Here is a 117,258-nt window from a genome sequence, read left to right as displayed (position 1 = left end):
TTGGCAAATAACCAATTATGGCAGCTAATATTATATTCTCTTTACATAAGAAACTAAGACAAATAAATTTGGACATTAACTACCTCATCTAAGGACATATTATAGTTTATCTGTTATGATGTTTGGAATCCAACTCCTGGTTTTCCACGGCTCCAATACTCGACCTATTCGTGACTAACAATAAAGAGAGTCCCTAAGAGTCCTGGAACCAATTATAGCTGTAGCAGGACTTTATAGGAGTGGGTAATTTTTATCTAATACAGTTTGTTTATTTGTTTAAAACTTCACTACATGGCTATTTTAAATTATTTTCTTAATTTTTTGGATATAATCTTGTGCTTTCATGTACAAAATTTGAGAACTATAGACATTTCTAAAGAAGTGGAAATGATTAGTCCATCACCAAGTAGCAGTGTCTTTACAATGTGAATGTTTTCCTAGGTCAGATAGAAACAAAACATTTAAAGAAAATTGGGAGATTTTGGACAATAACCATATCTTTGGGTTGATATCAAGGAGAATAACACATTCTTCCAAAAACATTTCCTGATACTTTCGTCAGTGATCAACTCCTATATTGACCATGAGGGTTATTCTTGGGCTTTGATCTCTTACCTATTTTCAATATACTCACAAACATTTGCACTCTACATTCTGGGAACTCAGTCTTTGAGTTAATTGTTTTATTGGTTCTAGCCTCCTACTCTAGCTAGTTATCCAGGTAGCTAGTGTCCCAATTTCAGAAGGAGATAGTTGGTGATGTGCTTCTATTACTCCCCCAGCCCCTTACTGCAATCCAGCTCTTGGTATAAATAAATAACCCTGCCTCCACTCCAAACTCCCCCCACTCTTGTGCATGATTCAGGGAAGGGATGGATGTGGTGGTGGTTCCAGCAGAAGAATGACCCCCTAACCCCACTTGATGCCTGGGTCACAGTTATCTTACTAGTCCCCAGGTACAACTTCATGCTGGTTCTGTCCAGCTTCCTGCCTCTTTTTGGCTTCTTCTAGTAGTTCTCCACTTCTCATACCACTAGCTGAGCAGCAACTCTCAAGGCTAAAACTCTTTTCCCTGTCCTTTGAATGCACTTTTGTTCCTGTGACTCATCCTACCCTGTACTTGTTATATCCCTGACCCCTACCTCACTCCTTGCATGATAACAGAGTTCTCATCCAACTGCTAGTATTTTCCCATGATCCAGGACAGGAATCCAGGGTTTCCTGGACGCCAGTGATCTCATTACAACAACTTCCTTCCACCTATCCCACTCCAACCACCTTTGAGGTGCACCTTTGTATCCAACGGACTCCTAAAATGACCATTCAGTCTTAGACCAGGGATGATTAACCAGCACCCCTAACTAATGCTGTGTTGCTCTTCCAGCCCAGATATGTTCAAATTCAGTAAATGGCAGAAGGAAACTGGTCTGTGCAGAGCTAGCCCACAGAGCTTCTATGACTTTAGCCAGGCCCAAAGAGATAACATTGCTCTGAAATGCAACTTTTTGGAGAAAAACGTAGAGAAGTCCAATTTCCCCCAATTGAAATGAATGCAGTTAGACACAAAATAGCCATGTAGTGAAGTTTTAAACAAATAAACAAACTGTATTAGATAATAATTACCCACTCCTATAAAGTTCTGCTATAGCTATAATTGGTTCCAAGACTCTTAGGGACTCTCTTTATTGTTAGTCATGAATAGGTAGAGTATTGGAGTAGTGGAAAACCAGGAGTTGGATTCTAAACATCATAACAGATAAACTATAATATGTCCTTAGATGAGGTAGTTAATGTCCAAATTTATTTGTTTTAGTTTCTTATGTAAAGAGACTATAATATCATGTAGTTGATGATTATAGGGACTTGAAGAGTGATAATGTTGCATGATGATCATTACCTATAAAATTCTAATGTAAGTTCTTAAAATCTTCTAGGAAACTCTCTCATTTGAGTGAAAATCCTTCATAATTATAGAATTCATTTTTATTTTCAAAAGAAAAATAAACAGTTTCCATTCCCAATGGACTCTTAAGAATCTTTTGGAAAAACTCTTGACTGACTTTATAAAAGAGAGAAAACAAACCCCTGTTTTTGGAAGCTACTGGTTTTCAGGTTTGTTCTACTAACATATAATGGATAGAAAATGGCTGTTAATGATCTAAAACCAAAACCCAGAAAGACTAAGAACACAAGGTTTATAGTTCTCCAAACAGATTTGAAGGACTAGAATATTGGTCAGACTTTTTTTCGGGGAGGAGAGAGATGGAGCTAGTTGGTGGGGAGAGCACTAGAGGGAGACCAGGTGGATCTCTGAGAAAGGCGCTGGACTGTTTCCTGAGCTGAAAACGCTCAGGAAAGGGGGAGTAGAGTAAAAATGTTGTATTAGTTTCCATTGCTTCTGTGACAGTACCACAAACTTAGTGGCGTAAAACAACATAAATTTATTATCTTACAGTTCTGGAGACCAGCAGTCCGAAAAGGCTCTTACTGGACTAAAATCAAGGTTTTGACAGGGTTGGTTCCTTCTGGAAGCTCTGGGGAAAATTTGTTTTCTTGCCTTTTCCATCTTCTAGAAGCCTCCATGTCTCTTGGTTCATGGTTCCTTTCCCTATTCAAAAGCAGCAATAATCTCTGGAGTTTTTCTCACATCACATCATCCTTACACTGATTCTCCGCTTCCTTCTTCCACTTCTGAGGAGCTGGTGATTACATTGTGCCCACCTGGACAATCCAAAATGATCTCCCTACCAAGGTCAGCTGATTGGCAAACTTAATCCCATCTGCAGCCTTAACTCACTCTTGCCATGTAACGTAACCATCATAGGTTCTGGAGATTAGGACGTGGGCATCTTTGGGGGGCTGTTATTCAGTCTTTGACAAATGTCTATACAGATTTGGAGACACATGCCCTGTTTTCCCTCTGGCACCTTGGAAGCTAGTCTCTATGAATTCTCCATACCATCATGGGGAGACAGCAGTTAAGTAGAGGCCGGGAGGGAGGGGCCTGAGAGCTGCCTGGCAGTTCCTAGGCTCCAGTGTTCTCTATTCATGAGAGAGCTGGCAAGCCTGAGAGGGCCCTAGCAGTTGGGACAAAGTGACACAGCTGTGAAAATCACTGTGGATCCCATGACCGGGGACCATATGGGGATGGGAGGCCTCATAGGATGCCAATATGGAGGCATAACAATTACTGAGGACCAGATCAGAATGTTCTCAGAGATGTCAATAGGAGCTGCTGATGTTTGAGGAACCCCACCTCCCTTTACACTAAAAGCTCTCATGGAAGGAGTAAGGAAGAAACCTCTGAACTGATGCCCAGAAATCTGAACCAATTCAGAAAACTCTGAAGTTCCTGAGAAAACCCCAGTTTGACTAAGATGGAAGTTTCTGTCACTAGGCTGAATGGGAATTTGAGATAGAAACTAAGTTGTTAGAGAAAAATAAAGTTCACGTTTTACACTCTGGAATCTGTGCTGAGAGTTGTGCTGCAACTCAAATGAAGATAATGATGTTGAGTCCAACATTCTCAGATTTAATTGCTATATTTTGGCTTTGGCTTAAGAGCAGCATTTAGAGTGATCTGAGAAACTACTGCCAGACCGGTGACATTCTTCTCTTGGCGTTGTGATCATAGAGGCAGAGCATGGGGGCCTCTGGGGGGGTCTGATTGACTTTCTGGGTTTGTTGCCATGAGCAAGTGTTACTAGGGCTGATCAGAGTTCTTGGGGTTATTATGAAGAAAGTTTGTGTCATCAGTGGGCTTGTCATTAAAATCTGAATGGTAAACAAAGTTTGTTTTATATTTTAATGAAGTGAAAAAAATAATTACAATATCAGTAATAATATTAACTAATATTTATTGAATGCTTACTATATGCTAGGCACCATGCTAAAGTACTTTACATACATCATCTCATTTAATTCACATAAGCGCTCTGAGGGGAAAGAATGATTATTACCTCTATTTTAGAGACAAAGAAGCTGGGGCTTAGTGAAGTTAAGGTTCCCTGCCTGTGGTCACCCAACTTGTAAGTGACTGGCTTGAACCCAGGTCTCTCTGTCTCCAGAGCCTGAATGCTCAGAAATATGCCATTCAACCACTTTAACCACCTATGGGCAGATTCCCACTGCTGGAGGGATTTTAGGTAGGGCATTTGGCAGGGAGAGTGCCAGGCTAATGTCCTGTGAGAGCTCTCATGGAACACTTTCTTACCCCAGCAACTGGTAGGGGCTAATGACTGGGATCTTGTTTTCCACAGAGTCAGCTGTGGATCTGGCTTCGGGAAGCTTTGGGGACAGGGATTGGGGGAACTTATGGATCCCTGGGGCTTACTTGGGCTTAGCTCATGGAGGTGAGGGTGGTGGGGTAGGCAAGGATAGGCAAGGAGCTCAATAATACTGCCTTATATTAACCAGACTGACATTTTTTCAGTTTATATTGTCCATGAACTATTATAACATTATTATAACAGAAGCATTTTCTTAGAGATAAAGCTACATATAGCAATATTAATTACAGATACAGCTCATTGGATTCATGCAGTTCCTTCCCAACAATTTGAGGTGATTCTTGTGATCCTGGAATCTAAACATGGCATCACTATGACATTCTCCACCAGACATGTTGGTGTAGGAGGGATGCTAACCTTCTAGATGTCACATGATAGCAGCAGCAAGTAGGAGACCAAATATCTTATGGTTTTCATAAATAGGAGGGGACATGTTCACCTTATGCTCTTGAACACTTGAAGTTCTCTTCCCATTGTCAAGGTGCTGGGAAGCACTGATGATGTTCTGTCTTTCAGACTCTTAACTCTAGTGGTGGCCAGTCTGAACTTTTTTCACTCTGCACACTTTTGTGTCTGGGTCAGGCTGTCTGCAATGTTCAGGGCAGGCATTTCGGTGTTAAGAAAAAAAGAAGGGAATAGGTGGGTTACTAAAGTCTTGGTTTTATATCTGGGCAGTTGGATGGGATAGAATGGAGGATGAGAACAGAGGAAGAGACATGAACAGCAAATCTGACTATGATGATCTCAACACTCTGACATCTCCAACCACAGAAGGACACGGTTCTTTTTTTTTTTCTTTTTAACTTTAGAGGAAACATTAGTCAATTCACTGTTATTTAAAGCAGTGCAACTAAATTTGAGGTGTTTGGCGTGTCTTATTCCTCCTTCCACACACAGGGGAAAGGAGTCTGGGGCGATTCCTCATCCCTGTCAGAGAACACGATCCCAGGAATCCTCTCTGGATCCTCCCTGGACTGGCCACCTTCTTCCATTTTATGAATGCAGTATATTTTCTGTGACAGTGCTGCCACCACCACTGATGACAAAGCTTTGTGAACTGGACACTACAAGTGCTGGGGACATCTCTTCAGGGTCCTCCATCTCTGGTCGGAAGTCCCCGTCTACAGGCCCTTGAAGGCCTCTCTCCTGGGCACTCAGTTCTGAGTCTGTCTCCCCGCACTGTAGTGGGAGTAATGCCTGATGTCTGGTGAGGGTCTCATTGCTTTTCTGGGCCTCCAGGGAGTTCTGGTGCATAGAATTCCTGTGAGCCATGGCACTCTTCTGAGGCTCATCAAAGCTCAGTGAGAAGGTGACTGTGCCACTGCCGAAGATGACTTTCTGCTTGCATCTGGGCTGTGGCTGTGGCTGTGGCTGCTGCTGTAGGGACGAGGGCTGCTGTGGCTGCGGCTGCTGCTCTTGTTGGGTCAGGGCCAGTGGCTGCTGCTGCTTTTGCCTCTCGGGCTGTGGGAAGGGGTCTTCACTGTTGCTCTTACTGCTGATGGAGGAAGAGGGTGTGGATCCCGTGGAGCCCCCAAGGCTGCTGGACCGCTTGCGAGAGACGTTGCTGCGGCGCAGCGTGGCCCGGGCTGCTACTTTGAAAGCATGGGCAGCAGTGCTGCAGCGCACCTCCTCGATGGTGTTACGTGATGGCTTGAAGAGGATGATGTAGACCTTGTTGAAGAAGATGCAGGCCAGCAAGCCAAAGCTGGCTGCCAGGATGGCGATCACTTCCACAGCAGAGACAAACTTGCCATAGGTGCTGGCGTAGGCTGGAATGAAGGAGATCCAGACGATGAAGAAGATGAGCATGCTGAAGGTGATGAACTTGGCTTCATTGAAATTCTCTGGCAGCTTCCGGGACTTGAAGGCAAAGAAGAAGCAGATGGCAGCCAGTAGGCAGGTGTAGCCAATTAAGAAGCCCAGGGCCATTAGCGAGCCCTCGTGGCATGTGATAAAGATGATCTCATCCTCCAGCTCGTGGTTGCGGTAGCTTGAGGGTGGTGCAGTGTAGAGCCAGATCACACAGATGACAATCTGCATGAAGGTGCAGAGGAAGACCAGCAGGAACTGCAGGTTGAGCCCCCACCACTTGCGGTGGAAGCTCGTGGGGATCTTGGCCTCAAACACCAGGAGGACACGGTTGGTTTTCACTAGGATGCATGATATGCAGAGCACGAAGCTGATGCCAAAGGCTGGCTGGCGCAGGCGGCATGTCCAGTCCTGGGGCTCACCAATGAAGAACAGGGAGCTGGAGAAGCAGCAGAGCAAGGAGAAGAGGAGGAGGTAGGAGAGCTCTCGATTGGTAGCCTTGACAATGGGTGTGTTACGGAACTTGAGGAAGACACCCAGCACGAAGGCTGTCAGGAAAATGCCCAGCACAGCAAAGAGAGTGAGTGCAATCCCAAAGGGCTCCGTCCAGGACAGAAACTCAATCTCCTTGGCAATGCAAGAAGTGTGGTTCTCATTGGACCAGAAGTCATCGGGGCACTTGTCACAGGCACTTGCATCTGTAAAATGTTTCAGGGAAGAGTTAGTCACTGTGGGGCATAGACTAAGACCTGAGTGTAAAAGTGTTGGTAAGGGTATACAGATTATTGGATGCGGTCACTTTAAACTTTCTTTGTTAGTGAAATGATCGAACTCTGACTTATGTTTGTTAACATACTTATTTAATTTCATGTATTTTTAATAGTTCTGTTATTTTTTTCCTTTGTACATGGTGGGGGGTGGTGCTACCCCTATTAGCACTACTTGCTGATGGTCTTTAGCAGAGAATGATCACTCTTGCTGGGCAGGTGGCTGGCTGCCTACATACCAGGAATCTAGCATAGTTTACCAACTTCTCACAGTATTCACACTCAGCTTGATACATTTTGGATATATGGATGGACTTTGTGGACATGTCAGAGCAGACTTCCTCTTCGATCAAGGCAGAATATCCCACACAAACGACCTGTGCCTTCCTCACTCCACATTCATGACTTTCCAATGAGGGAGACTGCAGATGCATTCAGTCAGTAGACATTTATTAAGGCTCTACTATGTCCCAAACACCTTGCAGTTTTGGGGAGTTAAAGGAACATGGGCTTTCAGTCAGAGATATGGATGGGAATCCTGGCTCTTCTGTTTACTAGCTGTTTGGTCAGGCTCCTTAACCTCTCTGAGCCTCAGTTTCAATCATCTATGCAAAGAAAGCAATAATCCCATTATTGTGGTAAGGATGAAATGAGATAATAACAGTAATAATAACAATTATAGTTAATATGTGTAAAGCATCTCCAAATGCCAGTTAAGGTTTTTACTTAACATTTATCTAGAACTTAGCATGTGCTATAACAGTATTAACTCATTTAATTCCCCCAACTCTGTAAAATAGGTTTATTATTATTTCCACTTTGTAGATGAAGAAACTGAGGTACAGGAAAAGCGTAAGTAAGACAGCAAATACAATGCCAGGCACCCAACAGGCAATATATCATGGCCTATTAATTGTGTAGTGTAGAACAGACAGAACTTTGTCTATTTAGGGCTACTGAGCTGTAAGAAAAGGAATATCAAATTGGAGAGTGGCATCAAAGTAAAACGAAAGATGTGTAACCTTTTATGGTATTACAAGGCATCCAATATTTCTTTTCTATCCCCCTCAATGCCCAGCCCAACGTGACTCTCAGACATACCTTGTTAAATGAGAAATTGTGCGAAGTACCTCCTCAGCCTACCCCTTCCAGGGACTTGGCTGACCCCAGTGCTCCAAAGTGAACTGAGCACTGCAGGAGAGCATGTTCCTTTACCTGTTTCATCACTGTACTCCCCATCAGGACATTCCACACACTCAAAGCAGCAGGTGGGCTCCCCCTCAATGATTCCTTTTCTGGTCCCTGCCAAGCAGTCTCGACTGCAGTTGGAGAAAGGTACCTAGAGAACCAAGAGCACAAAAGTGAAGGGCTGCAGCTGTGGGATCAGTCTCCCCTTTTGACACAAGCACGGAAGAGGAGTTTGTGCACAAGGACCAGTACAACAGACTTCAGACTCATTCCAGACAGAGGAAGCCCCAGAGATCCTTGTTCTTATTATCAATGAAAGGGAGGTGGGAAAAAAAAAAAGGAAAGGGAGAGGTGTCCTTGGGCAAGTGCCTGCAGGTGTGCGTGCGCACACACACACACACACACACACACACACATCCATGGGAGTCTGGGAAGATTAATTGTTGCCACTCTACACAGTGACCAAAATCCTCCTTACATAACCCCCCCATTCCATTCCCTCCAAGTCCCAGAATGGGACATCTGTTTGCTTTCCATGGAAACAAGAGTTTAAGGCAAGCTAAAAGATGCAGGGACACAGGTCTACATACATATAGAGGGATAATCACAAAGGGAGATGCTGAGATGAGAGGAAATTTGTTTAGAAAATGGGATTCTGAACTTTGCAGTGAATTGCAATTCCTGCAACTTTATTTTAGGCTTTATAGGGTGACTTCTGAGATCCTTGAACCACTCAGCAAGGCAGGCAGGACAGGCATAGAGGAGCCAAAAGTAAATGGATCAGAAAAATATGTCAGGTAACTACTACCCAAAAGAAATCTGCAATAGTGATATTAATTTCAGATAACATAGATTTTATTTATTTATTTCATTAGTGGACTTCAGGTGCATGGAATTTGATTAATCATAATCCTTGTTTTCCCATCATTACTTGTTCATATTTCAATCACTTTTAGCCAGTCATTTTTAATGACTACCCCCCAAAAAAGCTAGGACTAGAACAGTAACCTGCACTTAACTGTATGCTTTCCTCTAACCTCTTGCTTCCTTCCCTACTATATATTCATACCTGAGATGACCACCATTCTCTGTTTGTCACAGGCAAATGACATTAAACATTCTTTCTTTTTAAAAAAAAACACTAAACTTTCAAGGGACAGATGAATCTAATCTTATGTGAACTCTACCAGAGATTGGGGGGAAAAAAGGGGAACATCTTCTAACTCATTCTTATATAAAGGCCAGTATAACTCTGATTCCAAAACCAGATGAGAACAGTATGAAAAAGAAAAAAAAAATTACGGGCCCATCTCACTACTTTAAGTTGTCTTTAGAAGCAGACCTGAGTTGTGGATTTGTCTACAAGTGTTTGCAAGGAAAGTTCTCCCAAGAAACCAGGAAGAGAATGGAGCAAGTCAGACACAGAAGGGAAGAAGACAGCAAGGGTATGATCTTGAGCAAAGTCCCTTAGAGGGTAGCTTCTGCCTGATCCCATAGGGGAACTCTGGACTGTAAGTTATTCCTTAGAGCTGTCCTGACCTAAGGAAAAGGGAGCCAGGGTTTTTGTACTTCCACACCACTCATTGTTAAGGATCTTTTTAGGGAAATGTAAATTTGTAGACTCTTCTGCCTTTCTGAGCCCTGTGGGCAAAGTGGGTTCTATTAGCTCGCTGGTAGTTTTCTGAAAAAGTGTGGTGAGTTCTGTTGGAAGCAAAAATATATAGAAGTCCTGGAGATATACGCAAAGTGTAAGGAATCTGAAAGGACCTGAGAAGAGTACAGCTACTTTTTATCACTTGAATATAGATGAAAACACTAAAACAATTAACAAACTCAAAGGACATAGGAAAGAATATGTAGCATGATCATGTTAGGTTTGTGCCAAGAATGCAAACAAGTTCAGTACTAGAAAATCTATACTGCATCTATATATATATAATCCACTGCATTAATAAATTAATGGAGAATAATCATGATCATCAGTAGATAAAGAAAAAGCATTTGATGAAATTCAACACAAAATAGCAATTAAAAACCTACCTGAAAAAGGGAGATAGGAAGAAATATCTTTAACTTAAAAAGGGCAATATAAAAACTTCTTAGGTAAACATCATTCTACATGAAAAAATAAAAGCATTTCTTTTAAAACAAGAATGCCCACTATAACCACTATTATTAAACATTGCAGAGTTCATAGCTAGTGGGATAAGACAAGAAAAATAAGGGCATAAATATTGGAAAGAACTCAGTAAAACTTGTTATTTACAGATGATATGATTGTCCACGTAGAAAACTTAAAAGAATCAGCAACCAAATTATTAGAAATAATTGGGGAGCAGCCTCAGACTGCCACAGACTTTTCTTACCCAAGTTTCATTAGTTTTTCTTAAAAAGGCACTTCAGCTTTTGTTTGCTTTGGTTGATTACCATATCCTTAAATGGTTGTTTTTGACAGTTTTGTCCAATTTATTGCTTTATTGTTTCAGAAGCTCTTCTTCTCATTCCATATGATCATGTCAAGTAACACAGAAGGGTGCATACTATTTCCAAAATGTTTCTTTAAAAAAATTTTTTTTTAAATATTTATTTATTTATTTATTTATTTATTTATTTATTTATTTATTTTGAGAGAGAAATGGAGTGCAAGCAGGGGAGGTGCAGAGAGAGAGGGAGACACAGAATCTGAAGCAGGCTCCAGGTTCTGAGCTGTCAGCACAGAGCATGATGCAGGGCTCAAACTCAAGGACCGCAAGATCATGACCTGAGCCGAAATCAGACGCTTAACCGACTGAGCCACCGAGGCACCCCTCAAAATGTCTCTTTAATAAGACTCTTCCCTTCTCTCCCCACCTACCTGCTTGACTTGGAGACATCTTACAAAGTTAAACACATGGAAATCAACAAAGGAAATTTTGTACTATATCAGAAAAATAACTGGTTTGACGAGGATTTTTTAGAAAACTTGAAGAGAAAATAATTGGCATTATTTTCTAATGAAAGAGGGATATAAATGACAGTATTGGACCTGATGATTGCTAAGATTCTTGGGACCTTGGGAAGGAAAAGAAAGGAAAAGAACTAGTGAAGGACATTAGTACTTTCAACTATAGTAACACAGTACCCTCAGAGATGTTATCTTTCCCAAGTTACCAACCCATTTGATTTTCTAAGAAATTGTCCTTTTGATTTATAGGTCAGCCCGGAGCTATTTGGATAACAGGGAACTACCTCTGTGTGAATTGTCCAGACCCTACCTTGAGTGATATTTCTGTTTGCTTAAATATTTCACTCTGGTTGGGGAAAGTTTTAGTCAAGGAAACTATTAACCATTTAGCCAAGGGATCAGATTTGTAAAGAATAAGAATTTTCTGAGGATTATCATCTGTATACTAAACACTCATGGATTTCATGGAGAACCTTGGCATTAGAGCTATATGACAAGAGCTAACAAGAGTTAGTGAGTTGAGGGAAGTGGTCTCATCATTTTGCAAGTCCAGTGGTGAAGCCTAAGGCCCTTCCGAAGTCTAGCACAGTTTCCTGCCTGTGGTGGAGGCATCTGTGGTTCTGATGGACAGCACATACCTCCCTGGAGAATCCACTCCACAGGATTTTCTCCTCATTGATGAAGAGCCTTTCTCCTTTCTTGGCATAGACGTTGTAATATCCGACTTCCTTAAACACTATGGAGCCATCCTCTGGAGAGAGGTGCCAGTTGATGATGGAATAGTTCCCCACCAGGTCCCCACATTCATCGAAAGTCACCTGCTCCCCCATATTGTTGGTAAAGTTTAGGTGCCGTAGGTGCTTCAGGACCTAAAGAGGAACAGAGACTTTGAGTACAAGCCACAGGGCTACCACATATGTTTAAGTATGTTATGTACTGCATGAGGACAGTAAACTATCTTGTTCTAACAAAGTGGAAGGAACATAACTTTAGGAAGAGGCACCTTTTTCTAATTTACACTAAGGTAATTGTATGTGTTAGCAGTAGCCCTGGTAAGCCACAGGCTTTACTTGATACTCAAATTGTAACTGGGGCGAAAACACCTTCTTGAAGTCAGGAAAGTAGACTGGGCACATCTCACCATGGCCCCTGGCCAAATCAAGTCTTCTGCAGGTACATCATCAACTGGTGGTGCCCCAGGAAGGGCAGGGTTTGTAACCCAGAGCCATTCCTGGTGCCTTCTGAGATGGGTTTTGGGGAAGGAGTGGAGGCATGAAGTACTTTTAAGATCTGTTCCATCTTTCTTTATGCTGCTGCCTCTGTGAAAGTGTCTTGCTGCCAAAAATCATGGAGTGGGGTGAGTGGAAGGAAGAAAGAAATGAGGCTGTGGGTGGAGCCCTCACCATCACTGTTGTAACAGTCATGGCCAATCCCTTAATCTTTGCAGGGTTTTATATGTCATATAACTCTTGTATAAAAAAGTAATGATAATAATTGTTAAACTTTAGGGGCGCCTGGGTGGCTCAGTCGGTTAAGCGGCCGACTTCGGCTAAGGTCATGATCTTGCGGTCCGTGAGTTTGAGCCCCATGTCGGGCTCTGTGCTCACGGCTCAGAGCCTGGAGCCTGTTTCAGATTCTGTGTCTCCCTCTCTCTGACCCTCCCCCGTTCATGCTCTGTCTCTCTGTCTCAAAAATAAATAAACGTTAAAAAAAATTTTTTTTTTAAATTAAAAAAATTTTTAAAAATAATTGTTAAACTTTATTGGTCATTTTACTACATTTTAGGCGCAAATGCTAAATGCCTTATATTTATTATCTAATCTTATCCTTACAACAAATAGTACTATCACCCCCATTTTACTGATGGGGAAAGTGAGGCATAGGAACAGAAGTATCTTGTTTAGGGTTACACAGTTAGCAAGTGGTGCAAAGCCTGCGCTCTTAATGGCTATGCTCTATTGTAGTATTGTTAGGCACCTGGCTTTGCTTCCTATGTGGCCCTGACATGGGTCAGGAGGAGACAGTGAACACTCAGCCCCTTCATGTGGGATGTGCCAGGGGTCCCAAGGCATCAAGAGAGAATAACACATGGTCCAGCCTGTGAATATAAGTGTTCTTGCTTCTACTGCACCTCACAAGTCACCGAGATTTATCACCCTCCTCCAGCTCTGAGCATGTTTCCTCACCTTGTAATGAGAGGGCTGGTCCAGAGAGGTTGAGGAATCTCTGCAAACTCTGGTATGGACTCTTCTCTCTGTTCTGTGGCTTCATGGTCCCTGAGGTACATCTAGAGGCACCTCTCCCTTTTATCATTATTTTTATCATTACCCCTAAAAAACCAACATCTAATCTGACACTGGGGAAAAGTTTGGGTTGAGTCTGTCTAATGGATGGCTTTACTGAGGCCTTGCACCTATTATCCAGGTTAATATTCATGACAAACTAGGTGACTTAGCTAGGCCCCTTCAGGGCACCTTTAATATTCTACCCATTCCAGAGATGACACTGCTTTTTAAAACTATATATCTGTATTCACTTTACTTTCAAATAAACATTTATTGTAAGGAAAATTAAATAGGGAAAAGGAGTCACCTGAATTTGCTCATAAACAGCTCTGGGACAAGTTTGGAGACAGAGTCAATGGCAGACCATGTATGCACACAAGCATACCACCCTGGGTGCCTCACCTAACCTTCTGTATGGGATTTACTACTTTAGTGTCCTCACTGCTACCCTGGCAGACTCTGGCTGCCCTGACTTTTGCCCAGAGCTATGGGGGAAAAGGGGGTGTCCTTCCCTTCCTGCTATCTGTTCTTCTATTCTGCAGTCAGAACTGCTGAGCTATCCTCCAAAAAGATGGAGAATGAATCCTACTGAGGATTCATGCTACCTGTGTTCTCCTGAGGCTTCCTTGATGGTCATCCATCTTATATTTTTTCCTCCATTTTTACTGACCTTTTAAAACTGTCTGCAGAGAAGTACCCCAGATATTTTCCTTTTTTATACCTCCAGTTCTCCTTCCTTTTCCTCCATGCTCTTGGAATGACCTGGCCTCCTCCTATACAGAATGATGTACATCCTTTTGTTTGTACCCCAACACATCCTTGTCCTGACACAGCTTTTCTTCCCTGAGAGGAACATACAGTCCTTCTGCTGTGTACAGCTGAGCTTCTCTTGAAGCACTTAGAACCTCATTCCTTCCACCCACTCTGGAACCTCCATTCCATAGTCATGCTTTTCTTTTCCCACATCCTGCTGGGGATCTATCATGGCTCAGATGAAATATTCTTCAAACTTCTCTAGGTAGCTTCCAAAACCTTCCATACTTTGGTTTCATGTACCTACCATTACTTGTTAGTGCAAATGTTTTATCCTAGTCATACAGTTTCCACTGTCCTTTCCACAATCATGCTAACTCTGTCTTTGCTCTGATGTGTGTAAAAGGAGATGAGAAGAGTGGAGAGGTAGGGAACTACCTCTTATTTACACTTCCTATGTGCCAGGCATTGTACTAAAGCTTTACACACAATATCTCATTTAATCCTCACAACCACTCTATTATTATATTCATTTTATAGATGAAGAAACTGAGGCATAGAAGTCAAGAAACTTGCCGGTCATAAGCTAGAAAGTTCTTGAGCTGTGATTTAAACAGGAGCTTTTCCTGCTGCACTCTCCTGCCTCTAATATAAATGATTTAGAATGTCCATGGCAAATATTTGTCAGTAATATTTCCTCATTAAATATATTTTGAAAAAGCATCACTGTTATTTGAAGAATAATTTTAAAAGCATATATACAGCAATAAAACTGGAGTATTGAGCATAAATTTACTTCCTTCTTATTCAGGTTTAATTCCTTGGTTCTCAATATGCCAGGCAACAAGCTTCCTCTCTCCTTTTCTCTGTCTTTAACTTCTCTGCAGTGAAAGTCTCCAGGCATTAGTGGATGAATAACGAAGGGAACAGGGACAGTCATTTTATAATTAAATTGTTATCTTCTACATTGGTCAGGCTGGACAGAAATGTGACTCAAAGATCACCACTGGCTGTAATCCTTTTGTGTTGCTATTGGCATGGGATGGAGATTTCTACCATAATCCTAACATGAAAGAAGAAGAAGTCAATCAAAAATCATTTTCTTAAAGTTTCCATTAAAAAATTATTGTAAACACAGGGTGAGATGTGTGTGCTGTTAGAATCAGTCAACAAGTAAATATTTATAGACTATCCACTATGTGTTCTGAGCTAGGCTGCAGTAGTATAAGACATAGTAATATAGTCCTCATGAGCTAACTTATAGGGTATCAGCTCTAAATAGAGCTAAATTCAGAAGGGATGGAAATTTAAAAGGGCTGAAGAGGTCAATACAGGCTTGAGGCATGGTAGAAATTTGGATTGGCAAAGGACAGAAAGAAGGAGGGTGTTAAAAACAGTGGGAATAGCATGGACAAAGATCAAGTTAGGAATAAGCATGAAGTGTTCTGGGGGCAGTAAAGAAACCAGTCTCTCAAAATTCGTGTACATGCTAGAGAACAAGAGGAAATAAAGTAGATAGGTAAAGAGGATTCAAGGCAAAGAGGCTGGATTTCATATTAAAAGGCACAGGATCAGATAATAACAGGTTGATGAGAATGTAGAGAAATCTCCATACACTGTTGGTGGGGATGTAAAATGGTGCAGAGACTTTGGAAAATAGTTTGACACTTTCTCAAAAAGTTAAACATAAGAGTTACCACTTGACCCAGGAATTCCACTCTTATGTGTAATCCCAAGAAAAATGAAAACAGATATCCAAACAAAAACCTGAACACTACTGTTCATAATTCATAATAATAAAAAATGGAAGCAACTTAAATGTATATCACTCGAATCAATGGATAAATAAAATATGTTATATCCATATGATGGGATACTATTCAAGCCATAAAAAGGAATGAAGTACTGATACATGCTACAACAAGGATGAACCTTGAAAACATGCCAAGTGGAAGAAGTCAGTCACACAGACCACATATTTTATGATTCCCTTTATATGAACTGTGCAGAAATATCCAAATATAGAGAGACAGAAAGTAGATTGGTGGTATTTAGGAATGGGGGGATGAGAAAGTAGGGGGTGATAGCTAAAGGGTATGAAGTTTCTTTTTGATGTGGTGGAAAGATTCCAAACTGATTGTGGTTATGGTTATACAACTCTGTGAATATACTAAAAACCACTGTAGTAGGTGAACTGTATGATATGTGAATTATGTATCAATAAAGCTGTTACCAAAAAAGGAGGTATTGAAAGGGATTTCAAATGTCCAAATGTGACTTCATTGGTGGAGCAGGTAGAGACCTTGATAACAAGGTAAACTTGAGTACATTTGGTATCAAGAGTTTACTAATGAGACATCGCAATTCTAGCCTCAGATGGGACAGGGAGATAAGGATAGGCAGAAGGTAAAAGCAGGGCAAACATCTTATCCAGAAAAGGAAGAACCCAGGATCTTTGTGGCTAGAAATTTTATACCCAAAATTTATTAGACAAATCTCCTCTAAAGTTAAAGACACTATCTTATTCCTTTCTGTGTCCCCAGTGATTTGTAGAGGGCCCGAATTTGAATGGATACTCAAACTATGTCTGTTGAATGTTTAGTTGACAGTCTAGGCATTAAACTAACACTGTTGAATTTGTCAAGTGGTGCTCATGATGAGGTGTTCACCAGTCTGAGGATAAGTAAAAAAATAAATAAGGTCAATATGGTGTCTATATCAGTTAAAAGAGCAAGTAGGTAGAAAATCAATAAAGGTGTAAAAGACTTGAACAATACTTGATCAATAGCACTTGACCTAATTGATATTCATAGAACACTCAACCCAATAGCAGTAGAATACACACTCTTTTCAAGGGTACGGAGAATATTTACCAAGATAAACCATATTCTGGATAATAAAACCAAGTTTCCATAAATTTAAAAATATTCAAACAAAGTATGTTTTTTGACTCCTGAGAATTTAAATTAGAAATCAGTAACAGAAAGATATTTGAAAAATCTCCAGATACTTGGAAACCAAATAACATACTTCTAAATAATATACGGGGTTAAAGAAGAAGTGGAAAGGAAAGTTAGAATGTATTTTGAATTAAATGAAAATGAAAACATAGCATACAAAATTGGGGGGATGCAGCTAAAGCAACATCTAGAGGGAGATTTTTAACAATAAAATTACTATAGTATAAGAGAAGAAAGGTCTCAAATTAATGACCCCACTTTCCAACCTAAGAAACTAGAAAAAGAAGAGCAAATTAAATTCAAATAAAGCAGGAGAAAGGAAGTAATAAAGCTCAGAGCAAAAATCAATGGAATAGAAAACAGAAACATAGAAAATCACTAAAACTAAAAGCTGGTTCTTTGGGAAGATCAATAAAATTGATGACTCTCTTCCCAGACTGATCAGAAAAAAAGATGAAGATGCGTATTTCCAAACAAAGAATGAGAGAAGTGACGTCACTAGAGATCTTGCAGACATTTTCAGGATAATCTGAGAGTATTATAAATAATTTAATAAGCAATATTCTAAACAAATTTATGCCAATAAATTCGACAACTTAGACACCGTCTTTGAAAGACACAATCAAAGCTGTCTTCAAAGCTGTCTTCAAAGGAATAGTTCTATAAGTATTAAAGAAATTGAATTTGCAGTTCAGAATTTTCCCACAAAGAAAATTGGCCCAATTCACTGATAAATTCTGCCAAATATTTAAGGAAGAAGGTAATACCAATTCCACACAAACTCTTTCAGAACATTGACAGGGAGGCAATACTTCCTAACCCATTCTTTGAAGGCAGTATTACTCAGATACCAAAACTAGACAAAGATATTATTAGAAAATAAAACTATTGACCAATATCTCTCATGAACATAGAGGAATAATTTCATAACCAAATTTTAGTTGTCTACCTTCCTACATTGTTGTAGGAATGCAAGGGTGAACATTCAACTACATTAACATACTACAAAAGGGAAACCATATGATGATCTCGATAAATACAGAAAAAGTAGTTGGTAACATCCAATCTCCATTCCTGATAAAAAATTTCCATAATCTAGGAGTAAAAAGGAACCTCCTGAATCCTCTACAAAACCTACGGTTAACATTATGCTTAGTGGTGAGAGATTGAATGTTTTTCCTCTAAGATCAGGAACAAGAGAATAATGTCCATTCTCACTGTGGCTATAGAGTATTATACTGGAGGTGCTAGCCAGTGCAGTTGGGCTGAAGTCAGCTGATTCAGACTGAAAATATCAAGTTCTAAGTTCTACACTCAAACAAAAACAAACAAACAAAGGAACTTTCAGATAAGGTTGAGGATTTACTTTTTGAAAAACTTACCATTGAAGGTCATAAAAATTAAAGTTTTATATAATCAGTTATAACTTAAACCTATTTTTAAAAGCAAAATACTCAAAATTATACTGTGGGATTAAGGTCCAATACAATTTCTCCCTTTGAGGTATCACTGTAACTTAAAAGTCCCCCCAAAACTGTTCCATATAAGATTGATGACAGAAGTATGCCAGAAGATGAAGAGAGCAATCAACACTTGAGATATAGGACTGATATCCCCTTAATATAGAGAGATCCAGAATTATTCTATTAGCTATAATAAATTCATTCAAAGTAATAGCAGGAAAGATCAGGCCCCCCTTTTAAAAAATAAAATCAGTCAAAATAGATTTTTTTTAAGTTTCTTTTCTCCTTTTGGGTTTTTTTCATTAGTACAAATTAGGCTAAATTTTTTTTCCTGATAAGATCCTTAGGAAGCCTGTGTCAATTAAAAAACAATAGATGTTGGCAAGAATGTGGAGAAACGGGAACCCTTGTGCACTGTTGGTGGGAATCAAACTGGCGCAGCCACTCTGGAAAACAGTGTGGAGGTTTCTCAAGAAATTAAAAAATAGAACCACTCTACGACCCAGCAATAGCACTACTAGGAATTTATCCAAAGGATATAGGAGTTCTGATTCATAGGGGCACATGTATCCCAATGTTTATAGCAGCACTATCAACAATAGCCAAATTATGGAAAGAGCCTAAATGTCTATCACCTGATGAATGGATAAAGAAGATGTGGTTTATATATACAATGGGATACTACTTGGCAATGAGAAAGAATGAAATTTGCCGTTTGCAACAATGTGGATGGAACTGGAGGGTATTATGCTAAGTTAAATAAGTCAGGCAGAGAAAGGCAGATATCATGTGTTTTCACTCATATGTGGAATTTGAGAAACTGAACAGAAGACCATGGGGGAAGGGAAGGGAAAAAAAATAGTTTCAAACAGAGAGGGAGGCAACCTGTAAGAGACTCTTAAATATAAAGAACAAACAGGGTTGGTAGGGGGCAAGCAGGGGAGAGGGAAAATGGGTGATGGGTACTGAGGAGGGCACTTGTTGGGATGAGCACTGGGTGTTCTATGTAAGCGATGAATCACTGGAATCTACCCCCAAAACCAAAAGCACGCTGTATACACTGGATGTTAGCTAACTTGACAATAAATTATATTAAAAAAATAAAATAAGAGTAAAATTTAATGGTTTCTGTATCTTCATGTCTCCATAATCCTGTTTATACTCTTAAAATCTTTATTGAAGTGGTGTTTTTCCTGTCATTTACCTCTTTAATGAAGAGTTAAGTTTCAGCCCGAATTTTATTGTTTTTTTGTGGTTTTTTTTTGTTTTTTTTTTTGTTTTTGCATGGGCATTTTCTACTGACTTCTTTCAGACCACTCACCTTCTCTTTTATCTGTGCCTATGGCTCTACTGTTTTGCTATTCACTTAACCTCTATTTACCCCTGTTGCTTACCATTGTCTCATTCTCTTTATTTGTTCATTCAAAAAGTATTTATTAAGCACCTAATATGGGCCAAACAGGCACTTTTTTTAGTGACAAGAGACACAATTATATTCGAGATGGACAGAGAGATGTTTGCTATACTCTAATTTCGTCAGTTGTGTCCACTCTTACTTATTTTCACACTGTACTTTGTTTCTGTGTCTGTACTGTGAAACCATTGACTGACCCAGCAGCCTCTTAGGAGTTAGAAAGGATGTGCCTAAAGGGACAATTTGGCACATGGTTCTTTTAACAGTAACCTTGGTTGCTGCCTGGGGGCAGATGTGGCTAGGTACGTGACTTTGGGCAAATCATTTTGGCTTCTCTGGGTCTTACTTTCCTCACCTACAAAAGAATACTACTCAAGACTAGTGTTTGCTGAACACTTATTATATATAGTCAGTATCCTGAGCACTTTATACATGTTAACTAAGGTCATCCTTATAATGAATTTCTACATCTCCATTTTTCAGGTGAGGAAAGTGAGGCACAGGCACATTAAGTGACTGCCCATGGCCATACAGTTGTTAGGTAGCAATTGAGATTTAGATCTAGTTAGCCTGGCTCTAGAGTCCAAACTTGTCAACCATTACATTATATATTATCCATTCAGCTGTAGGAGTCAGATTAGGTAGTCTATCACATTGTCTATTGCTAGTTACAAAGGTTAACTAATATAAAATATAGGTTGAGAAGATGGGCTTATTTTTAAAGTGGGATCATGGAGGCATGTATAATGCTTGTGGCAACACAAGCGGCCTTAATTGGAAAAGTGATCCATACTAAACGACATCCAGAACTCCATGCATGGCCTGTACTTTCCCAGTCCAGGGTCTTTTCATTGTTTTATATTTTTAATCAACTTTATTGCAGTAAAGTTGACAGAGGATAAAATATGTCTATTTTAAGAGTACTGAGTTTTGGCAAATGGACATGTCTGTGTAACCACCACTACTATCACCCCAAAAAGTTCCCAGATGTCCCTTCCAAGTTAATCTTCACCCCCACTTGCAGCCCTAGGGAGCTGTGGATCTCTTTTCTTTCTATCATTAGAGAAAGGATATCATATAAATGTAATTACAGGATGTATTCTTTTTTTTTTTTTTTTTTTTTTAGGTCTGGATTTTTTTCACTCAGCATGATGTTTTTGGGTTTTACCTATGTTACCTTTGCATTTGACATTTTCTCTAAGGAACACTTTCCAAAAATCCTGTCCATCCTTCAAAGCCCATCCCAGATGATATCTTTTGTTTTCTTCCTTACTTCAAATCCTAAGCTTTAAGGTACGTAGTGTTTCATCCTCACAGTCAGTTTTACCTTGTCCATTAATAATCACTTAATTGTTTTCTAAGGCATATCTCTAAGTCATCTCTTTAGATATCTTTAATATTTCTTTTGGCATTCTGACTGTCAAGTTTTGCATTTGAGCACTTAATTTTCTACATAATACCTTGCATATCAGGGAAGGTGGAGATGGAAACCATTTCATCCTTAAAAGGAATGACAGGGAATCTTTAAATTGATAATTACTGACCCACAAAAATCAACATACATTATAAAATAAGTTAGATATTTCCCCAAGCGAGAACACTCTTCTTTTGCAGTTTTAAAAGAGGGACTAATAGTTCCATTAAAAAAGAAAATATAAAAATTTCCTTGAGATTTGTAATCCAGCATAATATGCTTCTAAGTTATTTTATTTAGGGAGAAATATGAGGAAAATAAGAATAAATGAAGGGGAAGAGAAAGGAAAAAAGCTAAAAGAAAGACTGACACATAGAAGATAACATACAGACAGAGAAACTGACAGGGTTTTAAAGAAAATTAAACACTGGGAAAGACACATTAAGAGAGAGACACATAGTTTACAACATGCACACACAGAGATGATCACATATTATCTTTTATGTGGTAATATTTCCATCTTGTGGCCTTTTAGGGTATTTCCTCTAAAAGATTTTAAAGTCAAACTGTTGCTCATTATGAGCATAAATGGGAATTACCTCTTGGCACATACTCTAATGGCTAATTGAAATAAACCAAAGACTAGACACTAAAAACCCCCCCACTGTTGTCTAGGATTTCTAGTTCTTACACATGGCATCACTTAACACAGAGGGAACATGGGATGGGGTATACAAAGCACCCTGTTCACACAGAGGTGAATGAAGAATGGTTTGCACAGATAAGGAGTCTATTGTTTCTTGCCCACTTCCTACACTAAGAGTGCTGGGAGATCCAGACTGATCCTTATCTCCCCTCCATTTCTTCTGGTTTTCATCCCAATTCACACCCCTCTCCAAATCCCAATAGTATTAGCAATTTCTGGGAAGATCAATTTGATTTGGCTTCTGTTATCACCATGGTTTTGTCATCATGCATACCTATTTTTTGACTAGTGAGTGGTTGGTGTAAGGTGGGGGAAGTAGGAAGCATGCCTTGTGCACAGTCATCCTGAGAGAAGGAAGAAGGTGATTCCACACTTACATGATTTTCCATACAAATTTGATTGTTGGGCATGTGGTCCAGGCTTATCTAATCAAAACCAAGAATACCTAAACCAGAGTGATTGATGTAAGTAAGGGTGGGTTGTTAGATTGAACAGTTCTCTGCAAAGGGCTCTAGGTAGTGTTGTCAGGCCAAATCAACTAGATCACTACTCTTTCTTTCATTTATTCTACACATACACAGGTGTCAGGCATTCTGGACACAGTGTTGAACAGTCCAGTGGAGGAGTCAGTGTGAAGAGAGAGGTGAGGAGCAGTGGAGAAGGACTTGGGGATCTCCATGGAGGTCAGGAGGGAATTGTGTGCTGTGCGCTCATAAATTATCTGTTAGTGTTACTTTTAAGGATATGAATTGATAAATTTAGTGGGGAAAACATCAACAAAAGAAAGAACTTGTGATTGACCTAATTTAATCAGAAGTTTAATTAGTAAGAATCTATTTCAGTCAACTAAAGAGTTGTGGAAATTTAAGCTGAATATATAAATGGCAAAAATGAGGAAGAAAGATTGTAAAACGTGTATGTGGGAGTATGACTTGAGAAGACTTCTAGGAGAAAGTGAATTTTGAAAAAGTTAAAAATTTGTGGTGGACAGTGTTACGTGGGACAAAAATGGATGGTGCTTCAGGTGTGGGATATAATCTAAACAAAAATGCTATGCCAAAAATTCGTAAGTGCTTTATGGGGAGGTGCCAGTCAGGTTGGCTTATGAGAGAATTGAGAGAAGGTAGGGGTTGAAATCTAGGCTGAGATACTTACATTAGATTGTATAGATTATAGGGGTGATAGGTTTCCATATAGGTCTTAATAATGAGAGTGAATAGGGGTACCTGGGTGGCTCAGTCTGTTAAGTGTCCGACTTCAGCTCAGGTCATGATCTCACGGTTTGTGGGTTTGAGCCCTGTGTCAGGCTCCATGCTGACAGCTTGGAGCCTGGAGCCTGCTTCGGATTCTGGGTCTCCCTCTCTCTCTCTCTCTGTCTCTCTCTGCCCCTCCCTCTCTCTCGCTCCCTCAAAAAGTGAATAAACATTAAAAAATTTTTTTTAAATAATGAGAGTGAATAATTGCTGGTCTATCTCCTGATACAAAAGACATGGCCAACATCTTAAATTCTAGAATTCCCACCCAACTGCCTGGGTTCCTGAGGCTTAAAGGAAGCTTTTACAGAAAGCACACAGGACATTTTGGCCAATGACCACATGTTATTCCTCCCTAGAGCTGTGACTCTATTTTTCTGTCTCCTCTCCTGAATGAATTGTGCCAGACTGTGTATGAGCCAGGAGGGCACATCTTAACTTGTAAGTAGGGTCAACTGAGGTGTCTGTGTGGTGGATGTTTTTTTAAATTTTGTCTGCTTTGCTTCTCTTTTTTCCTCCTTTGGTAACACCCTGATTTCCCTTTGGGGGTCCACTCCCCTCTAACTCTCCCTATGTAATTTGAAAGGACTCCACTCCTAGCTTCAGTGATAGATATGTGATCTTAGACTGGTCGATCAGTGTGGTTTCTGGGACTTATACAGGAGATCTTGGGAAATAAGAGCCGAGTAGTAAAGATTTTATGAGCCTGAAGCTATTATAGAGGTTGAAAACTGCTAACCCTGAGGAATAAGGAACAGAGATGGAGATGAAAGCATCTACTTGTATCTGGAATACTTCTGAAATTTTCAGTATTATGGGCTACTAATAATATGAGTTTCTTCTGTTTAAGCCAGTTTGGTTTGGGTTTTCTACAGTATGGAACTAAAAGTCCCACTCTTGACTATAGCCTCATTCTTACAGCTTTTTTCATATATGCCCAAGCTTTGGTCTTGACAATCTAGATCTTACTTCCTTGTTTGGAAAGGAGTCATTGAAGAACAGAAATGTCAAATTACCCACTGGAAGCCTCTTTTCCCTTCAACCCCACCCTGGTCCTGTCGGCTTTTCAAGAGCTGGAGTCTTCCTTTTAGGAGACATGGAAGGGAAGGGAGGAAAGACAACAGTATTTGCTAAAAGATTGTCCCTTTGTTCCTCCATCTTAAAACTCCACTCTTTATCATAATGGCTCTTGAAGTCTTTTTTGGTCTTTGACTGTCATTAGAGTGCTTCTTTGCCAGGGTTCAGGAAACAGGTGATGCAGTGCAAGGAAGGAGACTTTAAGTACCTCATAGAGATGAGAAACTTTAGCCAACAATGATGTCTGAGTGTGGTTTTCCCCACAAGAGAAGGGCTGAGAAGCACTTGCAGGTCCTGGCTCATTCTGCCAGCCTCGACACCGCTCCTTACCCTATGATAGTCTCTAAAATGACTGACATAGGTTGTATATTCTTTGTTTCTTTATACCTTTTCCCAAGGGTCTGTGGTGGTAGGGTTCTACATACACAGCTGTTGTAGTTATCATTTTTAACCTGGTTGCCTAATTAGAAGCATATTGAAATGCTACTATAATAATCATCATCTGTTTAGAACTTGAAAGTTTATAAATTGCTTTCACATATGTCATCACATCTCATCTTTAAAAGAACCTTGGGCAGAAAGTGGGCTAGATATTGAGGCCATTTTACAGATGAAGAGACTGACTTAGAACAGTGGCTTGCCAGGGATGATGCAGCTAATTTATGGGTGAGCTGGAGCTCAAGCTGGAGACTGGGTCATTCAGCTCATGTTCAGGAATGTTTTCTCTCCCCTCCCCCTATAATCATGCACTCTCTGATAGGTCAGTCTGGAACTGAGGAAAAAATAAAAGCAGTGTAAAACAAGGTTTGATTGAAAAATCAAGGTAACTACACAAGACACGAACAACTATGTAGGATTTAAGTCAGACCAGACTTTTATCTTCAGAAATTTTATGAAATGAGAAAAATTATGATGTCTCTTCTATGTGCAATTCAATTCAAAAATACAAAACAAGACTAAAGTCTAAAATGAGTGTAGGAATTCCACCTAAGTTCCAGTTATTTTCTATGATAACTACTTCAGTGTTTATTTTTAAAATATCCAATATCAAATCTTTGTAAGGAGAGCTGTCTTTTTTTTTTTTTTTTTTTTTTTTTTCCTGTGCCCTTGATTTGCCTGTGTCCTAAGCTTAGTTGGCCTGTTGGGTGGTCTATCACATTATATTGTGAATAATACTTTGGTAAAAGTAGTGGCTAAATGCGATAACACTAGCATATGGAATTTAATAGGTACTAAACTAATACTTGTTATAAGAGGACAAGATCTGTAATTTACCATAATTGTAAAAATACTCCATGTACTCCATTTAATACATAGTATTAAATCTGTTCCAGGATATTTAAAAGCTCTTAGGGGCTGGGGCACCTGGGTGGCTCAGTTGGTTAGGCAACCGACTTCGGCTCAGGTCATGATCTCACAGTTTGTGGGTTTGAGCCCTGCGTTGGGATCTGTGCTGACATCTCAGAGCCTGGATCCTACTTCAGATTCTGTGTCTCCCCCTCTCTCTACCCCACCCTTGCTCACGCTCTGTGTCTCTCTGTCTCTCAATAATAAATAAACATTAAAAAAAATTTTTTTAAAGCTCTTAGGGGCCATACTTTAGTTATTCTGAACCCCTGGACTAAAGAACAGTTGAACCAAGGCTTTAAACAGATAACCAAATTAAATTACTATCAATTTTGCAGAAGTCAGTTACTTAGAATGTTTGAAAAGGCAATTTGAACCCAAAGCTATGTATAGCAACATCATTTAGATACTGTCTTTTTGAGGTGACCACTTTATCTGTCTTGCCTGGGTCAGTCCAATTCTGCTACACAGTGAACTGCTATCTAAGTGAAGTATGTACCTGCCAAGCCTCAACCTTCTTGATATCTGCGCAGGAACCATTGGTGAAGAGCCCTCTTCCAGGTAAGCATGTATATATATCTTGCAGGGCATGAGCAATGGAATAGACTGCTAAGTAGACATTGTAGGATATCCGTAAATGTGTATAATCCATGTAAGGGGTCTCCACGCTGCTGATGTTCTCGTCCCCTGTACAGAGAGGTCGCAAGGCAGTGGAGCTATTGCTTATCCTGCCACCACCTTCTTCATGACCTCTCAGGAAAGTGTCCAGTGCTAAAGGTCCTTTAGCACCTTCTTGGAGGTGGCAGTTAAAGGTTTCTTCCCAAAACTCCTTGGCAAAACCATTGTGGACAGACTTTCTGGGATGGACTTTCTGCAGGAATTCCCGGAAACCTGGGATCTGTCCAGCCTTCAGAGCGAATCCAATGGTGCCTCCAACCACATGGAAGTACTCGGGCATGGCAATCAAGGAAGAGCTGGCCCAGGCCTCGCTGGCCAGCCAGATCCTCCCTGTGATATTACGCCGGACAATCTCCTTGATAAGGGGTTCAAGGTCTGGGCCACTAGAGAAAACAACAATGACTTTGGCTGTGGAATTCTGGATCACCTCCACCACTTGCTGGATCTCTTCTTCATCAGAATACTGGGAGATGAGTTCACTGAAGTCGATGCAGATGTCCCTCTCCTCAGCTTCCTCTCGAAACTTCTCAATCCCTGGCCGGCCGTAGTCATCATCAGCAGCAATTGTGCCCACCCAGTTCCAGCGGAAATACTCGATAATGTCTGCCATGGCAGTGGCCTGGTGTTCATCATTGGGGATGGTACGGAGAAAGGACTTGAACTGATTTTTGTTGCTGAGGAGTCTGCTGGAGGAGGCATAGCTGACCTGGAAAGAACATAGGATGAATGAGTGAATGAGATGCCAGATGAACCTCAAGGCTCTGTGGGGTTGGCTTTTTGAGCATTCATTAATTTATCAAACATGCTGTTCATTGCAGATGGGATGAAAGGATGAAGACAACCAGAATATGTTCCTCTCCAGTGTGAGCACTCAAGCATCAGTCAGTCTTTGGGGGAGCATTCTAATTCCCAGTGGGTGATTCTTCACAATGCCACTTTCAGAAATGGGTCTGGCCATAAAGTCAACCCAACAATAGTAGAATCTACTTACCCTTTCAAGGAGAGTCTTTACACGCTGTTGCAAAGTTGCTCCTAACTTCCTTTGTGATGTCTCATTGGTTATCATATATCCATGTACACTTCTTCCTGTTATGTCCAGGTTCTGATCTAAACATTTAGCTTCCCCTTTACTATGATGAACACTGTGTCCATGACTCACTTCTGGAAGGAATGCAATTCTCTGTGGGTGATAAACCTAAGGCTCTTCAGAGGAGCCCCAAGGGGTTCTTCTTTCCTAGTCTGTCTAGGTTCTCTCCTTCAGTCTCCAGTTAGTCTCCCTCTTGTTAACGAAGGAGAGTTTAATAGTTCTTTTCTCTAGTTTTCTAGAGAGATTTTAAAGGAAACTAAGTTAAAAAATTGGGGGGAATGTCTTTAATATTTCTCACCCATTGAAACAATTAGTTTTCTATGTTTAGTGTTTTAAAATGAATTTTCCAATATATTTCTTCTTACCAATGAATAGTTTCTACATCAAAAACATGAAAGACATTGGTGTATGAAAGACCACAACCAACTTTGCTAAAGAGCATGATTTTTCTGACAAGAGCTTTGATTTTGGAAGTTACAATATAAAATTGACAGTTTTTTCTCTTATCAGCAAGCCCCTTCTTGCTCTATTATGAGAGATCATGAGGTGTAGGTAGTTAGATTAAGTAATTTATTGAGATGTTGTTGTTTTCACAGAGCTCTACTTGCAGACCCAAACAACAGGCTTCTGTCAGATTTTTGCAAATGAAAAACCTACTCAGGCATTTTGTAAATTTATCCATTAATGTTTACTTCTTCTTTTTGAAAAATGGGTTGAAAAGGGTTTTAAAAGGATTAAAATTACAAATATATCTACTATGAATATGTTTCTCTTAAAGAATGCATTTATAATATTTGTCTAGTTTTTAAAAAGAAACTAGGAATGAGGGGGGTAAATACTACTTCACTACCAGTTCTCCCCACAAAGAAAAAAAAACAACTCTTAAAAATACACAAAACTTTCTTATATTGTGAGAGGGGAGAATTTCATGAATGAGTCAGAAAACTTCTGTCCAGAACTTTTCTAGCTGGTCTGCTTGTTCCATCCACTTGGTGGCATGAGTAGCATAAGAAATGCCCTTGGCCTCTGCCCCTACCCTGCAGAGCAGTGGCTCCCAGTTCTGGTGCACATTAGGATCACCTTGGGAGCTTTCAAAACTCCTGATGCCCAGGCTGCATCTCATATCAATTAAACCAGGATCTCTATGGTGTGAAACCCAGGTATCAGTTTTTAAGGCTCCCCATGTGATTCTAACATGCAGTCATGGAAGAGAAACATTAGTGTAGATATACTTACATTGTTTTGACTGAGAATTATAGTCTTCATGACACTTTAATAATTCAAATTTAGCTTAACCTTGTCTTTCATCCAAACCATAAAAAATTAAAACCTTTACATTTATATTCTTTATTTACCTTATCCACAATTATACCTTGTGCCTCTTGGCCACAAAAACTTACTTTCACTGTGTATTAAAAAAATACTGTACAATATGCAAAATTTATAAGATGCATATTTGCATCTTACCCAACACATTTACCGACCATTATTAGATCATTTTGTGCAAAAGTTATAAAGCCAGGGCTTCCCCATGGGAAACACCTTTAATTCCCTGAAGTAAGGATTCGGGAAATGATGACAAGTCTTTTTCAGTTGCCACATGAATATAAAAGGATAATGTCTATCACCAAAGAAATGGGGACCTCCCAACATATAAATGTGAATTTATCAAAGGTACTCTTAACAAATTTTAAATATTAAACATTGAAAAAAATAAATTTAAAGCATGATCTATAATTTTAAAATTGATGTAAAGGATGTATTACAATTGAGCTGATTCTCTCATCCATGGACATTTAGGTTGTTTCCAACTTTTCAGTATTATAAAATGATGTCATAGATCTATAAATATTAACATGAAAAAAGATTTGCTCCATAGGGGAAAAATATGCAACTTTGAACAAATGTTTATTAAAGCACTTGTTTCAGTGAATTGTTAGCATTTGAAAATGCAGACATCTCCTCATCTAGGGTGAGTTCCTGCAGGGTGGACACTATTTGTTCATATGTGCTCTATAAATATTGTTGAACGAAATAGAATATTTTCCATTCTGGAATGTGCAAGACAATGATTAAGTTCTTGTTCTGTGAGAAAATATACTCTGCTTCCCCCTGAGCTAAACTTTAAGCCAGAAGTTAGAGAGGCAGAATTTTAAAGGAATAGGATTAGGGACAGATTTTGAGTTTGAAAGGTAAGTTTACATCATATGGCCTCATTCCTTTTAGTAAAGGTAGAAGAATGGTCATTTACTAAAGGAATGGAATGGAAAATAAATACCTGGCAAAAAAGGCAAAGTTTTACACAAGGTATGTTTAAAAGAATTTTGGAAGAGTTGTGAAGGTTTAGTGGACATGGTTGATATTGGGGTCTCAGAAATCCCAAATGGTCATGGTACAGTGCCCCTACTAATTAGAAGGGGTTTTTTTGGTGCCAGTGTAAAGCCAGAGATAGGAAAATAGCAAGCTGTATGGACACTGGGCATGGAAGTCACTCGAGTCCTGATCCCTGCCCGCATTGCCCCATATAAGAAGTCATGTGTACCTGGGGAATGTAGAAGAGGCCCAGCAGGTTTGCCACCGCTGTGGAGATGCCCGAACCAGTTGCTCCCACCACAGCGATAGTAGAGGGGATATGCTCTGAGCAGTTGCAGAACTCGTCGAGGTTCAGAGAATCAATTTTATTTTGTGCCACAAAACTCAGAGTGGCCTCCAAGGCTTTAGAAACAGTGTTGCAAGTGTCAAATATCCTGTATCCCAGTGTCATGTTGGGAAGAAGGACTGGGCTGCTGTTTATTTCCTCGATGGCAAATATCATTGCTTGTAACCAGCGAAACCCGCGGAAATTATACCTGCAAGAAAGAAGAAATGGAAGAAAATGGGAGGCTTTCTGGTCAACCACTTAAGAGTAGGGACTGGGCAAAGCTCGGTTTGAATCATGGCTGTGTTATTCTTTGTTTTCATGATGTGTTCTTTGAGACTCATTTTACTCTCTGTAAAATGGGGACAATGCCTACCTCATATGATAGCTGTGAACATGAGATAATTATGTAAAATTCTCAGCCTGGTGCCTTACACAGAGGAAGCAATGGTAGCAAAGATTGTTATTAGTAATAGAATGAATAATTTGTATCTGCTTCATCCAGCAAAAAGTTTGAAGTTGCTGATCTAAAGTATTAAAAATAATACAGATATTTTTAAAAAAGGACTACAGAAAATATAAATAAAATTAGGATTTTAATATGTAGGAGCCTAAAACTAACCTCAGATTTTCAGAGTCACAAATTTAGATTATGACATTACTGGAGGTCAAAGGGGAAAGGGAGATGATAGAGCTCATCTTTGTAAACAAACAAACAAACAAACATGTAGGAAGGCTGTTTACAAATAGTGATTATTTCTGGGTGGTGGAGCAATGGCTTTTAAAATTGTGGGCTTTTGGTTTATTTATATATTCTGTTTTAAAAAATGAGTATGCATTGCTTTTCAAAGAACATTATTTTAAATAAAAATCGAGCAAATTAAACAAAGAGAAGTAGGGTCAGTTACATAGTTTTCACTCTCCCAAGATTTAGCTCAGAGTGAGGGCTAGTTAAGTATGCTAAATCAGTGTATCAACGTCCAAAGGAGGAAATGTAACAACTCCACAGGTTCTCTCTTTATATGGTAGGTTATACTACTTGAACTCAATGGCAGGAGGTAAGAAATATTTGCTGTACTCCACTGTGTTGTTTAGGTTCCAAACTTTTATTTTTATGTATTTATTTTTTAAATGTTTATTTATTTTTGAGAGAGAGAATGCATGCAAAGAGGGGCAGAGAAACGCAGAGAGAGAGGGAGACAGAGGATCTGAAGTGGGCTCTGCACTGACAGCAGAGAGCCCAATGTGGGGCTCGAATTCATGACTGTGAGATCAGGACCTGAGCCGAAGTCAGACACTTAACCAACTGAGCCCACCCAGGTGCCCCAAGATTCCTAATTTATTCCCCTCCACCCAGTTTCCTAACTTTTAATGTGACCTTTTCTCTTAGTCATTTTCTTTATGTTTCCATCATTTTTTTGTTGTTGTTTAGTTATTTGTTTTAAACCTTAAGTTAAAAGTTAAGTTTTAAGTTAAGAGAGATTATAGAATTTTTCTTTACATAAAACATTTATACTGCTAAACTGATTTTACTATCTTTCTTTAATATAATTTAAAAAATATAGTATTCCAGGGCTTTTTGCTTAACCTTAGGTATATACATGGCACACGCACAACTCTGGTCAGCAGGATACAACAAAGAAGATATTTGTCCAAATGGGTTATATGGAGAATATGATCAGCATAGTTGAAATTCTGTACTTAGTTTTTCTGTATTTATGAGAAAAATGTGAAAATGCTATCTAATTTTAAAGCTCTCATTAGAACATGAACAGAAATCCAGTTTTGTTGGAGCAATTCTAGTTTTCATGTTCATTTTCCAGCAATCAGGGAGACCATGGAAGAGTGCTGGATCCCTTCTGAACATTGCAAGTCTTAGAGAGAAAGTGTTATTTTCTCTTAGAAGTTGGGTAAAGACTTGGGGTGCAGTCACGGTCTCTGATATCCTTGTGAAGGGAGGTGATGTACAGTCCATTCTACTCTGTGGAAGTCAGATTTTGTTTGAAGGAACTGCCTAATTCTAGGTGCCATATTCTGCTAGAGTCATGATAAATTAGGGAGCCTCAAATGGAGGGAAATCAAGTCATGAAGTAATTGTTCAGAAAACAGATTCAGGCCTGGAAAAGAAGTGATTCAATGGGATAAGTTAGCTGTCTTCACATGGCTGAAGAAAGAGTTCAGTGAGAGATTTAGATGGATTCTGTGGTTTCTCCCATCGGTGTTAGGTATATTCTGTGTTAAACAAGAGGATTTCAGCCTTCTATACGAAGGGCTTCCAAAATACTATAGACTGCATTTTGTAGATGCCTGGGTCATGCCAGCCACTGACGTTTCTTTCAACTTTAAAATCCTTTAAAAAAAAAAAATGAGAATAAGGCAGCTAACACTCAGGTATTATTGACCTTTGGGGCACTTAAGGTAAATGGGAGATGTTACTACTCAGGTTTGCAAGACCTATAATAAATTGCCTTCTAGGTACTTAGTCTTCCATTAAGCAACACTGCCGCCAGATATGAACAATGACAACTCAGTTACCAAGTGACTGGCACATACTCCCAACAGGCCATGGATTTTTCTATTCAGTATATTTGACATTTTACTTTTTGAAAACTTTCTTTTAAAGAGGGTCATGGAATAATTTCAGCATGACTACCACTCACCATTTTTGAAAAAAATAAAACCAAGTTTGAAAAAAAAAATTATTTTGGGTTTGATACAGCTTTTCTCCAACCACCAGAAGAGAAGAGACTCTCTGACTTGGCTCCTTTCCTTACCTGATACATTCCACAGACTCTGGCCTTGACTTTAGATCTTGATCTTTGGCTGCTACTCCAAAATGAATAGGAAAGAGCCCCCCAAGGATAATGTCCCCTTTCTTCTGAGCTCGTTGGTCAGGCCCATAGGCAGAAATGCACCAGGTAATTGCCAAGAGGATCAAACAACAGCTATAAAATGCCATAGTTCTGCTTTCTCTCCAGGGGGAGAAACAAGAGTGCTGGTGGTTCGGGGGCCCCTGGAACTTTTCCCCCTTGGTGCAGTTCACTCCCTGTAGTGGTGGCACATGTCTACAGAGTGATTAATAACAGAATGGAAGCTGTGGTGTTTGAATATCCATTTCTGCCTTTGCCATTGCAGACTGGTAAGGTGGGTGGTCCTTGAGTCTTTAGAAGCCACATCATGTGAAGACTGTGATGCTTTCTAAAAGAAAAGAGAGACAAAATGAATTCAGCTAAGCCTAAATCCCATCTTGTTATGATGACTATAACTGAGGTAGCTTAGAATTTCCATTTAGAGAGGTTGAGGGGTAGCAGGAGGGGACAGCATGACTTAAGAGTCTTAGACTATGTTTTTTTAGTACTTCATGTAAGATACAGAAAACGTCAGTTGCCCATATTGGAGAAGGACTATGTTCAATTGTGAGGCCACATTTTAAAGAGGTCATTGATAAGCTAGGGACCCCACTGATGTTATTGCTGGATTTTAATCCATTCATTCTTCTGCGTGAATAATGCATAGAATTTTCCTAGGAGAAGCAGTTTCTTGCATTAGTATAATATAAATAATATTTTATTCACCACCTATGTTCTTATAGAAAATATAGAATGAGTCATACTCAAGTTTAAATCTGGCTTTAAATCAAACAAAAATGTCAGAAAAGGCCATTTATTCTTTATGCTTTCTTTCTTATGGTGGCTTCCCTTTTTTGTACCTGTTTATCACAGATATCTGGTTTCAGTTTGTAATAGGACACTCCACAAACATTTGAGGAATAGTTCTTGTAAAAGGACGCAGATAAATCAAAGCTCAGATTATGTTGTAAGACTCGACTACTAGATTTAAGGAAAAGTTTCTACTTTAGCATGATTATCCTAGTAGGAACTCTTTGCTCTCTATCTCACCCTCTCTGTGAGTCAATTACCAATGATACGTTGATGTTGGGTAACTATACAGCTTCTCCTGAGGTTCAGGACCAGCCCTGAACTGTCAACTGGTCATCTCTACCTGGATGTCCCACAGGTGCTTCCAACTTGACAGGCTCTAAACTCATCTTCCTCCCAGATTTGTTGCTGCTTGTTTTTTAATCTCAGCAAATGACGTACCATCCACAAAGACACAAAATGAAGAGTCATCCTAGCCTCCTCCCCTCTCTCCTCATCATTGCCTTTCATATTCAAACAACCACCAAGTCCTGTAGATTCTCCTTCCTAAATCTCTGGAATCCATCTACTCCCTTCCATTTCCAAGGCCATCTTAAGTCTGCCAGCATTTCATACCGGGATTTCTGCAACTATTCCCTAATAAGCATTCTTGCCTCTGGTTTTATCCCTTTGCAGCCTGCCTTTGCAGATCTTTGGATGTCATGGAACATATGGTTTGGAGCACAGGCTCTGAAGTTAAAACTGGCTTTGAATCATAGTTTCACTGTTTTCTAACATATGACTTTGGTAAAGTCACTTTCTGTGATCTCATTAAAATAATGCATGTAGAGCCATTAACATAGTGTAACTAGTAAACTCACAGAAAATGCTAGCTGTAATGAATACCTTTCCAGCCTCACTCTTGGTGGTCTTCTCTTTGAACTCTACACTCCAGCCATGCTAAAATTCTTTCAGTTCCTGAATTACACCAGACCCTTCGTAAAATCCCCAGACCTCACACATGCTGTTCCCCCTCATTGGTCCCTCTGGCCTAAACCTTGCCTGGAAAACATCTACTTATCTTTTACCTTTCCGATGCTTATAACCATGAGGCATAGCTTGCCAAACTGTGGGGTCTTTATGTGAATGGAGAAAAAAATCTCCTGTGGGGTAGACACAGCCTTGTACTAAGGCATCCAGCTTGGGAGTGGAGCACAGGCTGGATTTCCACTCATACTAACCCCTCAGCTGTACAGTGAGCAACTTATAGGACTCTTCAAGGAGGTCTTATCTGGACCCTCAGACTAGGCAGGTCTAATCTGTTATAATCTTTTACATCTTGGATCTTGGAGTTCTCCTCTTGGGAGATTTTTCACACTTTATTATAATTACATGTATAAATGTCTGATTCTAGAGCCGAAACCCTTAATCATTGTCGTATGCTATTTCTTGCCCTTTAGGAACCCTACCTCCTCCTCTGTCAGCTATTCTAGCAGAGGGTACTGGGCGCCATATGGAAGAAGCACCCCAGCAGACACTCAACATTCCTAGAATTGTCTCCAACAATGTCTGGACACCCACAGCTATCCTAGTTTTCAGACTCTGGTCCTGTATTTAGATTTTGGGCTTCATTTCTTGGTTGTGCATTCATAAGTACATGTGCTAAGATCTGAGAATACAAAGATAACAAACATATGCAGTTCCCTAGCCTGAGAAACCCCCAGTACAGGGGCAAGTACACTGGTGTAGAGGATCAGAATTTACCTCAACATTCAGAAGTGAAAAAGAATATTATAACTTTGGTTTCAATGACTGAATTCAGCTGTGCTCCTCAGCACTTAGCCCAGTGTCTTGAAATAGTAACTGCTAAGTAAATGTCTGTTGAGTCAATGCATAAAAAAGAAAGCACTTTGGAAGAAGACAGAAACTAGCATTTATTGAACCAGGCATTGTGTCAGGTCCTTTAAAACATCTAATGTATTTTAAATTTCACAACTGTAAAGAAGGCAGTACCAACTCCACTTTCAGCTTACTCAAGTGAGAAATTCTGGCACTTGAATTAAGAATGCCTCAAGAACTCAGAATTTTAAGGAGTTGCAAGTAGTGTACTGAATTAGGAGAGGGAACATTATGACTGGTTAAGGTAGGTCACTAAGAACTGTTAAATTTTTTCCTGTGAAAGATTAACTACTTGGAGAAGTTTATTAACTTCATTAGTCCATTCAAAAGAAAATTCATGGCAAGAAGTAATAGATCAAGTGGAGATTTCAGGTCAATTTGCAGCCGTTAACTCCACCAGTCTAATGCAGTCTCCAAACCACCCTTTTTAGTCCAATTACTAGGGTCTAATTTACTTTAAAGCTGAATCATTCTAGATCCTCATTCTCCCTTTCCTCCAATATCCAATCACTTTGTCCTGTTGATTCTACCACCTCTCTCCACCCTGCCATCCCCTTTCCATTGCTGTTGTCACTGCCTTAGCCAGATTCCCCTTGCCACCGCCCCCCCCCCATTTCTTTTTTGCAAAAGCTTTCTTTTCCTTCTATCTCACTGCTTCTGTCATTGATAGTGACAATCAGACCAATACCAAGTGTGATCATAGCATGGTGGATTAACAATTGGAGTTCATCATTGTGACTTCAGTTTACAGTAATTAGAATACTAAAGTTCTTGACTAATCACTAACACTTCAGTTTCAGTATCTGCAGTAGAGACGTCTAATTGTATCCCTCATATCTGTACTCCTTTTATGACACACTAAAATAGTTTTTAGCTGGGTAAATCGTTATCTAAAATAAAAACCACTTTCCTCAACTTCCTATATAATTATGTGTTGTCATATGACTAAGTTTTGGCCAGTGGGATGTAAGCTGATATGCTCTGTGGTAGCCTCCAAGAAACTGCCTGAGAAAGAGTGTTTGTCCTTTGTCCCTTCTTCATCCCTCTTCCTTCATTCTGAGGCATGGAGGTATATGTGACAGCTGGAGCCCATCTTGAACCATGAGCCATATCTTAGGGAATGATGGTGCCATGAGCTGACTGTTTCATGGAGCAGAACCTTTGTATCAGACTGTTTCTGGACTTTTACGTGACATAAAAAAAGCTAGCTTGTTTAAGCTATTGTTATTGTATTTCTTCTTATATTAACAACATCTATCCAAGAGTCACAAGTAAACTCATTTGCTTTCCTTACTATAAGTTCATTTCATTTAAATCATATAATAGTGTTTGCCTTCTTGCAAAAAAATATTGTAAACACAAGCTGAAGCTAGTATTTGTTCTTTATCTCAATGGAAAATATATTTGGAGGAAGAAATGACCCATGTACCAGCTGGTTTTATGTTTAGAAGGTCCTTGAAATCATAAGGAGTGTTTTAGTACTAACAGATGATGGATCACTAACTTCCTCATCCAGGAGACATGGGATGGCAGGTCAGGGCAGACTGGTCTGTGGCTCCATAGATTAGTTAATTTGTAAATTCATGCAATTATTTATTCATTCAAAAACATTTATTGGGCTCTCCTATGTGTTAGACACTAGGGAGTGCAAGGTACCCAGGAGAGAAAGTTGAGATTGCTGCCTTCAAGGTGTTTATGGCTTAAAAGGAGACAAAGATATGTATTACAAGTTCCATGAGGCAAATGCTAGGAAGAGGCATGAATTAGGTGTTGAGGGAGTGCAGAGGGAGGAGATGTTGCCAGGAGAACAATTCACAGTGGGGACTGGAAGCTTCTTGGGGGTAGGGCCTATCTCTTTTCCTCATCACTGTACCTTGGCACTCAGCACAATATGTAGAACTTAATATGTGCTTCACAAATATTTGCTGAATGAATGAATAAAGAAAGCATGATCAGTAAAAATGGGGGCTGGTTGGGCAATTCTAGGACAGAACAGAGAAGGGGTTACCCCACAAGACCAAAGGTTTCTGAGGGCAGGGTCTTTGTCATGATCACAGTTGCACTACCGGCACTGAACATGGAACCTGGTACTGAAAGGATGTTCAAAAAATATCTGTTGAACTTGCATTTGTTCCAAAAGTTCCGGAATCAAGTACAAATTAACAGAGGATAGAAGGGCAAGGTTAGAAGGCAACATTGCAACATTTCAATTTTAATCAAGTTAAAACCACCTTGGCTCTTGCCCCTTGGCTTTAACATTTCCGGAAATTATGTAACTCTACAGAAGAATGATTTTACCTACATTTCAACTAGAGAAAACCGAAGCACAGACCGCCTGAACATAAAACACACTCAGTAAATTAGAGGCATGGCAAGCTCAAAAACTACAATTTCTTGATTCCTAGGCTGCAGAAATAAAAATTCTGGGTTGCCTAGAAAAAAAGGTGGTTATGAAACCAAAATTGATTTCCAATAGAAATCATTTATCTACATAGGGTGAGTACCTTAATTTGTCTGTGATTTATTGTACTGTAATCTTTTTCCTCTTGTGTCATGCTGATCATAAAGAATACTAACAGTAAGGTGTGAAGCCACCATTACAGAAAGGTGAAACTTGTATGTTTTGATGAGGGTGAACAGGGAAAAACCTGAGAAAGTTCGACCAATTATCACAAAACCCGTGTACCCGGCTCTGGTTACAGCTTGCTTTACCTCTTGCCGAGGACATAACCACAATGTGGGTTTTTAAATGCACCTGGTGTGCATTTGCTAAAGAATTAGGGACATCTTATCTGTCATTATTAATGTGACCATCCTCAGTTCTGTGTCAGACTTCATTCCTTCTGTATTAAAGCAAGGGGTGTCTTGTTTTGAAATGAGGGCCCTCTTTCAGCACTGGGAGAACACAGACTGTAGAGTCACACTCGGCTGCCTCCCTTCAGCCCTGCTTGCTGTCCGCACGCCAGCTGCACAGGTTCTTACCCTCCATCTCCCTGACAACAGGTGTGACTTTTGGAGAGTCCATGCCTCATTTAGCCCTGGTAATGACTTAATTGAGTTGGAAAAATGCAAGGACAGGATCGTGATAAAAACCAGCTGAGCTGGGTTCCTGTTAGTCATTGGAAAAAGCTATCAAGGAAGGGAGGAGAAGGATGAACAAGAGAGGGGAGGAGCAGCATGGGGTGTTGAGCAAAATGGGGAGAAAGAGCCAAGACAAAGCAAATAAAGGAGATACGTAGGAGAGGAAATGAACATTCATTAATGTTGTACTATAAGCTCCTTGACAACATGGCCTGGTTTGTTCTTTTTGTGGTCCGGAACCCAGAGGAGCCCTATAAATGATTAAGTGAATAAATATATGTGTGGAGTGCCCACAACACAATAAACCATCTTAGGAGTTTATGAAGCTATCTCAAGAAGAAAGGAAAAGACAGAAAAAGAAAAAGACATAGAATGGGAGTTGAGGGAACGTGAAAAATTCAAGGTTAAAAAATGATGAGAGGGGCGCCTGGGTGGCTCAGTCAGTTAAGCATCCAACTTTCACTCGGGTCATGATCTCGCGATTTGTGAGTTCAAGCCCCGCGTCAGGCTCTGTGCTGATAGCGGCAGAGCCTGGAGCTATTCTGTGTCTCCCTGTCTCTCTCTGCTCTCCCTCCCTTGCTCATGCTTTGTCTCTCTCTGTCTCAAAAATAAATAAACATTGAAAAAAAATTTTTTAAAAATGATGAGAAATGCTCGTTGTCTGCTATAGAATCTTATGAATTGAAATGTATGCTGGCTTTGGGCTTTGACATTGCCAATGCCTGGTTTCCATGATAGGACTGAGTTCCTGGGGACACAGGCCACGAGGTAAGAGATTTCTTGTCCTGAAATGATTCTCTTCATGCCTTATGTAAGCTCTGATGATGGATGTGTGGACACCCATGAAATGGTTCAGGTGAAAAGCAAAGACACTCAAGTCATGTTTTTATAAAGAAAAAATGCCAGAGCTTCAAGTCCTACATGAGAAAAAGATTTCTGTGGAATAATGTCCTGGTATCACCTTTCAGAACTGTAAGGAACCCTGATTAGCCAGAGTGGTATCTTTCAGTCTGGTGTCCCAAGATGTGCTACCACAGCGTCCTCAGGTAAAATAAGTTTGGGAATTGATGTACATACACTCTGTGTCGCAAGGACACATTTGCCTTGGTTGGTGACACATCCTCATCATTGGTCTGTGCCTGGTCCATTTTTATTTCTTTTTTTCTTTAAAATTTTTTTTTAATGTTTATTTATTTTTGAGAGAGAGAGAGAGACAGAGAGAGAGAGCGAGCTTGAGCAGGGGAGGGGCAGAGAGAGAGGGAGACACAGAATCTAAAGCAGGCTCCAGGCTCTGAGCTGTCAGCACAATGCCTGACATGGGGCTCGAAACCATGAACCGTGAGATCATGACCTGAGCCAAAGTTGGACGTTATCCTACTGAGCCACCTAGCCGCCCTGATTTTTATTTCTTTATTAAGTTATTTTTATTGATTAATTTTTTTGTTCATATATCTTTTTTCTTATTCTATCAGTTTTGGTCTTTTTTCCCCCTCAAATTTTAAGAGTTCTTTATACATTATGGATACTCGCCCTTAAGCTGTGATATATGTTACAAATATTTTCTTATAAGTTGGCAGTTCTTTGACTTTATGTTACCATGCAACTTTAAAAACATTTTTAGGTAGTCAAAATTATGAATTATTTCCTTTATTGCTCCTGGATTTTGAATTAATGTTAGAAATCTTTTCCTTATACTGAGTTTATAGAGGAATTCACCGTAATTCTTCCAGTGTAATTTATTTAATTTATTTTCGAATTTTTTTCTTTACATTTAGTTTCTTGATCAGTGTGGAGTTTATTTTTATGTATGGTATGAGGTATGGATCTAATGTTGTCTTTTACAAGTAGCTGCCTAGTGTGCCAGCAACATTTATTAAAAAGTCCATCTTTGCTTCTCTGGTTTAAGATGCCACCTTTATCTATTCTGTTCTTATCTGTATGGCTCTTCTCATGGCAGTGGCAGTAGCACCTTGTTTTGTTTTGTTTTTTTTTTAATTTTTTAAAATATTTTTATTTATTTTTGAAGGAGAGAGAGAGACAGAGCATGAGTGGGGGAGGAGCAGAGAGAGGAAGGGATAGAATCCGAAGCAGGCTCCAGTCTCTAAGCTGTCAGCACAGAGCCTGACGCGGGGCTCGAACTCACAAACTGTGAGATCATGACCTGAGCTGAAGTCGGACGCTTAACCGACTGAGCCACCCAGGTGCCCTGCACCTTGTTTTAATTATGGGAACTTGTAGTATAGTTTAATACCTGGTAGGACAAGTCCACCTTTGTAGTTTTTATTTCTTAGTGTGCTATTCTTGCATGCTTGTTTCTCCTTTTGAACTTTAGCATCAACTTGTCCAGCTCCATAAAAAAGCTTGTAGATATTTTTATTGGGATTGTGTTACATTGACATCTTTATGGCGTTGAGTTGTCCTATCCAGGAACAAGGATGCATGTCCTTTTGTTTCAAGTTTAATTTCGTGTCTTTTAAGAGTATCTCCTCTCATTAGTTTTGTACATTTTTGTCAAGTTTATTCCTAAGTATTATCTTTGTTACTATTATAAATGGGGCTTTCTTTACCATTATGTCCCTTGGATGGCTATTATTTGTGTTTATGAACTCTATTGATTTTTGTATGTTTAATTACATATGCTGATACTTTTCTGAGTTCTTTTATTATTTAAATTAATTCTATTGTTCACTGATTCTCCAGTATTGTCTGGAGATATTTTTACTTCTACTTTTTATTGAGATAGAATTGACATATAACAACATATGATTTCAGGTGCACAACATAATGATTCGGTATTTGCGTGTATTGTGAAATGATCACCACAATAAGTCTAGTTAACATCCATCATCACACATAGTTACAAATTTTTTTTCTTGTGATGAGAACTTTTAAGATCTACTCTCAGCAACTTTCAAATATACAGTACAGTATTATTAACTATATAGTCACCATGTTGTACATCTGATGACTTATTTACTTTATAACTGGAACTTTGTGCCTTTTGACCACCTTCACCCACTTTTATTTCTTTATTTCTAAGCTATTTTAAATAACAAACAAGCATCCCAAACAAAGAACATCAGTAGTACCCTACCCGAAGGTTCCCCTTGCACCTTATGCTCCTGCTTCTCTCTCACCAAAGAAACCATTATCATGAACCACATGTTTATCATTTCTTTGCTTTCCTCTCTACCCCTCCAACCCCTGCTTTAAAAATACCTTTTTTTAGGGGCACCTGGGTGGTCAGTTGGTTAGGTGTCGGGTTCTTGATTTTAGCTCAAGTCATGATCTCACGGTTCGTGAGTTTGAGCCCTGCATTGGGCTCTGTGCTGACAGTGTAGAGCCTGCTTGGGATCCTCTATCTCCTTCTTTCTCTGCCTTTCCCCCACTCGTGCTCTCTCTTTCTCAAAACAAACAAACTTTAAAAAAGGCATCAACTCAATATTTTAAAAAATAAAATAAAATATTTTATTTTTAAATTTTTAGGGAGAGAGAGCATGTGCAAGAGCATGTGCGAGTAGGGAAAAGGTTCAGTGGGGAGAGAGAATCTCAAGCAGGCTCCATGCTCAGAGTGGAGCCCAGTGTGGGGCTCCATCCCACAACCCTGGGATCATGACCTGAACCAAAATCGAGAGATGGACACTCTCCTGACTGAAGCACCCAGGCCCCCCCCCTAAATTTAAAAAATCATGGTAAAGACTGGGAGGATACACATCAAAATATTGAGTGATTAGATCTATGATGGAATTGTGTATGTCTTCCTTATTTTGCTTTTTGTTTTTGAAATTAACAAAAAATATATAATTTTTTAAAAATCAGAAAAGATGTTATTGTAAAATGTTATTTAAAAGGTGGCTATAGAGGTGCCTGGGTGACTCAGTCGGTTGAGCATCTGACTCTTGATTTTGGCTTGGGTCGTGATCCCAGGGTCGTTGGATTGAGCCCCGTGTTGGGCTCTGCACTGGGTGTGGAAGCTGCTTGAGATATTCTCTCTCTTAACCCTCCTCTGGCCCTCTCCTCCACTTGCACACTCACACACACACTCTCTCTCTCTCAAATAAAAAAATAAAAGGATGGCTATAGACATAAACATTAAAGATGAAGGAAAAACACTGCAAAAATGATTTTACTATCTAGTCATACTATATATACTTCAAAAGATATTTTGAAAAATATGTTTATGGATACTTCTTCATATCTTCCATTCTTTTTCAATAAAATTTTTACCTCCTTCTTTTCTCTTCTCTGTCTCTTAAACTTTTAATTGTAATACAAGACATCAGACATATACACAAATAAGTGAATGAAAACACATCCATGAAACCAGCATCCAAGAAAGTAGATTAAGATATAGAACCAGAACCCCAGAGGCCCTACTCACATCTCCTCTCACTTATTATCCTCAACAAAGGTAACCAGTAGCCTGACCTTTACCATCACAAATCACACATTTTCCATGTTTTTGAACTTTATATATATGGAATTAGGTAGTATATACTCTTTTGTGTCTGGCTTCTTTTTTTCCAATGTTGTGTTTGCAAGATTCATCTATATTGTTTTGTGTAAACATTGTTTTTTCTCACTGTTGTATAGTTTATATGTGATTATATCACATGTTATTTATCCATTTCCCTGTTAATTTTTTGGTAATGTTTATTTATTTATTTTTAATTTTTTCAATGTTTATTTATTTTTGAGAAAGAGAGAGAGAGAGAGAGAGCGCTGGCAAGGAGCAGAGAGAGAGGGAGACACAGAATCTGAAGCAAGCTTCAGGCTCCGGGCTGTCAGCACAGAGCCTGATGTGGGGCTCGAACTTGCGAACCGTGAGATCATGACCTGAGGCGAAGTTGGACGCCCAACGGATTGAACCACCCAGGCGCCCCAAATGTTTATTTGTTTTTGAGAGAGAGAGAGAGAGAGAGAGAATATGAGTGGGGAGGGGCAGACAGAGAGGGAAACACAGAATCTAAAGCAGGCTCCAGGCTTTGAGCTGTCAGCACAGAGCCCAACACGGGGCTCAAACTCGTGAACCTTGAGATCATGACCTAAGCTGAAGTCGGATGCCCAACTGACTGAGTCACCCAGGTCCCCCATCCATTTCCCCATTAATGAAGAGTTTGCGGTTTTAATAAATAGTGCTGCTGTGAACATTCTTGAACACGTCTTTTGGTAAAATATGTTGAGTACATGCCTGAAGTGGAATTGTTGGGTCAGTTTGTGTATGTTTAGCTTAAGTAGACAATTACCAAAAAGTTTTTCAAATGGTTGTAATCAATTTATCTTTCCACCCAGAAGTATATGAGAATTTCCACTGATCCATATCCCTACCCACCTGTGATATTGCCAGTCTTTTTCACTGTAATCATTTCTTGCTTTCTTTTTATGTGGTTATTTTGTATTTACCTGTATTCCCAAGAAGCATGAATTCTTTTTTAGTTGTTTTAAACTTTATCAAAGGGCATCATATTGTATGTAATCTTCTGAGACTTATTTAAAATTATATTAATAAGATTCATCTATAATATGTGTTACTGTAGCTCATCATGTTGACTGCTGTGTAATAGCCCATTGTGTGAATATGTCACAGTTTATTCATGCACTTTCCCATTTGTGGATATTTGGGCTCTTTCAATGATATGGCAGTTCTTTCCTTCAAGTTTGCTCTATGCAAGAATCATGGAAGAGTTCTATGAAATTCCCAACTGCTACTAACTCTTTGCAAAATCCAAGGCCAAAAATGACATACGCCCAGTGTTTTATCATTCTGTTTTTTCTCAATGTTAACTAAAATCATGAATTTTAAAAATTAGGGCCATTTCATTTTGCTTAACTTATCACTGCAGCAAAAGACTAGAGGCAGAAAACTCTAATTCATGTAAAGGTACAAGAGAGTTGCCTTCATTTTTCCAAGCTTAACAACCCAAATTTCTTTTAAACCTTTTTGCATAGGCCTAGTTCATATTTTTCTAGAGATATATGTTACTATTCTGTGAGCTTTTTCGAACTTCTTCATGCCATTTTTTAGCGTATGCTAACAAAAAACGGGACCATGCTTGAGACTGACTAGAGGGTGAGAGGCATTGTGTCCCAGCCCTTTTGTGACAGATCTCAGGACATATTTGTTGGCTTTTGTCCATACACCATAATTAGGCTGACTCATATTAACATTCTGGTCATCCAGGTTCTCCTTGTTTTTCTGATATGCATTTGTTTTCACAGTCCTTTCAGAATGTATATTTGTATTTTTTAAAATCTCCAGATATATCACATTGTAGCTGTTCAAGGTGAATTTTATTTCTCAAGAATTATGGCCCCCTGTTAAATTCATTTTGAATTTTGTTCCCATTTTTGAAGGACCATGTATGTCCCCCTGGTAAGAAATGTCAGGAAATAACTGACCTCTCCAACTTTGCACTTGGTGGAGAATCACAAATTATAATTTAAAAAATAAATGCTGGAACAGTTGCCCCTATGAGAAGACTCTCCATTGGACACCTGGAGCTGTTCTGGAGGAGGACTATCTCAAAGTAAGGAAATCTTCCCCAAATAAAGCTATTTATGTTTCCATAAACCTGACTTTGAAGCAGATTATCCAACATACCCTCATCTCACATGCTGGAAACCCATCTAATTGATTCCCTCCAATGTAGTAAACCTCAAGCAGAAATGTAAAGTTATTGAATAGTGGGTCTTATATCTGTCAGGAACTGGGCAGGATGTAGGGCAGTGGGTCTCAAAATGAGGTCCCTGGACCACCACTACCAGCAGGAGTAGCATCACCTGGAACCTGTTAGAAATACAATTTTTTTTTGCCAAAAATGCAGATTCCTGGGCCCTGTCCCAAAATACTGAGGGTGGAATCCTGAAATCTACATTTTTAAAAAATATATGAAATTTATTGTCAAATTGGTTTCCATACAACACCCAGTGCTCATCCCAAAAGATGCCCTCTTCAATACACATCACCCACCCTCCCCTCCCTCTCACCCCCCATCAGCCCTCAGTTTGTTCTCAGTTTTTAAGAGTCTCTTATGCTTTGGCTGTCTCCCACTCTAACCTCTCTTTTGTTTTTTCCCCTTCCCCTCCCCAATGTGTTTCTGTTAAGTTTCTCAGGATCCACATAAGAGTGAAACCATATGGTATCTGTCTTTCTCTGTATGGCTTAAGAAATACAAATTTTTACATTCCTCCCTGACCTACTGGGTTAGATACTTTGGGGGGTGGGGCCCGGCAATCTGTGGTATATATTAAATACAAGCCATGTATACTCAAGTTTGAGAACCACTTCTGGACTATCACAACTCTTTTTTATCTGCACTGGTATAGGCTAGTAGAGTCTGTTCCTGGCCCTGAAAAGTCTATTTCCTAGGAATAGTTTTAAAATGAACCTTTTTTCCCAACACTATAGTTTTTTTTCCCCAAGCATAATCTAGCAAATTAGAAATGCATTGGAACACATACACAATAGTTTCCTGTCAATGTCAATTTTTTCTTCGGTTTTTCTGAAATCTTTCTCATGCAATAATTCTTAACATCCAATCACACCAGTATATACCAGGAAACATAGTTCAGAAATCATTGCTCTGTAGCTAGGGTAACTTTCAGAATCTGTAATCAGTATGCATGATTTGTAGAATCAGAGAAAATGGCCATTAACCACAGATTGGCCACTTTTCGTCTTCTCTCCCAGCCAGATGGAGGGGATTTACCTATCCGGTGATCATTCTCTTCTACCTTTCTCTGGAAGAAACTTGGGAGTTCTATTTTTAAACTTATATCTTTCATTATTAAATTCCCCTTTCAAATTTGCCAAATGGATATATATGCTTCACAACCAGTGGATTATCTCCAGATAATAAGGTCCAGGATCCTGTTTACATGTGACCATTAGAAGTCACTTTCACAAATCTCTTCTGTCCAGTACCTCCTGTTCCCTTCTTTCTCTGGCAGCCCTTCTGGGGCTCAGAAAGGCCTCTCCTTCAGGAGCTGGAATAACCCTGAACATTCTGCAATCTGTAGCTATCTAGTGCACTCTCAGTGTCTCTCTGCCTGTTCCTGAGCCTGTGAATGGCTTCTGAAGACATGGTCTGGATAAGAGGAGGCCACAGAGGCCTAACAAAGAACTCTTACCACGTTGATTCCTCCATTCCTCTTCTTTTTAAAAAAAAAAAAAATTCTTTAATGTTTATTTATTTTTGAGAGAGAGAGAGAGAGAGACAGAGAGACAGAGCGTGAGCAGGGGAAGAGTAGAGAGAGAGAAGGAGACCCAGAATCTGAAGCAAGCTCCAGACTTGAGCTGTCAGCACAGAGCTTGATGTGGGGCTCGAACTCACAAACCACAACTGAGCCATCCAGGTGCTCCCCTCTATTCCTCTTCTGAAATGAAATCCTATTTTCTTATTTTGATTGTTTCTCTCTTCTCTTCCTCTTTTGCTGTGTGTGTGTGTGTGTGTGTGTGTCAGAAGTTTCCGAACTGGTTTTTAAGACTTCTTCCAATCCCTCTGATGAGAAATAAACTCTTTTAAAAGTTATGGTAAAGGTTACTATTCCTGTTCCTATTTAGCTATGCCCATGCGCTGACTATAGTAGACCAGGGGGCAAACTATGGCCAGATTTGGCCCACCCATTTTTGTAAACACTCCATTGAAATAATTGGCATGCCTATTAATTTGAATATTATCTGTGGTTGGTTTTATGCTACAAGGGCAGATGGACCTACAAAGCCTAAAATATTTACTATTTGATCCTTTACACAGAAAGTTTGTTGACCCCTGAATTAAACTGAACACAGAGAAAACTGCCTTTATTGTGACTGTATGCCAACAGCTTTGGGAATAGCTATGTGCCTGGTGTGCACAATGGTTTCTGCAGATTAAAAGAAGCTGATTCCGTCAGCCTTTCTGATTAGAGGGATGGGTCCAACAGCCTGTTTTGTGGCCAGAGAAACAGGTCACTTCTTCCCCTTGGTTGCCATCTGACTCAGGAGGCATCAGGGGTCTTGTTTGTTTACCATTTTCTCACATGAAGAGAATGGAGTGGGTTGTGTGGTGGGGATTACCCCAGTGAAAAAACTTTAAAGATGGGAAGTCCAAGCTGAGAAGCTGAATCACCAGCAGCAACCATTTCTACCCACTTTGATACTGCCAAATGAGTCAGTTCCCTGGGAACCAGTTACCTTCCTGTGAAGATGACCTTAAGAAAGAGTATGATTGGTGTGGTTTGGTTGGGAAACAGAAAAACCACTACCTCCCATCTAGCCCATGCATGATCTGGGTGAGGTGTAGGCCTGACGGGAGGAAGCCCAGCACTTCAAGTGAGGAAGAAATGTTTGGTGATCATTTTAATTCTGCTCCCTTATCATTGGATGGATGTAAATTCTCTGGTGAACTTGTCCTCTTGCATTTCCCTCATTTTCTTCTCCCCCTCCACTTCATAGCTCCATTTCCCACCACTCTGAGGCTCGGATAAGGGCTCCTGACATTAGATTAGAGAACATCAGAAGAGGAGGGGGCTTATGTCAATGCCTTTTAGCCAAGCACCACCAGGACAGGGGAAAGGGAAGCACCTAGGGTGCAGAATGTGAGAGGCACTGCTTGTTATGGCTGGCCCTAGTCCTGGCTCTTCTGCAGGAACAGCCTTGTGGTTGGGCAAGTTAGGTTTGTTACTTATTTCAGAGAAGCAGAACTGTGGGTCATCTCAGAGAAGGTGGTAGAAAGGACTACAGGGCTGAAGCTTGTGTGAGGGGATTTTGCAGAGGGTTTAAGGAAGCAGGGCTTGGGATGCTGCCAGGAAGCAGGGGTCATTCTATGATTGGGCATCTTAGTGACTCTTGTCCAAAAGGAAGGAAGACTAGAGTGAGGCTGAAGCTGTAATTGGTAAAGAAGCAGTAGTAATCTGAGCCAGGACAGGGAAATGTTTGGTCATTTTTGTGGTTTGGATAATGTTAACGTTTTGTTTTGTTTTGTTTTTATCTGTGCTCAGACATGATTGTGGAGTGTCCATCACAGTCGCAGAGTGGCCTTGTTTGATGGTGATGTTCTATGAAATTGCATATATTCAGCATGAAAACACCCACCCAGCTCCCAGGTATCGGGAGCCATTTTTCTCTTTCTCACAGATCAGTTACTCATTGCCTCACTCTTTTTCACTTTCCTTAAAGTCACAAGATCACAGGATAGTGGAGCCAGAAAGGACTTTAGAAACCAGCTAGTTCAAACTTCGAATGTTTAAGTTAAGGAAATGGAAGATCAGAGATGTTGCCTGCCTTGCCAATATCACACAGCCAGTTAGTACTGTGTCTCACACACAGCATCACACAGCTGGTACTGGGACCCAGGTTTCTCGACTCCAGAAGCCCTGAATACCCTGACCCTAACTCCTTCAGCAGCCTCACCTGTAGGTGTAGGGAGAGCCTACACCTCTCTCCCTCTTCCTGTGCTCCATCCAGCCTGCCTTCACTTCCTCCAACAGGCCATGTTCTTAATTGTCTCAGGCCCTTCCCACAAGCTGTTTTCTCTGCTTGGAATGCTCTTCAACGCCTCTGACCTGCACTTCTGGCTTTCTTCATTCCTACTCACCCTTCAGGGTTGGCTCAAATCCCATCACCTCTCAAGGAAGCCCCTTCGGACTCTCTAGGCCTTGCTCTTCCTAGTGCTCTCTGTATCTTCCTGGCATTTCCCTGCCAGTCCCTCTGAGTGTCCAGGCAGGCAGGGATCTGGTCTATCTCTTTCACTGCAGTATGCTCTGGACATAGCAGGTACTCGATAATGAACGGACACTTTACCCCAAGCCTGGTGGAGGTTCTGCGGCTAGAATTCTTTTTATAGAACAATAGAAAAAAGGATTCTGAAATCTTTTCTGTGTGCCTTTATATAAAGTCTGATTGCAAGTAAAGTCTGATTGCAAGTAAAAAATACAACAGTAAAGCAAAAATGCTGAGGTGTTGCAAGTAGGTGGAGGATGAATTTGATGATTCCACCCCAATGTCGTCCTTCCTGTGATCACTATCTGGACATGCGGGTGTGCTGGAAAGGCCAGCATGCAGCTGGGAGCCCTTCACATCCCTGAACCAGAGATGGGTCCCAGAGTCTGAAGCTGCTATTGCATCATTATGTAAAATGTTAGAAGACAATTAGAGTAGGCTGTTTGTCATGAAAAATACTATAAAGATGAGATAGTCCAGACAGCTTATGTATATGGATCTCTCTGACATGCTGATGAAAACTATGGCTGCTCTTCCCAGAAAAATGCACATCTGCACGTAATTCTATTTGTTGCAGGTGTTTCATATACCTGAAAAGCAAGGTTATATGATTTGAGGTTTTTCTCTCTGTGGAGAAGTATATCTCTGTTACCTCTGTGGAGAGGCAGAGCAAAAATGGAAGCTAAATTTCCTTATTCTCCATATACCGTCCTTTCCCATAATATCAAAATGTTTATTCCATCATGAGATGGAACAGGGCATAGCAGTTGAAGGCACAGGTTCTGGAAGAAGCCAGGGCTCCAATCTCTGCTTTGACTAGTTGGTGAGTTGGGGCAAGTTGTAATTTCTGTGCTTTTGTTTCTGCATCTATAACACAGGAATATAACAATGGTGGGGTTGCCGTGGGGATTACATTAAAATAATCTTGTAAGAACATATCACAGAGCCTAGTTCGATAAACATTAGTTCTTAACATGATAGAGATGCCCTCCCTCCCCCGTCTTTGATGAGAAAGGTCACTTTGCTGTTTTTCTCTGGTCCCAGAATATACCTGGTTTAGCTCACCCACAGCATGGCTACCTTCAAACAAGTGTTTGATAATGAGAGAGGCCTGGGGCAGAAAGCCAGGCAAGCCACCCAACTAGCTAGATTAGAGGTGCAGTTAGCATCCTGTCCACAGGGTGGATATTAGCTGTATGGCACACTCCTACCATGGGATCACGATCAGGACATTTTCTGATGTCTCCAAGGTGACCACAGGCCAGATGATGACACTGAGAGAGCTGCAAAAAGTCCGAGTCGATGGCAAAGAAAGCAAGCAAGGAAGGTCGTCTCAAGATTCCACAGGGAGAGATGGGTTTCAGGTTTCAAAGTGCAAATCCCTGATCTTTATGTATCAGCCTGATAGGTCTTTGCAACAACTTGGAAGCGTGTTTGTGAAGAAACCAAGAAAGAAGCTCTTTGGCTGAAAAAAACTGTTGGAGACAGACGCCTAGGAGGGATCAGGAGACCATAGTTTAGTCTCTGCTCTGCCACTCGCCCTCAGGACCAGCTGTTGCTCTTCTCTGGGCTTTGGTCTCTTTACCTGTAAGGTTTTCTGAGTTGGGCAGCAAAGGTTTGGTGAGTCCTGCAGGCGGAGCCTCAGTAGAGGGCTGGGCTTAGAAGTGGCCACTGTCCCCTCCCCTAGCCTTCTACAGGTGAGCAACTGTCTGGGGGACTGGGTGGCGGGAGGGGCAGTGAGAGGATGCCCTTAGGGGAAGCGGGCTCCTTTCTCCGCCGTCAGCAGCCCCCCGCCGGCCGCTCTGGCGCAGCCCACCGTCATTCCGCCCGAGCGCCCACGCGCCCGCATCAGCCAGGGTGCCGGCTGTGCTGGAGCAGAAAGATCGCAGATCGATTTCCAGCCCTGCCTGGCCGTGGCGTCAGCAGGGAAGAGAGGTTGTTTTGACTTGTAGTGCGTGGAGCTAAGGGAGAGGCCTTCTAATGGCCTTGGGCGCCGGCCTCGGGCGAGGGGTCACCGCCTTTGGACTTTTCTGCTCCACGAAGGCGACCCATGCAAAAGGCTGCCCCTGCGTGCCTCGGCTGGGTTTGGGGGATCGCGTCCCAAGGTCCTAGGCTCTTCTAGGGGGTATTGATAAGACCAGAGACACACTCTGCGCAAAATAAATACATAATAAGGACTTGTTACTTTCAAGTAGCCATATTGACCTGGCCAGAGAGTTATTTAGATGCCATTAGAAAAAGTTTTGTTTGCTTTAAGAAATGATGCAGTAATGTGCCCATCAGAAGCTCAGTTCTGCTTCCTGAATCTCTCATGGGCGAGTGGTGTGGGCAAGCTGCCGGGCACTTTATGCACACACCCTGTGTACGTGGGCTATTAGAGCTAGTGGGGACTTTGGGAATTACTTAGCTAATGAGAAACCAAGGGTTGAGACAAAGTGAATTGTTTTTATCCCCAGCGGGTCATGGGTCTTCCCAAGGGCCTCTTTCAGTCTCCATTACTTCACTGTGTAGAATCTTTTCTGAAATAATGATATTGTCTTTTGGAGGCTGTCTCAGAAAAAGACCAACACAACTTCAGTCCTAGAAGAAAGTGGCCAGCCCAGTTCTCCCTTTCTCATAGAATTCTCAGTTAATGTGCCTGTGGCAGAAAGGAGGGGTTTGAATAGCTGTGGATTCAGGTGGTTGTGTGGAAAATGGATAGCTTAATGGATCGAAAAGGAAGTGGGAGGGGCTCCTGGGTGGCTCAGTTGGTTAAGTATCTGAATCTTGATTTTGGTTCAGGTCATGATCTCAGGGCCCTGAGATGAGCCTGCTGAAGATTCTCTCTCCCCCTCTCTCTCTGCCCCTCTTGCACTGTCTCTGTCTAAAAAATAAGCAAATAAATAAATAAATAAATAAATAAATTTTAAAAAAATGAAGTGGGAGAAGATGGGAGTTAAATGACAAATAAGAGAGAGGTGAGTAAAACCTATTTTATATTTGCCATAGTTGTTTGTTAAGATTCATTGAGTTCAGGGTTCAGTTCTCAAGGTGGCTTAATAAAAACTTCAGGAATACAGCTTCTTCCATACTACCAGGTTAATTCTTCATATGCATTGCATGAAAGATTAATGAATTCAGAGTTCTCTCTGAACCCCTGTTAGATCCCCATTCTGCCCCATGTGGACCATCTAGGTGAAAATTTGCTGTGGGTAGAGATATCCTAAAGCTTGGGTAGGGAGGCTGGGTTGGATCTAAGACAGGAAAAATTTTAGCACCAATATGGTAGCTGGAACAGTGAGGCTTAATGATTCTCCAAGGAAGGGAATGAGGGGGAAAAACATAAATGGTAGCCTTAGAGTACAATTTCCTAAAGTGTTCTTGGTCAAATATAAACATTGTGTGAAATAAAAGTAAACATGTTTGTTAACCGTAGGACTTATCAGTGCTTTTAATAGCCTAATATGCATGGTAGAATCTCCAAGAAAAGGACATAGTAAATAAAGTTGAAAGATAAGAAAAATATAGTTTCATTCTGTTAATTTTATTTATTTTTAATTTATTTTGAGGGGGGAGGGAGAGAATGCACATGCTTGTGTGTGAACGGGGGAAGGGTGGACAGGGAGAGAGAGAATTCCAGGCAGTCCCCATGCATGAGTGTGGAGTCTGATGCAGTGCTTAAATCCATGAAAGGTGAGATTGTGACCTGAGCTGAAATCAAGACTCAGATGCTTAACTGACTGAGCCACCCAGGTGCCGCTCATGCTGTTAATTTTCTTATTCTTATTTTTTCTCTCTTCTCCTGGATTTCAAGTTCATGGTGCTGAAAATCCTTGATGTAATACGATTTATTTATTCGTATTTAGCTGTGATTGTCAGGGATACTCATGATGACGAACAGGGATGCTGCTCTATATTTCCCGTGAAAATTTCAGTCTGTGTCACACCGGATTCCCAATAGTTGGAAATCATCAGTACTATCTTACACTTCCCTGGATCAGACTTATTGTCATAACTTGCCAAACTTTCTACATGTTGCTTGGTAGCATTAGCATTGGCTGGGGATTGAGACTGGAAGCAGAGCAAGAAGGAGTAGTCAGATGCAAACAAGCTCTGGGAGGAGGTGCATTGCTGCTCCCTGTGATTGATACCAGAATGGACCATCCTTCTTTTGTCTTGTTTGCCTTGGGATCAGGTATCTCTCCTATTTCTCTTTTTAATAAAAACATTTTTGTTGAGGCATAACTTACATATAATAAAGTTCACAAATCATGAAACTACAACCTGATGAATTCTTACAAATGCACAACATCCATACAAACACCATCCAGATCAAGACATAGAACATTCCCAGCACACCAGAAGACTCCCTCATGCCTTCTCAGAATTATACCCCCCAATTTGATTCTATCACTCTAGATTAGTTTTGCTTATTCTTTAACTTGAGAGCAAGCATGGAGACACTTATTGCCCTGAAGGTTAATGCACCTTGACATTGCTATTACTCAGCTGCCCCAGCTGTTACATATGCATATATGCATATGTACATGCAGATATAGCAGTATGGCAGCACTGGGATGACACTTGTCACAGAATTCTGAATATTTTACTTCATGTGCATAATGTTGTTGACATGGCAGAGAAACAGAGAATGGGAGTAGGAAGGCAAGTATGTTTCTAGTGAGGCTGCCCAAAGCCTCACACTCTAGATCAAACCAAGTCTGTAAGGCAGGAACTCCTCTTGTCTAAATCACAAGAAGCTGAACAACATGGAAACTGTAGTATTTGGGATTCTACAGTAGATCTCAGATGTCTGAATTATCCACTAAATGCGTCATCAAACTTGTGTGATAGGTGGTACATCTTCATCCCTCTAACTTTTGACTGGTGTCTTTGTCACTCTAACCTTCATGGTTGGCCCAACCCTAACCCAGGGTTTGAACTAGTTCCCACTTTTGGCTCCAGGAAGGCCCCGCTTGTACAGACCTAGCTCAACAGATTCCCCCTTCATTTTGGTCTGCTATGACTTTGGTGACCTTAGTCTTGGTGATCCCTGATCCCAGTTACCCTGGTGTCAGTTTTGGTCTCTGATCCCCGATCCATGGTGGCTGTCCCTAATGCCAACAACCTGCTCTTCTGGAGCTTGGACAACTGCAGCCTTATGCTTGTATGGACTCAGGAGATGAATTGAAGATCCTGTTTCTATAGGTGGGTTACATCATGCTGACAACTTCTGCAGCTGAATCAAGCCCTCACTGCTTTTGGGGCCATTTGAATCTTAAATGAAGCTAGTTGGATTTATCTATAAAATGCATCTGTCCACCTCATATCTGTCTACTTCTCCTTGGTTCACACCCCCAGTCCAAGCCATCATTTTCTTTTTTTTTCTAAGTTTATTTATTTATTTTGAGGGGTGGAGGGGCAGAGAGAGAAGGAGAGAGATCATCCCAGGCTCCACACTGTCAGCACAGAGCCCAATGTGGGGTTTGATCCCACAACTGTGAGATCATGACCTGAGCTGAAATCAAGAGTTGGACCCTTAACAAACTGAGCCACCCAGATGCCCCCACCCCAAGCCATCATTTTCTATACCTGAATGACAGTCTCCTATCTGGTCTCCCTGTTTTCACTCTTACTCTAAAATAATCAGTTTCCCCCCATTTTTCATATAGCAGTTAATCTTTTAAACACCAGAAGTGATCTGCTTCTTCATCCCCATTTTGTATGACTCTCCCTTTGTTTATTATTTTTAATCACCCTAATTTCTTACCTGTTCCTGCAACACAGCAAGCTCTTTGGCCTTGGTGTTACCTCTACCTGGAATGCTTTTCTCCTGGCTGCCTCCTTCTCATCCTCTGATCTGACCTTAAATGTCACTTCCATAGGTAAGTCTTTCCTGACTACTCTGTCAAAAGTTGCCCTCACCCCATTTGTCTGGTATCCCTGTCTGTTTTTTCTTCATAGCACTTATATCTATAATCACCCACTCTGAAACATGTAATTGTAATTTGCAAATGCAAACATGTGATTGTTTATCTGTTTGCTTATTATCGACTCTCTAGCTCCAAATCTAGATTGTAACTCCTTGAAGGTAGGGACCTGTCTCTCTTGTTCACAGCTGAATCCTCAGGAATTAGCATAGTGTCTAAAATTTTGTAGGGGCTCAGTACATATTTATGATGAATGAATGAGTAGGTTATTTATACCCCCGCTCCTTTCCTACCTTCTACATCCAGTTCATCATGAGATGCTGTAGATTTTGCTCTTAATTAACTCTTGATTTTTTCCACTTCTTTCCAGCTCCACCACTACCACCCTAGGTGAAGCTGCCATCAACCCTCACGTGGCTTGCTGTAATGGCTTCTCACATTGCACCCCTGCATTCAGTTGGGCTCTCCTCCAATCCATTCTTCTCCTTGCAGTGGGAGTGATCTTTGAATACAGAAATTTAGTCATTTCATGTTCTTGCTTGAATCACTTCATTGGCTTCCTTTGCTGTGAAGGTCAAGACCACAGTTCTTATGGTGGTCTGCAAGGCCCTGAGCTCCCAACCTCATTTTCTTCTCTACAACCTTTATTCTCATTATTCCAGATGTGACCATGCTCTGTTTCTTCCAGCCGCAAGACCTTTGCATCTGTTTATCCACTGCGAATCTGCTCCTCCCCATTCTTTGCTACACAAGTCCTGTTCACTATTTGGATCTCAGCTCACATGTCATGTACTTAAGAAAACTCCCTGAACCCTCCTTTCATCCACACAAGATTGGGTCCACTCGGCTACATAGAATTATACTTTCCCATCATTGCACTTAAAACAAGTTCTAATAGGACACTTATTTCCTATTTGTTAAATTATTTGTTTATGGCTTGTTGCCTTCATAGTAAGCTCTATGGGGATAAGGGTTATGTCTGTTTGGTTCACTGTTATATCTCCAGTGGATGGCATAATGCCTTATATGTAGTAAATACATAAATATATGTTGAATGAATGAATATAAATTAAAAAACAAAATTCCAAATGGTGAAATTAAATCTATAAATTATATATGAGTAACATTAGCTCATTATTGATGAGGCACTCTTTCATCTGCCAAAAGTTGCTGATAGTATATACACTGACATCTTTAAAACTTACGGAGTCTATACATTTCAATTTTTGTATTAATAAGAACATCAAAAATACTAGTTAACATTTATTGAGCACTTTTTATGTGCCAGACTGTACTAGTGCCTGAAAGTTAGTCCTCCCAACCACCTATTAGGATGGTACAGTTATTATTGCCATTTTCGTAGATGAGGTAACTATAGTTTCTAATTTTTCTAGCCCTTTTTAATGCATCATGGGAACTCCTAACTGTTCTCAGATTCCCTTATTTTCTGAAAGACAATGTCAAAAAAACCTTTCAGGTAAATATTAAATGGACCAGATCCTTTTAAAATTCCAAAACAGAGACCCCAGACTGAGATCATCACTACCCCCTTCCCCTAGGCTACTGAAAGGGAGAAATGCCAGTGGTGGTGATTCAAACTATGCCCCACCCATTCCCTTGCCCACACTCCGGTATTGGAAAAATCAGGTAAAATGATCATGAGGTCAAGGGCAAGGCATCCTTGAAGGGATAAACCTGCAGCCCAAGGAAACTAGAAAGGGAGAGAGTAGTTCTATCCACTTATGCTTTGATGATGTGGCTGTCCATAGAGTGACTGTAGGAGGTGTGCCCATCAAGAAACAAGATTAATTTGACAAACATACTTAAATAACAGTGCCTTACATTTGTATAGGGCTTGACAGTTTACAAAAGTGCTTTCGTGTCTGTGACCTAGTTTGATTCTCGTAACAGCTCATGAAAAGTAGACATTATGAACATCCCATTAAGATGAGCAAACAGAGGCTCCTCAAGGGTAAGGACCTGATGGAGGCCCACAGCTCTCAAGGGACACAGTCCTAGCTTAGTTCCGGAGGTTATGGTTCCCAAGGTTTCTGCCATCCCATGCACACATCCTTCAGAGACAGCCCCTTGAGGGCAGCTCTTGTTGGAGTTCAGAGCACATCTGACATGGGTGCCTCTCATAGAGCCAATTTCTGAGCTGTCCAAGAAAACCAATTACACCTGACTTGGCACCAAACTCTTGTCACTCAGCTTAATCATTACCTTATTTGCCAGACTTAGCTGGCTCTTAGCAACTTTGACCTATTTCCAAAAGTCAAATCCTTCCTCAAAGGTGGACACTTTGTCAAAACTGATGATATTCAAAAGAATGGGATATATAGAGAAATGGCTGGATTATCCACCAAATATTAATGATGGACTTTTGGCTGTTTAAAAGCCTTTTAATTTTTGTTCTTTTCTGCCTTACTTGAAATCTCTATAATAAACTGTGTTTTGCTTTAATATTTATTTATTTTTAATGTTTATTTATTTGTTTTTGAGAGAAAGAGAGAGATAGCATATGTACATGAGTGGGGGAGGGGCAGAGTGAGAGAGGGAGACAGAGAATGCCAAGCAGGCTTTGCACTGTCAACATAAGCCTGATGCCAGGCTTGAACTCACGAACTGTGAGATCATGACCTAAGCCAAAATCAAGAGTCAGATGCTCAAATGACTGAGCCACCCAGGCCTCCCAGCCATGTTTTGCTTTAATGAGAAACAATAGGAACAGATTTCTTACAGAAAAATGTTGGAAGCAAATATTGCAGAATATTAACAGTAAGTAATTTTGACTTGTAGATATCAATGATTGTCACTTGTGTGGGCATGTGTTTTCCTGCACTGAACCCCCCAACTATCTTTTGATCTTTTGAGCAACAGAAGTGTCATCCAATATATGGAAAGCCTTTCAAGGTGCTTTACTTAAAAGGAGACAACACTCATTTGGCTGTGCACACACCGGTGTGTTGATTTAAAATAAATTAGTAAGTCATTTTATGCCTCATTCATAGCCCATCTGTACAGTTGTGCCCTTGGTTCACTCCTGGAGGCAGAAGGCCACAATCATGGCATGGCTCAGCTTTCTCATATGTGTGGGCAAAGACTCTCTTTCCATCTGTTATTCCGAGTAGTGAGGCAGCCATATTTTGGAGAATAGCCAAGGCAATGATAAAACTACTGCTTCCTTTCTTCTACCCTCCCCCTTAGTGGTCCAGAAAACTCTGGTTAATGTCCTTCCAGTGGCACAGATTAGTCTCTTGGTGATGCATTCCACACTCCTGAGGTTAATAAATGACTCTAAAGAAAAGCAAGTAATTTATCATGGGCTTTTGTTGTGACCCTTAATCCAGTCAATGAAAAAATACTATGCTATGGGTGCTTTCAAACAAGGAATTGGTCTCACTGCCCCATTGCCACGTGTCCAGTTAGGGGACATGGCCTTTTCCTTGTTACTTTCATTCCAAGAAGTCCTTAGCAGCCAAGAGAGATTTTATTTGGCTAATGTCTCACCATTAGAATCTAGACTGTAAAGCATTCCTGTACAATCTAAGTACAAAGTGAATGACAACTGAATTTACCTGAATAGTAGTATATCGTTCTCTGTAGGGCTAGAGTTGGGACTTCAATGTGTTCTGCCTATGTCATAAGATGATCTTGATGTTCTGGGTCCATTCCCATCCCTCCTACCCAGTCCACTCTCTCCTTGGGATTTTTTAACATTTTGAACTAAGAACAGTAAGGTTGTGTCTGCATCCTCTTGTCTGAGTCATCCAAGTGATAGACTGGAGAACTTGGTTCTCTTCCAGCTCTGAAACTGCCTGTCCATACCCCCTTTTAAGATACCATAAAGCTACAATAGATGTTCTGAGGAAAGAAAGCTTTTATTTTTTCCAGAGGCCAGCACAAATTGCAGACTTTAATGAGAAAAATGGATATTCTCCATTAAAGATTCTCTAAAGAATCTTCAAGTAGATACTGTAGGTAGAAAAAAGACAGCAGAGTCATAAAGTATAATAAAGACAGCAGAATCATAAAGTAATTTGCTAAAAGAGCAAATTAAAGAATCTGGCAAATGAAAGATCAGAAGGACAAAGGGATAAGGAAATAGTATACAACAGCAACAAAAATGCAAGTACTTCCAAAGGTCACCTTGGAGTTTTCAAAAAGAGAGGATAACACAGGGTCAAGTGTTGAGGAGCTAAATGTGGGTAGACAGTGCACTGATATAGGTCCAGGATAATTGGCAGAATTTGGTCAAGTGGAACAAGCACACGGAAGAAAATAGAAAGATATCTTCATGTGGGGGGCTTGTACCTCTTAGAAACCACAGCTGAAATAGTCAAGAACCAGCTTGTGCAAGTTGTCTTAAATTATCTTTGACCTCTCTTTGCTATGGTTGTCAAATTGGCACATAAAAATGAATGTTGATTTGAGTAACTTAGATAGGTGTTTTTGATACTGGCTTAACAACTATACCCAAATAGTAAGAAAAAAGATAGAAAGGTGTCTATAATGCCTATAGGCAATATATGGGCCCCAGGGTCAGGTGACTACTAAAGCAGTGGTTTGTTAACAAGGACCAGGAGGACCAAGAACACTATCATACCCATCCTTGGCCTAGACTTCTTATGTCGTATGATGTCCAGGTATATATATTTCAATATTAAAGAAAGGGATCCAGATAAGCTAGTTCATGTCTAGAGAAGGCAGACAGGACAATGAAAGCTTGAAAATGAAGCTATGAGGAGGAAACATTTGTGGGAATGAACTGTGATAGTTTGTCAGGAGAAAACAACTCTTAGTTGGGACATGATTGGAGTCCTCAGGATGCTGAAAGAGGTCTTAGGTTTTTTTCTCAGTGGGACCAAGAATAGGACTGGACAGACAGGCAGAAATTCAAGGCAGCCAGATTTTAACGTGATGTAAAAAAGAATTTCCTATCAAAACTGTATAGCAACGTACTAGGTTTTCAAAAGCATGAGAAAAGTTTCCTGTTACAACAATTAAGACTATGCAACAATGGAAATACAGGCCTCCCAAAGTGAGGGTGTAAAAGTATTCAGAAAGAGGCTGGATGACCAGGTGTGAGGGAAGTGGAGGGCCGTAGGTGAGTGTGGACGGGTGATTTGCATGTCCCACTGGAAGAATCTACAATTCTAAGAACTATGTTGAATTTATACTGTACCTTTCTTTCTTGGAACTTAAAGTACTTTTACTTCTAGCCTCACGAGAGTAGTGAATCACAGAATAATGAAGCAATTTGCTTAAAAACTGTTTGTAGCTAATTTGGAATCAAAACCCTTCATAGGGGTGTAATTCTCCATGTTTTCTATACACATACACATATGAAGCTACTTGAGTTTACCTAGAGGCAACATGCTACATATATCCAAGGCTTTTCAGATTTTATAGGGTAAATATAGGGATACTGATTTATATGTTTTAATGTGTCAGTAAATTGAATCAAACAGTCCTAATGACAAACACGTAAAATAAAATAAATGAATGCTGTTACCTAGGTTGACTTCTGGCTAATCACTCTTGCTGTATAGGCCCAACAGGTGAGGACCACCTCTATGGTTCCTTCCAACTCTGCTGTATTATACACTAACTATCAAAGCTAGAGACAGCATTAAGACATGATGTCCAGACAGCCGGCTAGCTCTTGACAGGAAGTTGGCAGGCAGCAGGCATGAGAAGGGAATGGAGACCTTGCACTCTTCTTATTTTTTAGCAGTTGCCAATTTACACCATAGATGAGTAAAAACCCAGTATCAGAAGCATCCTCTGATCTCATTACTATGTGCAGAGTTAGTCTTTGGTTCTCCCTGGAACCTCTGGTATTGCTTTCCCTCCATTAGGGCAATGGATTCATCTTCTTCCTTAACGTGATTCTCCATGTTCCACCCCTGCCACTTCACTGGCCCTGAGCCCATGTAAAAGTGTCTGGCAGGGACTGCAGCTCCTGAAAAGATGAACATGACTTTAAGGCTTGTACTCTTGCAGTACTTCCCTTTTCTTATCTACTTTAAGAATAAATCCAGTTTATCTGCTTAATAGGAAACTTGCATTAAGTTTGTTACTTCCTGGGGCTTGGGCTTCTGATTTACCCAGCACTTACTGTGTTACTTGGCAGAGGCCCATCTCTGTGGGGAACAGATCTTAGCAATGAATTGTCACTTAAATTGCCATCCTGTCACTGCCCCTCCTAAAAGCTATGCAGGTCTCACTGTCATCTTTCCCCTCCATGTCCTTTGTTGGATGCAGACTGAATAATCAGCCCCACCTGATTTATTTGCTTGTTTGTGGTCTCCCTTCATACTTTCCCATGAGTTCCTTTCATGTTCTGTCCCAAATCTCCCATTTCCTCCTGTGTTTCCCTCTTTCATTTCTTCCATGTTTGGAGTGGCCATCTGTCATCCTCCAGGGATGGTACTCATGGTTGCAGTCTCCCTCTTTCCTTCTCAGGCACTTTTTTTTTTATATTTATTTATTTATTTTGAGAGAGAGAGAATGAGTGGGGCAGGGGAGAGAGAGAGGGAGACACAGAATCTGAAGCAGGCTCCAGGCTCTGAGCTATCAGCACAGAGCCTGACACAGGGCTTGAACACATGAACCGTGAGATCATGTCCTGAGCTGAAGTCAGATAGATGCTCAACCAACTGAGCCACCCAGGCACCCCTCAGGCACTTTAATAATTTTGTTTCCTTGTCTCTGGATTGTCACTGTTGGGATGTTTTAAGGAGCTGGTTAGGGCAGCGTTTCTCTCTCTTTCTTTCTTTCTTTCTTTCTTTCTTTGTTTCTTTCTTTCTTTCAAACCAGAACACTTATCTTGTGACTAATCATTGAATCCTTCAGATGAACTGGATGCTGCAACAGCCACCCTCTTGGGTTTAGGTGTTGTTCCTTCACAGAATCCATGTCTGAATCTGCGGCACACAATTTTTGGGTGCCTCTTTTGACCAGTCCCAGGGGTATTTCGTCTTTTAGCTTTGCCACTCCAGTTATACTTTCTCTTCTGCTTGGCAAGATAGACACATTTGCCACAGGTCAATTTCTGAAGGTGGTAGGACTTAGAGCCACAGCAGCAGCACAATGCATGCATCTTATTGCAATGCTTTTCAAATGATGACATCCCCTTCATCATATTGTTTCCATGGTGGAGACCAAAAAGAAGACTAGTTTTCAAAGTGTGGTTCTGGGACCAGCAGTATCAGCATCACCTGGGAACTTCTTAGAAATGCAAATTCTCAGGGTGCCTGGGTGGCTCAGTCAGTTAAGTGTCTGACTTCAGCTCAGGTCATGATCTCATAGTTCATGAGTTCAAGCCCTGCATTGGGCTCTGTGCTGACAGGTCAGAGCCTAGAGCCTACTTCAGATTCTGTGTCTCCCTCTCTCTCTGCCCCTCCCTGCTTGCACTCTGTCTCTCTCTCGAAAATAAACAAAACATTTTAAAAAGTTAAAAAAAAAGAAATGCAAATTATCAGTCCCTACCCCAGGGACTCTGAGTCATAAACTCTGGGTTAGGGCCCACCAATGTGTGATTCTGATACCCACTCACTGCATTAGGAGGTGGTTTTGGCTGGGACTCAAAACTACTCAAATCCTGACTTCAAGGTTTTGGAGGAAAATGTATCTACAGAGAATATTAGCTGGGGCTGTGGCCCCAAACCCCAGTGTCAAATTCTAGTGGGCCACATAGAAAATCCTTCTTCTCTACTACACTAGCCTAAGTAATCTAGATCTAAGGCATATGATTTTGCCTCTTGCTCCAAGGCTAAACTTGACTTGAGCTCTTTCCAATCAAGCATGAGAAAAGTGTGCTCCAAAATATAAGGCAGCTCAGTCACTAGAGATGCCAAACACTATATGTAATGATGAAATGTTAAAAGCCCTCCTTTCAAAATCAGGAACAAGACAAGAATGCCCCATCATCATTTCTCTTTCACATTTTCCCAGAGGTTTTAGACAATTTAGTGATAGGAAGGTATCAAAAGTATAAGGTTTAGAAAAGAAAAATAAAATTATCATTAATTATAGACAAGATAATTTTAGAATCTACATAAAAATAATTAGAATTAATAAGAGAATTTACCAAAGTTTCCAGATATGTAGTAGGTAAAAGTCAATTGCATTTCTATTAATCATCAATAACAGAAATATATACTTTGTAAATAGATACTATTTATAATAGAAAAAAGTAAGTTTCTCAAGAAGAGAATGAACTAAATATGTATAAGATTTCTTTTTGGAGAGAACTTCACATTAGTGAAAGACACTGAAGACAATCTAAATAAATTGATATCTCTGTTCACAGAAGACTCCATATTGTTATCATGTCAATTCTTCCCAAATTGATCTATAGAAACACTACAATTCTAATAAAAATCTCAACAGATATGTGTATGTATACACTTGCCATCAGGTGTGTGTGTGTGTGTGTGTGTGTGTGTGTATGTGTGTGTGTTGTATGCACACACCTTGACAAACTGCTTCTATAACTTATGTGGATGAACAAAGGCCTAGAATATTCAATATTTCTGAAGAAGAAGAAAATGGAAGGGAGGCTTACCCTATCAGCTGCCAAAACAATATTATGCTGGAATAACTGAGATAGTTGATAATGGCAGGGAAGACAAATAGTAAAGAGCAGAGAACACAGAAAGAGACTCATGAATACACAGAACCTTGATAATTGACATGGTGTTGTATTGGTGGGAGAAAGAGTGGACTTTGCCTCAACAGTTTTGAGACAGCTGGTTAACCATGTGGGGGAAGTGAATTTGGATCTCTACTCAGATCATGCACAAAAATCAACTGCAATGGTTTGAAGATTTAAAGGTGACAGGCAAAGGACCGGGGGCAGCAGAGTCCCACACCCCCACCTCTATCCCCACCCCTACCTGTACCCCCACTTCACCTGCCGCTACTAAACTCCACTCACTCCCAGTTTCCAGGTCGGCAGATGTACTGTTGAATCTCAACAGAGTTACCTTGAACTTAGGGAATCTTTTGAAACAAAAGCAAATCCTGCCATCATGTTGCAGCCCAATACAATGTGAATTTACTTTAAAAAAATAAATGTGTTCTTCTCTGCCATTTTTAAGACAAGATTTCCATTAGCAAGGCATTCTATTTTCCATTAATCAAAGTTTATGGTTCACACAAAAAAATTCAGAAGAAAATATAAAATGTCTTATAACCCCAAGTATGGAAAGATTTCTTAAACAAGTTTTAAAAAGCACAAATAATAAAAGGTGACAAATTCAATTACATTAAACTAAGAACTGTTAATGAAAAGATCAAAAAAAAAAAAATCCTAAAAGGGAAAAGACAGGCTGCAAACAGAAAGGGGATAGTTGTAGCAATGTAACTGAAAAAGGAGTAGTATCTAGAATATACAGCATTCCTATTGAAAGAAAAAATAGAAACCTCCCAATGTCAAAGCAATGGGTAAAAGACATGAACGGGCATTTCAGAGAAATACGAATAGACAAGCACATATACATTGGTAATCAAGTTAAAACCACAACAATTTGGCAACAACTCAATTGTTGGCAAGGATGTGGATAAAGGAGAACTGTCATACACTAATGATTGAAGTTTCAATTGGTAAAATTACTTTGGAGATTCATGTCACATTACCTAGTAAACATGAAGATGTGCATACTCTGAGCCTAGCACTTTTATCCCTAGGTAGAATGCCCTAGAGACTCTTGTATATGTGCCAAGGAATCATGTACAAAACTGTTTATAATAACATTTAAAAAATAACATCAGAAAATTTCAAATACCAATTGCTGATCTACAGGAGAATAGATAAGCTTTGGCACACTCAGAGTGAAATTCTGTACAGCAGTGAAAATGGAACCAGAGCTATAGTCATTAACATGGATTATTTAACAAATACAATATTTTTAAAAATGCACATTGAAGAATGCAAACAGCATGATTCCATTTGTACAAATACAAAATTCAAAACAATGCAAATTAAACTATTGTTTAGGGATACAGATGTTTTTGATATAATATAGGCATTTAAAAAAATCACTCTCATTCTTCAAAACCATGCATTAATAGTAACAGAAATTATGGACTGTTTTCCTTATGGAAAAAATTCTAGATAACTTTGTAAACAGAATATTAATAAAACCAATACAAATCCTAATAAAAACATTAGTATAATTACAAGACATATTACATTCTTAATTAAATATGTCTGCAAACATTAGAATTTATCTGATAGAAAAGAGGAAGATAGCTTTTTAGAAGAAGGCTTAAGGAAGGTTGAGGAAGCTGCTTTTGGGCAAAGATCCTAAGCCTGAAAATCAGGAAGAACTGTGTAACAAGCACTTCCTATTTAGGTAAGCACTTCCCAGATAGGATATAAGTCTAAAAGAAATCAAGAGAAGAACTTGGGATGGGTAGGTTTTGTGTACAGAAATTCAGTTTGATGCCTTCAGCTGTGTTAGTATACTTTGCAGTTAGCTACTGCTCCTTAGTAGTACAGAACATTTATGTGTGGAGAAAAACGTTATATAAACAATATAACTTTTGTGTATATTGACACAATTCCCTTACTCATTGTATTAAAGTAACACAAGTTGTAGCATAATGAACTGAACATACATATATTTCATAAAACTATAAAGTAAAGGAATGTGAAATACAAATTTGGCAGTAGTTAATCTCTTTGGAGAAAGGAACAGGATGGGCTTGATTAGAGGCACAGAGGGGTTCCAAAGAATTAATATTCTTAAACTGATTATGGGCATGCAAGTATCCATTTTATTATCATTCTTTAATATTCATATAATATATATATATTACATATCTCTAGTATGAATATTTCATAATAAGTCAAGCAATGTTTGATATTTTCATTGTAAAATGTTAGGAAAATATAAAATGAAGAATCAAAAATTGAAGTTAGTTATGTAATTTACTAGGAAAAGAAAATAAGTGTTTTTTGGTTTAAAAACAAGAATTGCTACCTGTAAAATATGCTAGCAATGTACAAAAGTATAAAGAAGAAATCAAAAGAAACAGAAAATTAAAAATCACCCCAAAGTCCATCACCAAGAGATCTTTTGATGACTATATATACACATACATGTATAATTTTACAGAAAGGGGATCATGTCATAAATTCTGGTCTGCAACCCAGTTTTTTTCATTAAACAATATGTATTTCTTTCCATACATATGTAATAGTCATATTTAATGACTTCATAGTGATTAGTGGTATATCAAACTTACATAACCAAGCATTTACTGCTGGGTATTTAAGATGTTTCTTAGTTTCTTTTTGCTATTACAACCAATATTTCAATTAACATATTTTCAAATACTTCTTTAACACTTGTTCAGTTACATTATTATTATTATTATTAGAGATGGAAATACTGTGTCATGAGCTTTTTTGTGTTTGTTTTTGGTCAAGGATAATTTTCTCTTTTCAAAGATTACTTGCTTTAAAAAAAAACCCAATATATACATTTTTTAAATACAAGGAGTGCTAACTGATATTTTGTTTTAGTAAGTTATTTTCTAAGGTTAAACTATTCCTTCTACAATTGGTTATGCTCTAAAGAAAAAGCATGAATTAGAAAGCTCCACGCCCCCCTCAGGGAGCCTGAGTGGTGGAACTTGTTTTTAAAATATCTGAAAAAAAACACTTCAGAGAAGGTCCAAATCAAAGGCTGAAATGATTAGACTAAGGATTACCAGCTGAATGGAAAGTATAAATAGATGAAAGACAGACAGGTGGACTCTCTAGAAGCAGAAATGGGGACTTAAAAGGGGTCAATGAAGGAAGCCAGCAGAGAGATGATCAAAGTGATGAGAGCAGAAGGAAAAGCTGAAGGAAGAATGGGAGGCACTTTCCAAAGACACCTTGAGACCTGAAAGAAGGGGAGGCAATGTGGTGAGTTGGAGGAGATGGATGTGAGTCAGCTGCAGGAGGCGGTTGGAAGGTGATCAGGTCAAGAAACCAAAGTGCACTGAGTCAGAGAAAAAAACTAACGAAAGCCTGCATTAAAGAAACCAAGAAGATGGAACTCAAATGTCAGTAGAAATGGTTGTTTGTGGAGGAAATAATAAATATAAAAAGGAGCACTGGTAAATATGAACAGCATTCATAGATCTTATAATTTTAAAAAAGTGTGAAATTTTCTTCACAGTGTGAGTGAAGTTAAGGAAAAGTGGCTACTGCTCTAGAGGAAAAATGAGGTCTGTCAGGGTTCACACAACCAGGTAGCAGAGGGAAGAGAGGATGTTTAGTTAGTTTAGACCAGGAAAAGGATTTGGATCAAACAAGCTCTGAATTTGCTACCTGAACCACAGGGCACAAAATACCAGACAAGAACTTAGTTTCATGCAGACATTTCCAACACATACAATTAGCTCCCCAGCTTAGCCCCCAGGTGGGTGGACAAAAAGAACAATCCAAGAAGTCTTTAGCATAAAAACATTAACAGAGGGAATGCCCAAGATGGAGTGCCAAAGATTCTATGTCTTCAAACAACACACAGACATTTTTCCAATTAAAGAAGAAAAATAAGTTTTAAAAAGCTTCAATGTCAATTTGAAAGGTGCACAATAAAAACAATAAAAGAAAGTAAAAATTAATCTTAGTTCTATCCCCTTAATCTCACAACTCTTTGCATTTTTGATGTATACTACATATCTGTGTCTCTTGCTCTGTATCATTTCTCTTTGAATCTATTTTGTAGTATCTGTTTTTACAAAAATGGGTGTAATCTGAAATCCTATAGTAGTTACTATATCCTGCACACATTTCTATGCCACTGAATATTCTTTTTCCAAATAATTTTTAATGACTACTTGGTACTTCATTACCTCTGTGTATCATATTTATTTTCCTCTGTTGGACATGGAACCTATTTCAATTTTTCATATTATGAATATTGCCTCCTTGAACTCCCTTAGGGTTAAATCTTTGCACATATTAATGATTATTTCCTTAGGATAAATTCAGTCATGGGAATTGCTAGATTAAAAGGATAAGGACATTCAAAAAGATTATAATATGTGTTGCCAAATTGCCTTCAATAAGGGTGTTTCCGTTTATACCATCATGGCAGTATATGAGAGAACTTTTGGCAAAATTATCGCGTTTTTTGAAGAATAGAACAAATCTCCCAGAAACTAAATTTTGACTATGGGCTTTGGAATTATGTGACAAATGTTTGAATGTAGGCTGTTCCACTTACTGGCCGTGAGACCTCAGGCAAGTCACTTAACCTCACCAAACCTCAGTTTCTCCATTGTATTGGGATAATACCTAACTAAAGTTTTTGATAGGATCAAACAAAGCAAGGTATAAAAATGCTTAGCACAATACATTGTAAACACTAAAGAAACAGTAAATGGTATTCCTTAGAATTTTTTTCTTAGGGTTTCACATTGAAAGCTACCAAGAATAGCACATGGAATGAGGCACCAAATAGAAGGAATTCAGACTATAGGAGGTACTGAAGGAAAGCATCAGGGCCACCACAAAAGTGGCTCACAAATGTGGGTCAGAAAAAAACCTTCTGAAAAAAAGAAAACTAATTGAATCTACCATAATGTACTAGTGCTGTCATTTTAGCAGGGTAGCTACATGAGGCTATAACACAAACACAACCTGTACTTTCCTACTAATGGACAGGGAGGAAATGAAAGCACCATGGGAAATCTCACTCTTTGGCTATGAGGCCCAGCTGCTCTGCAGACACCTTACAAGGAGATAATGAAAATTAAAAAAGGAAGATTTTAAACCCTGAGATGTATAAGCTGTCATAGGGGGTTGATAACACCATTCAAGCAATAACAGGAATAATGACCTCAAAAAGAAGGAGGAACGCAGGAATGGAAGGAGGGAGGGAAGGAGGGGAAGAAGGGAAGGGAGAAAATACCAAAGTGTACAGACCAAATGAATGGGTCCCACCATACTGGCCCTAATAGATTTCATTAGGGGAAATAGTTCATTTCATTAGGGGAAATAGGCAGTTGAGAACTCCTGACATACTTGAATGAAGACAAGGATGCAGAGTGAAACTGGGAAGCAAAATAATGGAAATGGAATTTGAGTAAATATGGAGGGAGAGGGGTGGTACCTGGAAACCCTCAAGAAGAACCAAGTGTTATAGGGCATTGCTAGTGCTTCTCTGCCAAATGTAGGGCCTCATAGAAAAGTTCCTTCCCATGATACTGTGGAACAACAAGGCAAGTCACCCACAGCTGCAGTGGAGGGAGGCGGGAGATTAAGAAGGGTTAAGGTTGGCCCTTTTTTTTTGTCTTCTTGTTGATGTGGCTTGATTTCACCAAATTAGGAAAGGACAAGGTGGAGATAGGGGGCTAGGAAAGGAGAAGAGTAGGAAGGGGGGTGGGTAAGGGAAGCAGTCAGTCCCCACCATTGCTAGTCCAAGGGGAACCCAGAGATGCATGAGATGGGCCTGGATTTCAAGGAGTTCCAAATTCAGTTAGGAAGACAAAAATCCCTTAATATGAAAACATAAACACATATGATAAATCCCCAGGTAAAAACAAAAGATGTGGCGGGGTGTTGGCTGTGGGCAGCTGTAGCTGGGAAAGCTTCCTGGCATAGAAGGCCTGGCTGGGATCTGGATAGGTGATGAGGAGACGAGGGGGTTCTAGATTGGAGACTAGGTAAGAGCTAGGCAGCTGAGGCAGGACCGAGAAGGCATGTTGACTAGAGACCTGGTGACACGTACCACCATGTGAAAGGGATAGGACAGTAAAATAGAAAAAGCTTGAGCTTTGGGGCCAAGAGGACTTGCTCTTCCACTTACTAGGTGTCCTAGGACCTCAGTTTTCTCACCTCCAAAATGAGGATGTTGGAAGGATGAAAAAAAATAATATGGATAAAGCACTGACCATTACTGGAGCATCATAAGTGCTTAGAAAGTGATATAAAATTTTATTATATTACTACTTCTGGAAATAGAAGCACAGTGTAGTAAGGAGAGAATAGGAGAATGATAACATAAAAAACAAGTTGGGGTTTCCAGAGATTAAAATGTTCAAATAAGAAAGATACTATACAAGGGGTGATAAAAATGAAGGAATGGATCAGAGCAGGGCTACCTAAAGTGTGGTCCATGGATCAGCATCCCCAGCATCACTTTGGGAGCTTGTAAGAATTACAGACATTTGACCCCACCCCAGAACTACTTAGTCAGAATTTCCGGGTGTGGAGCTCAGCAATCTACATGTTAAGAATATCCCCAACCTTAAAGTTTCAAAGTCCTGGGCTGGAGGAATCAGAAAAATTTCTTGGCCAAGAGATTAGCTCCAAGTATATACACCTGATTCCAGTTAGGTTTGACCTTAGAGATTCTGCATGGAAAGTAAAACCATGGAAAAGGATTAAGATTGACGATAGTCACAGAATATGGGTACAGTAAGTGGGATAAGGTTGTGTCAGTTTATGTCAGTTCAATTATATTTTGCTGGTAATAAAGATACAAATTTTGGAATTGTGAATGATGTTGATTCATTTAAGCCACAAAACAACCCTATGTGGTAGGTACTCTTGTCATCCCCTTTGTGTAGGTGAGAAAAGTGAGGCATGGTGAGGTTTCCAAGGTTACATGCTAATATGTGGCAGAGCCAGGATTTGAACCCAGGTGGTGAGGCTCCAGAATCCATGCTTTTAGCTGCTAGACTATGCTGCTTCCCCCCCCAAAACCATAATTTATTCAACTACTCCCTTACTATTGGACATATAGGTTGTTTCTAGTATTTCACTTTCGTTCTTTAAAAAAAATTTTTTTTTATTTACATTTATTTATTTTTGAGAAACAGAGTGAGACAAAGCATGAGCGGGGGAGGGGCAGCGAGAGAAGGAGACACAGAGTCTGAAGCAGGCTCCAGGCTCTGAGCAAGTGGTCAGCCCAGAGCCTGATGCGGGGCTCGAACCCACGAACTGTGAGATCATGACCTGAGCTGAAGTCGGACGCTCAACCGACTGAGCCACCGAGGCACCCCTACTATTCCACTTTCATAAATAAACACTGTGAAGAACATCTTCAGATATAAATCTTTAATTCCTGATGACTTCTGTAGGACAGAGTCTCAGAACTGAAATCCTTAATCAAGGGCCACAATTTTAAGGCAATTGTTTTCCAGATAATGTTACAAGGATAGCCATTTCATCCCACTCCACCAGCATTATATTTAAAGTCTTAGTATTCTTGATAAACAAACTGGCATACCATTAAAAAAGTTCTTATTCCTTTTATTCAGGTAAAGTTAAAATATTTTTATATGTTCACCAACCTTGTGCTTTTCCTTATTTGAAAACTGTTAAATCCTTTGCCCACTTTTTTGAAACCACAGTTTTAGTGTTCTTCCTATTCAATTCTGTGAGCTCTTTAAGATACCAAAACTTAGGGGCTCCTGGGTGGCTCAGTCAGTTGAGTGTCTGACTTCAGCTCAGGTCATGATCTCACAATTTCTGGGTTTGAGCCCCATGTTGGGCTCTGTACTGACACCTCAGAGCCTACAGCCTGCTTCAGGTTCTATCTGTCTCTGTCTCTCTCTCTCTAACCCTCCTCTGCTTGCACTCTGTCTCTCTCTCTCTCTCTCCCCGAAAAATAAACAATAAACATTAAAAAAAATTTTTTTTAAATAAGATACCGAAACTTAACCTTTTGGCATAATTGGTACAATTTGTTTTAGTTTATTTTCCTTTTAATTTAGTTATGACTTTTATAGATAAGTGTTTTTAAATGTTTATGTAATAAAATCTATCAGTATTTTTCCTTCATGATTCTCTGCTACTTTTACACTTAAAAAAAAAAAAAAGAATTTCCTCATTCCCATAAAATATCCTCTGTTTTCCTCCCCACACCCCCCAAAAAGAAACTTTCCAAACTTCAAGTTTAACTTGAAGTTACAATTTGATGGAGTATATTTACAGTAAGAAGTTCATTTCTTCAGAAGGCTAAAAGAGCTATCTCTATGTGTTCACTTTTGCTGTTGGTTATCCTTTGAATTCCATGAAACCTGCATAAGATCAAGAGACAGCCAGATAGTGGGAAGGGTAGAGAGCTGGAAATAAATGAAGTCCAGAGTGTTAATCTACTCTGTCATTTATAGTCACGTTTTCTCAGGCAAGTTATTCCACCTTTCAGTGCCCTCACTTGAGAAATGGAGATGATGATACCTGTTCATTTCCCTTATTTATCTCTTGGGATGTTCTGAGGATCGTGAGTTAATATTAGGAAAGTAGACTGGTTTAGCAGTCTACAGTACTGAGATTTGTTCATTCATTCAGCTCTTCCAATGTACTAGTCACCAAGCTGGATTCTGGGGTTTTAACACCGAGTAAGACATGCTGTCTGTAGTTGATGAGGTTGAACAATGTGTATTGGCTCATTTAAATCTTTTAACAACCAATAAGTGGGCAAAGTGAGGTGGGTGAAATGGGTGAAGGGGGTTAAAATGTACAAACTTCCAGTTATAAAATAAGTCATGGGGATGTAATGTATAGCATGGTGACTGTATTGCATATTTGAAAGTTGCTGAGAGTATATCTTAGTTCTCATCACAAGGAAAAAATGTAACTATGTATGGTGATGGATGTTAACTAGATTTATTGTGGTAATCATTCTGCAGTATATACAAATACCAAATCATGTTGTATATCTGAAACTAATATGTATCAATTGTAAGTCAATAAAAAAATAATCAATGAAGTGGGTAATATTAATAACCCCAGCTTATGGATAAAGAAACTGGAGAACAGAGAGATTAAATAACTTGCCCAAGGTTACACACTTGTAAGTTGTAGGGCTGGGACACAGGCCCAGGCAGTCTAACTCCAAAGCCCAGACTTTAAACCACCATGCTGTGCTGCCTCTCAAAAGATGATGGTGAAAATTAGATGATAATTGCAGAGTGAAACTTTATTTGGAATATTTTCATTTTTAAGACTACAGAAAGAGAAGACCATTTGGCCTCCTCACTATTTTTATCTCTTGGTTTCTCCATTGACAAATAGCACAAAAGGGCTCTCTTGGACAGGGCCTTGGGGCATAGGGAGGGACAGACCAGGATCCTGACTTGAAGGAACTCATGATCTGATGAACCAGGGGTCTGAAGCTGTGGTAGAGAACCTCAGTCTGAAGGTTCCCTTCTCAGTGGCTTTCTCTGATCAGCTGGCAACCCCCCCCCCCCACACACACCTTTGCCTACCCATCCTCTTCTGCAGGGGCCACCAGACTGGAGATCTGGGTATCAAGGCTGGCCTGAGTGTGTAGTGCTAACTTAATGCCTGACATGCAGTTGGAGCTCAACCAATGTTTATTGAACTAAACTAAATGCTTATGTCAAATTATAGAATATTTAGAAGGACTAAATGGAGGATATGATAATTTTTTTCAACCATTAACTTCTGTTAAGAGGAAAAAAACAACTTTCTTTCTAAGGACAAACAGATCATAATTATTATTGAGGGTTGGGGGAAATGGTTACAATATTTTTGAGCCTGCTTCTCTCTACATGAAAGACAACAAATAAATAAGAAACATGCTTGTTAGGAATGCCGAACAACAAAAAACATGGGAGAAAGAAGTCAAATCACTTCATTTTTCTTACTATTAGTAATTTTTCTTGTATGTAGGTGAAAGACTTGTTGAAAGAATAGCTAAAATTAGTCTTCTCTCCACGGGTATCATATTACCTTTGTCCCCATCATACTGATAAGCATTCCCTGAGAGTGGAGGAAAACAGATTTCCACCCCAGTTCCCAGGGGAAAAAAATCAATTATGGATGAGAAACACATAAAAGCCAATTAATTCAGGTTACTTAACCTAAGAAATCTTGATTCTTCCTGCTTTTTCAGTGTAAAAAAAAGATTTCAGACAGGAGCTGAGCCAAAGGATACAGACCAGTTAAATAGCTACCTTGCAGGCATTGTGTTAAACACTTTTCATTTATAGTTCATTTAAACCTCACAACCACCCTTTGAAGGAGACACTACCTCAGTTTTACAGATATTCAAAGGAATATCCACCAGTAAAAACTGAGGCTCAGAGAGGTGAGATGTGTTGCCCAAAGTCACAGAGATTGGAAAATCCACTTTTATCCAAACTCTCTGTCTCTGGCAGAGGCAGACCTTATTTTTTCTCATTTCACACTTTACCACCTAACTCATTGGCCCTGCCTAATTATAATGTCTGTTCATTTCTGCGGCTTCAAGTAATTATAAAATTGTTCAGGCAAGTGAATCCAACATTCAGTCAGCATTTCCTAGGATCCAGACTTGGGGGAAACAGGCATAAAGTTCCCAGCAACTTTTCAGCAAACACTATCACACATATCTGGATTATTTTCCATCTTAGGAACGGATAATGTGGTTACCAAGACTACCTTGCATTATAAAATAGGGAGCACCTCAATCCTCTCATTCTCACTAGCTTTGATAGAGGCACCTCAGCCTGTGCATATTGGATTCTGAGAGAGCATTTGAGAAAAAATTCAATCAGGCTGGTGTCAGGCAAGAATAGAAACAAAACTACAAGGCATGAGTGCTTGTTGTATGTGCCACTTTATGACAGTGGCAAATGGATGAAGTCTACTGTTCACTCACCTTGAACGAAAAGCCTCCCAGAGATGAGAGAGATAATGGATTTTATTTGTTATGGATCAACTAAGCCTTCCCAGTACTATTTTACGTTGTGACATAGAAGTTGTCAAGGAGTCTTCTCAGTTACAAAGACAGCTTTTTTTGGTACCAATCATTAAGTCCTCTGCTAACACAGAAGCACTTCCTAGATACCTGATCCCTAGTCCCGGTTGACACATGGCTTCCTTTCCTTTATCCTAAAATCACTTAGATGACAGAACCAAAATATGACAGAGCAGAGTCCCACTTCCCACAAGTAATGAGTAATTGAGTTTTGTGGAGTTTACATTGCAGACATCTCTAGCATTGGTTCCTTTTCTCCATGGCCACTGCTATGGCCACCATGGTTCGGGCTATCCTCATCATCATCTGAATGGTTATAATTTCTGTAAGTGGTTTCTCTGTTCCAAACTTGCCCCCCTTTAATTCAGCATCCATATACAGCCAGGATGATTATGATCTAACCCAAAATGCACATTAAGTCTACTTAAAACCCTACAGTGGCTTCCTTTGCATTAGGATAAATAATAATAATAATAAAAAAAAGCCAATATTAACTATACGCATAATCTTGCCACATACCACATGACTTATCATTTCTTGCAGGAACCTAATAAGGGAGGTACAACCTTCACCGCTATTACTTATTGAGGTCAAGTTACTTAACCAAGGTTCCACATCTAGAAAGTGGCAGAGCCATGACTCAAACCTGGGTCTGTATCATTTCAGATGCATATTTTAACCACCAAGTTATCCATGTGATGGCATGCAGGTTCTCTGTGACCTGGCCTGCCCACCACTCCAGCCTTGTCTCTTCATGAGTCCCTCTTTGCTCCTAATGCCTCAGCTCTTTGAGCTGCTTACAGGTCCTGGACCTTGACATGCTATTTCACACCTCTGGTTTTGCACATAAATCCCTTCTCTATAATGCCCTCTTCCCTTTGTTTATCTTGTGGAGTGTCTCATCTTTCAAGATTCATCTCAAGTGTTAACTCCTCCATGAACCTTTCCTCAGCCCCTCTTCTCCTTGGTAGAATTGACTACTCCATTCCCTGTGTATCACTGTACCTTAATTATGCTTTCATTATGGCAACCACAACACTTTCCTATCCTTCCATGGACAAATGATTCCCTCCTCTTAGATTCCTATGAATTCCTTAAATGCTGAGACCATGTCTTACTAATCCGTTTTATCCATAGTATCTAGCCCAGTGCTTGGCTTACAGAAATTTAACTGCAAATATTGTTGAATGAATGAAAATATTTGTTTGTACATGAAGTATGCTGCTTGGTCAGAGCACCCCATGCCAATACATTGTGAGATTTATATTGCTTTTATTTACAGCATCAGTGTAATTAGTAACGTTTTTTCTTTACTGAGGGACTGAATATAAAACTCTGAAGAAGTACATGCAGCTTTATGATAACGAAACATTTTGACATCCTCCCAATTAGAGCAGAAGATAGGACTGGAGAGAAGATATTGTAGTCTACCTACCACACTTATTTTCACTTGAGAAAGTACTGGGAAAATGATAACAATGAGTTGTCACTGTACCAGCCAAATTTGGTATGGCAGTTACATACATATCTGCCTCTACAATGGGAAATATTCATATTTGAACCACAATGCACATATTTTATTATGCATAATAAAATAAACTAATAAAAATGAAATTAATTTGAAATTTTAATTTAAAAGCAAGAATGACAGCAATGGAAAGCCACGACCAACTCAAGACGGCATAAATGATGTTGTGTGAACAAGGAATATCTCCCCAAATTCCAGAAATGCCAGTTCTACATGTCTACACATGCCATATGGAAAACACTACATGGCAGCCAGACTTCTTGATTACTAACTCACTAGCAGCCAAATGCAATGTCTAGCCGATACGTTCTGGTCCCATCTCAAAACCATATATCTCCAATATTTCCACCTACTCTTGAATCTCAGCTCAAGGGAAACTTCCTTGAGAAAGCCTTCCTTGGTCTATGCAGTAAAGTCTGTATACACCCTCAATGAACTAACATTCTTTTCTTTAGGGAGCTTATTTTAGTTTATAAAAATATATTTAATAGTTTGTTATTTTACTAACAGTTGCCTCCCCAAAGCATCTATAAGCTCCAGGAGATCAGAGATCTTGCCTGGTTTTTTCACCACTTTTCCCCCAGTTGCTGACACATAGCCAGGCACTCTTATAAACATTATGAATGAATGAATGAATGAATGAATGAATGAATGGATAGAATGATTCCTTCACCTCTTATTCATTGTCCAGTTCTCTGAAGAATTATACCTGATTCCTTGGGAAATACAAATCAAAACCATGATGAGATACTAGCTCACACCTGTCAGAATGGCTAAAATCAACAACATAGGAAACAATAGATGTTGGCGAGGATGTGGAGAAAGGGGAAACCTCTGACACTGTTGATGGGAATGCAAACTGGTGCAGCCGCTCTAGAAAACATTACAGAGGTTCCTCAAAAAGTTACAAATAGAACTACCCTACTCTCCAGCAATTGCACTACTAGGTATTTACCCAAAGGATAAAAAAATACAGATTTGAAGTGGTACATACACCCCAATGTTTAAAGCAGCATTATCAACAATAGCTAAACTATGGAATGAGCCCAAATGTCCATTGACTCATGAATGGATAAAGATGATGTGGTATGTATATACAATGGAATATTTTTTTAAATGTTTATTTATTTATTTTGAGAGAGAGTGAGAGAGCATGAGTGGGGAAGGGGCAGAGACAGAGGGGGAGAGAGAGAATCCCAAGCAAGCTCTGTGCTGACAGTGCAGAGCCCGACGCAGGGCTCAATCTCATGAACCTCAAGATCATGACCTGAGCCAAAACCAGGTGTTGGATGCTCAACCAACTGAGTCCCCCACGTGCCCCTACAATGGAATATTAGCCATCAAAAAATGAGATCTTGCCATTTGCAACTGCATGGATGGAGCTAGAGTGTATGATGGTAAGCAAAATAAGTCAGTCAGAGAAAGACAAATATCATATGATTTCACTTGTATGTGGAATTTAAGAAACAAAACAGATGAACATGTGGGAGGGGAAAAAAGGGAGAGGGAAACAAACCATAAGAGACTCTTAGAACAAACTGAGGTTGATGGAAGGAGGTGGATGGGGAAAGGGCTAAATGGGTGATGGGCATTAAGGAGGGCTGTTGTTATGATGAGTACTAGGTGTCATATGTTAAGTGATGAATCATTGAATTCTTGAAACCAGTATTGCACTCTATGTTAACTAATAGAATTTAAATAAAAAATTTGAGAAGAAAAACCACAAAGATTCCTTATGAGACTCAAGCTGGTACTCAATTCATTCCTCCTCATTGTTTCCTTACCCTACGACAAGGATCAGTCATTATTTTCTAATCCATTCTCCTCTCAACCTCCATTCAAAAAGGCTTCTTAGAAAGGGCAGTTTCTAACCAACCTGAACTTTCTGACATGTGTGGGATCCAGGTCTAGGTCATGCAACATGAAAAAAGTGAACAAAATAAAGGAAAATGTAGTGACTTGGAGTACCTATTAGGTTATTTTAAACACTCTGCATAATTCCTAAAAAACTTATTATTTCATTAAAAATAATTTAAACCACTTATATTTTCTCATATAGATAAAAAGGGGTTTATTTGCTGATTTTTTCCATTTCTCAATATATTTTGGCCTTGCATAGTAAAAGCCTTGGAACAGAGTTGATTGTGCTGATTGTTGGCAGAAATAAGCCACATGTGTGGTCTTTTAGCAGAATTATCTGATGATTGTTCCTAAATGACAGGGCCCTGTGCTCCAGGATTCTTTTCCACTCAAGAGTCTTGGCCTACTCCTCCCTTCCTACTTCTCTGTTCCCCTCTAACTCTTCTACATCTTTCCCTCCTGGTGGTCTGCCACAAAGCTATGTCCCTGAGCCCCTTTACAAGTATAAAACACCTATTTTCTGAGATTCTTACGGAGGAAGAATACTATGCCTGCCACTCTGTTGGTCCTGGGTGGAGAAGGGACAGGCAATGTAAAAGTGTAATTGGCCAAGTTCTGCTTTCTGGAATTCCTGGAAATCTAGTGCATTTTAGGAAACAGCCTTCATTAATTCCCCCTCAGTACCAGACTCTACTTAAATTACACTTGGAAAGACTAGTTTAAGGGAAAGAACAGATAGTATAGTACTCATCATGGATTCTTCCCGAATGCTGGGACAGTTAGGGAAAGTAAATGAAATGTCATGGTAGTGGGCTCCCTACCCCAAGGGCCAGCCCAGTGAAAGATTCTGAAGACAGCAGGGGTGGTACCAGTTGGGAACACTGGAGATTATGGGGTGTGGGCAGTGGCAATGATGTCATTTTCCTCTGGTACTTTCATTAGGCAGGAGGTAGGGTAAAGAATCAAGGGGCGCCTGGGTGGCTCAGTCGGTTAGGTGGCCGGCTTCGGCTCAGGTCATGATCTCGAGGTCCGTGAGTTCGAGCCCCCGAGTCGGGCTCTGGGCTGACGGCTCAGAGCCTGGAGCCTGTTTCCGATTCTGTGTCTCCCTCTCTCTCTCTGACCCTCCCCTGTTCATGCTCTGTCTCTCTCTGTCTCAGAAATAAATAAACGTTAAAAAAAATTAAAAAAAAAGAATCAAAAGGAGGGGACAGAGCAAGAGAGGAAGGATATGAGTAAAAACAATGAGCTATAGATACAAATGCTGGTATAAATATTATCTCTAGAAGATTAACTTTTGCATTGTTTGATTTTAAAAATCGGGTGCCTGCGTGGCACTCTTGATTTCAGCTGAGGTCATGATCTCCAGTTGCTGAGATCAAGCCCCTTCTCAGGCTGTAGGCTGACAGCACAGGAGCCTGCTTGGGATTCTTTCTTTCCCTCTCACTCACCCTCTCTCTCTGCCGCTCCCCACCTCTCAAAATAAATAAACCTTAAAAAACCCATGCTCATGTGTTATCTGTTGAAATTCTCTCTTAAAAATAGTTTTAAAAATAAAAAAAAAAAAACGCATCTGGTTCTTCTTGCTCTTTTTTCCTTTGTCCTCAAGACACCTGGAGGCTTGGGCCAAGGAAGATGGGTGCTGACACTGTGGCCCTCCCTTAAATATCCGAAGACACTAGAAAGCTGCCTGTTGCCTTGTTAACATACACGGAAAGGTGTGTGTTCTTTCTGACCGCGCCACAGGCAGAAACAAGGCGCAGGCACAAGACACTACCCACAGTCCGTGTCTTGGCACGCACTTCGGTTCATCAGAGAGGGCGACCCCCAGCTCCTTCTGGGGGTAACTGAACAGTCTGGTCCTGTGCCCAGGAAGTCTTTTTGGTCTTGTAACCTGGCCCTGACTTTCCCGCACAGACCCGCACCCGGTGTTCCCGGGGCTGAGGTGCTCCCGCGTGCGCCCTTCCTTTGGTTCCTGGGCCCTTGCGGTCCCTGGACCCCGCCACTGCCCGCCCTGCGTTGGGGTGCTTTCCGGCCCACCCTCCTCCCCGACCTTGGTCCTACCTGCAGCCCTGGCCCGTGCTCCCTCACCAGGGGTAGCGCCGGCCCGTCAGCTGTGGGTCTACACGAGAATGGGCTGGAAGTTGAGCTCAGGACGCCACGCGGGCCCAGCTCCCGATGCCAAGGTCACGGTCTCGGAGAGGCGCCAGCTGTCCGGTCCGGCCACAGCAGCCCCCCCACCCCCCACCCCCCGCGCCGACCCTCTGGGCGGCTGCCACTGCCCGGGCCTCGGAACTCCGCCCCTCTCCCGCTCCCCGCCCGCCTGCCCCCTCGGGGTCCCAGACTGAGGAGCCCGGCTCCCTTCGGAGCCCACTTGCCGGCTGCTCTGTTATCTTGCACTCCTGGCAGCCCCAGCACCCTCACCGTCTTCCCCGTCCACATGGAGCTGCGCTGACTCCTCTGGAGCCCAGCGCCGAGGGCGCGTCTTTTCTCTCCCGGGGGCCACTCGTTGGGTCTGGTTCCCGGGGACCCGGCGCCCCACGCTCGGGTCCTCTCCAGTCCTCTCAGCGCTGGGAATTCCTGGACCCTAGATCCTGCTCCTGCAGTCTGAGAGAACCCCTTCCTTCCTTTTTGGAAATGGAAAGAGGCTTTAGACGGTGGGGGCTTACGACTACACCAACGTTCTCCGTGCCAAGAGTGGGAAACTTTTTTTTGATAAAAGGCCAGAGAATTACAGTAAAATAAATATATAACCCATGCTCAAACTCTTACTCATTCTGCAAGACTCAGGTCATGCGCTGCCTACGCAGGGAGACTTTCTCGGTGCTCGCAAACAGCTCCCTCCTCTCTTCTGTCCACTCTCCGCGCCAAAGGGCTCTCAGTCCTCCTCGGCCAGAAGCAGTCACCGCTAGCGTGTCATTTCCTGTACGGAATCGACCCTGCGCTCCTTGAAGACGGGGACCCACCTGCCTTGATCATCCCAGTCCCCATCCTCTGGCATGACGCCTGCCACCTATCAGGCGCTAGAATATTTTTTGAAAAAGGGGAAAATTAATTTATTTTGTAGAAACCCAGTTTTTTCTTTTTACCCTCAAACAACATGTACTCCTTTGGGTGAGCAGCTTGCTGGTGTCTGTAAAGAGCCACAAAAATTATTATCCCTTTGATGCAGTAATTTCATTCTTGGGGAAATTTCCAGAACAAAATAGTGTTCATGGGCAGATGATCATAGCAAGATTATTTTTTTAAACATAAGATAACAGCAGTAAAAAAACACTAAGGCAAACAAACAAAGCAAACTGTCAACAATAGGAAATTGGTTAAATAAATTATGGGAGGGTAACTTAATGAGATATTACACAATCTTTAAAAATGAAAAACATCAGGGCAGGAGTGCTCAAAATGTTTTTTAGAACAAGAGGGAGTATTTATTTTTAAAGCAAAAAAAAAAAAAAAAAAAAAGAAACCTAAAAGAAAATATGAAGTAACATGATGAAGTGTTTGCAAAATAACATTAAGCCATAAGAGTGAAAAGTTGCATAGTTACTAAGCTTAACAACTTTAAGTAACAACGCAGATTTCTCCTCTGTATTTCCATTTTCTTGCTTCAGAGGAGCATAGACTCACATCGGGACTCTCAAATACATCCTTATCAGACCCCAGTTCTGCCCATTGACTTACTTCCCTTCCAATGCAGCACAAGGGGAGGTAAACAAATGTTCCAACACCAGGATAGAGTGAAGAGAAGAATCTAGTTAATAAAAATAACTTGTTGTGATGAACACTGGGTGTTATATGTTAGTGATGAATCACTGAATTCTACTCCTGAAACCAACATTGCACTGTACATTAACTAAAATGTAAAAAATAGTAATAAATGCCAAGTCCTCCCTCAGGCCCAAACACCCAGCAATACAAATTCATAGTGGGGGATTTGGTTCAGTAGCAGTAGGTATTAAAATGTCCTAACGACTGTACAACCTAGTCAGTGCCAAAAGGCTGAATTAATTCAACTCCAAAACTGAATGATGCTGCAGCCTTAGGCCGAATTAATTCCTCTCAGGGATTAGTTTATACCTGGGCATAATGTTCAAATGCCTTTGATTAAGAAAGTTTCACTCTGAAGAGCTATTATTACATTTTAAAGATGAAGAAACCGAAGCTTACAGCAGTTAGGAGGTGGTGGAAACATGACCAGCCAAGGTGTTTGACCATTTTGCCCGTGGGTCTCAGTGTGTACATCTCCCACTAGAGGTACAGTAGATGGTTTTGAGTGGTACACAGTTGATGATGTTAAATAACTAGATCACGTGGTGAAAAAATTTATGTCTTTTTCAGTTCTCTTGATTCTATGGATTATGTCTGGGAAGAACTATCATTTTTGTGATTCTTTGTCTTTACACCTCTCTACCACTTGCTAATCTGTTTTAACAAAGAGAAAGCCTGCCTCGGGCTCAGCACCTTTGCTAGGCAACAGTTCCTAAGTAGAATTTAATATCATCACTTTCTCTTCCTTCTGATATTATTCCTTACACTATTAATTTCTAATTGATACAGGCTTTCCACTTACAAGGTGATGTAGTTTCCATTTAAGGTCAATTTACTTGCGTAAGAAAATTGGGTAATTTTCAAAGAAAGATATTAAAGGAAGAATAAGACCAGTGATATTTGGATATAGTAGAAATGGCAACATAATGAAGGTGGGACACAGATGCCTGACATTTAGGAAATACTGCCTCACACTCCATTATGACCAGTGGATGGAAGGTATGTTGGGGCATGTTTCAGTTGAAAATGAATGGATACTCGAAAAGAATGTGTATTCTTTTCTAAATTCTAAATAATTCTAATTTCTGCTGCTTTAGGGTGAAATGCTCTGAATGTATCTGTTAGGTCCATGTGATCCAGTGTGTCATTCAAAGCCATTGTTTCCTTGTTGATCTTCTGCTTAGATGATCCGTCCATTGTTGTAAGTGGGGTGTTAAAGTCCCATTCTATTATTGTATTGAGTTTCTTTAAGTTTGTTATTAATTGACTTATATATTTGGCTATTCCTACATTGGGGGCATAAATATTTGCAGTTGTTCAATCTTCTTGTTGGATAGCCCCCTATATTATGATACAGTGCCCTTCTTCATCTCTTACTACAGTCTTTGATTTAAAATCTAGTTTGTCTGATGTAAGTATGGCTACTCCATCTTTTAATGTCCATTAGCATGAAAAATAGTTCACCCCCTCACTTTCAATCTGGAGGTATCTTTGGGTCTAAAATGAGTCTTTTACAGGCAGCATATCAATGGGTCTTGTTTTTTATCCATTTTGATACCCTATGTCTTTTGATTGGAGCATTTCAAGCTATATTACAAAGCTTTACTCATCAATACAGTATGATACTGGCACAAAAACAGACACATAGATCTGTGGAACAATATAGAGAACCCAGAAATGGACCCACTACTATATGGTCAACTGACCTTTGACAAAACAGGAAAGAATATCCGATGGAAAAGAGACAGTCTATTTAACAATTGGTGCTGGGAGAACTGGACAGCAACATGTAGAAGAATGAAACTAGACCACTTTCTTACACCGTACACAAAAACAAACTCAAAATGGATGAAAGACCTAAATGTGAGAAAGGAAATTATCAAAATCCTAGAGGAGAACATAGGCAGCAACCTCTTTGACCTCAGCTGCAGCAACTTCTTACTAGACATGTCTCTAGAGGCAAGGGAAACAAAACAAAAAATGAACAATTGGGACTTCATCAAGATAAAAGTCTTGTTCACAGTGAAGAAAACAATCAACAAAACTGAAAAACAACCAACAGAATGGGAGAAGATATTTGCAAATGATATCTCTGATAAAGTGCTAGTATCCAAAATCTATAAAGAATTACCAAATTCAACACCTCAAAAACAAACAATCCAGTGAAGAAATGGGCAGAAGAAATGAACAGACACTTCTCCAAAGGAGACATGCAAATAGCTAACAGACACATGAAAAAATGCTCAACATTACTCATCATCAGGAAAATACAAGTCAAAACCACAATGAGATACCACCTCACAACTGTCAGAATGGCTAAAATAACAACTCAGGCAACAACAGATGTTGGTGAAGATGTGAAGAAAGGGGAACCCTTTTACACTGTTGGTGGGAATGCATACTGGTACAGCTACTCTGGAAAACAGTGTGGAGGTTCCTCAGAAAGTTAAAGGTAGAACTACCCTATGACCCAGCAATTACACTAATAGGTGTTTATCCAAAGGATAAACAAATACTGATTTGAAGGGACACATGCACCCCAATGTGTATAGCAGCACTATCAACAATAGCCAAATTATGGAAAGAGCCCGAATGTCCGTTGACTGATGAATGTATAAAGAGGTGGTGTATACACACACACACACACACACACACACACACACACACACACAGGAATATTACTCAGCCATCAAAAAGAATGAAATCTTGCCATTTGCAACAACATGGGTGGAACTAGAGGGTATTATGCTAAGTGAAATTAGTCAGAGAAAGATAAATGCGATATGATTTCACTCATATGTGGAATTTAAGAACCAAAACAGATCATATAGAGGAAGGGAAGGAAAAATAAAATAAGATAAAAACACAGAGAGGCAAACCAAAAGAGACTCTTAACTATAGAGAAAAAACTGAGGGTTGCTGGAGGGGAGTTGGGTGGGGGATAGGCTAGATGGGTGATGGGCATTAGGAAGGGCACTTGTGATGAGCACTGGGTGTTATATGTAAGCCATAAATCATTAAAGTCTACTCCTGAAATCAATACTGCACTATATGTTAACTAACTTGAATTTAAATAAAATCTTGGAAAGAAAATAAATTAATGGCAACTCTGACAATCAGAGCTGTCTGGGAGGATTTGAAAGGGCTGCCTTAGAGGTATTTACCACATTCCCTTCCCTCCAAGGACTGAAGCAGAGGTTAGGTGCCTGCTTGTCACTAATGATACCATGGGAGGTCACACACTAGATAGGCTATAAGCTTTGAAGTTCCTGCCAACCAGGAGAATCTGAGATTCTTGGCATCAAACTTCCCAGGGAGCTGACCACTGGAGAGACTGCATTTTGAAGTAAATTACATAAACTTCCTGAGGAAAAATCCCAAGAAGGGTTTCAAATAAGCTTAGAGCAACAGCAGCACCAGTGTGACAATTGTGTTATATATAGAACAATAGCAGATTATTCTCAAGGTAGTTGCTTTGAAAGAGATAACATTTGGGGCTATTGAAACTGTTAAGGTGTTTGCTTACAATTCAATCATTTTCTCTATAATTACACTTTCTTCTGGTGTAGCCTCTATTCATAACCATCCCTAAGGGCTGGGAGGACAAGGCTGCTCTTCCTTCTTTCAAATATCAGCATCTCTCAGCCTCAGGCTTCATTTTGTGTGGTGTCTGCTTACCCCAAAGCAGCTGCCCCTGCTGTTCATTTTAACCCATTTTGACCAGTATAAAAATGCATGTGTGGTGAAAAAGGCACATAGCAGATAAAAAGTTACTTTGGTGTGGGAAATTTACTTTGCGACTGCATGGCCTAAAAATTCATGATGTACAGGATCATGATCTGACTGCCTTAAAGCTCCATAATGTTTGGCACATGCAATATCTTAGAGGTCACCCAGCCCATTGCTTCTAAGGATCTTACACAGCAGGTAAACTAGGAGACAAACATTCAGGTGGAATGAGTAAACTGCCTATGGCTAGAATAACTGCTCTCAGGGAAGCTCATTCAACAGACAGATCTTTAGGTTAGAAAGTTCTTTCCTGAGGCATCCCTGGAAGGACTCTTTCCCTCACATTCCATATCCAATTCATCTGCAAGTCATGCTGGCTCAGATTTCAAAATAGAGCCAGAATCAACCTCTTGTCTCCACTTCCACCACCACCAGCCTCATCCAAGGCAGCATCTCCTAGAAAACTTTCTAACTGTTCCTGCTTCCACCCTTGCCTCTCTGCAATCTATTCTTCCCATAACAACGGGATCGATACATTTGGAATAACTTGGATTATGTCATTTCTATGTTCAAAACCCTGTCTGTAATGGCTTCTTATTTCACTCGGACTAAAATCCAGTAAAATGCATTGTTCATAAAGGCCAGCATCATCTGGCTATTTCCCTGATCTCATCTCCTATAATCCTTCTTGGTTCCCACACACTGGTTTCCTTGTTGGTCTTTGAATGTGGTCAGCAGACCCTGCCTCAGAGACTCATTTACTATTCCTGGTCTGGAACACTCATCTCCCTCACTTCTTTTGCTCTCCATTCAATGTTACCTTTCCAGAAATGCATTCCTCTGGGATTCATATCACCATAGTGTAGCCCCTCTTTCACCCCACTCCATCACTATTTCTTTATTCTTCTTTACCATTTTTTAGGGTGTTGCAAACTTTATTTATGGCTTGAAAGCAATAAAGTTGGGGGGTAGGTGATAGGGTCAGAGAAGTTAGAGCAAATTGCACACAGAAAACAACTTAAAAATGAATATGTAATACTCTGTTCTTTAAAAACATGTAGGAATCCAGCTGCCATGAATTTCTCATTGGCTCTCTTTCCTCCTGGGTTCTGACTTTCCTGTCCCATTGCTAGAGGGTGTTTTCACACTCTCATCTTTAGCCCCTGTCCTCTTTTCATCCTGATCCCTCTCAAGATGCTCTAAGAAACTCAAATAGGGCCTAGTCATTTTCTTTTTGTTTTAATTAATAAATTTTATTGAAGTAGAACACATGTTTAGAAATTTGTACAATTTGATCAGCACTTGTACTTTTTTCCATTGTCCTGATTTATAAAACCATAGATTATTTATATTTATATCAGTGGAATCATTCAGTAAATACTCTTTTGTATCTAATTTTTTTTCATTCAACAACTTGTGAGATTCAACCATATTGTGCAGTAACTTGCTCCTTTTAATTGCTGTAGAATATTCTCCTGCATATATCACAATTTATTGATCATTTCAGTTGATGAGCGTTTGAGTTGTTTTCAGTTTTGAGCTATAATGAATAATCCTGCCATGAATGGTTGTTGGTGTACATGTGCTTGAATTTCTGTTGGGCAATATATCTGAGTAGAATTACTGGGTTAATAAGATAAATAAGAACTCTCGGGGAACCTGTGTGACTCAGTGGGTTGAATGTCTGACTTTGACTCAGGTCATGATTTCATGGTCCGTGAGTTCCAGCCCCACACCAGTCTCGCTGAGGTCAGCACAGAGCCCAGTTCAGATCCTCTGTCCCCCCTCTCTGCCCCTCCCTGACTTGTACTCTTTCAAAAATAACTAAACATAAAAAACAGATAAATAAGAACTCTCATTGACTACTGGTGGAAATGGAAATTAGTATGACCACTTTTGAAAAATCTTTGGCAATATCTTCTAGTGTTAAACACATGCATACCTTTTATATTCTAGGTTCTTTGTCAATTGTTGATATTAAAAATAGTTTTTCCAATTCTGTAGTTTGCCTTTTCACTCTCTTAATAGTGTCTTTTTATGGACAGAAGTTCTTATTTTTAATATAGTCCAATTAATTATCTTTTCCTTTATGGTTAGTGTGTTTTTATCCTGCTTAAGAAAGCTTTGTGGACATCAAGTCATGAATATATTCTGCAGTGTTCTCTTCTGGAAGCCTTATGTTTTCCTTTTAAGATATATAATCCTCCTGGAATTGATTTTTCTATGGTCAACTTTCATTTTTTTCCCAATGAATATCCAATTGACTTGGCACCATTAATAAAAAAGATAAACATTTTTATTCTGTGTGTCATCTTTGTCATAAAATACCCAATTATATGTGGGTCTGTTTCTGGACTCTCTATTGTGTCCTATTATGTCTTTGTGCATTCTTTTGCCAAAACTCCACACTGTTTTTTTTTTTTAATTGTGGCTTTATAGTAAGTTTTGTAATCTGGTACAGTAAGTTCTTGAACTTTATTCCTCTTTAAGATCATGTGGGCTGCTATTGGCCCTTTGCATTTCCATATACATTTTTAGAATCAGCTTGCAAACACACACACACACACACGTCTGGATTTTTTACTGAGATTACATTGAATATATAGATCAATTTTGAAGAAAATTGATATCTCATAGTTAGGCTTGCAATCTGTAAACATGACATATTCTCCCATTCAGTTAAGTCTTCTTTAATTTCTCTCACTAATAATTTATAGTTTTCTGTGTATAAGTTTTTTGCACATATTTTGCTAGATTTATTCCTAGATATTTGATGCTTTTTTGATACAATTGTATCTGGCATAATTTTAAAATTTCATTCTTAATTGTTTGTTGCTGACACTTTGCTGTATTTCTCTTCTTAGGATACATCATCCCCCATCACCTGTCATACTTATGTGTTATTGTATATCTCTCTTACAAAATGAGAATCAAATTTTGTCCATTTTGATTACTGCTTTATTCCCAGTGCCTCAAACAATTCCCAGTACATAACAGATTCCATAAATATTTGTTGACTTGAATTGACTTATATTGAACTGAAATCTTCCTGCAGTTCATCCTTCCTTCCTCTAGAACAATACAGAATAAGTCTCTTTCTTGTACATGCTGGCTCTTCTACTGTTCCCCAGCAGCACTTCCTTCCCACAGCCAAGTGCTTCAGTTCCTTCAGCAGTTCCTCAAAGGCAGGTTTTAGAGACTCTATCATCATATTGCCTTCCTTCCTTAGTATGAACTCTGGTTTGCCAATATTCCCTTTCAATCTGGGCTCCCAGAGTGATTTGACTGATGCCTATGGTAAATTTGGAATATTACTTGCCTGAGATGGCTCATTTTTATTTGCTCTGTCACAATATTGATGCACAGTAAGATTGTGGTCAAACAATATCCCGAGCTTGTATTTTTGAAATAAAATTCAGTTATCTTAACATAAATGTAGAACTTTTGCCAAAGGTAATTATACCTTCAAACTAAAAAAGTTTAAACATCAAGATCCTTCATTTGTATAGCTCCTGTGAATCTGCACAGGGATGCTTGGGGTTAAATAAAAGGACCTAAATAAAGCTGTAGTGATTTCTTTATCACACTAATAAATACTCAATGTATTTTTTGTATTCATAATGTTGCATTTTTTAATTTAAAAAATTAATTTAATCTTATTAATTTTTCCATTTTATCAAGATAAAATTGACATAATATTGTATGAGTTTTAGGTGTATGTAAATATGAAGTGATATATGTATATTATCGTGAAATGACCACCTCAATAAGTTTAGTTAACATCTATCACCATACATATCTGTAAATTTTTTTTTCTTGTGATGAGAGCTTTTAGGATCTGATCTCCTCACAACTCTCAAATATGTAGTGCAATATTGTTAACTGTAGTGACCATGCTGTACATTACATCCTCAGAACTTCTTTATTTTCTAATTGGAAACTTGTAACTTTTTGATTGTTTTTGCCCATTTCACCCTGTCCTGCCTCTGACAACCACCAATCTGTTCTTGGTATCTATGAGTTTGGCAGGGGGCAGGTTTTGGTGAGTTTCTCCCCCTAGATTCCATATATAAATGAGATCATACAGTATTTGTCTTTCTCTGATTTGCTTCACTTAGCATCATGGTCTCAGGGCTCATCCATATTGTCACAAATTTCAGAATTTCTTCTTTTTGTGGCTGAATAACATTCCATTGTATACATATACTACATCTTTATGCATTTTTTTGTTGATGGACACTTAGATTGTTTCCATGTCTCGGCTATTGTAAATAATGCTGCAGTGAACATGGGGGTGCAGATATCTTTTTAAGATAGTAATTTAATTTCCTTTGGATACATACACAGAAATGGAATTGCTGGATTGTATGATAGTTCTATTTTTCAATTTTTGAGGAACCTCCATTTGGTTTTCCATAGCAGCTACACTTGGGAAATGCCCTTTTCTCTACAACCTCACCAACACTTATCTCCTGTCTTTTTGGTAATAGCCATTCTAACAGGTGTGAGGTGATATGTCATTGTGGATTTGAAATGCATTTTTCTGATGATTAGTGATGTTCCTGTTGGCTATATGTATGACTTTTTTGGAAAAATTCAGGCCTATGCAGGTCGTCTTATCTGAAATTGTATTGCACACCTGAAACTAATATAATGTTTTATGTTAATTATACCTCAGTAGAGAAAGAGGACAGCTAGAGAAAAGCAACTCATCACATATAAGGGATCCTCAATAAGATCAAAAGTTGATAGAATTCTCAGAAGCTAGAGAGGTCAGAAGGCAGAGGGATGACATACTCAAATACTGAAAGAAAAAAATTGTCAACCAAAAGATATATTCAGCAAAATTATATTTCAGAGCCAGAGAAGAAATTAAGGTGTTCTCAGATAACAAAAAGCGAGACCTGCCCAGAAGAAATACTAAGTGTATGTTGTGATGGACATTAGGTGTTATATCACTAAAGTATTTAATCACTAAATTCTACACCTGAAACTAATATTACATTGTATGTTAACTAACTGGAATTTAAATAAAAACTTGAAAAAAATCCTAAGTGTAGTCCTTTAGGTTCAAATGAAAGGACACTAGACAGTAACTCAAATCCACATGAAGAAGTAAAGAGCACCAGTAAAGGTAATTACATAGATAAAAGGTATAAGTGGGTATAAGTGTACTTTTTTGTTTTTAACACTTTTTTCTCCTATCTAATTTAAAGACAAATACATAAATCAATGATTATAATGCTGTGTTGCTTACCTTATATGTCTAAAGATACAATTTTTATGACAATAATGGTACAAAAGATGGTGGAAGAAAAGGACCTATACCGGAGCAAAGATTCTTATACTGTTGAAATTAAGTTGGTATTTATCTGAATTAGATTATTTTCAGTTAAGATGTTAATTGCAATCTCCAGAGTAATCACTCAGAAAATTAAAAAAGTATATATAGTAAAAAAAAAAAACCAAAAAGGGAATTAAGATGGTATGCTAGAAAGCCTCCCTTTCATCTAAAAGAAGGTAGTAATGGAGGAATAGAGGAATGAAAAGACCTAAGATACATATAAAATAGCAAAAAGGCAAACATAAATCCTATCTTTGCAGTAATTTAATTAAATGTAAATGGATTAAACACTTCAATCAAAAGGCAGAAATTGGAAAAATGGATAAAACATATGATCCGACATTTATGTTGTGACAAGAGACATTTTTTTTCTGTTTGAGTTGACACACAATGTTACATTAGTTTTAGGTGTACAACAGTGATCTGACAAATTTATACATTATGCTATGTTCACCACAAGTATAGCTACCATCTGTCCTGTTATATTGCTATTACAGTATTATTGACTGGTCCTTGCTCTGCCTTTTATTCCCATGACTTGCTCATTCCATGACTGGAGGCCTATTCCTCCCTCTCACCTGTTTGGCCCAAACCCCCACATCCCTCCCCCTCTGGCAACCATCAGTTTGTTGACAAGAGACATACTTCATTTATTTATTTATTTATTTATTTATTTAAATATGAAATTTTTTGTCAAATTGGTTTCCATACAACACCCACTCATCCCGACAGGTGCCCTCCTCAATGCCCATCACACATTTTCCCCTCCCTCCCACCCCCATCAACCCTCAGTTTATTCTCAGTTTTTAAGAGTCTGGCAAGAGACATACTTCAGATTCAAAGATACAAATAGGTTAAAATAAATAATGGAAAAAGATATACAATGTAAATAGTATCCAAAAGAGAACTAGAGCAACTATCTTAATATTAGACAAAATACATCTTAAGACAAAAATTATTATTAAGGACAAAATAGGTCTTTTTTTAGTGGTAAACGGTTTAATTCATCAGAAAGATATAACAATTGTACACATTCACATACATAACAAGAGATTTTCAAGATCCATGAAGAAATAAATTAAAAGAATGAAAGGAAAAATATAATTTTAACAGTGATAGTTGGGGACTTCAATACCCCACTTTTATCAATGAATAGAACAACTAGGAAGAAAATCTAAAAGAAAGTAGAAAACTTGAACAACAGTGTAAATCAATTAGACCTAAACAGACACCCATAGAATATTCTACCCCAAGATAGCAGAATACACATTCTTTCAAGTACAAATGGAACATTCTTCAGGATAGACTATGCTATAGACTGCATGTCTGTGTCTCCCCCAAATTCATATGTTGGAACATAATCCCCAGTGTGATAGTATTTGGAGGTGGGGCTTTTGACAGGTGATTAGGGCTCTGAACTTATAAATGTGATTAGTGTCCTCATGAAAGAGGCCCAGAGAACTCCTTTGCCTCCTTCTCCCTATGTGAGGACACAGCAAAAAGACACTTGCCTGTGAACAAGGAAGTGGGTCTTTACTAGACACTGAAACTACTAGAGCCTTGATCTTGGACTTCCCAGCCTACAGAACTGTGAGAAATAAATTTCTGTTGTTTACAAGTTGCCAAGTTTATGGTAGTTTGTTATGGCAACCTGCATGGACTGAGGCAGACCATATGTTAGGCCAGAAAACAAGCCTCAATTAATTTAAAGGGATTGAAATCATATGAAGTATGTTTTCTGACCACAATGGAATGAAATTAGAAATTAATTATATGAAGAAATTTGGGAATTCACAAATATATGGAAGTTAAACACACTCTGAAATAAATATGTCAAAGGAGAAATTATAAGGTAGATTAGAGATTTTTTGAGATGAACAATATAACAAACATAAGGGATGCAGGTAAAGCAGTGCTTAGAGGAAAATTTATAGCTGGAAACATCTCTATGGAAAAGAAAGAAAGATCTCAAATCAATAATCTAGCCTTCCAACATAAGAAACAAACAGAAAAAGATGTGAAAACTAAATAGAGAACAAACACAAGGAAGGGAAAAAGGACCTGAGTGGAAATAAGTGAAATAGATAATAAAAAACTAATAAAATCAATAAAAGAAAAATTTGGTCATTTGTAAAGGTCGATAAAATTAACAAATTTTTAGCTAGATAAACTAGATAAAAAGAATACACAAATTACTAAAATAATGAATGAAAGAGGTAGCATAACCACCAACTTTGCAGAAATAAAAATGATATAAGAGAATATTATGAAAAGGTGTATGTCAATAAATTAGAAAGCCTATATGAAATGGATAAGTTACTAGAAAGACACAAACTACCAAGAATAACTCAGGAAGAAATAGAAAATTGGAGTAGACCTGTAATAGGTAAAGAGATTTAATTAGTAACTAAAAAACTTCCTACAGGCATAATACCTTTCAGTTCCATTATGCTAAGTGAAATAAGTCAGTCAGAGAAAGACAGATATCATGTTTTCACTCATATGTGGAACTTGAGAAACTAAACAGAAGACCATGGGGAAAGGGAAGGGGGAAAATTGTTTCAAACAGAGAGGGAGGCAAACCATAAAAGACTTAAATACAGAGAAAAAACTGAGGGTTGATGGGGGGTGCGTTGGCAGAGGTGGGGAAAATGGGTGATGGGCATTAAGGAGGTCACTTGTTGGGATGAGCACTGGGTGTTGTATGTAACAATGAATCACAGGAATCTACTCCCAAAACCAAGAGCACACTGTATACACTGTATGTTAGCTAACTTGAAAATAAATTATATTAAAACAAAAACAAAAACAAAAACAAAAACACTTCTTACAGGAAAATGTCCAGGCCCAAATGGCTTCACAGGTTAATTATACCAAACATTTAAAAAAGAATTAATACCAAGTCTTCACAGACTCTTCCCAAACAGAAGATGAGGAAACACTTTTCAACTCATTTTAGGAAGCTACCATTACTCTGATACCAGAAGCATTCAAAGACATCATAAGAAAACTACAGCTCAGTATCCCTCATGAATATAAAAACAAAATCTTCAACAAAATATTAGCAAACCAATCCAGCAACATATACAAAAGATTATATACCATGAACAATTGGATTTATCCCAGTCATACAGGGCTGGTTTAGCATCTGAAAATCATTTATTGTAATATGCCATATGATTAAAAAAAGGAACAAAACTGCATTCTCATGTCAACAGATGTAGAAAAAGCATTTGACAAAACCCAACTCAATTTCATTAAGATAGAAACACCGAACAAACTAGGAATAGAAGAGAACTTCCTTAACCTGACAAAGAGCATTTTTGAAATATCCACAACTATCATCATACATAAAAATGAAAGACTGGTTCTTTAGATAAGGAACAAGATGAGTATGTCTGTTCTCACCATTTATATTCAACATTGTTCTGGTGGGTTTAGTGAGGGCATTTAGGCAAGAAAAATAAATTTTAAAAAATCCAGGTTGGAAAGAAAGAAGTAAAACTATCTTATGACATGATCTTATATATAAAAACAAAATTAAGAAACCTACAAAAATTATAAGAATGAATAAATGAGTTCAGCAAGTGGCAGAATACACAATAAATATGCAAAATCAAGTGCATTTCTATACACCAACAATGAACAATCCAAAAATGAAAGTAAGAAAAAATTCCATTTTCTGATAGGATCAAAAAAAGAGAAATACTTAGCAATAAATTTCAGCAAAACAAGTATACTCTGAAAGTAACAAAACATAGTTGAAAAAAGTGAAAGAAAACCTCAATACAAGGAAAGAGACCTCATGTTCATGATTCAGAAGAGCTAATATTTTTAAGATGGTAATACTCCTCAAATTGGTCTACAGAGTCAATGTAATCCTTATCAGAATCTCAGTTGACTACAGAAATTGATGAGTTGATTCGCAAATTCATATGGAATTGCAAGGCAATTAGAATAGTCAAAACAGTTTTGAAAAAGAACAGGGGTGCCTGGGTGGCTCAGATGGTTAAGTGTCCGACTGTGGCTGAGGTCATGATCTCACAGTTTGTGGGTTCAAGCCCCACATCAGGATCTGTGCTTACAGCTCAGAGCTTGGAGCCTGCTTCGGATTCTGTGCCTCACTTTCTCTCCGCCTCTCACCTGCTTGCACTCCTGTTTTTGTCTCTCAACAATAAATAAACAAAATAAATAAAAAAGAAATTTAAAAAAAAGGAACAAAGTTGAGGACTCACATTTCTTGATTTCCAAACTTACTACAAAACTACGGTCATCAAGATCATGTACTAACTACTGGCATAAGAATAGACATACAGATCAATGGAATAGAATGGAGAGTCCAAAAAATAAACCCATGAACCTGTGGTTAACTGATTTTTTTTTCTTTTTCTTTTCCTTTTTCTTTGTGATGTTTTTCTTTTTCAATTTTTTATTTAAATTCCAGTTAGTTAACATACAGTGTAATATTAGTTTCAGGTGTAGAATTTAGTGACTCATTACTTACATACAACACCCAGTGCACATCACAAGTACCCTCCTTAATACTCATCACCCATTTAACCCATTCCCCACCTGCCTCCTCTCCAGCAACCCTCAGTTCTCTATAGTCAAGAGTCTGTTTTCTGGTTTGCCTCTCTCTTTTTTTTACCCTTATGTTCTTCTGTTTTGTTTCTTAAATTCCACACAGGAGTGAAATCATATGGCATTTGTCTTTCTTTTAGTGACTTATTTCAGTTAGCATAATATTTTCTAGCTCCATCCACATCATTACAAATGGCAAAAGTTCATTCTTTTTGACATCTGAGTAATATTCCATCGTATATGTATAGCACATTTTCTTTCATCAGTCGGCAGACATTTAGGTTATTTCCATAATGTGGTTATTGTTGATAATGCTGCTATAAACATCAGGGTGCACATATCCCTTCAAATCAGTCTTTTTGTGCCCTTTGGGTATATACCTAGTAGACAACTGATTTTTGACAAAGGTGTCAATACCATTCAACAGGTGAAGCAATAGTCTTGTCAGCAAATACTGCTGAGAAAACATGATGGCACATGCAAAAGGTAGATCCACCTTATAAAAATTTTAACTTAAAATAGATCATAGACCTAAATACAAGCTAAAGCTATAAAGTTCTTAGAAGAAAACACAGGAGTAATGGTCAATAAGCATATAAAAAGATGCTCAGCATCATCAGTCCTTTGGGAAATGCAAATCAAAACCACAATGAGATACAACCTCATATTCACTAAAATGGCTGTAATAAAACAGATGGAAAATAACATGTGTTGGTGAGGAGGGGGAGAAATTTGGATTGTCATAAATTGCTGGTGGGGATGTAAAATGGGTGTAGTCACTTTTGAAAACACTTTGACAGTTCCTCAAAATGTTATAGAGTTATTGTATGACCCAGTAGTATGTGTAAGTGTAACTGTATATACCTAGATGTTAGGTGTATGCCCAAGAATTGAAAACGTATGTCCACCAAAATCTTGTATATAAGTATTCATAGCAGTGTTATCATAATAGCCCAAAGTGGAAACAACCAAAATGTCTCTCAACTTATATATGGATAAATGAAATATGGTATCTCCAACTAATGGAGTTTATTTGGAATAAAAAGGTGTACAATGCTTATAGCATCCTATAACAGGGATGAATATTGAAATCATACAGAATGAAAGAAGCCAGACACAAATGGCTATACATTGTTTAGTTCAATTTATATGAAATGTCCAGGATAGGCAAATCCATAAGACATAAAGTTGCCAGGAGCTAGGTGGAAAAGGGGAATGAGGAGTGCCTATTAATGGATATGGAGTTTCTATTAGGGATGATAAAAATTTTCTGGAATTAACAACTTTATTAATATTCTAAATACCACTGAGTTATACACCTTAAAAAGATGGATTTATGGCATGTGAATTATATCTAGATAAAGTTGTTATTAAAAATAACCAAGACAAAGTGAAAAATGTGAAGATATCAATAAAAATAGAGAAGTAGTCCAATAAACAAATGGAGAGTGATATCATTTTATGCATAGAAAGATTTAATATTATTAATAGGGTATATTACCAAGGTATATTATTTGTCCCCAATTTGACATATAAATTTAGTGTAATTTCAATGAAAATTAGTTGCTTTTTAAAAAATTAATCCTGGGATGCCTGGGTGGCTCAGTTGGTTGAATATCCACCTCTTGATTTCAGCTCAGGTCATGATCTCACAGTTTATGGGCTCAAGCCCCACATTGAGCTCAGTGCTGACAGCACAGAACCTGCTTGGGATTCTCTCTGTCTCTGTCTCTGTCTCTCAAAACAAATAAATAAAACAGAAATAAAAAAATAATCCTTTTCTAGATGATTCTAAAGTTTATTTGAAAACATAAAAAAAAAAGAGGTTAGAGTGGGAGAGAGCCAAAGCATAGGAGACTGTTAAAAACTGAGAACAAACTGAGGGTTGATGGGGGTGGGAGGGAGGGTAGGGTGGGTGATGGGTATTGAGGAGGGCACCTTTTGGGATGAGCACTGGGTGTTGTATGGAAACCAATTTGACAGTAAATTTCATATATTAAAAAAATAAATAAATAAAAAACAAAAAACAAAAAACAAAAAAAACCAACAACAACAACAACAAAAAAGAAAACATAAATACATAAGAATAAACAATAACATTTTAAAATAGGAAAGATATCAAGGAGATATCTTCCTCCAGAAGAACAAAACCTATTATGAAGTTAGTAATTAGAGAACATAAAACTAGATCTAAGAAGACTACGGATTTAGTTTGTGATAAACGGACAATTGCTCATATATTTTAGAAAAAATAAAATCACTCTTCACAACATACACAAAATGAAATTCCATACAGTTTAAATAGCTAAATATAAAAAAATCATTATACTAAAACTTCTGAGAGTATTTTTATAATCATGGGATTGGTAAGACTCTTCTAAGGTAGATAAAAACATAGTTGCCAACTTGTTAGGATGAGCACTGGGAGTTATATGTAAGTGATGAATCACTAAATTCTGTTTGTGAAATCATTATTACACTATATGTTAACTAGCTTGGATTTAAATTTTAAAAAGTAAAACAACAAACAAACAAGCAAAAAACCCATAAGTGGCAAAAGGGAGAGAGAGACAGATGGATCTGACTATATACAAAAATTAAAAATCTCTGTACACAATGGAGTACTACGTGGCAATGAGAAAGAATGAAATATGGCCCTTTGTAGCAACGTGGATGGAATTGGAGAGTGTGATGCTAAGTGAAATAAGCCATACAGAGAAAGACAGATACCATATGTTTTCACTCTTATATGGATCCTGAGAAACTTAACAGAAACCCATGGGGGAGGGGAAGGAAAAAAAAAAAAGAGGTTAGAGTGGGAGAGAGCCAAAGCATAAGAGACTCTTTTTTTTTTCAATATATGAAATTTATTGTCAAATTGGTTTCCACACAACACCCAGTGCTCATCCCAACAGGTGCCCTCCTCAATACCCATCACCCACCCTCCCCTCCCTCCCACCCCCCATCAACCCTCAGTTTGTTCTCAGTTTTTAAGAGTCTCTTATGCTCTGGCTCTCTCCCACTCTAACCTCTTTTTTTTTTCCCCTTCCCCTCCTCCATGGGTTTCTGTTAAGTTTCTCAGGATCCACATAAGAGTGAAAACATATGGTATCTGTCTTTCTCTGTATGGCTTATTTCACTTAGCATCACACTCTCCAGTTCCACCCACGTTGCTACAAAGGGCCATATTTCATTCTTTCTCATTGCCACATAGTACTCCATTGTGTATATAAACCACAATTTCTTTATCCATTCATCAGTTGATGGACATTTAGGCGAGACTCTTAAAAACTGAGAACAAACTGAGGGTTGATGGGGGGTGGGAGGGAGGGGAGGGTAGGTGATGGGCATTGAAGAGGGCATCTTTTGGGATGAACACTGGGTGTGGTATGGAAACCAATCTGACAATAAATTTCATGTATTAAAAAAAATCTCTGTACAATACGAGCCATTAAAAACAAAGAAGACAAAAAGGAAACATTTGCAATATACATTACAGGCAATATATTTTGGTAATATTTAGAGGCCTTCTGTAAATCAACAAATAAAATATGAACAACTTAATAGAACAATGGGCAAAGTACCCATAGTCTGCAACGATAGGAGAAATGAATATATGTGGTTGATATATTAACATTGTGGTTGAGAGTTTAAATGGTATAGCCTATTTGGAAGGCAATTTGGCATTGTCTCCCCCAAATTCAAATATGTGTACCTTTTGACTTAGCAATTATACCTCTAAGAATGTAATCCTCTAAAAATACCTGTCAGTCTAAGAACATCTCCCTCCAGGAAATAAGTGGAAGTTAATAGACAGCTTCCCTTGTGCAGAGTAACTGGGATACCCATCAGTATTGGTGGAAATAGAAACTATATCAATATTTATCAAAAGTGCAAAAATTTCATACCATTTGACCAGGTAAATTCCATTGCTCATAATGCACCATGAGGGAATTACCCTATGATAACAAAAACTTTATAGATAAAGATATTCATAGCATTATCATCCTTTATAGCTAAAAGTTTGAATGTATTTAAAATAGTCTAGTATGGGGAAATATCAAATAAACCAGAGCATATTTGCTCAGTAGACTATTCTGACACCATTGGAAATGATATTTTTGAAGATAATGTATTATTAACATAGAAAGTACTTCTGAGATTATATTTTGCAAAAAAAGTCTAGGTACTAGATTATACATGAATTATCACCACAGATGTGTTAAACAAATAAATATCTACTACTTGGAAAACCTCTTCCCATATAACAGCTCCAAGGCCCTCAGCCCCAATCCACCTATTTCCCCGTTCCCTGCCCCCTTGTCTGCAGGATTCTCTTGTGTCTGCTCTCTCTGAGTTTATCCACACTGCAGCCTGCCTCTCTACTGTTTCCTGGCTTCTACCATTTCTTTCAGCATCTGTGGTCCTGTCTCCTCTGTGCTTCATTCCACAATAGGCACCACCCTTCTTCCTTCATTCCCCCAAGGCTGCAGGAATATAAATATATAATATACTCGATTCTGACTGAGGAGTTAGGGATTTGGCGGGGGGATTTGAAAGTAGCCCTTGAAAAGAGTGTCAGAAGAGTATACATCACTGTTGCTAGTTGTTCTCTTCCCTTAGTAGAATTCCAGTGCTGTTAAAACAGTAATGTGTTTTCCTCTCCTAGTGAAAAAATAATACGCATTGTTTAACTGAGGAAATATGTGGTGATTTTATTCAGACATGCCTACTCTGATTGGTGGGGCTGCCAAGAGTTCTGTATTCTGAGGTTGGGTTTAGGTTCAGTGAGAAAGATTAGCACTGCTCTCTGCCATGGCCCAGGGAGGGCCTCCAGTCAGCCATCTTAGGTTAGTATTAACATTCTGTGATTAAATAGGGTCAGACACTGAGACCATTTCCACAGGCAAGAGAGGAAATCAAATTCTCCAGCCTCAGAATAGGGACAGCTTGTGCTGTTCCAGAAGCACATTAAGCAAAATTAAAAAACAAAATTGTGCTTTCCTGTGAGATGGTGCTGCCCTCATATCCATACGCTAGAAGATAGATGAATCATGTAGCTCCATGCCCTGGTCATCCATGTCCACAGGCTGCAGCCAGGAGTCAAGGACAGGGCAGGAAATGACTGTGAGTTGCTTACCACAGTTTGTTGCTAGAGAGGAAAGCTGCCAATGTCTTCAGGATACTTATGGGGGGATGCAATCTTATTAAGCTCCTGTTAATAAGCACAACTTCCTTATTTATCAGGATAATGTGATCTGGGATTAGAGAGAGAGCCTAGTGTTTAGCTTTCAGGAAATCAACTATTTTTTTCTCTTTTACCCCACAGCTGTGAACCCAAGATTAACTATTTTACTGTCATGGTATTGACCTTAACCATGATGTACCAAACTCATATTTGAGTGTTTAATTCTGTCTCCATTCTTAATTTATAAAATTGTTGCCAACTGATTATTAAGAAACCCATAATTGTAAATATCAAACTTCCTTTCCAAAGGGTGACTTAGGCTGTTTTGAGAAGAAAAAATTCTGACCATATTTTTCTTTGTGATAAGAACAAATCTCCTTGAATTTTAGATGATTTATTGATTAGGTCCATCAAATTTTCCAGCAGAATTTCTAAGGTGAACTTTACCCTTTCAGGTGGGGAGCCCTGCAGAATGTCTCTTTCCTTCCCTGAGAATCCCTTCTTATTCTGTGTCACAGACTAGTTTGAGACCAAGTGCAGTTCAGAGGGAGCCTCCTTCTACCCCATGTACTATGCCACCAAGAGCAGAATTTCCTGTAGAGCTGAAGGTTCCATTAAACACTCAAGGAAGCAGCCAGAAATGATGACCTGGTGGGCAGCACCCTACCCCATACTCTGACAGTTTATGATTGGACATTTCATAGCTATAGAGGTAAAGCAGATGACAGAATGCTGCATGGAGAAAGTTAAAACATATGAACTCACTGAAGACCACCATGGTGTGGGATAGAACTCTGGTCAGAAAAGAGATTCATTCATGGGGCCTGGGACTGGGTAAGTGGTCTGCTGTGGAAAGCTAATGCCATGCAACTGTTATTGGTGGGAGAGTCTGCATTGTATGAATGGAGGTCTTAGTTCGTGGATTCCCCGTGGAAGATTTACATGAGGATCTGTGCTTGATTAAAGACAACCAGGGGCGCCTGGGTGGCTGAGTCAGTTGAGTGTCCAGCTTTGGCTCAGGTCATGACCTTGTGGTTCATCAGTTTGAGCCCCGCGTAGAGCTCTGTGCTGACAGCTCAGAGCCTGGAGCCTGCTTTGGATTCTGTTTCTTCCCCCTCCTTCTGTCCCTCCCCTGCTTGCACTCTGTCTCTGTCTCTGACTCTCTCTCAAAAATAAATAAACATTAAAAAAAATTAAAAATAAATAAATAAGCATTAAAAAAAAGACAGCCAGAAGGAAAGTAGCAAAGCACAAAGCAGTTCATTAAGACAGTACACTCTCAAGTAGGGAGAGTGTGCAGGTCCAGAGGAGGCAACTAACCCGAGGCTACAGGGGTCTTTTTCTTTTATGTGAAAGTGGGGTGGGCTTGGGTCATGGAGGGTGGTCTCTAATGAAGGCTGCTTCCAATCATTTGGGAGATTCTTCCTACAAGCTGGGAGAAGTAGTTTTTGACCCTACAAGATTTGTACCAGAACACTCATGGCAGCCTTCCCCATGGGGGGACTAAAATTGCAATACAAATGTATTATAATGAGTCTAGGGGTTACCCTAACACAGAAATGGAAGGGGATAATGCATGTATTGCACTGGTGGCTCTTGGTCTGCTAGCCCTGGGGTCTTGGAAACCACAAGGCCATGATATGGAAGGGTCTTGGAAGGCACAAAGTCAGGATGTTGTGTCCCTAGCCTGCTAATGTGTAACCTATTTATTGCTGTTCTTGCCTCCAGCTCATGTCTATCACAACCTTCTATGTTGAGCATGTGGTTAGCAAAGCTCCTCTAGCCAGCTTGAGTTTTCATTTTAGCTCACCTTGACTAAGAATGTTAATATGCATTAGCCAGTGCTTTTGCTTTTTTTATTTAAATAAATAAAGCAAGGCACTTGGCCCAGGTAAATGGAGGAAGTCTTTTCCTTTCCATGTTTGGGGGTCTTAGCTAAGAGTATGTGTCTTGGAATGCCGTTGTGTCACTCTTTGCAGACTTGGTCACCAGGCCTCTGAAAACCTCTGTGGGGCTGCAGAGACCATCTACAGAGACCAACTACCATTTATCTTAGAGAAGCATCCTCACTATTTGAGAGAGGCCTCAATAATAAAAGTATAGCTGATTGAACAATAAACATTTATTGAGCATCTAATATATGCTCAACACTGAACTGGGTGCTGAAAAATTATATATTATAAAATTATAATGCTTACATAGATTAAGTATTAAAACCCTCTAGAAGGCCCATTATTATTCAAATTTTATGATGAGAAATTGAGCTCAAAGAGAGGAAGATTAAATAATCTCCCTAAGACCATGCAGCTGGTGTTGCAGAGATTTTAATTGTAAATGCCAAGCCCTTGGCTTGAGGAAGACACTAGAAGGCCCTTTCCTGTCACTTTAGGACTTCTTCTAAGATCCTGAAACCCTAAGGATATAATGGCTTATTTTCCAGACTATAGTGATACAGAAAACGTGGATTCATTGACTGCATGTTCGGTCTTCTGTTTTTTCACAGTCCAAATACTTAGGTTTGTTTTTGTCATGAGATCTCTATTATTATTGTGAGGACTTTTCTCAAGGCACTGGAAGTATTTATGTGCCACTGTTTCAAACAGTACTCAAAGTGTACTTTTATTTACTTCACTATCTGTTTGCTCATCTAAGCACAGAGTATTTTATCTGGATCAGGTTCATCTGACAACTTCAGGGTGATTTTTCCACCCCTACATGCTCCAAATCCCTTACGCTAGGAGTTTTATTTTTCTGTCATATCTTCATTGGGTCAGTTTTCTCAGAACTTCGGTTTTCAGAGCAAGAGTGACTCATGCCATGCTAAGTCAGCAAGGTGGCGAGGAGAAAGGGATGCAGAGGCAAACTTGGGTCTATCCTTATTAGGGATGATGGCTCAAAGTGGAATAGTGTCAGACAAAAGACATGTTGGTAGCCAAGGAATAATAGCCACAGGTATCAGACAATTACAATAAATCATGGTGCAAGCTTTTGTGAAGGTAAATGAGGCACAGTGAAAGCTCCAACACCCATTCTCTCTCCCAGAATTTTGTGTTTCTCTTTCATCATATTTACTACACTATGAAATGAGTGTGCATGTTTAATTACCTGTTAAATGTATGCCCTTTCCACTAGACTGTGAGCTCCATGAGGGCAGGGGTCTTGTCTGCTTTATTCACTACTGTATATCCAAGTTTACTCATCCACTGTGCCTGAAACATAGCAAGTACTCAGTATTAATTGAACAAATGAATGAGTGAATGGCAACCATTCTATTCTAAGAAAGATCAGGAATTGTCTTTCATAGTAGATGCAATGCAGAAATGTTGAAGAGCAAATTAGATATAGGTAAAATGTTAGTGAATTACAAGATGGGGCAAAAAAATGTTTACAGGAAAAAACTCTGGGAAATACAGGTGGAAAGTTAAGAAGCAAAGAGGGTAGTGTGGGAAGACTCAATCAGTTAATCAGAACTGCAGTAGAAGAAAGAGAAATTTGAATATGAAGAGATACTGTATGAAAATTTACTGGAAATGAAAAAGAGATATCAACACAGCAACTAAGAAGCTTCAGGAAACCCAAGCAACATAAATAAAAAGAAATCTGTATCTAGATACATTATAATCAAACTTCAGAACCCCAAAGTCAAAGAGATTATAAAATAAGTCAGAAGGAAAAAGAAGACAGATTGCTTTCAAAGGAGGGACAGATTATCAGTTGACTTCTGAACATAACAAGGAGAGCTAGAAGACACTGGAATAATATCTCCAATGCATCAAAAAACAATTGCCAACATAGAATTTTATATCTGTGTCAAGTACAAATGGTAAATAAACAAAACAAAGAGCTTTTCAATAGCAGACCCTCACTAAAAGAAGGTCTAATGCATATACCTTAGATAGACAGAAAATGATCCTAGAGGGATCCTAGAAGGCCTACAATTTAAGAAGAAATAAAGAACAGTAAAAGTAGTAAATATGTGGGTAAACTGACTATATAAAACAGTAATGATGTCTTGTGCTATTTTTAAAAAAAATAAAGATATAATTAAAGTATATGACAAAACTAATATGTAAGTTGGAAGGAGTTTAAATGGTATTAAAAGTGTACTGTTAGCCTTGTATTGTCAAAGAGGAAACAGTGATTAATTGTGCACTTTGATAGGTTTGTATATTGTTATTTCTCTAGTAATCATTAAAATAATGGAACCAAAATGCCTAATTTCACACCTAGTAGAGGATAAAACTAGAATATTGAAAGATACTTAACCTAAGAGAAGCCAAAAAGGAGCGAAAAATACACATAGAACAGGTGGAAAAAATAAAAAGCACAAAATAAAGCGATATACTTAAACCAAAATGTATCAGCAATTATAATAAATATAATAATAATTGATAAACCGGGTTTATAAAAACTAAGAATAAATGTATAGACACATCTAAAACATAAGGACACTAAGAGATATCTTAAAAGGATGAAAAAAGATATGGTATACAAATACTAACCAACAAATCTGGCATGGTTAACTAACATAACACAAAGTATACTTAAATACAGAAAGAATTACTATATGTAATGAGATTCACTCCATAACAATAAAAGAATGCACCAGGAAGACAATTACAATTTAAAATTTACAATGCATTTAATTATATAGCTTCAAAATATACAAAGCAAAAATTGACAGAATTATAAGAAATGGAAAAATGCTTAGCTATATTGGGCAATTTAACTAGTTTCTCTCAGTAGCTGATAAAATAACAATACAAAAAAGATCAAAAGGATTTAAATGATTTAACTAACATTGATTAACAGATTTGACATACTGAATTTATATAGGACCCAGCAACTACAAAAGTACAAACCCATAAGGAGCATATTAAAAAACGTGACCATATACTGAGCTATAAAGAACAACAAAACCAAAGGCTGGAAATCATGCAGATCAAAACGTGACCATATACTGAGCTATAAAGAACAACAAAACCAAAGGCTGGAAATCATGCAGATCATGTTCTCTGACTATGATGCAATTAATCTAAAAATTGGTAAAAATAACACAACAAAAACAAAAAACCTTAGAAAATCTCTAATTGTTTAGATAATGAGAAATACATTTATAAGTAACCCACAAGCCATATAAGAAATCATAAGAAAATAGAATTTAGAAAATATTTTGAACTGAACAATAATGTAAATGCTGCATTTGGGGACACAAAGCAGTTTTTAGAGGGAATTTTATAACCCTAAGTAATAGATCAGAAAAGAAAAAAACCCGATGATCAATGGTTGAATCATCTATTTCAAGAAGTTAGAAAAAGCATGACAAAATAAACCAAAAGTAAGTAGAAAGAAAGAAACAATAAATATAAGAGCAGAAATTAATGAAGTAGGAAATAGTATATAAGAGAGAGGATCAATAAAACCAAAAGGTAGTTTGTTGGAAAGACTAATAAAATTGACAAACCTCTGGTGAGATTGAGTGCATGTGTGGGAGAGAGGTTGGTTGGTATGGGGGGAGAGCACAGGAAAATAAAGGTACAAATAACTAATGTTAGGAATGACAAAGGAGCCATCGCTACAGATCTTGCATACATTAATATACAAGAAGATTTCATAAACAATTATAAGTCAATAAATTTGAAAAGTTAGATTGGGTAATTTCCCAGAAAAATATAACAAAACTGATTCAAAGAGAAAAAGTAAACTTGAATAGTGCTATACTACTAAAGAAATTGAATCAGTAGTCAGAATATCCTTGTAAGAAAACTCTTGGCACAGATGGATTTACCAGCAAGGTCTGTCAAACATTTGATATTGAGATAATTCCAGAATGAGACAAACTCTTTTAGAAAATAGAAAAGGAGAAACATTTCTCCAACTCATTATCAGAAACTAACATACGTTTGATACCAACACTGGACTAGGACAAGAAAATTGGACAAGAAATTACCAGACATTTCACACATGAAAATGGGTACAAAAATCTGAAGCCAAATGTGGCAAGCCAAATCTAGTCACATATAAAAAGGATCAAGACCAAATTGTATTTATCACAGAATACAAAGTTGAATTACGTTAGAAATACAATTAATATAATTTGCCACATTAATGGGATAATGTAGAAAAATTGTATTATTGTCCCAAAAGATACAGAAAACCATTTGATAACATTAAAAATCCATTTATAATAATATAAAAAATCTCTTAAAGTAGGAATAAAACAATATTTAATCTGATAATGAATATGTACAAAAACCACTGCAAACATTCTTAATTGTGAAACATTGGAAAGGATCTCTTTTGAGATCAAGAATAAAACAATACCTGCTATCACTTTTTTTTAATTAAAATTTTTTTTAAACATTTATTTATTTTTGAGAGATGGAGAGAAAAGAGCGTGAGCAATGGAGGGGTAGAGAGAGAGGGAGATACAGAATCAGAAGCAGGCTCCAGGCTCTGAGCTGTCAGCACAGAGCCCAACACGGGGCTCAAACCCACGGGGCTCAAACCCACTGACCTGAGCCGAAGTTGGATGCTTAACAGACTGAGCCACCCAGGTGTCCCTACCTGCTATCACTTCTAATCAGTTTTGTACTGAAAATCCTAGGAAGAACAGTAAGGCAAGTAAAGTAATAGATGATATAAATATCATCAGAAAGGAAGAAATAAAACTATCACTAGTCTCAGATGACACGACTGTGTAAGTAGAAAACCTGAAAGAATCTACTGATAAATTAGTAGAATTAACAATAGCATTTAGGAAGTTTACTGCATACAAAATTAATGTACAAAAATAAATTGTAGTTCTAGATAATAGCAACAGTTAATTAGATGAAATAAGACTGCAAATATCATATCAAGTGCCAAGGATCATGCCTATCAAAAGATGATCAAGTAAGGATGGCCACCATGGAGAAAATGTTAGCATTTTATTGAAAGGCATCAAAGAAGACATAAATGATTGGAGAGTGTTACAATATTCATAGGATGGAAAACATGATTTGGTGAAGATACCCATTCTTTGTTTTTTAATTTATTTTTTTAAATTTACCTTCCAGTTAGTTAGCATATATGTTAACATATATGTTAGCAACAATGATTTCAGGAGTAGATTCCTTAATGCCCCTTACCTATTTAGCCCTCCCCCGTCCCACAACCCCTCCAGTAACCCTCTGTTTGTTCTCCATATTTGTCTGTTTTGTCCCCCTCCCTGTTTTTATATTATTTTTGCTTCCCTTCTCTTATGCTCATGTTTTGTATCTTAAAGTCCTTATATGAGTGAAGTCACATATTTGTCTTTCTCTAATTTCACTTAGCATAATACCCTCTAGTTCTATCCACATAGTTACAAATGGCAAGATTTCATTCTTTTTGATTGCTGAGTAATACTCCGTTATATATATATATATATATATATATATATATATATATATATATACCACATCTTCTTTATCCATTCATCCACCGATGGACATTTGGGCTCTTTCCATACTTTGGCTATTGTTGATAGAGCTGCTGTAAACATTGGGGGGCACGTGCCCCTTCGAAACAGCACACCTGTATCCCTTGGATAAATACCTACTAGTGCAACTGCTGGGTCATAGGGTAGTTCTATTTTTAATTTTTTGGGGAACTTCCATACCATTTTCCAGAGTGGCTGCACCAAGAAGATGCCCATTCTTTACAAATTGATTCATAGATTTAATGTAGTAACAGTCAAAATTCAAAAAGATCCATTTGTGGAATTTGGTAAGCAAATTCTAAAATATATATGAAAGTGCTAAGGGCTAAGGACAGTCAAGACAGGAAGTGGAAGAACTTGCTTACCAGACTTTATTTTAAGACTTCTTGGTAAGCCCTAACCAGACAGCATGGTAGTATTGGTGTAAGGATGAAAAACAGATAAATGGGTAAAACACAGAGCCCCCAAACAGATCCATGCATGTCTGGACAATGACTTATGACAGAGGTAGTATATCAAAGCAGTGAAGAAAGGGTGGGTGTTTTTTTTTTTAGTAAATGGTGCTGGAAATATTGGGTATCCAAATTGAAAAAAAAACCACTATTTGGGACACTTCATACCATACACAAAAATAAATTGTAGATTGTACTTAAATGTGAAAGGAAAAAAAAAACATTTTAGGGGATAACACAGGAGAAGAATATCTTCATGACTTTGCATGTAGGGACTGATTTCTCAAACAAGGTACAAAAACACTGATCAAAAGGGAAAAGATTGATGCTTTTGACTATATTAAAATGAAGAACTTCTGTTAAACAGAAGATACAATAAAAAGAATGAAAAGACAAGCTTATGGAGTAGGAGAAGATATTTATAACATGTAAAACTGACAGAAAAACCTCACTAATAATCAAAGAACTCCTATGAATCAAAAAGATAAAGGTCGACAATCCAATATAAAAACTGAATAAATGGGTACTTCATAATAGGGGAAATTTAATTAGCCAATAAGCATATGAAAACATGTAATCAGGAAAATGCAAATTAAAACCAATCAACCACAAGTGAAATGTCACCACACACCCATTAGATTAGACTGACAATACCAAGATTTGACAAGGATATAAAGTAAGGAAAACTGTCATACATGTTGATGGAAATTTAAATTGGAGCAACTTTGGAAAAGATTTTGGCTTTTTTCTAATAAAGCAGAAGCTAAACATGTCTCATGGCCTTATGTATGAACCCTGGAGACACTTGTTCACATGTGTACCAACACATGTGTGTGAGAATGTCAACAGTGGTATTTTCCATAAGGCTGTACTTAGGAAAAATTCAACTGTCCATCAAGATTCAATGGATTCTCCAAGTCATGCTTAGGGAAAGAAGCCAGTCATGAAAGAATAATACATACTAGTTGTCAAATCGCTATGATGTACACCTGAAACTAATATAACATTGTGTGTCAACTATATTTCAAGAAAAAATTTTTAAGTTCATTTACTTATTTTGAGGAAGGCAAATCATAAGAGACTCTTAAAAAAACTGAGAATAAACTGAGGGTTGATGGGGGGTGGGAGGGAGGGAAAAGTGGGTGATGGGCATTGAGGAGGGCACCTGTTGGGATGAGCACTGGGTGTTGTATGGAAACCAATTTGACAATAAATTTCATATTTAAAAAAGAGAGAGAGAGAGAATCCCAAGCAGGCTCCACACACTCTGCACTGTCAGTGCAGAGCCAATGTGGGGCTCAAACTCATGAACTGCGAGATCATGACCTGAATCAAAAATAAGAGTCAGGCACTGAACTGACGAGCCACACAGGCACCCCTAAATTTTTTTAAACTAAACAAAAGAATTATGCTTATGTAAAATTTTCAAAAGTCAATCTATCATCTATAAAAACAATCTATAATGACAAAAAGATCAGTGGTTGTCTGGGGACCAGGATGGAGGGAGGAATGGACTGCAAAGGACATGAGAATCTTTTCGTAAATGTTCTGAATCTTATTTTTAGCAGCAGCTTAATGGGTGTATAAATATGTCAAAACTCATCTAATTATACATTTATATGGGTACAATTTTTAGGTTTTACAAATTGATCTAAACAGTAATGGACAAACGAACTATAGCATCAGGGCTGGCCTTATAATATGCCAGGCCCAGTGCAAAATGAAAATGTGGGCACCTTCAAAACAGCAAAAAGAAAGCATTTTCCTTTATTCTATGGTTTCTTTTGACGTGTCGTAGTGTTTGTGATTTGCTGTTTAATGTCATGCTGTCTTGGATTCAGGGACACTCATAGGGCAAGTGCAGATACTCCCAGACACTTGGGGGCCCCACCTCATGACTCCATACTAGTGCAGGCATAAAACCCACCAACTGCTGGATTCTCAGCAGCTTCCAGACCTGGTCCCCAAAGTTGAGGCAGTCATCTACCCTTTCCAGTCCACATAGTATTGCAACCTCATGCCTAGAAGTGCTAAGTTCCTGGACATGGGTGGATGAGAGGTTTGTCCCTGCCAAGTCACCTCTGAATTCACCATGGCATACCTGGCCTAGGACAGAGACAATTGCCACCATACTCCACCCTAGATACTGTAGGAACCAATCTTGACCCTCTGTGTGCCCTCACCCAGACCTCCAATAGGGCGTTAGCCATTGCTGTATGGGATTGGGACCAGTAGGCCTGGGATGACTTTGGTTGGGAGTAGTTGGCTGAAAACCTAATCCAGGAAGATGGCAGGAGGTAGGATCATTCTTGAGCCAAGGTTCCAAGTCTGCAGCACATGCTGCATTGTTCCATCAGACTTCCCTTTCAAAACTAAAATTCAAAGATAAAATGATTAAACCAAGAACAGGTCCTTTTGAGTGTGGGACCCTGTATGACTGCCATGGTTGCATGTTGCATGAAGCAGAACTTGTAGAGGTTGTTCATACAATGGAATAACATGGAGCACACACATAATACATATACATCTCACAAACATAATGTAGAGTGAAAGAAACTAGTCATGCACAAAAAACCATATGGTACAATTTTATTTATATAAAAGTTGGAAACTGGGGTAAACTAAATTATATTGTTTAGTGATCATACATAGGCTACAAAATAATAAATCAAACGAGAAAATGTTTATCACAAAGACAAGATAATAATTACCTCCAGGTGTGGGGAGATGGTGGGCTCATGACCTCAGTTTTCTTCTCATCTGTTCTTGGTCCTTTTTGGTTATATATATTAAACAGCATCTCTGAGGACGGCCTGTTTTCTTGCCCCTCGGGGTACCATTTCTATGAGCCATCTCTAAGGATCGCTGAGGCTCACTGGCTACTGTTCCAAACTTGTTGCCTATCACATTCATTATGCCCATTACCTCGGATGTTTAAGTGCTGCCCCTGCTCTCTATCATCCCAGGGTCATGTCTTCTCAATACTGTAAAGCCCACTCTGCAACAGCATCTGCTACTATCAGGCCTCATCTACAGAGAACAAATATTACTAGATTTTCAACCATGCTTATGTCCCATAAGCATATTTGTTACTGCCTTGGTTAATCAAGCATCTTCCAGGTCGTCCTGAGAAACACAGTGATACGGTTTCCAGGTTTATATTGTAGGCTCATTCTAGCATTCTAAGCCTTCTGAGCCTTTCCTCCACAGTTCTCCATCACAGTTCTGACACCTCTACTTCATTTACTATGCACCATGTTTTTTTCCAATCTTTAAGTCTCATTTCCGTAATATATTAGGACTTTCACCCAGGGCCCTTTTACAGCCAGATGCTAAATCCTTTATCTAGGGTTTCATTCTTCCCCCATTATACTTTATTCTTCCCCCATTATATTTCATTCTTCCCCCATTATACTTTCCCCCAGTACCTGCCAGCCAGGTCCTTCAGCTCTTTTGGTATTTTTTCTTTCTGTTCCTTTAGTAAGCCTCAGACTTCCCAGTCAGGTTTGCTTAGACTTGATATTAATGATGTGTCCAGTGGCCAGATGGAGATGAGGGCATAAAATGAAGAGGGCAAGGATGGCTTTAAAAATAGGGTTGCCAGCACTGCCTCATTGAGTTATCTTTGTAGTCTTTAAGCAGCAGGTGGGCTGTATATTTCAACAAGGGGGAGTTGTTCACTTCTGTAAGCCTAGAGGGTCCAGGCAATTCAAAGTTCTTGATCAATCCTCAGCCTAGTCTTCAGCCATGCCTCCCCTCCAGCCACAGGAAATGAGTGTTCATTTAAAAATTTTTATTTAATGTTTATCTTTGAGACAGAGAGAGACAGAGCACAAGTGGGGGAGGGGCAGAGAGAGGGGGACACACAGAATCTAAAGCAGGCTCCAGGTTCTGAACTGTCAGCATGGAACCCCACGCAGGCTCCAACTCATGAACCAGGAGATCATGACCTGAGTGGAAGTCAGACACTTAACCAACTGAGCCACACAGGTGCCCCCCCCCTTTTTTTGAGTGTTTCTTTAAATGTTGTCAAGGAGATCCTCTGACTTTCACTGTTCAAAATTTTTCATTGATAAACCTGAGCCTTTGATTTTTGTCTCTGCAAGGAATCAGTAGCATTACCAAGAGCTTTCTTGTAACTTTCCTGTATCTTTTCTTGTAACTTTCTTACAGTCACTGTTGCTCCCCTATCCCTCAACTGTCTGTGGTAGTGGTTCCTAAACTTGCCAGCACACTGAAATCACCTGGGAGCTTCTAAAAATACTGGTGCCTTTATTCTTCCCCCCGGAAATTGTGATGTAATTATCTTATCCGTAGTCTGGGCTTAGGAACTTTTAAAAAAACTTCTAGGTGACTTTAATGCTAGGACATTGTACCAGTTAGTGCCTCTTGTGTCTGTATCCTATTATAGCTTACTACAGGTAAGTTTTAATAATCCACTACCACAGCATCCAGACAGTATTGAAACCTAGATCTCCTTGTTATCCAGCTGGTGAGTAATCGAACTACAGTAACTCACCTTTAGTGTCTACTTTCTAGAACCCTTCCTGGTATCAACTGTTTTAGGTAGGGTTCTTTGAAGCTAGGGAATCCTATCCAAGTAACTTGCTGGGAATGCTCTCAGAAAAAGAGACTGAGGAAGGCAAAAAGGGGCAGGAATAAAAACCAGCAAGAATGTGATCCTACCTGGAGGCTAGCTTAGGATCTGATCCCCTGAGAAGCTCCTACTGCAGAGTTAGCCCTGTCTTGAGGCAATGGGGCTGACCTTTTGTACCCCTACATCCATTAATCATTGACTGAGGTCTGTCCCCAGAGGGGATGGCAGAGGGCTGGTGTATAGCTCCTTAGCCAGGGCTAGGACTAGGGTAAGGGGAGCAGGGTAAAATTGGAGGGTGAGAAAAAACCTCAGTAATCAAGATGAACACTATTTTAATGCAATATTTTAAATAAATCGATAATTATTGATAAATAATTAACAAACATTGATTACATTAATTTAAGTTAATTAAATCATAATTAATAAAAATCATAATGAACAAAATCAAATTTTAAAGATAGAATTAGGGGAAGAGTTTCCCGTTTGGCCAAGGGCAAGTCTTAGAGAATGCAGCTATGGGTTGTTTAGAACAAACATTCACAGCATCCAAGGGGATGGATGCATTGGTCCTGGATGGGTCACTAACATCCATTACACCACTTTCCCTATACAACATTTTGTTGTATTTGAGTTTGAGTTGACTCTATTCCCCTGGGATTTGGGAGAGGGAGAAATGGAGCACAATACTTGGACCTATTTAATAAGGTCAGAAATTCCTGGCCATGGTGATTGCTTCAGGGATGAACTTGTGACCCAAACAAACCTAATCAGCATCCTCTCAAGGATATATCTGCTGGACCTAACAAAAAAGATTCTCCAGACAACATAAGCCAGAACTTCTTGTGACCATCTTTCACATTGAGAGAACCTGCCTGTAATAGGAGAGGGGGTCAATAAGCAAAGAAAGTCCAAGTCAAAATGAAGCAGGGGAATAGAAGCTTGAAAATATTGATTGCACCTTTGGACTGAGCTGGACCAAGATTTTTCCATTCTGTGATGCATCAATTAGGAATATTTTTGTTGTATGGAATAGAAAGTATGACTTAAGGAATAAAACCAACTTGAGGAATAAAAAAGGGTGAGAGGAGAAATGGAGAGGGAGAGAGAGAAAAAAAAAACAACTATAGGCTCACATAACTGAATGTGTGGCTAAAAACAGGGCCTGCATGACATCACCATGATCTATCTCTTGGATCTGCTTTCTTAGGACTGTCTCCATGTTCAGGTTAAACATGAATCAAACAATAAGCTGGGGGAGAGATGCTCCTGCTTACTAAAATCTACTTACCCTTTGGCAATAGTTCCATAATTCCTGAATACTCATTACTGAATTCTTTCTTTAGGATGAAATATTTCCTAGTATTACCAGTTTTCTTTGCCAGTTCTGACCTCATGATCACTTATACGCAACTCTTAGTATAGGACTGCATCTCCCCATCCTGCCCCAATACCATAAAATACTTGTTCACTACTGCTTTCATACTTTGCCCCCCGCTTCTCTAAATTCTGATACTATCTTATTTTATTATGCTTTTCTTTTGATTCTCCCTTCTCAAATGAGTTCTTAAACTTCTGCAGTGTGATGCAGCCTTTATTCCTTCTTCCCAAGGTAATATACATAAGCTGTTTAACATAGTGCCTGACGTATAGTGTGCTCAATAAATAGCGATGATGATGATGATGGTGACGATGACAATGAAGATGATGGCAATGATACAGTATCACTTCCTCACATAGGTTTGGGAAGATTTGACCAAACCAATACTTAAGACCCTGAGGTAAGGTTTTCTTTATAACTTACCTATATTTCCTGCTTCAAATAAACTATTTCTAACAAGTTCTGAATATAAGCAATTAGAATCAAAACTCTTAAAATTTACATTGACCTGTCACCTTGTTTCTTTAAGTCTTGCTACAATATATTTTTTTTCCAGTCAAGACTGTTTAAACCCTGAGGACATTCACATATGTTAATATGCATACCTGGACTATTAGAGATTCAAGGAGAAATTAACAGAAATATAATTTTATTGTAATAGTGGAACTTGTGACTCAGTCTTTGTTCAAGTAAGCAAACAACAATAACAATAAGAAACCAAAAGTAAAGATAAAAAAAAAAACATGCATACCTGGTTTGGACATAGGAATATATTTTTTCACATTAAGAAAAGGCATTCCTTTTTTTCTTTCTAAATTGATAATGAGAGTCTCAAACTCTGAGATATGACTCTAAGAGAGTTCAACAAATAAACTGAAAACTAGAGGGGAAAAAAGTCAGTAAAAAACCCACTATGTTTTGATTGTTTGGGTTGGCTTTTTTTTTTTTTTAATGAAATAGACTTGATGTTTTCCCATCAAATGGATACAGCTCAACTGTTCTACAAAGGTTGTGAGGTGTGAAGCCTGAGGGCAAATACTTGATGTGTGCAGTTAAAAAGTTGCAGGTGGGCTGGTGGAAACAGCATGTAACTAGTTTGTGTTACCAGTCAACATGGCAACCATACCCTGGCGCGCCCTAGTAAGAAGCTTCAGGTATATCCTCTGGGTTGCAAATATGAACTTAAAGAGTTTTATGTATTTGGTAGTCAGCAATCTGGGAAGCAAAAAGCCTTTGCTTCCTACTTTGTATCTCTTGTCTTTCATTTGTCAAATTACCTTTCTCCTACTCCCATATTGGATCTGTTGTATTGAAAAGGATCTTTTCATCTTGGTGACTGTATCAAAGACTGTGATTTATTTATTTATTTTTAATTATTCTTTTAAAGCAAAAAATTTTATTACTGAATATTTAATGCTTCCATTTGTTTAAAGAATTTAGGTTTTTTTTTCTTTAAAAAATTTTAATTCTACTGTAGTTAACAGTGTTGTATTAATTTCAGGTGTATATATAGTAATTCAACACTTCCATATATTACTCAGTGCTCATCATGATAAGTGTACTCTTTTAAAAAAAAACTTAAAAAAATTTTTTTTAATGTTTATTTATTTTTGAGACAGAGAGACAGAGCATGAACGGGGGGAGGGTCAGAGAGAGAGGGAGACACAGAATCTGAAGCAGGCTCCAGGCTCTGAGCTGTCAGCACAGGGCCCAACGCGGGGCTCGAACTCACTGACCGTGAGATCATGACCTGAGCCGAAGTCGGACGCTTAACCGACTGAGCCACCCAGGTGCCCCTAAAAAAATTTTTTTTAATGTTTATTTATTTTGAGAGAGAGAGAGAAAGAGCACGAGCAGGGGGAGGGGTAGAGAGAGAGGGAGACACAGAATCCGAAGCAGGCTCCAGGCTCTGAGCTGTCAGCACAGAGCCCCACGCGGGGCTCAAACTCACAAACTGTGAGATCATGACCAGAGCCAAAGTTGGACGCGTAACCGACTAAGCCACCCAGGTGCCCCATGATAAGTGTACTCTTAATCTCCTTGACCTATTTCACCCGTCCTCAATCTCCCTTCTGGTAACCATCTGTTCTCTATAGTTAAGAGTCTGTTTTTTGGTTTGTCTTTTTTCCTTTGTTCATTTGTTTCTTAAATTCCACATGTGAGTGAAATCGTGTGATATTTGTCTTTCTCTGGGCTATTTCACTTAGCGTTATATTCTCTAGCTCCACCTATGTTGTTGCAAATGACAAGATTTCATTCTTTTTTATGGCTGAATAATATTTCATTATATATAACATAATATGTTATATATATACATTATATATATGTTATATATGTGTGTGTGTATAT

The 117,258-nt window shown here is 39.1% G+C and overlaps 2 protein-coding genes across 2 annotated transcripts; both read right to left on the bottom strand.

Annotated features, from left to right (window-relative positions):
• Nucleotides 1-3,887: 3,887 nt before the first annotated feature.
• On the bottom strand, nt 3,888-80,582 carry CASR (calcium sensing receptor). The gene is made up of 7 exons (XM_042956734.1): nt 80,475-80,582; nt 32,847-33,270; nt 29,977-30,283; nt 26,169-27,053; nt 11,636-11,866; nt 8,081-8,204; nt 3,888-6,796 (listed from the first exon to the last, which is right to left on the bottom strand). Exons 2-7 carry the CDS (start codon nt 33,029-33,031, stop codon nt 5,283-5,285), a joined length of 3,246 nt encoding a protein of 1,081 aa, XP_042812668.1. The 5' UTR covers nt 33,032-33,270; nt 80,475-80,582; the 3' UTR covers nt 3,888-5,282.
• LOC102971285 (60S ribosomal protein L37-like) lies at nt 62,140-62,448 on the bottom strand. Its single transcript, XM_042998335.1, has one exon. The coding sequence runs from the start codon at nt 62,446-62,448 to the stop codon at nt 62,140-62,142; it is 309 nt and encodes a 102-aa protein (XP_042854269.1).
• Nucleotides 80,583-117,258: the final 36,676 nt, after the last annotated feature.

Source organism: Panthera tigris, chromosome C2 (assembly GCF_018350195.1).
Source record: "Panthera tigris isolate Pti1 chromosome C2, P.tigris_Pti1_mat1.1, whole genome shotgun sequence".
NCBI lineage: Eukaryota > Metazoa > Chordata > Mammalia > Carnivora > Felidae > Panthera > Panthera tigris.
Note: the sequence above shows the minus strand (reverse complement) of the source record. Positions and strands in the feature narration are given on the sequence as shown.

What these genes read in the sequence shown, in the direction of transcription:
- CASR (XM_042956734.1), bottom strand. Translation starts at nt 33,031, where the DNA reads ATGGCATTTTATAGCTGTTGTTTGATCCTCTTGGCAATTACCTGGTGC. An exon ending in GAGTCTGTGGAATGTATCAG is followed by an intron (nt 30,284 to 32,846) that starts GTAAGGAAAGGA and finishes TCTTTCTTGCAG; the next exon opens with GTATAATTTCCGCGGGTTTC. An exon ending in GGAGTACAGTGATGAAACAG is followed by an intron (nt 6,797 to 8,080) that starts GTAAAGGAACAT and finishes AACATTTTACAG; the next exon opens with ATGCAAGTGCCTGTGACAAG.
- LOC102971285 (XM_042998335.1), bottom strand. Translation starts at nt 62,448, where the DNA reads ATGATGAAGGGGATGTCATCATTTGAAAAGCATTGCAATAAGATGCAT.